This window comes from Pongo pygmaeus, chromosome 7 (genome assembly GCF_028885625.2).
Source record: "Pongo pygmaeus isolate AG05252 chromosome 7, NHGRI_mPonPyg2-v2.0_pri, whole genome shotgun sequence".
Lineage (NCBI taxonomy): Eukaryota > Metazoa > Chordata > Mammalia > Primates > Hominidae > Pongo > Pongo pygmaeus.
In genome coordinates this window covers 105,059,518-105,203,696 of record NC_072380.2, presented here as the reverse complement: position 1 = coordinate 105,203,696, position 144,179 = coordinate 105,059,518, and the positions used below count along the sequence as shown (strand labels likewise).

General features: G+C 36.2%; 1 long non-coding RNA gene across 1 annotated transcript; it reads left to right on the top strand.

Moving 5' to 3' along the window:
- Positions 1-65,024: 65,024 nt before the first annotated feature.
- Positions 65,025-139,314, top strand: LOC129042680 (uncharacterized). The gene is made up of 3 exons (XR_008504186.2): positions 65,025-65,109; positions 133,762-133,881; positions 136,157-139,314. It is a non-coding gene; the product is annotated as an uncharacterized LOC129042680 (long non-coding RNA).
- The last annotated feature ends 4,865 nt before the right edge of the window (positions 139,315-144,179 follow it).

Here is a 144,179-nt window from a genome sequence, read left to right as displayed (position 1 = left end):
TTTTGGATACAATATTTCCCATTTGGATAATTGATACACTAAAAGCCCAATCCCCACCATTAAGCAATATACCCATGTAACAAACATACACATGTACCACCTGAATCTAAAAATAAAATAAAAATTTTAAAAATGACTTTCAAAAGCCACACCACTGAACTGGATCATCAAAAGAACTGCTACATATAAGTTAATTAAGTACAAGCAACGTAGTCTTTTTTGGTATCCCTATGTGTAGGTCAGAGCCTGGCATTGTTATGGTTAGGGGCCCTACCAGAACTGAACCCCAGATCTGTCTCATTACTTCTGCATCTGTGATGCCACTACCCGTTGTTCAAGAGGGCTTAACTACTAACATTCTCTTTGTTCTTTGGTGATTGACTTGTTCTCTGTGAGCTTTTGATTTCTCACGTATAAAATGGAACTAATATGTACTCCATTTCCTTAAAGTTTAGGATAATATATAATGATTTTAGGATCAAGAAAGTGAATTCTTACAGAAAACCTGGGACAACGAGTGTTAATTCAATTTATTTGTTAAAAAGCTTACATCTACATGAAACATTTATTTAGCAGTGTTCTATCTTGAAGCAAACAGTCAACTTGATGGATTTGAAAAATGGAAGAATGGTTGCCTTTTCAAATCACAGAAGCATTTATAATCATAAACCCTTGCCTTTGAGTAAGCATAGTTGAATTGAAATTAGTGTAGTTCCTCCCTACAGAAATACTGTTTGTGAATGGCAATGGACCAGGATTTAAATAGGTTAGATTTATTATATGAATTAAACACAAATGATGAGTTTAGCTCTTTTCTTTTCTTTTTTTTTTTTTTTTGAGACAGAGTCTCTCTCTGTTGCCAGTTGCCAGGCAGGAGTGCAGTGGCGTGATCTCAGCTCACTGCAACCTCTGCCTCCTGGGTTCAAGCGATTCTCTTGCCTCAGCTTCCTGAGTAGCTGGGATTACAGGCGTGCACCACCACACCCAGCTAATTTTTGTATTTTTAGTAGAGACAGGGTTTCACCATGTTGGCCAGGCTGGTCTCCAACTCCTGACCTAAAGCCTCCCGAAGTGCTGGGATTACAGGATTAACCCACTGCACCCGGCCAGGTCTTTTCTTACATGATTATGGTATAGTGGAAAAATGTGGGTTTTGAATTGGCTTGAGTCCCTACTCCATGATTTATAAGCTACATGATCTTGCTCAATGCACTTAACCTCCCTGAGCTTCAGTTTCTTTATATATAAAAGCACTTAGGGCTGGGCACAGTGGCTCACACTTGTAATCCCAGCACTTTGGGAGGCTGAGGCGGGCGGATCACAAGGTCAGGAGATGGAGACCATCCTGGCCAACATCGTAAAACCCCATCTCTACTAAAAGTACAAAAATTAGCTGGGTGTGGTGGCGCATGCCTGTAATCCCAGCTACTCGGGAGGCTGAGGCATGAGAATCACTTGAACCCAGGAGGTAGAGGTTGCACTGAGTCAAGATGGCGCCACTGCACTTGAGCCTGGCAACAGAGCAAGACTCCGTCTCAAAAAAAAAAAAGCACATAGGTGGATCTGTAAAGCTCCTGATGCATAAAAGATACTCAACAAGTGATAGGTACAATTATTGTTGTTGATTGCATCTATATTTATCAGTATTTTTAGTCTGGTATGGTGCATAGGCAGAACAAATATTAGCACATCTGAAGGAGAAAGAATACAGCTCTATAATGTAAGTTCTTCCTTTTGGAAAGCTTTGAACCTCGTATAGTCACCAACCTTCTTCCTTCCTCAGACTCTGACTTTTGGTCTGTAGATCCCTGACTGCTGCATCTTTTCTGTATAATAGTCCCTTTTTACTGTCCTCAACTTCCAACTAATAAACGTCACTGGATCCTTCCAAACAAAAGCAAGATAAAGTGCCTGTCTCCTGCTATTTCTTTATTTTTTTTGCCATGAGAAACCATTTTATTTTTAAAAACATATTAACTTAATTGTTATTTATAATAAAGCATACATCACTCCCAACTTATTACAGATTTTTATTTTTAATTTTTTAATATATTTTATTATTTTAAGTTTTGGAGTATATGTGCAGATGTGCAGGTTTGTTACTTCGTACATTGCAGCACTATTCACATAAGCAAAGACATGGAATCAACCTAAATGTCCATCAGTGATAGACTGGATAAAGAAAATGTGGTGCATATACACCATGGAGTATTATGCAGCCATAACAAGGAACAAGATCCTGTCCTTTTTAGAAATATGTATGGAGCTGGAGGCCATTATCCTTAGCAAACTAATGCAGAAACAGAAAACTAAATACCATATGTTCCCACTTATACGTGGGAGCTAAATGATGAGAACAAATGGACACATGGTGGAGAACAACAGACACTGGGGTCTGTTGGAGGACAGTGGGTGATAGGAGGAGAGGATCAGAAAGGACAGCTAACAGATGCTGAGCTTAATACTTGGGTGATGGGAAGATCTGTGCAGCAAACCACCATGGCTCACATTTACCTATATCTCCTGCTATTTTTGAGAGAGAAACTGGTGTGCTGCATAGCCCTTGATAGTAGGAATATTGCTGAGTTGACCTTCACTATTGTTATTTCAAGACCTGCACTATCAGGATTTCTCAAGGAAAGGAATGCTTAAATAGTCTATAGGTAGCATCAATTGACATGAAGTCAGATTCCATTTATTCTAAATAGGTATAGGAGAATTGGCTTCTTTCCTCTTTATTGCTTTGATAGTAAATTTAATAACTGGCTAAAAGCAGAAAAAAAAGAGTAAGACTCTTTAAATTGGCCATCGGTTAGAAACAAAACAGATCTGGGCAAGTCATTTTACTGTGTAAAATAGATTATGTTATGTCACATTCACTGATGCTAGATCTAGGTACTTCACATACTAAATAATAACATCTTACAGTATATAACAATTACAAAATTAGACTTGGCTTGCTTTTGAATGGTAAAAATTCCTTTTCGGAATATAAGTATTGTGACAAAATCTGTGGGTGTAGTGAGCCCTTGGGTATCAGTGAGTCTGAACTATCAAGCAAATAAAAGACACACAGCCTATATTTTCCCATGGAGTGAATAGTGCCAAACATAAATATTGTAGCATTGAATGTAAAACATCCTATGCAAAAATATAGACTTTGTTTGTTTGATTCCTCTAATGCTTTAAAAAAGCTTACATCAAGGGTACTGTAAGTACTATATTTAAGAAACTAATTCAATTTAAGGGGATCTACATTGCCTATAAATTTTTCTATTCAATTACTGCCTATTTTCAATTCAAGGCAATGCATTGTTCTATGCCAGAAAACCTTGTTAGGTACTTAATAACAGCAATAATATATAAAATGTGACTAAAGTGCTTGTTGAAAAATTGTCATTACTAGTAATTACTGGCTTCTTCCCATCATAGTTCAGACAATTAGTTCAAGGACTATTATTAATTTTTAAGCTAATTTTATGGAATACCTACTATGTGTATGGTGTTTAGGAGCTTTCCATGTATACTTCCTTCATTCATTTTGCCAGTCCTGCCAGGTAGGTTTTTTAGGAAGTAACACTTATCCTCTGTCTTTCCATTTCCATAGAAGGGGATTTTCACGTTCTCTCCCAGTTTTGGGAATTTTGAATGGAACATTTCTGACTTTATTCTCTCTACCTTATATTTGCTCCTCCATAAGGGAGGAAGGAGGGATAATGTGACTGGTGAGCCTTGTAGCCAGTAGGTCACCTCCCACACATCCCATGCACTGTTGCCTCTTGGCAGTGGGAGAGAAGGTCCTCTTGACTCTCCTGAGCTGCTTGTGTCTTAGATAAGTGAGTTTATTGCAGCACTATTCACAATAGCAAAGACTTGGAACCAACCCAAATGTCCATCAATGATAGACTGGATTAAGAAAATGTGGCACCATATACACCATGGAATACTATGCAGCCATAAAAAATGATGAGTTCATGCCCTTTGTAGGGACATGGATGAAGCTGGAAACCATCATTCTCAGCAAACTATCGCAAGGACAAAAAACAAAACACCGCATGTTCTCACTCATAGGTGGGAATTGAACAATGAGAACACTTGGACACAGGAAGGGGAACATCACACACCAGGGCCTGTTGTGGGGTGAGGGGAAGGGGGAGGGATAGCATTAGGAGATACACCTAATGTAAATGACGAGTTAATGGGTGCAGCACACCAACATGGCACATGTATACGAGGCTCCCACCAGTCACATTACCCTTCCTTCCTCCCTTGTGGAGGAGCAAATATAAAGTAGAGTACCCTAGAACTTAAAGTGTAATAATAATAAAAAAAAAGATAAGTGAGAGAAATGGAGCACTTGTTCAGTACCCTCTGCCCTTGCAGTAACAGATCCAGGATAAATTCAACCACCCACTGTACACTTTTGAGTTCTCTGGTGTCTTCTCCTTTGGGCAGTGGTTGGTGAGCATCGCTGCCAGTCACTGTGAGACAGACAGATTCTCTAAGCAGCAGACACAGAGTAAGTACTCTGAGGTGGTTTTACAGCCCCTGCTCATCCCCACAGCTAGCTGATGAGGTCTAGACTGGGGAGAGGGATGAGGCAGGAGGCAGCCATGTTGACTGCATTTATCAGCTACATCCTCCATTCCATCTTTACCAGGGAACGTTAGACTTTGAGAGTAACAGACATCCCTAAATAGGATGACGCTGACTTTCACTTATCTCCCTGTTCTACTCCTGGGTGTTGAAGGAGACAAGTAATATGTAATTGGGACCCCAAACTATAACAGGAATGTCTATCTTTATTTTTACTAAAAGGTGAGGTGCAGAGAGGTGCACCAACTGATCATATAAATCAGGTATGAGAACCGTGGTCATCAAAAGGTGTTGTGCAAATTATCCATGCGTCTACAAAGAAAATATTAGAAGGTATATTTATATGTATGCTTATATTAAAAATAATGAAGATAATAGACCTTACAAATATTTAATATGGGACTAAAAGTGACACCTGTATTAGGTTTGCATATCAGGCAGTCATTTACCACATACAATATACAGAGTTTCTCCCTAAGGCTGAGTGGTTTAAAGCTTCACCCTCACTCTGTCATTAGCTTTCAAGGTACTATAATGTTTTGAATTGAGTGGATTGAACTGCATTATCTGGCTATCAGCAAATTAATATTTTCAAAAAATAGATAAGTGGCTTATAAACATTCCTATACAGAAATTAAAAATTGAAGATAACGTAGATAACATAAACACAAGTGTACAACAACAACAGCAAAATGACAGAGCTGAAACTTCAAAGTTGTTGTCAGCCAAATTCAAAGGGAAAATAATGATAATCTGATCAGATCCCAAAAGAAGTTTACCCCAAATTTAGAAAATATTATTTAGTATTTGATATACAAATTTCCATTCACTATATTTAATTAATGAAGCTCATTCCATCTTGAGATATTAATTAATGATAGCATAAAGTAATAATTACCAAGACACTTAAAATCTAGACACCCAAACCATAAAGCAAGCCTCTTTTTTTTCCTTCATATATAAAGTTATTTGAAATGTATCCCAGTGTTAATAGAAAATTCCATTAAAGGTGACAACATTTAGATGCTTTCTTGAGAATTGATTAATGTAACACTATAATAATCTATGTAATTTATGCACACATATAATTCTTCTAATTACTTTTTTTATTATCATGAGGTGAATTTAAAAATGTTTAGAGACCCCTGGACTAGGTGGTGATTAGTGCAAGCCTAAAGGGAGATTTCAGGTAGCATAATGGGAAATGAAGAGCTGGATAGCATATTTTGGGAATGTAAAAGCAACCTAAATCTGAAAGGATATCTATTTAAGATACTAGGCTAAACCAGATGATTGAAGCAACAGACTCAAAATAACTATAGCACATTTTAAAAAGATAAATTTCCAGTACTACTCTTAGATAATAAAAATCTCGACTCTCCAACTCTAGGATGGGTAGGTAGCAGTGTTAAGAAAAGAAGCAGTTCAGAGGTTTATCAAGGCAGAGTGTGATGGATCTGCCATTAAAAAGCAATGTCATCTCTGGCAGTATGAACAAAAGTACTTCTTTATCTAGAATATGGACGAATCCACTCACACCTAGGCCATGGTTTGAGGTCCGAGTATCTTTTTAAAATAGACTGCAAATAAATAGAAGAACAACCAAAGAACAGGAAGACAAGGGGATTCAGTCTAAGAAATTGAGGATGTTAACTTTACAAATCTTCAGAGATATCATCAACCTACTAATATTTACAGAATGATTGTGAAAGGAGAATTCAAATCCTGCATGCCTCTAAGGCAGTGTCGTGTGGCTTCTTGGATTCACTCAACTACTCAACTTCATGTCCCCTTGAAGATGCCGTTCAGCTGCACAGCACAAGCCAAGCTACATGAGCTGGCTGGAGTCTGGGTTGAAGCCTGGGGCCTGAATGGCCCTTATACCCCACAGGTTGGGCCTACACATGAGAATTCACCCCCTCCACTTTAGGATTCAAATAGGCAACTTGGAATTTGGCTCCCTGAGTGACCATTGAGAGACAGCTACTGCAACCTGAAGATAGAGAGGGGTTAGTGGTTGCCTGGGTGACCAATAGCAAAAGAAGGTATGAGGAAGCATGACAGATAAATTCCCCTTCCTTTGTACCTTGTATGAACAGTCACATTTTTGGGGGAGACGCTGTGGAGCATTCTTCTGTGTTTCCTGGTTCATTGGGAAGTGGCAGTCAGCACATTGTATTTATGCCCACTCCATTTCCCCTTTCACCACCTCCATCCTGGGCTTGTAATCACCTACATGGAGTATCTCCACTTTCACTCTTTCCCCAGGCTTTGCTTTCTAGAGGACCTAGGTAAAAACAACTAGTTCCCAGATGTTACTAAATTATGCAATAATGTAACAATAAAGAAATATTCAGTAGTCAAGTATTTTTGGAAAACTTTGTATTAAATATCATTTAATAGATTTACTTATGCAATTTTTAAATGAAGTAAATACTCTGCAGTGCTTTTTATATTTCTTAGAAATCTTTTCCCAGGGAGCATGTGTAATGTTAGAATAGTACAGAATGAATTTTTGCAATGCTGTTCTAATAGACAGAATGAGGAGCTATTTTCAGCTCATCTTGAAGAACGATTGTCCTATTGTCAGAATCGTTCAAAGATAAGATAAAGGAGCTCCAAGATGTTTTTCACTCCCTGTTCCAGAGTTTACATATATCCTGGGAATACCCACATGGCATGGACTTGATAAAGAGGATTCAAGTCATCAGACGAGTTCTAAGTGTAGTATTTAAAGTCTCCTGTTTTGCTTTACTATTTAATATTTTTGCTTTAAAGACTGAACTGTCTTTGCCATTGTTTATAGCAGATACATGGACACTCCATTTGAAATATTCTGCTTAGGTATTTCTTTGAGAGTTGTTCCCATTCTCCACCCTGCACTTGTCCACTTCAGCATATGACACAGCAATTGTGCAAAAAAAAGGTAAAACAGTTTGTGATACATAATTGCTGACAAATGGTAGTTTTTGTTATCATAATTTTTAAAAATAAGAAACTTTTACAAGATTTGATAAATTGTCTAAAATAGTCAATTTAGAGAACATCAGCTAAATTAACTTCAAGCATTTGACTCTTGATGACCTGTGCCTTGTACTTCATACTCAGAAATATTTAGTTATTTATAAATAATGCTGTGATCATAGCATGCTGTCTCATACTTTTCTCCTTTGTAGAAACTGTCTCTTCTATCTGTAATTGTCTCCTCCTGCCAGCATGCCTGGAAAGTAATTATTTATCTTTTAAGTATCAATGCAAAAATATACTCCTTCTCTAACTTCCCCAGATGGAGTTAACAACCTTCTCTTAAGCTCCTACAATGTTTTATATCAGGAAGGAGCTTGGAGAAAACACTCCATATGGTTCAAATAAAGAAACTACTTACAAAAGCACAAACCAAGGTTGTTGATACTTCCAGAGACTAAAAATGTTAATAAGCCATCACAAACCCTAGGGATGAAGGAGCAAGAGGAGAAAGGAGTGTTTCTAGGGCCAGTGAGAGCCGGAGCTGTGGAGGAAGAGAATTTCTGTCCTGGTGGAACTCAGCCACTGCCAGAGGCAAACACCTGAGTGAGGTAAGAGATCAGCAACTCCCTGCTCCTTTTCTAGAAAGTTCTAAATAAATTTTCTTCCTTCTAAATAAAGGAATTACATTATCTAAATTTCAATAATCTAGATACATTAATTTGAAGTGTCAACTGTGCTTCAAGCTATTTATTTTTTCTTGTGGGAGTAAAATGCACTTTTCTAGCTTTCTGAAAAATTGAAGTGCTGATTGGATGTACATAAAATGACACTAATTCTGGAAAGCCCTTTAATTTGCATATAATTAAATGTGGATATAAATACAGCTAGCCAACAGCCCATATGCTGCTACTTTGGACACACTTAGCCCTGCTCCACAAGGAGCTGTACCTCTGCAGCTGCTGTACACTGCTGCCTCAATAAAGTTGCTTTCTTTCACCACTATCTCACCCTTGAATTCTTTTCTGGGTGCAGTCAAGAACCCTCCTGGGCTAAGCCCCATTTTCAGGGTTTACCTGTCCTTCATCATGAGCAGCCTCTCTTTGGCAGAAACTATCGGAAGTTCAGGTGGCAAGGGAGTCTGAGAGATAGTGTCCTCAGCAGTGCCTGCCTGTGTGGTAAAAAGACAGAAAGGAGTCTAGGAAGAAGGGGAGATGAATGGAGAATAATGCTCACATTGGCATTTTTATTGAACTTATCACATGAAATTTACTTTGTTTACATGCCTATCTTCCCTCTCCTTGAACAAAGAGATATGTGTCTTTATCTCCATGTCCTTAGCACATAATAGCATGGCAAAACATATAAGTTGGAGGGAAGAGAGGGGAAAAAAAGAAAGGAAGGAGGGAGTGATTTGAGTTATATATTAAGCATGTCTGATATAAAGTATGAGTGGGATCCCAGTGAGATATTCTAAGAGGCAGTAGGAATGGATGGTCTAGAGCTGAAGTGAGAGGCTCTAAGGAGTGACTTAGGAATAAAGCATTGCATCATTTGCAGGATGTACTCCCGATGAACGGCGTCCTTTTGGCTTTGGATTGTGCTGAATTTGAGTTTTGTATATTAGATCTAAACTTCATTTTATAATAATTTTTCCACAACATAGTTATGCCATTATTTTGGAGGGGTCATAACTCTACCATACCTCCAATAAGTTAGCAGTATTTTTACAATTTTTTTAAAACTGGGGTCACCTGATACTTTATATACTAATCTTGCTATCTCCATATTCTGATTTAGACATTTTAAGCCATTCACTCTCTGTTTATTATTAAATTCTCTCACTCCTCTGGCAGCCAGATACTATTTTAAAAGATTTCACATTGTTTACCAGAAACCTAATATGAAGAAAAAGTTTCTTATAAAATCTGTATGGTGGTGCTAAACTGTTGAGTGTTTCTGAAAGAATTTCAGTGTTCAGAGCAAATGCTGAAAGTTTATATTAGTGTTTTTTAAAAAACAGCTTCACAGCACTTAGAAAATATCCTTAAGATATATGAGAAGGAGATGGTGCAGGGAGGATAGTCTAAAACATTTACTTCTTTTGTACTTTGCTTCAAGTATTTTTTACAATATTGATATTATGATTATGAGAAATTTTTAAGGTAATCAAATTTGTGCTTTTTTGGTAGGTAAAACACTCTACATTGTTTCAAGGTCATTCTTATTCAAGAATCTTCAGTTGTTAGCTATTTCTTGTTGTTTAAGTCATCTGCTCTTACACTAACTTTCCTCATCCTTCTTATTCAGATCCTGCCCTACTAATCCAGCTTTACTTTCCACTACTCCTTAATTAGCTATCCTTAGTTCCTATCATTATTATTTTCTTATCCCAATCCCTGAATGTCTTTTATATGTTATTCAGTTTAACAAATAGTTATCACCTGTATAGTAAGGGCAGATGAGAGGTATCAATATAAATATGAACAAAAGGGCCCTGTCATGTACAAGTACGTAGACTTATTGGAAGAAAGAGACATGACAAATAAGTACCACACAGCTCTGTGAGTGCTAAAGGTGTGCTATTTACAAAATGCTATGAAAGTAACAGAAAGAGATAGGATTGACATCTGTCTGGAAGAGTTGTGAGAAAATAATTTAAAAAAACCTTCATTTAATCTGAGTCATGAATAATTAAGTAAGTGCTTGCCAAAAGGATTACTGGGGAATTGAACAAAAGTGTAAAATGTTAAAACAATTAATAATCATAAAGAGTTTTATTAAGCCTAAGTTTCCACATATATTGAAACTCACTCTACAGTTCTTTCTCAGGGAAACTTCCAATAACATAAAAGCACTTTAGTACCAAGCCATTTATTCCCAATACCAGACACCCAGTGACTTAACTTCTTTTAAACCTTCACATCCTAGCTACAGAATCAGATTCCACAAGCCCTTCCTCAAGTAAGTAGTGGCTTTCCAGAGGGAGGTAGTGTGGTTTTATGTAGATCCAACAAGCACTTCCATTTTTCAGAAAGCTAGAAAAGTGCATTTTACCTCCACAAGAAAAAATAAATATCTTGAGGCACAAATCAAGCAACTGACACCTAAAATTAATGTACCTAGATTATTATAATTTAGATAATTTAATTTCTTTTCCTGGAAAGAAGAAAATTTTATTTAAATATTATTATTGTTTAGATAATGAATGTATTCAGATTAGTCAGATTTATGCTTCTGACCATGATGGGGTAATAACAAAAATCAGATTAGCCATACTGACTCAAACTACCAAAAAAAACCAAAATATATGAAGCAATGGTTTTAAGACATTTGCTATCAGGCAACAAAGAATAGCATTTCCTAGGTTATGCAAAACAGTGAACTGAACCCTAGACTGCATCAGCTTATTGCCTTGAGAGAACTTCTAGGCCTCAGCACAAGGAAAGGAAACCCAGATGAAGACCCACAGGCTCCCTGAGTTGAGGAGACAGAACTGAGATTCCAGGGAGACCAAGGCCGCTAGGATTTTCAGGACAGAGTGCCAAAGAAAAGATGGCTTCACAGAGAGAACTCCAGAGATTTTCAAAGAGATCCCCCCTCCTAGTATTCAGCTGAGTTATGACTGCTTCATCTGTGGAAGGAAACTACCCATAACTGGCAATAGAACCACTTGAGAGTATTATTGAGAACAGTGCAGAGAAATCACACAGGATAGGAAATAGTGCTTATTCCTAGCAGCCAGAGTAGAAAAAACTAATAACTTGCAGGTCATTTAGTTGATGGTTTTGTGTTAGCAGACTAGACTAAAAGTTATGATAGTCCCACTTAACGAATCTTAAAAGCAAGTCCCAAAATAATCATACTATTTCTGAGTAGCTTCACATGTCCCAGAATAAAACTTAAGAATATTTATGCAATTACAAAATTATCTAGCACAGTATTCAATCAAAAATTACTAGGCACGCAAAGAAGCAGGAAAAATCAATCAAAATTGACCCACACTTGACAGATCATTAGAGTTAGCAGAAAAAGACATTAAAACTTACACCAGTACTCTGTGTTTTCAAAAAGCTAGAGATAAGACTGATCATGTTAAGTAGAGACATGAAAGATATAAAGGAGATTCAAAGCCTTCTTCTAGATATCAAAATGATAATGTGTGAAATTCAAAAATACACTGGATGAGATTAGCAGTAGATTAGATATTAATGAGAAAAATATTAGTGAATTTGAAGACATAGCAATAAAAACTATTCAAAACAGAGCACACACACACGAAAAAAAAAACCCTAAGGTACATGATCATAGCACTAGGAAACTTTGGGACAACTTCAAGTGGCCTAATAATAAATATATTGTTTATTATGAAGTTCCTAAGGGGAGCATCCAAAAAAGGAGTTCAAGAAATGATGACTAAAAATCTCCAAAATTGGTAAAAATTATAACCCACAAACCTAAGAAGCTCCACAAACCCCATACATGAAAAACAAGGAAAATTAGACCATAGCATGTCGAAGTCAAAGTGCTTAAAACCATTAATGAAGATGATCTTAAAGAAATCTTAGAAAGATTCAGAGAAAAAAGAAACAATGCAAGTAAGAAGACATTTGAGCAACATCTTTAACGTATTAGAAAACACAAAAACTAAAAAACCTGTCAACCTAGAATTCTTTACCCAGTGAAAATGTCTTGCAAAATGAAGGAGAAATAAAGAATTTCAGACATACAAATGCTGCAGGACTGCATCAGCAACAAACTCGTACCGTGAGAAATGCTCAAGGAAGTCATTCAGGCAGAAGGAAAATGATATCCAAAGAAAATAAGAATCTGCACAAAGGAATGAAGGGCACAAGAAATGTTTAATACATTGGGTTAATTTATAGAATAGTATTCTTATTATTTAAGTTTGTTTTTAAAAATTGACAAAACAAAAATAAAAACAGTGTAGTATAAGCATTACAATACATGTAGAAATAAAATATATAACGACAATAGTACAAAGGAAGGAAGAAATGGAAATATACTATTATAAAGCTCTTGGGCTATTTGTGGAGTATTAATAGCATTACTTGAAGATAGATTGATAAGGTAAAGAACTATACCTATAAGCCCTAACCCCAATGAAACCACTAAAATAATGAAGCAGAGTTATAGCTAATAATCCCCAAAATAAGATATAATGGAATCATAAAAAATACTCAATATAAAATTTAATGTAACATTAAAGACAACATTTTTATTACATCATATGAAAGCAAAAAGATTTCACCAAGGAAAATGAATATAACGTATATCATTTCCTTCTGGTGTCCTAATCTAAGAATGGCATATGGCTCAGAGAATAAAATAGAAAATATTTTCTTACACCAGGACTTCTTTGACACTTTCTGCCACAGTGCACATGAAGAATGCCTTTGATAAGTGTGATGTGTCGTCTTTGAGGAAGAAATGATTATGGGGCACATTGCTGAAATGTCCTGTGTTTCTTTGTCAGACATGAAAGAATTAAAAAATATATGTGAGAGTGACAATATTGACCTTCAATCTTTATTTACACTAAGAATCATGTATTCATAAATTTCAGTTATTTCTTACTAGGAATGAAATAAGTCATGATACATTTCACAACTTATCTAGAACCCAGGCTGTCTAGAGTTCATAAGTGCTGACTGCAACCTATTTTCCAACCTCAAACCCAACTCTAGCAAGGAAACTCTTGTCGCTTAATTGTTGTTTCTCTTCTTAACCCCATCTTCAGTAAATCATTTGCTTCACTTCTTATTCCCTAAATTGTTGTGTCTATTATTAAAAAATTTTTAAATTTTGACAGTCTATAGCATAATTCAAGTTAGGAAACATTGCTATAGATGCTGTTTTTTTTCAAATATGAATATCTTAACTGTCTTTTTGATGGGAACTGGATGGCAGCCGACACAAGACAGGGTTTACTAATGAGACTAAAGTGCAGGCAGTTAGTGTTCTTGACTGAGAAGAGTTCTACATTTCAGGTTTTAGATACTCTGGTGCCAAAGGAAAACTGACTTTCAATGAAAGGGTGTAAATATTCAGTTACTCCATAAACGTATTGAATGACTACCTGTGCCAGGCACTGAGCTGCACACTGGAGAGACTGTGGTGAGCTAGACAAATAGCAAGCACTGGTGGAGGTCCAATCCCGGGGGCAGCGGGAGGCAGCAGTGAGTAAACATGTATGTGATAGAAGGCTAGGATGCAGGTAGCTCTGGAAGTGATTGGGAAGGCGGATACTTACAGTCCTGTAAGTTATGTCTAGAGTTCAAGGAATGGTAGCCAAAATCTCCAAATTTGATAAAAAATTATAAACCCACAGATATGAGAAGCTCAACAAACCCTAAACATAAAGAATGAAGAAAATTAGACCATCGCTCATCAAAGTCAAATTTCTTAAAACCACTAATGAAGACAGACTTTAAGAAATCTTAAGAGGAGTCAGAAAAAAAAAAGATAAGGGTTGGATGAATTACTATTATAAGCAAAATTGTGTATTTTTAAATTGCTACTATGGTTTCTTCTTGTTTTTCTGACTGTATTCCTCTAATATTTTATAATTTCACTTTTGTTCCTAATTTCAGGTTAGAAATGAAGAATTTATCATTTTAAGTGTTGGTATTTGAAACATCTTTTCTGTGAAGGTAGATTTTTTGACCCAAAATAAAAAAAGAAAAATAAATAAGTTGTGTTTGTATGTGCTTGCATATGTGTGTGCAGGCACATGTGTGTTTGTGTGTATGTGTGTGTGTGTGTTTAGGTAAAGATGCCTCAGTCCAGAACTTCATCTTAGTCCTACAAGAGACGCAACTGTTTCTTAACGTCTGTAATCTCAGTAGATTTAAGATGCTGCTTACTCTTATGGGCGATGACGGCCCAAGTTGTGGTTCTTTAACATGATTTACTGTTTTTTGGAAAATGCTCTGTTACAATTGGATGCTCGGGGAAGACCACTGATTTTCTGCAGCTCAGTACTTCATGTTTAAGCTCAGAAAGACTGGCTGGGAGCCTAGCTGACAGGTGGTGCTCCCCATGTTACCACGGCAGCCGTACCCTGAGCCTTGCCTGTGACCTGGCAGGTGGAGCCTGCTGATGAATTTGGGATCTTTTTAGCAACAGATCTCACCTTTTCAGCTGTACGGTCAGCCTCACAGCCTTCAGGTGTGACTCTAAAGTGTTGTGTTAGAAGCCATTTCTAAAGGTACCCATGGAAAGCAAACCAGTTCTAAGAAACACTACACACGATCTAATAAATGCACAGCCGTCACTTCATTTGTACTTCATAACTCTGGACTGTTATACCCCTGAACGAGATGTCACCTTTCCTGGAGTGGAGTAATGTAAAAAGAGTGTCTGTGACAGCTGACAGGTAAGGTGTGTCCTTTTGCTATGCAAGCAATCTTTCTGATCTTGGGCCAGTGGCTCTCACCTGTCAGCAATAGCTGACAGCGTGTGGCTCACTGCCAAGAACAGGAGCCCTGTGACTTTAACATGGCAGATGGGCGTCATGTATAGTAGCTGACAAGTGAGATGGGCAACCCAGGGAACGTTTTCCTGCATTTTCCAAGGGCAGGGTTCATATAAAAGGTCTGTGGCTCTACTCAGCTAGCTCAGTGGCTAGACCATCTTCTGTAGCCACCCCCCACCCGGAAAAGAGAAGAGTAAAAATCTCAGATAATAATTAGAATTTGGGGTTTATTATGTAGCAGATATTTGTACATATTTTCTTTGTCCTCAGGCCAACTCTCCAAGTAATGGTTGCTATTTTGAGGATGAGGAACTGAGGGTCAGTTGGATGAGCATCTCAGGGCTACATGGGAACTAGAGGAGCTGGGATTAGATATAGATCTGCTCAAATCCCAAAACTAGGCTATTTTCAAAGTTCCATTGCTGCCTTCATAGCAATTTCTTGTTTTTATAACTCAGTCAATCATTTCAACTTCACATTTGCAGTGAAAAAGAGGAACTAATTGTATTAGTCCTTTTTCACAATGCTATAAAGAGCTACCTGAGACTGGGCAATTTATGAAGAAAAGAGGTTCAATCGACTCACAGTACCACAGGCTGTACAGGAGGCATGGCTGGGGAGGCCTCAGGAAACTTACATTCATGGCAGAGGGTGAAGGGGAAGCAGGCACTGTCTTTGTGTGGTGGCAGGAGAGAGAGAGAGTGAAGGGGGAGGTGCTACACACTTTTAAACAATCAGATCTCATGAGTACTCACTATCGTGAGAACAGCAAGGGGGAAATCCACCCCTATGATCCAATCACCTTCCACCAGATCCCTCCCACAATTGGGAATTAAAATTTGACATGAGATTTGGGTGGGAACACAGAGCCACCATATCACTAATAGTGATGGGAAGAAAATATAAATTTAAAAATATAATAATAAGTTGGAAATAATACTATATGTTCCTTTCTGTTGTGTACAGTAATTGCCCTATTATAAATTTGAATAGTACATTTTTTCTAAGCTTGACATATCCTCAACAACTTGTAGAACTTTTTCAAGAACCAGATCTAAACATAAACAGGTATAAGTTTAGGAACCCACTTAGAAGCATGATATACAATTCATATGTAATATGAATGTAACTAGACAAAAGAAAACTGGAAGACACCATTTTTTAAACACTGCAGTGTTTGTCACACTTTAGGGGCTGACAGATTTTATCTTAAGAATAAGACCACTCTTCTGTTGAGGAAAATATTTTACTGGAAATTTTGAACATACCAGGATAGGGACAAGAATTCTGTGTGGAATGGGGAAGTTAAGGAAAAGTATAGCTAAACTCTGATAATTTTTTAAGTAGCCTTCTCCAGAGTGGAGAAGGGACAGGTGGAGGGAGCTGGGAACAGGAGAAAAAGGTCTAAGGAATGGAGACTGGACCAGAGAGTAGTCAACAGGAAACCATGTCTGTTACCATAGCTCAGGAAAGAGGAATGATCTTCACATGGCTTGGTTGAGTTTCTGTACTTTGGAAGCCACAATACTGACTACTGATTTTTAACCTTATCTTCTCTGTAACATAATTTTGAGAAAATGCAAAATTGCAGTAGCAAAAATAGGGAGTTTTCTGTATATATTGCTTCCTCTTAACCCAGTCCTATGATGGGTACCTGTTTCAGTCAATACTCTTTACACAACATCTCTGTGTTAACAGTGCCTTAGGCTCAGAAAATGAAGAAAGGGATGGGTGCACATGCCTAGAGAAGGCCAGCAAAAGGAGGGGCAGCACAGCCCATACACTGAGACTAGCATGGTGCTGGCAGCATTGTGCAAAAAAACAGTTGTTTCTATGGCCCAAGATTCCTAGAAAGAAATAAACAGTAACAACAAAAAGAATAGGGATCTTTTTGTGAATTTCAGGAAGAAACTTGTGGCCAAAGTCACAGAACTCCAGTGTGAAGCTGAGAATGTTGGGCATGAGCCCCAGTTCCATAGGGAAATGAGATATTCTGCCACTGCATCTTCTCTCCTATGTGCAAATTATTCCCTTGAAAATCTCATCCTGTATCATGGCTTTAAATACTATGTGCTGATGATATTGAAAAAGCTAATTCCCAGCTCCACCTTCTCTCCCAACTACCTAGCATTTCCACTTGGATATCTAATAGACATCTCAAACTTAATGGTTCTTTACTAGCTTTTTTTTTTTTTTTTTTTAACTAATTTACTAATCCTTCCCTAACTTGTCTCTTCCTTAAAGTTCCCCATCTGTCAATGGCATTACCATTCATCCTCAAACAGCCCCAAAATTCCCATTACCATCTTTGACTGCTTTCTAATATGGATCCTACTTCTAAAATATATTTCAAATCTGACTACTGCTCTAACACTTCACTGATCACACTTTAGCCTAAGCCACTGTCCTAACTCTGAACTATCACAATAGCCTCCTGATAGGAATCTCTGCTCTCATTCTTGCCCCCTTCCCTGGCCTACCTCCCCTGTGCCTCCCAGTGTGTTTCTACACAGCAGCTAGTGAGCCTTTTACAACATAAGGCAGAGCAGACCTTTTTGCTCATTACCCTTCAATAACCTTCTGAGGAGGTGTGCTTGTATCTCATCTCAAGCATCTTTGTATCTCAGTAGAGAGCACAGTGCTTGGCACAGAGTGAGTGTTTAATAATATCTGTTTGTTCACCAACTAGATGCGTATAATATTTTTCTATTTGTATAAGAAGGCGGTAGGAATTGGGGAGGTGTGTACTACTGAAGAAGGTGCTATGTACTCTTCAGCAGCTTTCTTTTCAAGGCTAATTTCACAGCAAACATGGGATTATGTTTTAACAGTTTCTGAGAAATGATAGCAAATGGCAGAAAATCTGTACATTAGCAACATAGACAACTTCATGGCTCAGAAAATGAGAAAATGCAAAATTGTGATAGCATAAATAGGGGGTTTTCTGTATATATAGCTTCCTCTTAGCCCAATCTTTTGTTTTGAATATTCATTGGGGTATGTTAGAATAGTGAACAATATTTTATGCGTTTGGCAAAGAGATAAAGAGCTGAATAGCTTATGTTTTTGCTACCAAGAAAGCCCAAAAAATGGTCCCAAAGTGGGTTTTCAGCATACACCAGTCAAAGGTGATTAAAAGTAAATTTGTTTTACTGCCTCTATTGGTTCAGGCTCCTTCTCTATTTGCTGAATCCTCCTATTTTGTACTCTTCAATGGCTATCAGCCTCATTTTTACAAAGGTTTGTCCCTTTATATATGTCCCTTAATATCTTCTAACAACCACATTTCTCTCTTTGATATCCTTAATTTTAGAACTATTTTCTCCAGGAAAGGTCTGTACTGAGAGTCCTAATTATTTCAGAATATTGTGGAAAAGGCTCACATTGCTTTATTATTTTACAGATTCATAATCAGTGTATCTGTGATCTGTTTTCACACCTCCTTCTGAATTAAGACTTGAAGAATTTTCTTGATATTGTTACTCTAGTGGAATTTATCTTCCATACTAGAAAAAAAATCATAGCAATAATTATGTCTATCCATCAGCTATTTTTTTTTCTAGAAACAAGTTCTCACTATGTTGTCCAGGCTGCTCTCAAACTCCTGAGCATAAGTGATCCTCCCACCTCGGCCTCCCAAAGAGCAGAGATTACAGGCATGGGCCACCATACTGGGACAGTGTTGAAGCATTTTAAAAAGTACTTTGCTGATGGCAACAGCCTTCGTGAAAACAATGAAACAGTATCTGGCACATAGTAAGCACTTAACAAACTTCCTTTGAATGAACAAATCAGTGACTGTGGGAGTGAATGAGTGATTGAGTGCGTGACTTAGTAGCATTTAGACTTGACATGCTAATTCACAGACAGATGTGAAATTTGAATGCAATTTGAATATGATGTTCTAAGTAGCCAATAATTTTAGTGTTATAATATATTTCAGGATGGTTTATGATGCAGGCCATAATCCTGTCACAAAGCATATGAACATCACCTAATATAGTGTTTGAAACCTTGCCAGGAAAAATTATCAATAAGAACTAATTTTTATCCTAATTAAAAGCTAACTTTGTTTCATAACCATCTTGTCTTAATTGCCTTTAAAGAGTTGTTTAACAGATTTAATCATTTATCTAAAAATATTATCCTATATATCTGAGACAAATAAAATTCAGGAGAGTACTGTTTTAAATTTGCCAAAAAAATAAGAAATAAATTAAGAAAGCCTCACAGTTAATTGGATAGCTAAAAGTCATGGTTAACTTATGGATAACTTGGTTTGCCTAGAATTTTTCTGTTTTCTCTTTTTCCTCTCAGTCCTCTCTTCTGGCTTTTTAAACTTCTACTCTCCTTGCAAAAGACTTCCACATTTGTTTATTCACCTTTTTCTATATTTCATTTGTCACTCATTTCCTCTAATAGTTGGTTGTTTCCTCCCTCAGTCAGCAGCTCAGTCTTGCTATTCTGCCATTTTTGCACTTTTTTACTCTAATCATGATGGAATAAGGCTGTGCCCTAAAAGACATATTTCAGGATGTGTCTCCCAGTGCTAGATTTTATTATGGTTCCTGATTTGGGTTTACCACTCATTTCTGTATCTATCCCCAGGACTATCTATGTTATTGGCAAGACCTAGTACAAACTGAAAATGCGAAGCCCCTTGTTAAATTTTTTTTTTACAAATTTGAAGATGACAACAGCAGAGCATTAAACCAAGCATGGAACCCCTTTAAGCCTAAGATCCTGTGTGACTGTACAAGTCACACACCAATGAAGCTGGCCCTGAACACAACCTTCATCAGGTGACTTTGCAGTTCTTTCCTTTGAGTGTGAAGTATACATCCCCATCCTACTGCTGTTGGACTTGACCATGTGATTTGCATTGGCCACTGGTATGTGGACAGAAGTGACAAGTGCCAGGTCTGTCTAAGCCCCAAAAGACATCGGGTATCTGCTTGTCCCTTTGTTTTTTTGTTATAGCAACATGGAGGCCATATCTCAATTAACCCATGGGGCCATGGGAGAGTCAACCTGTAACATAAAGTTAAGCCCAGCATCAGGTAGCCCCAGCCAACCTTCAGACATGAGAAAAAATGAATGATTGGTGTTTTGAGCTAAAATATTTTGGAGTATTTGTCCTACAACAAAAGCCAAGTGATACACGAAAGGAAAACAGAGTTCACCTAGAAACCCTATCATACAAAATAAGAAAATTGTTCTCATTTGTTGATCCTCAGTTCTTCCTTTCTAACACCTGTCCTCTCTGACTCAGCTTAGGTTGTGGCCTGGTTAATTGTCATATGAAAACCCTAATTGTGACTTTTCTCCACCGACCCAAGAGCTTCAACCACACACTCTAAACTTCACACAATGCCTGCTTCTCCAGCTCCACCCCTTGTTCTGACACAGCTTAGCTCCCCCTCCTACTAGAGATGCCATATCCCCCCACCCCCCAAAAAAGCACCATAGCTCAAGACACCAGTTCACATCAGTCCCTGCTTATGTCCCCTTTGGCACCATTTGATAACTGAAATAAAATTTAAAGTCTTTATACTGCCTACATCTTTGTCCTCACCTCCCTCCATTTCTCTGTCGTTCCCTGTGCTCCACCCACACAAGCCTTCCTGCAAAAATGCCATGTTTATTCCCATCTCAGAACCTTTGATCGTTCTGATAACAGACTCTCTAGCCCATTTTCACGTTCTCTCTGAATGCTGCCTCCACCAGTCTACTCCCATGATTGTCCCACTGTATTCTGAGAGATGTCATGTCTAAAGGGATGTTGAAAATCAAAGGGACGGAAAACACAATGCATAACAACAAAAAATAGCAGTAGCGAAGAAAAGGGACCAGCGACCGCATCTGGGGCTGTTACATGCTCTGGTTTTTGAATAGAGGAAGTAGATAGGGCAAGAATTCCTTCCTACACTCTCACAGATAAGAAAACCTTAAGATGCCTTGCCATTGATTTCCACCTTTTTCATGAGGTCAAGTATGAGATGACTATTATGAGGTAGTCTGAAATCCTGCTGCCTCATATTTATATTTGATGAAATATTCTTTTTAAAAAAATATTGAGGTATGATTGCTAAACAAAAAGCTGTACATATTTAATGTATACAACATGAAGAGTTTGGAGGTAAGGATACATCTGTGAAATCATCAACAACCTCTGCCGTAAACCTATCTATCACCTCCAAAAATTTCCTCTCACCCTTTTTATTTATTATTATTATTCTTGTGTACTAAGAATACAACATAAGCTCTACTCTCTTAGCAAATGTTTATGTATACAATGCAATATTGTTAATTATAGGCACTTTACCATACAGTAGATTTCTAAGACTTTTTTACCTTGTATCACCAAGCTTTTTACCTTCTGACTAGTACCTCCCCGTTTTCCCCTCCCCGCAACTCCTGGCAACCATTCCACTCTCTGCTTCTATGAGTTTGACTATCTTAGATTTATTATACAGGTAGTATTGGTCTCAGACCAAACTGAGGATCGGGCTGCTATTTCTTGTGGCCCAGTAACAAGATGCAGATGAACTGGAGATGAAGAGAGTTTTTATTTCTGCAACTGGTTACAGGGAGAAGGCCTCGAAATTATTGCCAGACCAACTCAAAATTACAAAGTTTTCCAGAGCTTATATGCCTTCTAAGCTATATGTCTGCATGTAAGTGTACATTCATCTAAAGACATAAGTGATTAACTTTTTAAAAATCTATAACTAATTTCTGAGTCCTGAAGACCTTCCTCTGGAGCTTCAGTAAATTTACTTAATCTAAATGGGCCCAGGTGCTGGGGTGGTTACCCTTATCTTGTCTCCTGCTAAATCATGGAGGTTTGAGGAGTTTCTTCAGACCCCCAGTAAAACTTGTTTAATCCTAAATGGGTCCTGTTAAGAATTCCTTTGTTAATTTGTCATGCTTTAAGGCCCTGGAAAGGCCTAGGCAAAACTCTCAGTGGGCTTTTGTTACATTCCAAACTTTGTATGGGGGCACTAGCTTTTTTAGCTTTTGATATTTAACTTAACCACTCAGTCAGTACTGAAACAGTTGTTACGGAGGCCTGCATTAGTGAGACCTGTCCTTCTGTGTTTGGCTTATTTTGTTTATCATGATGTCCTCCAGGCTCATCCATGCTTCCCTGAATGGCATGATTTCCTTTTACTTTTAAGGCTGAATAAAATTCTATTGTATGTATATAACACATTGCCTTTACTCATTAATATGCTGATGGCCATTTAGGTTGCTTCCTGTCTTAGCTATTGTAAATAATGTTGCAATAAACATTGGAGAACAGTTATCTCTGAGATACTGATTTCAATTATTTTGGATATATACCCAGAAAAGTGGGATTTCTGGATCATAGGGTACTATTTTTAATTTTTCAAGAACCCTCCATATTGTTTTCCGTTATGGCCATACCAATTTGCATTCCAACCAACAGTGTTAGAAGAGTTCTCTTTTCTCCACCTTCTCACCAAAATTAATTTTTTGATTTTTTGATAAAGCCATCCTAGCAGGGGTAAAATGACATCTCATCGTAGTTTTGATCTGCATTTCTCTAATGATTAGTGATGTTGAACATCTTTTCATATAACTTGTGGCCATTTGTATGTCTTCTTTGGAGAAATGTCTATTCAAATTTCTTTGACCAGGTTTTAATCAGGTTATTTGGTGTTTGCTAATGAGTTGTGGGAAAATATTTTCTTGATTCTGGCCAAAGCCTTTCCACATGTCTTAATTTGGGATAATAGTGCTAATTATTTAAAAAATTATATCTTTATAGTATTTTGAAGAGAATTTGAGAGAGAATATGTTATAAGTTATTAAGTCAGCACCTTTTAAAACTGAAATTTGAACACGTTCTTTGGTTTTCCATTGATTTATCTTTTTGTATTCGATCTCATGTTTCCATTTTTTAATTCACAAGTCATCCTTCATAAAGGTGCATTTATTATAAAAATTTGTATTAAAATTTTTCTATTCTGCACCAAGGAAAATGATGATAAATTTTAATTGTTTTAAAAAGAACAGCCAATATTATCATTCCTTGTTGTAATTATAAAAAAGAAGTAGGGATCTGTGAAGGATAAATAAATGTTATACTAAACAGTTATCACAAGAGACTTAGAGAAGACTTATTTATGTACAAACTTATGAGTCACAACTTAGGTCAACAGAAATAATAATTAGGACTATGAATTTGAAACTATGATAAGAAATTCACAAAAGCTTTGTCAATCATAGGAAAGGATCATAAAAGACAAAGAAGGTGGGCAGAGTGAAAGAGGAATGGGTCCTATCAATTGATGTCCAGGGATGCAAAGAAAAATTCCAAGACTGTGCAATATAGCTAATAGGGTAGAACTGAGCAATCTATTCATAATGTGATGTATGGGAGAAGAATGATGCTTTCCAATGGAAGTGAGAGTTGAAGCATGCAGAAGTTAGGCAGCTTCATGTCTGGAGAGGACTAGAGCCATGGGAATACTCTTACTAGAAAATGGAGAACAAACCAGAAAACAAAGGAGTAGAAAAGAACATCATGACTAGAAAGTATCTCATTTCCTACTTTAGTCTGAGGTATAGCTGAGAAGGAATGCTACTTTTAAGCATAAATCTGCAATATATTCTTTGCTGTGATTTGCATTGTATTCATTCAAATAGTACATTACATGAAACCTCCTAATAAAAGATATTAACATTTAGTACAAAAATTATGGGATAAGTTGATCATATATTCATTTATAATTCTTATACATATTTTGTTTAAATCGGTAAAGTACATCACATGTAGAAAATTTGGAAAGAAAAAAGAAAGGGGAGAATAGAAATAAGATGCCACTTGCGATTCCATCAACCTAAGTTCTTATGTACAATTCTTGTTTATGTAACCTGGAATTTTGATCTTATCATTGGTGAATGTTATTATAAATTATATCTCTTCTGTAGCAAGAGTTTTTGTTCATGAATTTGCCTTATGTTTCATAGTCATATTTATTCAAAAATTATTTAGATATAATAGTATATTTCAAAAGTTTTAATCTTCTTTAAAAATTAAATCATCCTCATTTTTGAATTCTGTATTTTAATATATCCCTTGGTTGGGTGAGTAACATATTTGAGTAATTTTTTTCAGTAAAGCTTTTTGATTAGTAAACTTTGTGAACTATTTATTTCTTTGAGATTGTATCCCATGACAACTTGGCTAGGTATAAAATTTTTTAGTTACATCTTTTGCCTTTAAGTACTCTAAAGAAGTTGTTCAATTATCTCCTGAGGTTAAATGTCTTGGAGAAGTTTGAGATCCACATGATTTTTCCTCTTCTACTTGTGAGCTGTTGTTTCCTTCCTGAATGCTTTCGGGATTCTTTATTCTTAAAATTTATTTCTTAGCAAGCTATAGCTTAATATTACATTAATTAGTATAAGATTAGATGCTATAATATATAATTAAATATAATATGAGATTAATCTTATATTAACATGGATACATCAACATTGTATACACATGTCAACCTAGTTATTCTTGGTTTTATTTTAAATCTTTCCTTTATAAGGCTCAGTTACCATTAATATAACTCTATGGATAATTTTTCTTTCTCAGGAAAATTAGTTTGATATATAATTTCCTCTGTCATCAGAAAATAAGAGACTCAAATTAATTATGTTTTCTGATATTTAAGCTTTTGATTCAGTAGAACTTTGTTTAACACCAATGGGGTAGTAGCTACCATGCTAGATGAAGAAAATAGAGGGAGAATAAAATATGTCCTTGACCTAATTAAATTTATAAATATTCTTGTGAGTTTTAATAATAACGACAGAAGCTGGTCCAAGAATGTGAAAAAGAACATAGATTTATCCTTGAAGAAATCAAGTCGAGTTTGCTTTCGTGTGCTGCTTATGTGAAAAGCCCATGAACAGTCCTGTTGTGTGATTAACAATAACAAAATATAGACGTAAATTTATGTATAGAAGTGTATAAATATATCCATATAATTAGATGCTTTACAAGAATAGATTCCATGTTTATTGTGTGATACATGCTGTACTAAACTCTTTTTTCGATCATCTGGCTTAATCCTCACAGTAACCCCACAGTTTATGTTCAAGTCTCTTTTACAGGTGAGGAAATGGAACTGAGTTGAATCCCAAGGTCAAACAGTGCTCAACACAAAATAGACACTCAATCAAAATTTACCGAATGAGAGAATTAACTGGGACTTAAAGCTAGTGCAGTGTAAATAGAGTCTTTGTCTTAACCACTATACTAAAAAAAAACTTATCAAAGTTAAATCAGCAAAAACAACACAAATAAAAACAAAGCAATTCTGTTTAACACTCAAAGATAAGGAGACTTGAATTAAACAAGTCACGAATTATGATTTTATTATCAAGATAAGTTTTCTGCTTTTTTTCCTTTTAAGTGAAACTTTAGGCATTTTAGCACATAAAATGTTGATAAAACGACTCAGATATGAGACCCCCAAATATGAATTCCTTTATGATTTTGATATCCAATGACTAATAAATAGAATTCATAAAGGCTAAATGACAGTTTCAAATCACAATTAGGTGAGAAAATTTGCATTTAAATAGAAAAGCAATTTGTGCTTTTAAAAAATTATATTGTGGAAGATTATCTGGTGTTTAGGCTGATAAATTTCTCTTTACTTATACATGGGAGATAATGACAGCAGAAAAAAACTGATCATCTAAGTAGTCTTTACATACAATAAGCCAGACACTATGGTAGGTGACAGCTTTCAATACAAAAAAAAGTTTCTCAAAAAGTTAATTTATATGAAGTTATTTAATATTTCTTTCAGTTATAAAATGTTAAATATGTGCATTTGTCTTTAAATATTTTTTCTGCTAATAACTATAATGCAATTATTGTGTAAAGTTAAAAATACAGAATATAGAAGAAGAACATTAATGGCACCCATTATCCCATTAAGTCTAGATAACAACTGTTGACATTTTTATGATACCTGCATTTGTTAAACACCTAGCACACAGTGGAGAAAGCTGGCATGAAGTCATTAGTAATGTAGTTGGACAATTTGATTACTTCACTGACCACTTTCAACAAAGAAAAAAAAGTATTTGAAGTTTAATTTATATTATTTGTTTTTTGAATATTCTCTGTAACTTGAAATATAAGAAGTAGTATTACAGAATATAACTTAAAATGATTCTACAAGGTATAGAGAGTAAAAAAAAAATTTTAAAAACATAAGGAAAAGCTAAGCCAATAAAACAATTGTAACATAAAGAATTGGTATTATTTTTAACTGTTGAATAACAGTGAATAAAAAGAATATGCTACACATTTAGGCCAATACAGAGATTCCCACACTTCTAAATTCAGACAAATGACATGAGCCCCTAAGGAGTTTCAGGGTAAACAACAAAGATCTAATTGTTGGCTTTAAAAACTGGTTACACAGTTTACCTAGCTTAATATTCTTGAACAACAAAAGAGGGATTTTTAGGCAGTGATGGGGGTTATGGCTTGGTTGATGATCCATGGCTTGAAGCATGGGAAAGACACCAAGTTAGGAAAGCATTGCATTTATGGCAGGAATAGATTACTAAGTAGATAATTAATGGTGGCAAAGATAGGAGATTTTCTCTTTCTCCTTGGGCTTATTCTCACATTGAGGATGTAGCTTATAGCCTGGAGGAAGGCTTTCTGCTTTAAAGACCATTCTTTCTGAAACTTTTTGTCTTTCCCTGGTTCATTGAGCTAGTCTCTAAAGTTCAAGGGGGATCAAAACAGAAGTCTTCTCCAAGGCATTAAACCGACATTAAAGGGACAACGCCAATCTAAAGAGTTTCCACAGGGTCTTCTTCAAAGATTTAATCTACAAAGAAATTTTATTTTCTTCCCACATAAGACATTTAGTTAATGACTTCAAGATTCTTCATTTATATCTTTTTTCCCTTTTAGTAAGTGCTGAAAACCAATCAAATTTGAACCCATAAATTAATATTAACAGTGTAAATAACACTGAAGACTAAATAGAAAGTTTAAGCATAGGAGATGGTTTGTGATACATTTCTGTCTTCATTCCCTCACATAGTTTATAAACAGAATATTCAATTGGAATTTTTTAGATTCATTAATAAATACTATATAAACATATATAATAAGAGCCTATATAATGCTTTTCAACTTAAGGAACAAATGCATTACAGACACAAACAAACATGTAAATTTTATTCTTAGATTATTAATAATAACATTACATTATTTTAGTAAGTCCTTTTGGTGCACAGGCATTTAAAAACTAACAGATATATGATTTATCAAAACATTTTCTCCACTCATGTCTTGTAATAAATATATAAAGCCAGATAAAGAATAGGTATATTTCAATAACAATAAAGTGTTTATTGATTAATATTATCAATTTAGTCAATAAAGTACTCTTGTAATAGTATATTAATGATTATCTTGCTGTGTTCTTATGGCTACACCTATTATATGAATAAAAACAACCTTCATATTATTTGAGCAATAATGTCTTGTATTTGGAATCATTATATAAATAATTACAGAAGAATAACTTTTTAAATTTCCCATTTTTACTGCATGTGTGTGTATGTTCACTCACATGCACATAGATCATGTGTCTTCATTTAAAAGCCATGGCTTCTATAAAATTTAATTACATCTCCCTGCAGCTTTAAATTGTGAGTGGCTTTAAATCAAGTGTGTCTTCAAAACAGGGGCAGCTTCTATTAAATTTAATTATGTTTCCCTGCATATTGCACAGTGGAGGTGTAGCTGCTAAATGAGGGCATCTTCTATTAAAATGGCATAGGAAAGATGTACAGCAAAGGGAATGGCCCTCATGACTCTTTGAAATGGATAAAAATGCTGTTGCCTTGCCATAGTCAAAATGCTCTGGGACCAGCTTTAGCAATGTAAGACAAAGCCAAGAAGATTGAATTTTTCCTGCTATTTTCACATGTGATATGTACATTTTTGGAAATATTCCATTTATGTTAATTTTTCAATACATTAAATATGAATTCAAATGATTGAAATGTAGGAAGTCTTTTGCATTATATTTGAATTTCAGAACCATATGCGTCACTAATTTCCAGCCATACAAAAGGGATTAAAGAGGCAAAGCAGCTTGAAATTATGCCTTCTTTTGTTAAAAAACAAACAAACAAAAAAATAATCCTAGGCATGGTTTTTTGTAATCCCCAAGGATGAAAATTTTTCTTTTTAAAATAAAAAATGTATTATGATTTTCTATCTCTTAATAGTTACTTGACTACCAAAGGCTAATTGATATGATGACATGAATTTGATTATATTTGCGTTAAATATTAAAAGTTGCTTTAAAAAAAAAAAACTATGGTAAGGGGAACTAATGAGCAGATCACCTGTCCAATAAGATTAATGTAGAGTATCTGTATTGTTAAGCACGTTTTGATGATTGATAAATCCTGGTAGTATACATTGCCTAAACATATATTCTCTATAGATGCAGACTAGGTAAAATGGATAATTTGTTCTATATTTGTTTTAGAATATTTAATAACATATTATGATATAATTTATTATTACTTTTACTATTATTGCTTTTGCAACAGTGTCAAGAGATTGATTATCTCAATATTCGTCTCCCTGAAGCACATGGAATTTTAAAACATGTTATCATTTGGGGGGTATAATACTTAGAGAAATAGGCCTAATTAAAATAAACGTTACAGAAGTTTATGTGCCCCAAACTTCACTCAGTGGAATGGTCTCTTCTTTCTTTGCTTTTTCTTTTATAAGCTGGAGTCCTTTCCTAGAATGAAAGCAAAAATAACCTTTCACTCTTGAGCAAGGTAAGATCCTGGCCCAATATTTTCTAACTTGTCTAAAATTAAAATTAACTCACACAACTGGCATTTCTTTTGACATGCAGACCTCTGTAGTATGATGTTCTAGTCTTGAGAATTACCATGCATTATAGCAGACATATTTACATATGAAATAAGTGAACTTGTGAACATAGAGGGGATACTCTTGCAACTTGCCTGTTTTATGAGCTGTATACAAATGTCTTAGGGACAAACACTAAAGGATCTTCTGTAGGATCTTATTATTTGCTAATAGTTGCTTGATTACATAAGACTAATTTTTATGAAGGCATATATTGGATCATGTTTGTATTAAATACTCAAAATTGTCATTTCAAAAAAAGTAGTGGTCAAGAGAACTAAATGAATGATCACCTGTAAAATGAAATTGATAGAGTACCTATGTTGCTAAGCATTTATTGATGATTGATACTATAAACACTACAGGTTTGTCACCAATACATTTTAACCTCAAATTAAAAGCACTTTGCCTTTTTGCCTTAAAGTTGTACATGTAGTCCTTTAGTTTTGCTTAAAATAATGATTTCAGAAATCTTCCAGGTGTTGAAGGTATGCCAACACAACCATATAGAGGGGAAAATTGAATGGATCATTTTCGAATTCAGTGGAAACTTCTAAAAGTAGCAAAAGTCGGTCTTCTAGGGTCAAAGTTTTATTATAGCCCATCTCCATTGGCTGAAAGTAAGAATGAAATTTTCAACTTTAGAGATTTTATTATCTACTTTAGCTTGTTACAAATTCTCAAAAAATTTACATTTAATCGGTTGATTTTGTATTAATCAGAATGCATGTGTATCAGGGCCCTTCACATGCCATTATATTTTCTGTTACATTTATGAACACATCACAACTTAATAGGCATAGCTTGCAAAAATGATTTGTAGATTATTTGTTTAAATTATGGTCATTGGGCTGATTGGCTGGCTGTTCTAGAATAAATGTACCCAGATTAATTACAAACAGAGATGTTCATTAGTAAATTGGGGGCATGAGGGTAGAAGAAGTAAAACCAGCTGAGTGCACGGAGCTTAGCTGAGTACTAATGTACTCAGGTACCAACATCTGTTACCTACTCACCAATCTTGAATGAGTATCTTTTTCCACTAAGCAGCAGTAGAGAAGTCTCCATTTTTATGGCATGTAAGAATGTGCTATATACGTAGTGCTATATGTATATATGCATTAAATTGCAAAGCTTTCTGCATTCCATTTCCACTATTTCTAAATACTGTGTAAAATAAAATGATTAAAATGTCACTGGATCCACATGCATTCCATTTCTGCAATAAGCATTTCTTTCTACAAAAGAGAAATGCTGTTTAATTTCAATGTGATTGTGAATTTTGTAAAATGAGGATGTAATGGCATTTTACTTAAACTTATAGCATCTTCTGCTCATATTGTGTTTCAGAATAGTTCCTTCATAATTAAAGTGTCAAAAAACACATTTGTAACAAGAATGATGAAATTCATTCTGAATAATCCGTCAGCAAATAATAACCTGCAGTTTCTGCTCTCAAGCAGAATCATTTAATACCTTGCAATCATTTGGTTCCTCCCTCTGTTTTCTTTTATTTTGTTGTTGTTACTCTTAGAAAATAACTTCCTATAATAGCTTAAAACTATTTTTTGGGTTTAATGGAAGTTTTTCTTTAGCTGGAATGTTATATGGTTAGCAAATGTTTCAGTAAATATGTAAACTGCTCTTCCCAGAATCCCCACTGGATGCTTCCCAATCTAGAGCATTTCCAAAACAATAAACAAGGCAAGCAAAGAATGCTTCAAAATAATCAAACTTCTCATTTCTACCCACCCCCCCCCCAAACATTGTCCATTCACTTTTCTACTTTATTGATGAAAACATAAATCATATTGGGTGAAGTATTCCCTATTATGTTGAAATAAAGTCAGGTTGGCATTTAAGTGCTATATAGCATATTATGTTCTGAAATATTGAAGGAGCAGATCGGATTATTCCATTGGAATTTTTTCCTCCTAATATTATGTTTTTATTGTTGCCTTTTGAAAATGACATTGATTTTATGTTTACTCTTTAAAAATTTTAAGTTAGAAAATGTATATTTACATATATATATATATATATATATATATGCATGCCTGCCAGGGATTGTAATAAAATGCAACTATGAGTAAGCAAGAAATGTCCATCTAAATAACTTAGCCTGTATCAAGAGAATTGGTATTCTGTTGACTTAATATGTCCATACTGCATGTGCTTGAAACTTGGCTTTTGGAGAATTTTTGGATCAGGCACTCTTTGTCAAGATGATAAACATATTTATATAGCACATCCATAGTGTGTTTTTGAATATATTTTCTTTGCATTTAGGTTAGTACAGTATTCAGATGGTAAAAAGCAAGGAACCATAAATTGTTTTATAATCTATCTTAAGATTTTACCCCAATACAGGTCAAGCATAATTGTAAGAGGGAAAAAGAAAATCTTTTTAAATAATTTATTCTTTTCAAAATGCTTGTACCATCTACTGCAGCTGCAAAACCATAATGCTTTCATTAAGGATCACATCTGGGCTGAATTAAAACAGGAGCCTTTCCCAACCCTGGAGTGTTTGTCAGGTTGCAAGTTTTTCTCATAGTTCCTGAAGCTTTTCCAAAAATCGAGGGCTAAGACAGAGAACAGACCTTGTCACGAGCTGGTACCGGGTTTTAAGCACATTCCTGCTATGTTATTCACCGTCTGGCTCTAATTTGGAGGTACATCTCCCTTGTGTTCACTTTATTAAGCTACATATGACTAGCTCTTTTGTTTAATATGGAAATAAAGAAAACAGGGTTTGTCAGAGAATACTGCTGTAGACTGAGGCTCTTATTTTTCCACACATTTCCTTTTTTTCTCCCGATATGTTTGTTCTTTAAAGCAATTTTCATAATAATTTTTTAAAAAAATAAATAATATAGGCAATTCATAATGGACCTTGTTTTCTCCTCCGTTTTTTGGAACGGATGGGGGAAACTACACAGATACTAATTCATCACATTTTTTCATGTCTATTATCAATTTTGTCTTAGAACTACAAAGAAAAAAATGTCCATTAGTGTTGTTCATGGATACATGATATGAAAATAAAAGTATATGAATTTTGGAGAAATTACTTCAACGATGTATTGTAAAGTTGAATAGAATGTCAGTGAAATTTTGAAATATTATGTCATTAAATAAAGAATAGAGATATTTTTACAAAGCTTTCAAAAAATTCTAAGATCTGTTAGGACAAAATAACCCACCAATCAAAGAGAAAGGGAGCTTTAAAAAATGTATTCAGAATATTTTCTGATGACTTGAAAATGTTAAAAGTCCAGATTATTAAGGTATAAAATCATTCATCAACTTGTGCAATGCACACAGCTTTATTAAAATCCCACTCTGTTCCAATCTTGGGGCAAAAGGAAAACACAAATTCCATGAAGCTAAAAATATCATAGGGGATACAGAGAGGTGAACAAATAATTATAATGCTTTGTGATATGTAGAAGCAGAGGTAAGTGCACAATGATAGCAATGATTAACTCTGCCTGAGGAGGTCACCTTTGAGCTGGTCTTTGAAGGATGAATAGAAGTTCACCACACCTAAAATGTATACAGATTTTTAGCAAAAATCTTTAGCTGGAATTACCAATGGATATCCTTTTGAGATTAAGAATGCATCTCACCATTGCATTAGTTTAATTTCCACTCCTATTATTGATCCCCAGACTAAGATTATTCTAACAGATCATTTTCCTAAGTGCCTTAATAGTATTAGAAATTAATTATAAGGTTGTTTTGTTTTTCCTCCCTGTATGAAAGTAGAGCTTACTTTCATCAGATACAACAGGAAAAAAACAAATTAGAGTAAAATTTACCCAGATGATACGTGAGAATGACAATTTAATTAATCTGTCTAAACCTTAACTTTCTTATTTAAAATGATGGGAATAATATCTATCTCATGGAGTGATGAAGGTAAAATGAAGTGATTTATTTTGTGTAGTTTTTTCCTTATAATAGGATGAATAAGCATTGGTTGAAACTAGTTCTCGTTTCTAGTTTACTAATGCAGTATTTCAGACTATAATGTAATGTATATATGATACACATTAATGTTCACAATTGAACAAATGAGTACAAATTGATAATTAGCATGACATAAAATAGATTAATGGAAGAACACAATAAATGATAAAGCCTTCTCTAATTTAACTGCAGACATGTTTAGAGTTAATTTCTTGATGGACAACAAGATATGTTCATTTCCATGATTTATTCTTCTCAGTGGAAAACTGTATAAGCTTCCTGAAGTGCAAGAGTTGCATCTTCTATTGTTTTCATAGACACCTAGTAAATACTCCATCGAAGCCTAGTAGCTAGTAAAATACTCCATCAAAGCCTTTGTGTTCAATAGGTGTTTGTTAAGTTACTGCCTCTTGTTCTCAAACTCAGACTTAGGATTTCCCAGAGAGCTTTAGCACACATTTTTCTTGTAGGAAAGATGGAAACCAGAACTTCTAAGTTGAGTCAAGTCACCTGTGTCTATACGTAAAAGCATCATGGTTTGTAAAATGTTAAACAAACAAAAGTTTCAAATGTAAAGCAAAAAAATGCTCTAGCACCACTGAGTAATACCTAGGAAATGATATGATCAACCTCCTAGTTACATGAAATATGTACATTTAAGAGAATATAGGTTGGAAGCCAGGTTTTATTCTTTCTCATTCACTGTTCTTTCATTGTACTTCTTTATTAGACTGTGAAGGTAAAAGGACCTGTTTTACTTAACAAAGCCAACTAGCTGTTTTTATGGAAATTCTTTTTCAGTTTATAACTCGTGTAAATGTCAATGTCAAAGTAACAACTGCGCCACTGGGATAAAGTTCTCTTTCCATTAAGATTTACCCTTCATGTTTTCCATTAAGTATTGTCAACTCAGCTTCTTTCTTCATTGAAAGTAGCCAGCTGATGGATGCTTATGTACAGTACAGTGCAGGAGAGGAAAATATTTCTATTTCCATGTGCTTTTGAAATCATTTTATGAAAAATTAAATTTGACAGTATTTCTAGGCAACATTGTTTTATACATGAATTGTGAAATATCTCATTTATTAATCATATTTTTATGGTACATATATGTGTGCATATATACTCACAAAAACAATTTAATCTTTTCAATGATTCCATTTGTTTGTAGAGGCAAATATTATACTCTATTCAGCTTTACCTTGTGTAAAATGCTTGATTTATACGACTGGATAAATTTCATAGCCTTGCAAACCCAGGCTTAAAAAACACACTTTAAAGGTGGGATTGGAAACTAAAAAAAAAATCCATAATTTAGAACAATTTATTCGCATGTATGCTTCAAATTTTGTTCCAGCCTGTGAATAAAATACTTAGAATAAAATACTGAAAAAGAATGATTAAAAGTTACTTTCTGGAGAGTTAATTTGCCTTTGGTATAATGGCAATGGGCCTGCAGTTCTATCAACTTCAGTCCTAATAATGAAGTTGAGAACATGACACTTAGAAATGGAATTTATCTGTAATTGAAATTACAAGAAAGGTTTATTTCATTTCTTAGTCAAGAATTACATTTTTCCTTTTAACAAGGAAAATCTTAAATACAATCTCTGATTATGCTTGATCAGCTTTTGGACTCAAAATGTATCTAATGATGTTTAAAATGATTTTCCATTGGGAGATTGGAAATATCATCAGGAACTATACATTTGAAAATTAAGTAAAATTATATCACATATGATTTTTTGGAAATATGTTTAATCCTATGGTATATTCATGAGTATTAAATATATCTGTAAAATCATTTAAATACACTTAAATAACAAAAGTAAAGGGGCATATTTTTTGTAACTGCAGGAGTTTAGAAAAATAGTTACCAAGAAAATGTTTTCTTCCTTCTTCAAATTTTCCTAGGATAAGTTAGTTACATACTTAGGATAGAATAAAGTATATTTTACTCTAAAAAGAGAATAATTAAAGAAATTAACCTACCAAATCAAGGAAAGCAGGAAAGCCAAGAAAGGGATTGTTGTAGAAATCTTGCCAAGAGAAGGTGGTAGCTGGATAAACAAGGAGGGACTTAAGAGGTATCTTAAAGTAAATAAACTTTGTGATGTGTTAGATTTGAGGACTTAAAGAGTCGATACAACAACAAAGCTGTCAGCATTGGACACCTGGGAAACCCTGATGATTATGGAAGAAGACCCTCCCTGGGTGCATGGTAGGTGCCCCTGACTGTGAGTTCTCCCTTTCCCTACCCTCCATCCTTGGTCAGTTGCCAAAGAGAGCTGATTTAAACACCTACATATTTCCCAAATCTGTCCCTGTTTACCTTTACAATCGCCACCTGAAATGGCCTTTGAACTAGTCTTCCCTATTCTACAGATTCAAGTTTAAGAACCACAGCACTGCGGGAGATATTCCAATTTAGAAAATCTAGACATGTCACGTCATTTCAGTTGCTCCCCAGGGTCATCAGGACAAAATCAATTTCTTTTCCCTGACCAAAACAAACAAACAAACAAAGAACCCTTCAGAGTCTCTACCTACTTTCTTGGTTCTTTAATTTCTTGCACTTCCCCAGATACCTAAGGTGATTTCGTAGCTTCTTCCCTGTCCATGTGCTACTTAGCTCTTAACACCCCTTCCTCAGCCTTCTCCTGGTTAAGCGCTATTTATCTTTACAGCGTGATTAGAATATTCAAGCATCATCATTCCCCCCACGCCACGCCGACCCTGAGCCTTTCTCCCAGCTGGTCTAGGCACCCTCCTCTGTGCTTCTTTATCTTTAGTCACTGACACTGCATTCAACATAGATCAGGATTCTTTGTGTTTTCAAGATAATGAACTCCTCAAAAGCAGGGACTGTATATTTTGCATTCTGTAAACGCATGCTGATGTCAAACTCAAGACTTGACCAACAGTGAGTGTTCAAAATATTTATTATTAAAAGTATTTAATGCGCTAACTAAGGAATGAGTGACTTGCTGATTAATTACAACGCACTTAAGTCAGGGACAATGTGTTTATACGTATTTTCTTATTAGGGTTCATAGGCAGTGCTGAGCACATAAATGTTCAGTACTATGAAGAGAAGGTGTTTTGGAGACACAAGTTAGATCTACATGGCATTTTCAGCTTGAAAGTTTTATTCTGTGTAAGGAAAATAAAATGATGTCAACTTCTGCTGTGACCAGCCCTTTGATTCATTATGTTGTTCTGAGAAGGCCACGTCATTGTTCAACGCTTTATATTTCCATCTTGAGAAAGTATACTAATAATTCCAGGTTTATTATTTCCTTAAAATAGTGTAATTAACAAATTATGTAGTCTAGTTTTCTGAAAAGTCAAGTATCTTTATATATTTTTATATAAAATACATATTTATATAGAACAATATAGCTAAGTAATAGTATTAATTTCCTGTCATGCTCTTATTATTTCAGAATTTCCATCAATCTTGTTTGTCTTCCAGTGTTTCCTATCCCAGTAAAGGGCATCACCATGCACCAAGTTGCCCCCAACACACATGATGTTTATTCCCCCTTCTTCATCATGTATTATATTCATTCACGGAGTCTCATCTACCCTATACCCTAAACCGTGCCCACTGCCAACTCCCTAGCCCAGGCCATCATGTGTTCTTAACTGAACCATTGCGATAGACTTCTGATTCCGAAGCATCCGGTCACACTCTTTTCAAAAATACTGTTTCCACTGTAGTCAGAATGACTTTCCAGTAGTCACAGTTTGTATTACTTTATTTAAACCCATTCAATGGGGTCAATGGCTTCTAATTTCTAAATGGATAAATACCTAACTTTTAAAATCTAACCCTCATCTCTGACATCTCCTCACTTTGTACTCTATACTCTTACTAGATAAAACTTTTTTTTCCTTGAAATTTCCACCCTCTCTGGAGGGTAGATTTGGGCAGATGCTGTTTCTTTATTCTGACACACTCTTCCTCTGTCTTTTCACTGGACTGACATGCACTCATCCTGTGGTTAGGAATTAAAACTTTTTTTCTTCCGGGAGGCTTTCTGGTTGCTGCACCTTTAGCCACTCAATCTCAGAGAACCTTGTATGTCTCATTAACACTTAGTATACTTCATTGTAAGTACACTTCATTGTAATTGCTTCTTTTATATCTCTCTTTCTGGATAGATTATAAGGTCCATGAGGACAATACTCTTTTCCCAATGCCTAGCAAAATGCCTGACACATGAAATGTACTCAATAAACATTAGTTTATTGAATAAACAAATGCTTAATCAATATGGTGAACTGATTCCACATACACACAATGTTCTTTCTCTGCATTTAGAAAGACAATATAAGTTAGTTTTTTTAGATAATATTATTCACTTAAGCCGGGCATGGTGGCTCACATCTGTAATCACAGTACTTTGGGACGCCAAGGTGGGAGGATCGCTTGAGGCCAGGAGTTCAAGACCAGCGTGGGTGACATAGTAAGATGCTGTCTCTGCAAAAATTAAAAAATCAGCTGAAGCAGTGGCACACAGCTATAGTCCCACCTCGGGAGGCTGAGGTGGAAGGATCACTTGAGCTCAGGAGTCTGAGGCTGCAGTGAGCTTGATCAAAGCCACCACACTGTGGCGTGGAAGACAGAATGAGCTAGATGCCATCTCTGAAAAAAGAAAGAATATATATTTTCTTGAATTAGAAAGATAAAGATACTTTTATTAAATATCCAGTAAAATCTTTGGTTTCTTGCTGGGAATAAAATACAAAATAATGAAGTAATCAACAATCCTTGAATCCCTGTTGCTTAGGATTATAAGTAATAAAAATGACATTTAAAAATTAAAATAAAGTTAAAAATATGATTTTACTTAAAAGTGACCCAGCCTTTATACAGCGTAGACCCATTATGTATAAAAGCAATTAACCCCGTAGCTTTGAGTAGCCTACACCTTTTTTTTAAAAAACTAGCTTTTAAATCTAAATGTGGTGACCTTGTTTTCTTTTTTCAGATTGAATTTTGCTTAACGTGAACTCAAATGCCAAATTATGTTGTGGTGCTCAAACATTCTCCAGTAGTTTCCTTAAAATCCATTCTCACTAGTTTCTATCTTGTTGCAACCTCTTTGACTGGAGTGACTGCAAATTACAGTTTGAGAATGACTGACCTCCTTCTCTCTGCTAATATTGTTAGAATGAAGCAACAATGGCACCTATCAGGATAACCAAATTAGAACAGTTCACGTAAGGCAGACCAGCATACAAATGTACTTATGTAACAAATGTATCCCTCAACAGGAAAATGACAGCCATTCAGATAAAATGCTTTTATTATTTGCCTTCAACAAGTATCTATGACTATGGCATGACTGTTGTTGAATCATTTCAATAATCTTGTTATAGGGCTGGTAATAAAAGAAAAAGCACTTCAGTTGAGAGAAATGACCTGCCTCACGACATCTTCAGAGGAACCGGATGACAGTGATATGTAGATTACTTTTCTGTTCAAACAAACAAGAGCATTGCCAGACCTTTTCTAACCTAGTTTATTTCCTTAAAGCACTGACAAGGAAGACAGGAGGCTACTCCTGCAATTTCACCACTGCCAGTAGGTGTAGCAGTTGGTGTAGCTTGACATGGGAAGTAGAAGACGGAAGCATCTCTGGAAAAAGCTTTATAGTTACCAAAAAATGTAATGACTTCTGCAAAGTCTTCTGTGTCTATCTTCTCCATATAAACGAGCACTGATGAATAACGACGCTTGAAAACATAAAAGGATTTTGACCTTATTAAATTAAGCAAGGACAGATATCTCACTATTTATGTTTATACTTTGCCGTTTGAAGCCTAGTGTATAAGTATTTTATCCTATAGTCATAGCTGAACGATGGGTGTTTCTTTAACATTCATATCTATACATATACAACTAAGAAGTTTCAAGAAAATTAGCCAGTCCTAACAGGTACAAATTGTATCATTTCCCTCTACTCTCCACTAAGGCCATTATTTCTCAGATAATTTTGATATCCAAAAAATGAGAGAAACATCTTATGTCATTTTTGTCTAACCTTCCTCCATCCCCAGTAATATCACACTGTTCTAATCAATACATAAAATATTGTCATGTTGAAAAAGTTGAAGTTGAGGACCAGTAGACATGAAACCAGCCTATCAGATAAAAATCCAGAGCAACAAACAAAAAAGGAGGAATCAGTGATTTTAAGGTTGCATAACTAGGTGTTTGTTTCTTCATTCTTTAAAACATAATGGCAACCAACTCAAAATACACCTCAGATTGAACATTTGCCATTGAATTTGTTCTTGAATATTTATGCTTTATAGCACGATCTAGTCTCCTCATTGTACACAAGAAGTAAGTTAATAGTTGGCAAGTTGTGATTGCATTCTCCCAAGGCTCTTCTCTGAATCTGTGTCTGGCTGGAAGGTTAATTAACTGAATGAAATGTCCTTTCCCAAGGCCGAGTTTATAGGTGGGTGAGCATAGCTTGTCCATAATGGGAAAACACTTAAGCCATATTGCTGTAGGAAAGCAGAATAAGTCCAACTAAGAAGTCAGGGGTCAGCCCTAAGGTTCTGTATCATATCTCAAATATTTCTCACTTTCTATATTATCATAATGCATTGTTATTTTATAATGCATATTTTATTTTTGCCTAGTAGAGCTATGACTCATAAGACAATGATTTCTCCCAGTATGAGATTTTGAGGCATCTGATCAAGATAAGCCTCACTTAAGAGACTAGATTCTAATAGTGACACACTCGAATTCAGAAAACTGGGGTTTGATTTCAAATTTTGCTGTTCACTGCCTGTATAATCCTAGGGAGGTCACCACAGGCTCTCTGGGCTTCAATATTTTTTCAATGGTAAGATGAAGACAACAGAAATTTTTATGAGGATTAAATGCTATCATTAAGTACACTGTATAGGGTTACACAAATGGTAATTGCTATTATTATTATTACCAAAGTTATTGTGAGAGTGTTAATTCTAATTACATTGACACTGCTTACTGTAAACCAATTCCCCTTGATGAGATTTGTGATTTAAGAAACAAAGGAAGAAAATTAAGGTTTACTGGGCACAACCTTGTTCTACAGGCTGTGGCAGTTGCTTTAGTTCTCATGCATTTTTCACAACACACTCCTCCAACCCCAGGTAAATTTTTTTGGGGGGTCCTTTATTTACAGGGAAAGAAACCCAGACCTGGAGTATTCAATTTCTTTCCTAGTCACAGATATGCTAATTGATAGAGCCAGGCATGGGCCTCAAAATTTAAGCTATTTTAATTATCTCCTCCTAAATAATAGCCATTCAAATAGTTGGTGAAAAGTAACATGAATTAAAGTGAGATTAAATAGAATAGGCACGTAAACAGTCTTTATTGGAATATTTATATTTCCACCAAAAATGCATTGGAGTCTTGACAAATGAATAGTGGAGAACTGATGGTAGACTCATATTATAAGATGGTGTTCTAAAATATACTATGAGGCATTATTGGTTAGCTTATATTTCAGCTACTTTTTAGCATTAAGTAGAATGTTTTCTCTCAACTATGAACATATATATATGTGTCTGTGTGAGTATATATGTATATCTAGAGTTATACATACATATATTTGTGTATATATGTATATAATACATATATGTGTGTGTATATATACATATCTATGTGTATACATATACACACATATTTACAGGGAAAGAAACCCAAACCTGGATTATTTGTATAGATAACTCTCTCTCTTTACACATATATTGTATACATATATGTGTATATAATACATATATATGCACACTATATATGTATATATATAAAACACTGCATTTATATATCAATAAAATATCCAATGCATCGACACAATGGAAAGTTATTATTTATACATTCTATTTGTTAGGTGTTAATTACTGACAGGTGTTTATTAAAATGGAATTATATTGAAATAAAGGTAAGAGATATTTAACATTTATTTTAGTTATTTCCCAAAACTTGAAGTGACTTCGTGATGAAGCTACATGTATAAGGAGCAAATCATCTTATTTTATTTGAAACATGCTGGGTGGATGATTTGTGCAGGAACTGGAGCTTTGTGAATATTGCAAGATTCATGGCAAGTTTCTTAAAAGGTGCTGTGGTCTTTCAGTTGAACAGGAAGAAAATCCATCAAATTTATATCCTGACCTCTTTCTCTAAGGTCATGACTTTTTTATTTATTTATTTTTTTTAGACAGAGTCTTGCTCTGTCGCCCAGGCTGGAGTGCAGTGGTGCCATCTCAGCTTACTGTAAGCTCCGCCTCCCAGGATCACGCCATTCTCCTGCCTCAGCCTCCGGAGTAGCTGGGACCACAGGCGCCCGCCACCACGCCCGGCTAGTTTTTGTATTTTTAGTAGAGACGGAATTTCACCGTGTTAGCCAGGATGGTCTCAATCTCCCGACCTCGTGATACGCCAGCCTCGGCCTCCCAAAGTGCTGGGATTACAGGCGGGAGCCACCCACTGCGCCAGGCCAGGACGTGACTTCTTGTAGGAACTCTTAACAGAAAGAGCTCTTATCTCCACAGAGTAAACGTAATTACAGCCTTAGGAATAACAATTACCTAGGCATGTCCCATGAGCTGGGGATCAAAATGCAAAAGAGATTCCTGAAGTGGCCATCATTTTATGACTTGGGATGCTGGTGGTGGCTCAGAATCCTCCTGTCTTGGGATGTGATTTTATCAGTGACATTGCCAGTTGGAGGCTGTCTTCTCCATCCTGTGCCTGTGCCTTCAGTGTCTTTCCTGACTCACTTGCCTTCCTATGACTCATGAGTAACTTGGCTTTTGGGCCGCAGTTGGCTGTGTTACTTGAATTTTCCAACCCTGGCTTTAGAGACCAGCTTCTGGAATGTAATAATGGCTTCTCAACCCTTGTCCCCTACACTCATTGCCAGTTTGCACTTGACTTCATTTCTGGACTGTTCTCTTTTGAGTTAGGCATCCCAGCCTTTTAGTACAAGGAGGATAAGAGGTAGCCCTGCCTCAACGTATGTTACTGCTCAATAATTTTGCACCTGGACCCACCAGTAAAAAGCAACATATTGAAATGAAAATTATCAATGCAGTATATACTGTATATCTTTCTTCACACAAATCCAGTTAAAAATAGTAATTATAATTTTTAAAATTACTATCATTTATTGTGCATTTACTTAATAGATTTTAGTCATTGTGTTGAGTGCTTTACCTAAATTAACATTTAATCTCTACAATAATCCTATATATGGATATTATTATTGGAGTAAACCGTATGAAACTGCTGATATTTTACTACTTTTGACTTTAAGATTGGTGAATTTCATATGGATAATGCAAATATTAGCCCTATTTGACAGATGAGAAATCTGAGGCATGAATAAATTAACTTTCTTAGGTTACAGTTAGTAACTGGCAGAACCACAAAATGAAATGTATAACGGCTATAACCCCTTCTTGCCCCATCTGATCCGTGGTTTTGTAGCACACCAGCTTAACCATATGAATACCTCTCCCCAGTTTGAAATTACTTCTTTGATCAACTACTTGGAGCCAACAATCAGCTGTCAAACATATAATTCCTTCAATGTAAGCAACTTTTACACTGATTGGAATAATTTATGTGGGAAAGAACCATGTAGAGTGGGGCAATTTAATCAACTCAGCAATAAACAAGCCATAGTACCACATACATTGGTTCAAACTATTTCAAATATTCAGCATGTGGGCCGTAAATATAGCACTTATTCTAAAAATTAAGAAAAATAGCTATATACTTTAAACAGAGTGTAGATTAGCCAAGTTAGACTATCCCTAATGAGTGAAACGAAATAACTTTCAGCTATCTCCACATGTTTATAGCAGACTATAAAGTAATTTCCCCTTTGTTGAGAACTTTGAGCATACATTTTCTTGTCAGACTTCCTGACTGTACAGGTTGGAAAAGGAGTCTGACTGAGAATTCTGCAGGCGATGCAATTAGTGTGGGGGCACTGCAGTATCTTTACAGAACTGCCAATTAGCACTTAAAAAAATAATTTGCTCGTGGTACAAAGACAAAGTGATAGACAATACGTTTGAAAAAGCTCTCACTGTGTTTGAGAATCTTACGCTTTGGGAACAAATGGGATATTTTCAGGCTCTCAATGCTGGTCCTGCTAAGTCATATGAATTCAATCAAGTCGATAATGTATCTTTGGATGGAACTCATTTGATACAAGGTGTGGTTTTGTTTATAGATTATCATCAAAATTCTTTACATGGGCTAACTATGATTTTCCCCATTTGCATGCTATGATGGAGAGCTTATAATTACTTAAAATAATCACAGCTACCTTTTCTGGTATGCAAATGAACCATGCTTGTCCTTTTTATTACACTTTCTTCTCTGGCCACATAGTATTTTATCTCTTCTAAAGAAAGTACTGCAAAGTTGAGTCATTCATATGCCCCAAAATCTGAAACTCATGATACATCTCTATATAAAAATGAGGTTATCAGTATCCTTCACTAACCTGAATCAAACAGTGACTGAAGTGAAGATCCAAAGCCAGATTATGGTGACTGGATCATTATTTGTTCTTATTTTGTTCTTTAGAAAACATTTTTGAGGTCTTCAAATAAGAGTCAGATCAGATAATCCCTCCCAGAGGCAGGAGTTCATTGTAGCTTTACCCATTGGCTAGAAAACGGTGCTAATGAGGTTAGAGTCATGGATTTGATCTTGCATGAGTGGGTGTAGCTATGTTTTGTTCTAACTCTATGCTTCTGATAGCTTTAGTAACCAAATTTGTAGACGTGTGTTGCTGGCTATAGGAGTAGCATGAGAGAGAATTCATGTTTATCAGAAAACATTGTCAGTACTAAAACAAAAGTCATTCAAAGAACACGTCTTACTGGTGGTAAACATCATCTTTGCTTCTGAAACATTCACAGCTCATAAACTTCCAGAGTGTTTTTTTTAAGTTAGGTGATAATTTAAATTTTATGAAAATCTATGAGAATGCAGTGCATTAAGACAAATGAAGAATTTTATAAAGTCTTTATTTTTGAGTCAACCATTAAATCATTCTGTTTGAAGTATGTATTCATACTTGAGTTCGTAATCTATTCACACTAATGAATAGAAAAAGTATCTATTCATTAATTTTTACTCCATTATACATACATGTTTCATTATTGCCTGTTACTTCCTTTTTTGAAAAATAAGAAAAAAATACTAAACTCTTCCTTCTTCAATCCCAAAGAGCCTATACTTCAGATCAACTCTGTAATTTTCAATTAAAATACATTCAAGGGCACAAAATGTTTATATTTAATATTCTTTAAGTTACCAAATAATGCCATTGGAATATGAGTACTGTGTACTTGTAAGGAGCTCTGCCTGAAAGACTGATGCACGTCAAGAAGCTGATTCCAAATCTTATACCCCAAAAGTTTGACAAGGAAGGCAAATCAATATTACATCAAATGTAGCCTAATATATGTTGATTGTCAGAATACAGGTCAGCTCTGGAATATTTATTTATATTTGTAATAAATAACATCCCTTTCTTTGGATGAAATTCAAGTGCTTCTCAAATCTATTGGAGTTAATTGCATAGACAGGAAACCTAGAGATGTCAGAGATCAGATTTCTAATCAAGTGACCATTTCACCAAGCCTCCTTTAATTTTTTATAGTTTTAATTAAATTCAATGTTTACTTCAAAAATAGAGCATAAGACTTAAGGCTGTGCTCACTGTAATTTATACTAGCCAATAAAAATGCCTGTTATGGTTTTGTGCAATTTCCTTCAAACCCTACCATGAGACAGGAAATCATTTTTCTTGTTAGATATTGAACCAGGCTTTTGACTTGCATATATCCTCTCTTGGACTGATTCTGCGGGATAGATATTATTGCTCACATTACAAAGATAAGGAAGTGGGCTAGAGATCAGGCAGCCCACCAGTGCCAAACCCGAATTTGAATGTAGTTTACTGGAAGCCCCACACTCATTTCTCCTCCATGGCATTTTTCTCTGTCTTTGATAGGTCTGGCATTTCATCCACAACTAGACAGAATCTTGACACTGTCCAGTTCCTATCAACATGCTGCCCACTGGGCCTGCAGTCTGCTGTGTATTATTAATAGTACAGTCCTGACTGGGGTAGTGCAGCGGAGTGAGAATATGTAGCACCATAGTGAAAAACCTACAGTAGGAGTCAGATCTACTTGAATTTGAATCCTAGTTTTGCACTTATTATAAAGTGTGGAAAGAGATCAATGAAACCTACATGATAGGTCTATGGTACTTCAAAGCCTGGCAAACAGTGGGTTCTCAATGGATGTTTTCTCCTGTTAGTATTTCTGATTAACTAATGATAACTAATACTGATGCTCATTTGACTTCATGTTTTTTCTTCCATCTGAATTACTGCTGCAGTTCCCTACCCACTATTTTGGTCAACCTAAAAAAACTCAGTGCTTGCCTGGATCAAACTTCGTTTGCTGTATTTCCTATGCATGGAACAACCTCTGAGGCCAGGATGCTCTCCCCGAGCCTCTGCATTACCGCTCTCTGCGAGTCTGCTTTTCTGGCGGAGCTGTCCTCACCCTACCCACAGGTCTGGGCTTCTAGGCTCCTGCATACCCAGGCCTTGCCTGCCTGATTCATGAGGTTAACCAGCATATTAATGTCCTATGGCTACTGTAACAAATTCCCACAGTCTGGGTGGCTTAAAAGAACAGGAATATATTCCTTCACAGTTCTGGGAGCCAGAAGTCTGAAATCAAAGTGTCAGCAGAGCTGCCCTCTCCCCAGAGGCTCTGGAGGAGAACTGGTTCTTTTCCTCTTCCAGTTTCTGATGGCCACCTGGCATCGCTGGCCTTCCTAGGTTTGTGGCTGCATCTCTCCAATCTCTGCCTCTGTGGTCACATTACCTCCTTCTCTCTGTGTTTGTCTCAAAATTCCTTCTGCCTCTGTTTTAGAGTATATAGTGCATTGAGGGCCTACAGGCTAATGCAGAATAAATTTCTCTGATCAAGATCTTTAACTTAATCCCATATTTTATTATGATAAGGTAATAATCACAGGTTCTGGGGGTTAGGATGTTGACAAATCTTTTGGGGGACCACCATTCGGCCCACTACATCTAGCTTCAAAAAATGTTGAAAAAGAAATGCAAAAAGCTTATTATTTAGTTCATCCATCAGTTATGAAACACCTACTAACTATAATCTTACATAGCATAAGCTACAAATTCCCTCACATGCCCAAATAAGAGAATTCAAACCACACACGACAGACACGTGTGCATGGTGCATCCACAGACACATTTGTATTTCATTTCTCACAACCACATGTTGAACCTGTCAGAGATGAAGAGAAGGAAAGAGAGAGAGACAGAACAAACCTTTTGTGTGTCCCTTAGGCTGACAGTCATTTATTATAAGCCCTGGACATGTATTATCTTGGTTATCAGAATGATGCACATTGAAGAACTGTTTTGGTTTTAAAAACAGTCACAATATTAACCCATGTGGACGGCATATGTGCATGTGAAGCCCATGGATTTGTGCATAGAATACCCTTAACACATTAAATACTGTAGCCCTGATCATTCATTAAACATGTTTTCACAATCGATTGTAAATCAAAGCAAGGGCTATAAATCATAAATGTGGAAGTTGATGTTGTGTCAGAAGATTCTGGCAAGTGAAAGAAACAAAAAACCAAAAACAAGGCTTATTCATTCTGCCATAAGAAGTATGTAAAGAAAAACAAAGCTTTTTTTTTTTTTTTCTTCCTTTCCCAGAAGAGAGAAAAGAGAGAACTGGCAAAGAAACAACAGTGTAATGAAGAAAATTTCTGGGCCACCCAGCTGCCTAATTACTGGCAGCATCTCTGGATTTTTACAGCAGGCCTCTTGTGACATCACCCTTTGAAAAGAAATAATCTTGCATTACAACAAAAACAAACAAAAAAATACATATGCCATCACAGAAAAGCAACCCTAAACCTTCTAAGTAGAATAATTCAGCAAAGGATTTCATGTCATGAAAGACAAAGCAAAGAATAAATAATTACTTTGCAATTTCCCCCCTCTACTCTAGTGTTTTGAGAAGCCTATCCCATGTGTTAAGTTGAAACACCACTTTTTAAATTTTAAACTTATTGCAATTTAATCCAGCAAGATGAAAGCTTTGAATATCCCATTTATTTCAACATTTTATTTAGAAGGACAACAGTGGTGATATTCACATTGTTTTATGCAAAACAGAATACAAAACACAATGAAAAAAAAAAAAACAGTGGTCTTATGCAGCCTAGCACTTACGATGTTCAAGCAGAACTACTGTGGAATTATTTAGCAATTCCCCTAGGTGTTCTCGGCAATTTCTTATAACGAATTCTTTAACAGTATTATTAAAACTTGAGAGGAGGTAAATGGGCTATAGCTGTGTCCCTGTGGAAGTATCTCTGAAAAGACAAAGCAACAGTATATGCTTCACAGCGACAGCTAGCGTGTATTCACATGGCTTCGTGTAAGTTGTAGAGCTTGTTTACTGGCCAGATACCCTCCCCAACAGTGCTTACACACATCTGCAATAAATGAAACAGATGTATTTGATTAAAAAAGCATCTTTTGAAAAGATTTTATTTTATTTTTAGAATTGTTGGATATTGTCTTATCTTGTCATTGGGGGGGGGTAACAATCTTGGGGCTACTGACTGTAGGAAGCATTGGTGCATGCATTCATTCAATCATGCATTAGACGTTCGAGTGGCCTCCCTGGGTAGATCCTGTGAAGATTTTAGAGTCGTGAAGGTAAGTATGATGTGCTTTCTATCCCTGAGGAGCTTGCAGCCCAGAGAAAAAGATAAACATAAAAGCAAATTGTTGCTACCCAGTGTTAACCTTGCCATACTGGCAGTAGGTACAAGGTAATTAAGCAGCACTGAGGAGGAATGACCGCTTATTAGGAGGATGAGGAGAAAGTTTGGACCTGAGTTTGGGAAAATCACCAAGTAAATTGTTCTAGACAGAGAAGAAAGTATATTTTCTTTGGTAACATACCATGTTTAGTAACAAACACACAGAGAAGGAAGTCTTTCATAGCGTTTTTTTTTTTTGAGACAGAGTCTCACTCTGTCGCCCAGGCTGGAGTGCAGTGGCACTAGCTCGGCTCACTGCAACCTCCACCTCCTGAGTTCAAGAAATTCTCCTACCTCAGCTTCCCGAGTAGCTGGGATTACAGGCATCTATCACCATGCCCTGTTAATTTTTGTGTTTTTGGTAGAGACGGGATTTCACCATGTTGGCCAGGCTGGTCTTGAACTCTTAACCTCAAGTGATCTGCCTGCTTCGGCCTCCCAAAGTGCTGGGATTACAGGCGTGAGCCACTGCGCCCGGCCTCTTTCATAGTCCTTTAAAGCATCAAACCTGTATTATGTGTAGATCTTTTAAAAGGTCAAGTTCCTCAATATCTAATTTTAAATGCCACATATAGCCTGATCCTGAATATACACTACTTGAGAAAGAGAGAGAAAAAAGGTGATATATGGTACATGTCTCCTAAGGATAAGAGGCAGGGCGACATAGAGTTTAAAGAAAGCAACCCTGAAAGAAGACTGCCTTGGTTTGAATTCCTACTTTGGTACTTATCAGCTGTGTGCTCTTGGGTAAATTACTTAACTTCTCTGTGCCTCAGTTTCTTTATCTATAAAATAGGGTGATAATTTTATTTTCTACCTCATAGAGTTGTTATGAATAATGCTCTCATGGTGCATAATAGGCTTTTAATTACGGTTGACTCTTACAATTTAAATTATTCCTAGATTTTCTATCTTGCTAATCATTCACTGGAAATATTATGGATGATAGAAGATTCTACTGTCTCTTTCGAGATACCAGTAATATATTAGATCTAGTTGGCTTAAACAAACTAAAAGAATTTTTTTTTCTGAAGTAGTAACTTTAAGAAGTATTTATATTTATCAATCTGGTACAATAGTATATATTTTCTAAGGCAAAAGGGATTAAAAAGTAGGCTGATAAATATAAAAGCTCCACATACTTACCTCATTAGGGATAAAACTTTAATGAGCACTTTTGACCTATGGGGCTCAGTAAAGTTACCACCATCTTCTTTCACTAGTAAAATGAAATCTTGATGCTCTCACTGCCAGAAAGTCCTTTCATTTACTAAAATGCATGTTGTCACTCCATGTAGTTTATTGTTGGCCTTGGAAATGAAAAGCTTCACTGCATCATATATCGTAGTACAGGCTCTCGGTCAAGTCACGATGTAGGTGATAATTTCCTCAGTTCTCAGGGATCTTCACCACGCTTTCTCCTTCCCTTCCTGCTATCATAAGCTACTTCTGAATCCTTTATTTATACTAAAGCATAAAATAATTGATGCCTATTTAAACTAATACACTGTCCATGGGTCATTTGACTCTTTGATAAGTTGCCATCCCTTAGGCCAGGTGTCCACAAACTCTAGCCCTTGGATCAGATCAGGGATCCAGCCTGTTTTTGTAATTAAAGTTTGTTTGAAGCACAGACACACCATTTGTTTATATATTGTCTGTAGCTGCCTTTATGCTACAAGGGCAGAGTTGAGGAGTTGAGACAGAGACCTTATGGCCCACAAAGACTAAACTATTTCGTATCTGGTCTTTTGCTAAATCCTTTTCTGATTCCTGCCATAAATTCTAGAGTTAATCCTCAGAGGGGAACTTTCAGCAAGTTAGACATAGACTTCCCTATCTACCCTTTAACATTCTCACTCTCTTTCTCCCTCTGTGTATGTGTGTGTTTGTGTGTGTGACATACACACAACTCCAAGTACATTTATCCTACCTAGTCGGAAACTATATGTCTGGAGCTAAATTAAGAGTTGTCATGAGCCAATTGAATGTTCTTAAGAAATGGCTTATTTATTAATATATGGCATGACTACAAATATATCGCCACCATTTTAACCTTTTATTTTAGTACAAAATTGAATCTTCTTTTTTTATATTTTATATTAATGCTAAGTCCCTTGGTCTGTGGCCTCCTCTAGGGTAGGTAGTGGTCATACTGTCTTCATTTTTGATTCTAGAGCACCCAAAAGGTAACAATACAATAGATGTGTTTAGAAAATGAATGGAAAAAGGGGCTGGGCATGGTGGCTCTCGCCTGTAATCCCAGCACTTTGGGAGGCTGAGGTGGGCAGGTCAGTAGACATCAAGAGTTTGAGACCAGCTTAGTCAATATGGTGAAACCTCATCTCTACTAAAAATACAAAAATTAGCCTGTCGTGTTGGTGGGCACCTGTAATCCCAGCTACCCAGGAGGCTGAGGCAGGGGTGTCACTTGAACCCAGGAGGCGGAGGTTGCAGTGAGCTGAGATCACGCCACTGCACTCCAGCCTGGCAACAGAGTGGGGGAAGGTGGGGGAAGACAAAGGAATAAATATAAATGTTTAATTTCTGTTTTTTTTTAATCTAAAAATGGAAAAACACTAGGTATGGGTATAGGTGAAAAACAAAAGTAATTCTTATTTGCTGATGGACTATAAGCACCTTTTGATATTATCTAGTAAATCTAAAGATATGGGTTACACGTGACTCAGGAATGATACTCCTAAGTATGTACTCTAAAGGAATGTGTGTCCATGTATACCAGGAAACACATACAGAAAAGTTCATTGCATCATATTTTATAATTGCCAAAACATGGAAGGAATCCAAATGCCCATAAACAATAGAAAGGGTATGTAAATTGTGGTACCTATAAGCAGTTATAAAATGATAGGTTTCATTTTTATAATTTCTTTACTTTTATTTACTAGATAGATCTATAAAATTTTATCAGTAGTGTGATGACTATCAATCTCTGAGTGTCATATGCTTATGAGCTTCAATCTATGTGGTAATCGTAGAAATCCTCTTCTAATTGTATGTATAGACTCGGTTTTCAGAGTATCTTGCAAGATCTGACTCCCGTTGAAAATTTGAGGAGTAGAATTTTACAGTTCAGTATTTTTACATTCATAGTAGATATCAAAGCCAGGATAATCTCAGTTCTGAGTGATATTGATCTCTCTAGTTAAGACAACATTTAAATGTTGCATACTTGGGTTGAACAGGCAGAAATTCTAATCATCATAGCCATGACAGTTTCTATGATATCACTATTCTTTAGTTATTTCAAATGCATCATCTCTCTAGAGTCACATATGTCTTTCTGCAACAGTCCTTTCTCATGCTGCTATAAGGACATACCTGAGACTGGATAATTTATAAAGGAAAGAGGTTTAATTAACTCACAGTTCAGCATGGCTGAAGAGGCCTCAGGAAACTTACAATCATGGCAGAAGGGGAAGCAAACCTCCCTCCTTCACATGGCAGGAGCAAGGAGAAGTACAGAGCAAAAGGGGGGAAAGCCCTTCATAAAACCATCAGACCTCATGAGAACTCTCTCACTGTCATGAGAACAGTATGAGGGTAACCAACCCCAAGATTAAATTACCTCCCACTGGGTCCCTCTCACAACACATGGGGATTATGTGAACTACTGTTCAAGATGAGATTTGGGTGGGGACACAGCCAAACCATATCACTTTAATACTTTAAAAATTTGATATATTAGACTTTTAAAATATATACGTAGATGGCCACTTTTAGACAAGATGGAGTAAGGAACTGGGATTACCATTCTCACTGAAACAATTAATCAGACAAAGTATTAAAAAAATAGTTTCCAAGATATTTGGATCTTAGGTTCTCAAGTGAACTCTAAGAGACAGGAAACAAACAGAGCAATGCTGTGATTGTTCAGCTGATTCTCTCAGAGAGTTTCCCAGCATTGGCTCAGCAAGGGAGAGCCCGGGGCTAGGGGGACTCTTTCAGATTCCCTGAGTCGAGGAGGTGAAACTGAGAGGTTGGCAGTAAAAGTGGCCATACTTCTTAGGGCAAAATGTAACTGAAGAGTGAGCTGCATGGAGAGAAAATTCTTGAGATCTGAATCAGGTGTCTCTTGAATATTCAACAGAGTGCTGATCAGCACATTTACATGAAGAAACTAAGACTGGGAAAAGAATCAAGTGAAATGGTTGGAGGGAAAGTACAGGAAATGCAAACAGGGCTGAAAATAGCCTGCCTCTCACAGCAAAACTGGAAAAACTAATAACTCATAGGACATTGTGTAGTCAGGAGGGTCATGCCTCAGCAGTGGGGAATACTTAGCCCTAGACTAAACACTGCTTTGATCCCACCTACCAAATCTTAAAAGCAGTGATCAAAATGTTTCCAAGTAACTTAACTACATATCAGAAACAAAACCGAAGATATTTATAGAAATACAAAAATACTCAGCACCCAACAAGGTAAAATTTACAATGTCTGGCATCCAGTAAAAAATTACAGGCATGCAAAGAAGCAGGAAAATGCAACCCATAGTGAGAAAAATCAATCAATTGAAACCAACCCAGAACTGAGCAAGAAAGAACCTTGGAACGGTTTTTATAATTGCATTCCAAATATTCAGGAAGCTAAGGAGAAGATTTAACAGGTTAAGTAAAAACATGAATCATATATTTAGATAGATATAGACAGATAGAAACTATATTTCACTGATTGAGATTAATAACAGATTAAGCATTGTTAAAGAAAATAACAATAAAAACTACATAAATTAAACACATGGAGAGAAAACTGAAGAAAGTTCTGAAACAATTTCACACATTCTAAAATACATATAGTTCAAGTTACTGAAGGAACGTTTAGGGGAAAATACATGTGAAGAAATGATGGCAAAAACAATTCCAAATTTGATGAAAATTATAAACATATGGTTTCAAGAAGCTCAATGAGCCCCAAGCCCAAGAAATGCAAACTACAAAAGAGCACATCATAATCAAGTTGCTCAAAACCAATAATGAAGAAAAATATCTTAAAAGCAGCCAGAGAAAAAACAGCACATTAGGTAACAGAGAGAAAAAGGTAAGAATCACAACAGATTTTTTGGGGGGGTGTCAGAAACAATGTAAGCAACAAACAGTAGAGCAACATCTTTCAAATACTGAGAAGAAATAGAACACTAGAATTCTATGCCTACTGAGAATATATTTCAAAAATGAAAGTGATGTAAAGACCTATAAAATTTGATATAGTTCATCACCAACAGATCTACACTGTAAGAAATGTTAAAGATAATCTCTCAGGCAGAAGGAAAACGATACTAGATAAAAATAAGAATCTATGCAAAGTAAAGTCTTAGAAATGTTTACTATGTGGGTATACATATAAGTTACTTTATTATTTTAAAAAACTCATTAAAAGATAATTGACTATTTAAGCAAAAATAGTAACCATGTACTGCAGAGCTTACATCATATGTAGAAATAAAATGTATGACATGATAACATATGGCCAAGAGAGAAGAAATGGAAGTATACTACTGTAAAGTTCTTATGCTATGTGGGAAATGGCATAATATCACTTGAAGGCAGACTGCGTACACTATAAACCCTAAAGCAACCATTAAAATAATAAAACAGAGTTATAGCTAATCTAACAAAATAGATAATATAGAATAATGAAAGATACTCAATTGGAAAATGAGTAAAAACTTCAAAAATAGAAAAAGGAAAACAAAAAGCAAGTAGAAAACAAAATTATAGGTTTAAACCTGTCTAAATTAATTATCACGTTAATGGTTACAGTAGGCAAAATCCCAAAAAGATCCACAAGATATCTCCCCAATAATCTGTAGGACTGTGAATATGATGAGATAATAAAATCAGGAATTATATTAAATTATATGGCAAAGGGAGATTATCTGGGAGGGCTTAATCTAATGACTGAAGTCTTTAAAAGCAGGAGATTTTCTGCTGGGAATCAGAGATTTAAAGCGCGGAAAAATTGGATATGCCATGGCTGGCTTGAAGACTGAGGGGACCATGAGGTAAGGAACCTGGGCAGCCTCTAGAATTTGAAAGAAGGTCTCGGTTAACAGCCAACAAGGAAATAGGGACCTCGGTCCTACAATCATAAGTGACAGAATTCTGCCAACAACTGATGACCTGGAAGCAAACTCCTTCACAGATACTCCCAGTTAGAGCCCAGCACAACCAACATGTTGATTTTGACTTTACGGCACTAAGCAGAGAAGCCATCTGAGTGTGCATGGACTTCTCAGGTACAGATATGGGATACAGTGAATGGATATTGTTTTAAACAATGACATTTTTAGTAAATTGTTATGCAGTAATAGAAAACAAATACAAGTGTAAGGGTATCAACACCCCCCAAAAACAGAGATTGTTAAGTCAGATGAAAATGCCAGAACTACCTATATGAGGCCTACAAAACGTGCAATTTAAACCTAAAACATTTTAACTTGCAAACACTAATCAAAAGAAAACTATTGTGCCTACATTAATTTCAAACAAAGCAGATTTTAGAGTAAAGAATAGTGCCAGGAATTTTTTAAAAATTATCTCATAATAGAAAGAAATAAATTCATACAGAAAATATTATAAAGTGAAACATGCTCCTAAAATCAGAACTCCAAAATACAAAGAAGAAACCAAAAGGGAAATTTTAAAATTTTCTGAACTGAATGAAAATGAAAATACAGGATATAAAAATTCTGGGATTCCACTATAGCAGGATTTGGAGGATAATTTATATTATTAAACAAAAAAATTAATTCAATTATAGGACTAAATGTCAAAGCCAAAGCTATAAAAGTTCTAGAAGAAACATAGCAGAAAGTTTTTAGCTCTAGGGTTAAGCAAAGATTTTTTTAGACATATTACCAAAGGTATAATCCATAAAAAGAAAGTGCTAGTTTGAATTTCATAAAAATTAAAACTTTCTGCTCTTTGAACAAAGCCATTAAAAGAATGAAAGGGAAAGCAATAGACTGGCACACAGTGTTTACAAATCATATACCCGACAAAGGATTTGTATCTCTAACATGTAAAGAACTCTCAAAATTCAATAATGAGCTAATAACCCAGTTTAAAAAATGGGCAAAACATTTAAACAGATAATTTGTCAAAGAAGATATATGTGTAACAAATAAGGACATAAAAATATGGCCAATGTCATTAGTCACTCAGGAAGTGCAAATTAAAACAGAAAGGATATATCAGTTAATATCTATTGGAATGGCTAAAATGAGAAATATTGATCATATTAAGTGTTGACAAGGATGGCAATTGAAACTTTCATACCTTACTAGTGGGAACATAAAATGGAACAAATATTTTGACAACAAAATTGGCAATTTCTTAGAAAATTAAAATATGCCTTCTATACTATCCAGACACTTCATTCCTAGGTAATGAAAACATATGTCCATGTAAAGGCTTGCACATGAACGTTCATAACCACTTTCTTTTTAATAGCTCCAAATTGGAAACAACACAAATATCCATCGATAGTTGAATGTATAAAGAAACCATGATCTGTACATACAATATGTTCAACTTATCAAATTTTACCTTTTAAGTATATGCAGTTTATTATATGTTAATTATATCTCAATTAAGCTGTTAAATAAACATGAAAAGGTGAAAAGGCTTACTTGAAGTAAATTTGAACTTCAATTTCAATAAACTATGAAATCAATAGACAGAACACACAGATATACTTGCTCTAGCACATTTTCTGTCAAAATGGAATCTTGCTGGTGTCATTGGGAGTAGAGTGGATTTAGGAAAGAAATTTACCTTGAGATGCGGATACATTTTCTTAAGAAACTTATCTGCATCTCAGAAATAGCTTTAGGATCAGATGATATGGTAGTTGCTATGGAAACTGCGTATTGGAGGCAGAATCACAGTGTGTAAAAGTTGTAAGTTAAAAACACCTTATAGTATAAATCCCTGCAGTTTCTCTCACTCAGCCTCCTGCTTTGGGAAGTAAAAATCACTTCTTAATGAACTTAAGAATCTTTTTAAAGTATTTTTTCAAAACATTCTTATCTGCTGACTCTATCTGTTACTAGAACTTAACATCCCTGGGTGCATAAGTTAAAGGTAACATTTTAACTGATGGGAAGTGGAGATTTTGCAATTATGAACCATTTACAAGGAACTAGTATGGAAAATTGCAGGCAACCTCTTTCAGACATGACCAACAGGTAAAAGACGATTTGATGGTAGTTCAATTTATCCTAATGAATGGGAAGGAAATGGGAAAGCAGTTAGGGCTTCCATGAGCTTTCCTGTTAGCTCCACTCAGATTTCATTATTTTCACCACATATGTTAAGAATTAGTTTTCCTCTGGATACTTCACATAAACATAGGAATGTACTTAAGATTCATATATTTAAGAAGCCAGCAAAGAACCTGCATTCTTAAACCTTATAAAATAAAGTCGTGACTTTCTGAACCACAAAAATTTCTCATTGTATTTCTGCTGTATCACACTCCAGTCCATATATTTATTGCAGACTCTAGAGTCACAGAATCTGTAGTCTTTCTGGCTAGACATCAAATGTAGCCTCAATCAGAGATATTTTTACCACTTGGTTCACTTGCTTTAATTATACCAGGTGTCTGGGATATTTTATTTTATTGAATCTACTAGATTTTCTGAAACCCACATTAAAAAAGACTATAAAATTGAACTTAAACATGAGCTCATTTCTAATTTTAACAGTTTCAAATTGTCTCTGTTTTGCTAGTTAGGTTTGTTTCATTTTTAGGGCGTAATCAAATTAGAATTGTGTTTAGAGTATTCTGTCTTCAAGTTATTGCTTGTGATTATGGCAATATGAATTAATATCTTTATCTTTCCTCTAGGGAAAATTCAGCCTTACACTTTCAGCATTTGATTCATACTGTGAAGGCAAATTTCATACTGGGAAAAGTGTGCTTCCTTTCTCAGACCACATTCCCTCTAAAGGATCATACTAAAATGTAAACAGAACTGCTTCGAACCCTCTACTAGCTTAACTATCCATTACAGGATGAAGACCAACCAACCACATCCTCCATGATCTATGCAGCTCTTACCTATTTAATTTTCATCAATAGGCAGCCCCTCACTGCATATTACCCTAAATAATCTAAAAACATATGGAATGACGTTATTTCCTCAAATCTATCCTGCTCTTTGCCCTAAGACTTTGCACAAGCCCTCTCTGAGAATATTTGACTCCTTTTTCTAAATCTAGAGAATTCCTGAGTGTTTCCTCCTTTGAAGTCTTTTCTGACTTCCTCAAGGAGAGCTCGTCACTCCCACTTACCTCTCTATCTATGCGCATACCTTTATTAAAACATTTACTATAGTGTATTGCACATATGCATCCCTTTTACCAGACTGTCAACTCTCTGAGGGCAGGGCTTTCTTACCCACCTTTGTACTCTGTCTAGCTAGGAGGGGACCCAGCCCAGGTCATCTACCATCCCTAGTCTGGCTCCCCAGGTAGACATTGTATTAGAAATATGATTGTTAGTTTTCTACTTTATGTGGTGTTTCAGTCAAGGCCACGAGAATGCTAGAATCTTCCCCTATCAGTTTCCCAAGTCATTCTATATTATGCTGAAACAGGAGCAGGACATAAATCAGAGAACTTTAATTGTTATACAAGCACCTGACACCTAAAAGAATTCTGGTCCAAGACTCTGTTGGAAAGCATGGCTTTTACTTAAGGTCTAAGTGAGATCTCCTACTTCCCTCTGACTCTTCAGTGAGAACGCAGTTTAAGAGAACAGAGGCTGAAAATTCAGCCTATGTTTCCCTGTCTAGTTTTATGTAATGGTTAAGAACCTTATTAGTGTAACTGGCGTCCAGTCAATCTGGTCTTTCCTTAAAGGAAATAGGAGGATCTAGGCAGGGAAGACAGAGAGACAGGCTGGAAAATTGACTCCACCTTACTCTATGCATTATGAGGTAGCTGCTGTAATTCACAATACAGTCCAGTTAGATTTTTCTGTCATCTCAGGCCACACAACTCTAAGGCCCAGCACTAGATTTCAGTTATTTTTAGTGAATTTGTTGCTGCATCAGGGTAGCAAAAACACAATACAAATAATTTTCAACTGAAAATAATAGCTAATCTTTAGCAATTCTCATGTGTCTGGCACTTGTGCACACTTTGTAAAGATTAACTCATTTAATTCTCACAATAATTGCATGAAATGAAAACAATTATAACCACAATTTGGGGACCAAGAAGTTAAGCAGCTTATCTAAAGTGACACAGGTAGTAAATGACAAAACCCAGGTAGCTTGCTCTGCAGGCCTGGCCCTTAACCGCTATATACTTACTATAAGGCACATAGCTGAGCAGCTTCTCAGAACCAGCTACTGCTCCAGTTCCTGGAGATGCATGGGGAACAACTGAGACCTGGCATTTATCCTCAGAAGGCTCACAGTCTAATAAGGTGTATAGGTGGTATAATACAGTGTGTATAGGTGTATAGGTGGTATAATATAGTGTGATGGTAGCACCTCGGAGATTCCCAAACACATACTTTGAGGAGCAAGTTAAGGTTTGGGGAAGAATTCAAGTTTGATAGGCAGACTAGGTAGGACAGTGTAAGTCAGGAAAGGATTATGGTCCTGTCATTAACAAAGGCCCTGGGGCAACAGAAAGCATGGCATATTCAAGGCATTAAAGTTAGAAGCAGGAATACTACAGCCCCCTAAGCCATTTTAACAGGTTTGGATATTATTTTGACATGTTTAGTTTGAGATGCCTGGGGGACATCCAAGTAGAGATTTGTGTCTATAATTCAGAAAAATATTTGGGCTGCAAATATTTATTTGGGAGTTATTAGTATGTAAGTGGAAATGTAAACCATAGGGTGGATGAGAATGTGTGAAAAGAAAGCATACATTAGCCTAAATAGCACCCCAAATTAAGGAATGTCAGTAGATGAGAAACTCAGAGGTTGGGAACACAAAGGAGTAACTGAGAAAAAGGAAGAGAAGATGAAGAACACGATACCCGTGAGGCCCTAGGGTCCCAGAGCATTGCAAGGAAGAGCAAATGGTCACCAGTAGCCAATGCTACAAAGGTAAGGACCAGGAAGTTTTATTGGATTTAGCAATAAGGTGGTTTAACTAGGTGAGAACAGCTAGAAAGAAATGATGGACGTGGAAGCCACTCTACAGTGGGTTGAAAGTGAATGGGGAAATGGGAAGTGAAGACTGAAAGTAGCAACAACTTTCTCAAGAGGCTTGTCTACCCATGTGGATCGAGTAGAAGGGAATAAAATGGTGTAGTCCTGTGGTCCATCATCTGAACTAAATTACAATCTTATTGAAAGGAAAGATTATGCCTTCTCTTTCTTTCACACACAATACTCAGATAGTAACGTGCATTCATTAGATGCTAAATAAACTTGAAGATGGATTTTGTTTTGTTTCGTTTTGTTTTTGTTTTTTAAGGCAGGGTCTCACTCTCTCGCCCAGGGTGGAGTGCAGTGGTGTGATTCTGCTTTCGGGGTTCAAAGGATTCTTGTGCTTCAGCCTCCTGAGTAGTTGGAATTACAGGCGCGCATGCCACCATGCCTGGCTAATTTTTTGTGTGTTTTTCAGTGGAGACTGGGTTTCGCTATGTTGCCCAGGCTTACCTCGAACTCCTGGCCTCAAGTGATCCACTCACCTTGGCCTCCCAAAGTGTTGGGATTACAGACATGAGCCACAGCACCCAGCAAAGATGGACTATTGATGGCAATAATTTGTTTTACTAAAAAGCAATATCTAACATATATGATAGCATTTTTACACTATAAACCCATTGGTTTTTTACTGTAATTTTCTATACATTCTATGTGTACATAGCCATATTGTAATTAGTATTGATGATATCCCCAAGTTAAGAAAATAAACAGAGACTTCACAAATAATAAAATATATTATAAGCAGTGTTGGTGTTAAGAATTATAATGCATTCTTTTTTTTCAATTATTAATTTATAGGTAAAGTGTAGTTCAGTTAACTGGCATATTTAGTAAAATAATATTTAATTTCCTAACCTTTTCTAAGGAAGGGAATTGAACTTATACCAAGATTTTGTATTTTGAGGATTTGGCAGTGAGAAATTTTAGTCAATATAACATAGTGTATGTGTGACTTGAGAAATTACAATGGTAAGAATCCAACTCATAACATATGTCTAAACTGAATCTTAAAATTCAGAGGTTTGAATATTTATTTATAAGGTATTATTTTTATGAGAAAAGTTTGACAGATCTTTATAAATATAATGAAAATCACTTTTATCTACAATGATAGGTAGTTTTAATAGAGTTTTTATGACTTCAGATTAAGTTTTTGGTCAACTTACCCATATATTATTTTCTCCATTGATATTTCATTCCATTGCTTTTAAAATTAAAGAGAACTAAAAAGCAAAGATATTTGTGAGTATTTTATGCAATCACTTACTAAATTAGGAAATTGCATTTCAGGCAACCCTCTGCTTATTGAAAATTATCCAATACAAACAATAGCCCTGGTTGGAAAGGCCACATATTGTGTTTTTTAGTATGATGATATGTTTATAATTACATTGAGTCAATTGCTTATGATATTTTGACTTACAGACTAATGTGAAAAGTTACAAGCTAATTACAGTTGACCATTGAACAACACAGGTTTGAACTGCTTGGGTCCACTTACACATAGCTTTTCTTCTACCTCTGCCATCCCTGAGACAGCAAGCCCAACCCATTCTTTTCCTCCTCCTCCTCAGTCTGTTCAACATGAAGACGATGAAGATGAAGATTTTTGTATTAATCCACTTTCACTTAGAGAATAGAGAGAAAATAGTTAATGTATTTTCTCTTCTTTATGATTTTCTTAACAACATTTTCTTTTATCAAGCTTACTTTATATGGGAACACAGTATATAATAAATATAACATACAAAACGTGTTGTTTATGTTATGGGTAAGGATTTTGTTCAACAATAAGACTATTAGTAGTTAAGTTTTGGGGGAGTCAAAACTTATACTCAACTTTTCTGTTGTGTAGGCATCAGTGCCCTGACTCCCACATTGTTGAAGGGTCTACTGTATTTGTATTTCCTAACAAAATGTTTTCATTATATAGAGAGAGTGTTGATTTTCAAAGAATGAAAGTAGCATAAGCAAAAAAAAAAAAAAAAAAAAAAATTACTGGACTAGTACAGGGGTTCTAAGGGGAAATAATAAAACTATTCTAAGTACTCCCTTGCTTAAATTATTTCTCTGTTAGCCAATTTTTGTTATGTTCTATTGCGATAATAAATAGCTCAAAATCTCAGTAGCTTACAACATCAAAGACTTACTTTTTGCTTCTGTTATATGCTGTTACATGTATTTTTTTTTTTTTTTTGAGATGGGAGTCTCGCTCTGTTGCCCAGGCTGGAGTGCAGTGGTGCGATCTAGGCTCACTGCAAGCTCCGCCTCCCAGCTTCACACCATTCTCCTGCCTCAGCCTCCCGAGTAGCTGGGACTACAGGCGCCTGCCACCATGCCCAGCTAATTTTTTGTATTTTTAGTAGAGACATGGTTTCACCGTGTTAGCCAGGATGGTCTCGATCTCCTGGCTCGGCTGCCTCGGCCTCCCAAAGTGCTGGGATTATAGGCATGAGCCACCGTGCCAGGCCACTGTTACATGTATCACATGTTCTATTACATATTAAGCTCTGCTTCATATAAGTTTTTTTTTCTTTTCTTTTCTTTTTGATCACCCTACTAAAGTGGTAGCCCCTATTTTAGTTTCAAAGCAATAAAATAAGAGAAATATCTTGTATTATTTCGTTTTCGTGCTGCTAATAGAGACATACCCAAGACTGGGCAATTCATAAAGGAAAGAGGTTTAATTGACAATTGACTGACAGTTCAGCATGGCTGGGGAAGCCTCAGTAAACTTAACAATCATGGTATATAAGTGGAAGCAAACATGTCCTTTTTAACATTGTGGCAGCAAGGAGAAGTGAAGAGCAAAAGGAGGAAAAGCCCCTTATAAAACCATCAGATCACATGATAACTCACTCACTATCATGAGAACAGGATGGAGGAAGAGTCCTTCTGCTGAAAATGACTGTCTGCTATTGAAAGTTCCCCAGGCCAGGCTGAGTGACGTGGCTCACTCCTGTAATTCCAGCAGTTTGGGAGGCCAAGGCCAGAGAATCACTTGAGCTCAGAAGTTCAAGACCACCCTGGGCAACGTGCTGAGCCTCTGTCTCTACAAAATATTTAAAAAATTAGCTGGGCATTGTGGTGCACTCCTGTGGTCCCAGCTACTCAAGGAGACTGAAGTAGAAGAATCGCTTGAGTCTGGCAGGTTGAGGCTGTGGTGAGCTATGATTGTATCACTGCTCTCCAGGTTAGGTAACAGAACAAGACCCTGTCTCTAAATAAATAAACAGAGAAATAAGAAAGAAAAAAGTAAAGAAAGTGCATCAAAGATCTGGCTAGAAAACAAAGAATTATCAGAGGCCAAAGTAAAAGGTAAATTAAAGTGGGAACCTAGTATGGTGAGCAGAGTTCATGTTCTGAGGGTGCTGCTAAACCAAACCAACTTTCCCAGATTTTTAGGGTGTCATGGGGGGACAGGCAGAGGAAAGAGCCTAGTCCCACCTGGTAGAGCTCAGCATAGGGAGCACCACAAAGAGTCCGCTTTCAAGTAAGGATGACACAGCCCCCTGAAGACTGAGAAAAGAAAGTTGCCTATTTTGACATTTCCCAGTGGAGGGGAAACATTTCTGAAGAACTGGTAATCACTTCTTCATCAGGTTTGTAGGAATAGCTCACATTGATTGGGTTAACTAACAAACCTCTTATTCCTCATGCTTCAACATGGTCTGTCTGTTCTCTGGTTCTAGGGTTTGTCTTCATTACTGTACTCTCCATCTTCTGTGTCTTAAATCTCATAGTGTGTCCTCATTCTTGCTTTACTCCCTCATTTTGCTGAAGTGTATCTTTCAGTAATTTTCTAAGAACCAATCATTGAAAGTATATTTGCCAGTCTGTTTGGCAAAGACGACTGCTATTTGTTTACCGAAGTCCACTTCCTCTTCTTTCTAGGTATATGGTTATAATTCTCATCTCCCATGAAGCTAAATTATGACCAACGGAATGTACAAAGTGATATGCCACTTCCAGGTCTGGCTTGTAAAAACCTCTCACGTGTGGCCCCTCAAGTTCGTTCCCCCTCTGTGTCCTCTGTGTACTTGTTGGAGGTGGCAGGACCTTTTTGGTCTGAGTTCCCTGAGTGACCACATGAAGAGCGACGTCTAGTAGCATGGATTGATACCATGGTCCATTAGAAGAGCAAGAAATAATCTTCAAATACACACACACACACACACACACACACACACACACATTTGTTTACATATATATACATCATAATAGTATTCCTTTATTTTAGCATATGCTGTTATCCTACTAATGTTATATACTTTGCATGCTTGCAAATATCTTCATCTTTACATTTCAGTAATATATTATACAAAATTTTAGGTGAAAAATGTTTTTTTCTTTAGAATGTTGAAGACCTGACTACATTGTCTTCTAGGATCCAGCATTGCTGTTGAGGGATCTGATGTTATTTGATTTCTGTTCCTCCTTTGGAGACTAACTTCTTTCTTCTGGGAGCTTTTCTTGTAGAACATCTAATTCTGAAATTTCAAGGTGGTATCATTTGGGTTCATCTTTTTATTTTATTTGCTTTTTTGGGTACTTAGTGAGCTAGTCAAATTTAGGGGCTTATGTCTTTTACCTTTAAAATTGTTTATTGGGTTTTATATGTGATAATTCTCTCCCCTTTATTTTCTCTGTTCTCTCTCTAGAAATATTACTCTAAAGATATTGGAAATGTTTATTACTTTTTCTTTTATATTTTCCATATTTTTGACTTTTTGTTTTATGTTCTGTGAGGTTTCTTTGAATTTTTATTCTAAATATAATTTTCTATATCAAGATTCATATTTGGTAATTTTCTAAAGTCATTATTTTTTTCCTATTCTATTTTCCAAGCATCCTTCTCCTTCTATTATTGCCCTGGTAGATTAATACAATTTGAAACACATTTACTATTCTTTTAGCGGGGGTTTGGTAGAAGAAATAAATCCATAATCCATCTGATATATTTGGTAAGGAGATCTTTATGAACAAAGTATAAGGTAAAATACAACTAGAAACTGGGTATCACTGAAGCCTAGTGATGTTATCTTTACAACGAGGTAACCTCAGTATTTATACTGCTTAGTACCACTCACCCAGACAGCTCCAGGGCTATGGGAAGAGCCGCAGTAAAGCTGTGGACAGTTTCTCTTTGTGTTATCTAAGACATCCGGTGTCAGGCCCTTCATGGGTGACATTAGTTATGCATAATAACCTGTATTAAGTTCAGAGAACCAAGCAGCAGTATGCCTGGCTTTTAAAACTACAGGCTGTAAAGTCATGAAGAACTTAGTTCAAATCCTGCTCTGGTATTTCCTAACAGACTTTGGTTACGTTTCTTAATTTCTCTGAGCTTCTGAATTCTTATCTGCAACATGGAGATTAATTATTGTCCCTACTTCCTAGGCCTGTTGTGAGGATTAGTTGAGATAATGTATGTGATATAGTTAGCACAGTGTCAGGTATAGGAGGTTCTGAATGAATGACAGCTATTATTATTTTAATGGTACATAATTACACATGAACACAAGCTGTAACATTCCACAAATTGGGATCACCTGGAATGAATTAAGATATGAATGTGCTCTCGAAATGAAGAAATATAATAACTATATAAAATATTACTTGCTTACAATAAGTATTTAAATTGTAGTGAAAGAATTCACCAGAAAAAAGAGGCTGGAAAGATTTACTCAAATTTATAGGTGTGCCAAGGGTCCTGGAGAGAAGCTGAAAGACCCTTTACTGATATATATAATTTATATAATGTGAAGGCTTAAACCTATTGTAAGTAAATAATAAGTTTTGATAAATCATTTTTCTTTGATTTCTTCTTATTTTAATTTCTATTAAACCTGGTTTCATTTTTTTATTCACAGAAGTAAGCAAACATTTTCCTCTAATTCAGATTCTTTAAACAAAAGTTGCAAATGAATGTAGCCTTCATCTATTGTAAAATTAAAGGTAGGTAATTCATTATATTAACACTCTTCTCCTAGTATAACAAAAATAGAAGGATGTATTGTATCATAATTACACTTTAATAACCTTTTTCTCCACTTTAATCTCACATTAAAATAAATGAAACATTTTAAAACACTTATTTAAGCACAAAAGGAGAGAAGATGTAGAATTCCGTTTATTACCCTGAATAAACTGTGTTCCCACAATTGGAGCCATGCCAGGGGTGAATATTTTTAAATGTTTTTTCTGGAAGAGGATATTTTGAAGCCTTGAGGGTTGTGTAGGCATCTAGAAGCAACAGAACTCAACTACAACAAATGAAGCCTTTATTATGTGTGTGTGTGTGTGTGTGTGTGTTTTTGTGTAGGAGTGTAAAGCTTGTACTTTCAATTCCTGAATAGTATTTAATTGTATGAATATAAAACATTTTGTTTATTCTTTTGTTGGTTGATAGACATTTGAATTGTTTTCACTCTTTGGGTATTATGAATAATGTGATTAATGTTGCTGTGAACGTCCATGTGTAATTCTTTGTGAGGAAATGCATTTTTATTCCCCTTGGGTAAATATATTGAAGTATAACTACTAAAATATATTGAAGTATAACTACTCGTAGAGTAGGTACAGATACAACTTACTAAAAACCTCTCAAATGTTTCCTAAAGTTCTTAAATTTTCACCCTACCAGTGATGTCTGAGAATTGCAGATCTGCCGCATCCTCCTCAATATTTGGTGTTGTCAACAATTTTCGTTGTAGCCATTCTAGTGATGGGAAAGGGAATCTCTTTCTGGTTTTGGTTTGCATTTCCATCATTACTAATTGTGCTGAGAACTTTTCATGTATTAACCATTGATATATCTTCTTTTGGATGCTAATTCTTTTGTCCATTTGTAATTGATCATTTGTGGTTTGGTTAATTAAGTGCAAGAGTTCTTTACTTATATGTAAAGATTATAGACATATCATTTGGGAATACTTTCTCCCAGTCTATGTTTTGCCATTTATATTTTTATGGAGTGTTTTTAAGCTAATTTTGATGAGGTAATGTTTTCCAGTTGAATTTTAATTTTGATGAGGTCCATGTATCTATTTTTATGTTAATATGTTTTTATGTTAATTTTATGTTACTACATGTCTTTTTAAAGAAATCTTTGCCAAACATAAGGTTACTAAAGTGTTTTACAATGTTTTCTTCTAGAAGTTTTATAATTTTTGCTCTCATATTTAGGACTATGATGCATTTCAAATTAATATGTGTATATGGTGTCAAATAAGGATTGAAATTCATGTTATCCAGTTATTCCAATAACATTTGTTGAAACAATTTTCCTTTCCCCATTGCATTTAACTTACATCTTTGTCAAAAATTAACTGCCTGTGTATATTTGGGTCTGTTTAATTTATTTTGTGTCTGTCTTATGTCAATATCATATTGTCTGGATACTGTAACTATAAAAGTAACTTGGAAATCAGGCATTGTGAATCATTCAAGTTTGTTCTTTTTAAATATAGTTAGAGCTATTCTAGGTCTTTTGCTTTTTTATAACAATTTTAAAATTAATTTATCAATTTCTTTAAAAACATGCCTGTTGGGATTGTACTGCATCTACGGATTAATTCAGGAAGAATCGATGTGTTAACATTATTGAATCTTCTACTCTTTGAACATGGCATTATTGCATTTATATAGGCCTCCTTTAATTTCTCTCTGTTTTTTATTTTAGAGGTCTTTCATATCTTTTGTTAATTTTATTTTTAAATACTTTGTGGTTTTGATGTTATAAGTAACATTGCTTTGGAAATTTTATTATCCAATTATGCTTTTCTAATAATGTGTAGAAATAAAAGTGATTTTTAAATATTGATTTTTAATTTTGTCACATTGTGAAGTTCATAGATTAGTTCTCCTTAGTAGTTGTGTTGAGGATTCCTTAGGATACTCTGTATTGTCTGTGAATAGAAGCAATTTACTTCTTCCTTTTCATTCTTTATGCATATTAATTCTTCTTCTTGCCTTATTGCACCCTCTAGGACATCACTGGTGAAAGCAGGCCATGCCAATCCAATCCTCAAAACCCTTGAATGAACCTTTATAAAACTTAGAAAATAATCCAAAGTCCTTGCCTTAGCCCAGCAGATCTGGTCCTAGCTCCCCTTTTCTGTCTGATACCACCAGTGGTACCGTCTAGTGAGTCTGGCCTTTCAGATTCAGAAGGAGCCACACTTCCTGCTGCTGCAGGGCCTTTTCTTAGGTTTTTGTCTGTGCCACCAACTCTTGGGCTGCTTGGCACTCCCTCCTTTCTTCTGAGATGCCCAGAGCTATTTCCCTGACCACCCTATCTAAAGCAGAGAGGCTATAGTTTCTGCAGAACATGTGTCTCGATTTGTAAGTATACATTTACTTTCTTGTATAACTGGTACAATGAACCTGCAGAAAGCATCTTGTTTCCACTGTCCCTTTGATTTGCTAATTTTTTCTTGCTTCTGGACAAAAAATTTGACAGAATCCATATCTCTTAAATGATAAAAAGGACCTGTGATGATCATGTTGAGGCACAAAACACAGACTCAACTTGGTACCGTCAGCTCTCCTTACACACAGCCCTCATGCCTCTCCTTCCCCTACCTGCTGTGGCTCCTGACCCCAACAGAAATAAGGCTGATGATTGTGCTGGGAAGGGAGGAAGGATGAAAGACAAGGCAGCAGTGTAGGCTTCATTGGCTGGTACTGGGATAAGAGAACTTCATGGCTTCTGGGCCTGCAAGAGGCTTAAAGCGGACTCTTTCTTGGGCTATTTATTTTTTTATTTTTTTATTTTTCAGGGTCTTCCTCTAGGAACATTCCCCGAAAAGTCAGGATTAGGGTGAGGAAAGTGAGGCAGGGATATGTAAGTCCAGGGTTGAGAACTGTCTTAAAGAAATAATATTTTGTTCATCGTAAATTCTTTGGCATTAATTCTGACTTTTTTTTAAATAGTGCATAAAATTTTACTATCTTGGTTACTGAATTTTTGCTTTTTGGTGCTGCTTAAATTTTGTGCCTGAGGTGAGTATTTTATTCACATCACCAATCACAAACTTGTACTTCCTGTGACATAGGAAATTCATTTTTCTTTTGCTAGTCACACATACTTTAGCTCCTCCTACTTTTTCTACAGCACATAAAATATACCTTTGGGTTCCTGTCAGCCTCCTAGATTGTCCTTTAAGGTAGAATTTAAAACAGCTCCAGGCCAGCTCTCCCACCTTCCGTGTTCATCTGGTGCACTGCAGTCTCAGTTTCCTTTGCTGGACAAATTCTGGAAGAACAGACCAATCCAAATACAGAATCAACTCTTCTTTATTTTGTTATAGAAACAGCTGGCTGGCCTGTTTCTGCAATTTGGTTTTCTAGGTTGTAGTTAGACATCAGCTCATTGTGTCTGAAGAACTAAGATAAGGGGCAGCCACACTCAAATGCTCACTTTTTTTTTTTTTTTTGGTCTGGGGGACTCATTGCATAACATTATTTAAAGGAACCCTTCCAACAACACTTTTTCCAATATCCAACACCATAGTTTTCACTGTGGATGAATGGTTTTAAGGGCGAGGAAACCGGCTGAATTGCTTATGTTTTTATTAAGAGATGCTTTATTCATTAGTCATCAGGAAAATGAAAATCAAAACAACAATTACATGCATTTTAAACTCATAAGATTGGCAGAATTTAAGTCTTGCAATATGAAGTGTGGGCACAAATTAATATAACTTCTGTGTTGTTGGTGGAAGTATAAGTTGGTACAAGCATTTTGGAGAATGATTTGGCAATATGTAGTAAATTAGAAGATGTTCATGCTGTCATGCCAAGCAATTCCATTCTTGTGGATGTGTCTTAGAAAACTCCTTGTGTATGTGCACTTGTATATTTGCACAGAGAAACAAGTATAACAATGGTATAAGAATATTATTTGTAACATCATTTGTTATAGGAAGAAATTAGAAAAAATATTGTCCATTAACAGAATGGCTAAATTAATCATAGCCTAGACATCATGTAATTCTGAGGCTGGCGTGTGGTATGAGCTCAATAAATTTTAGTCTTATACTCTCCACTTAGCATCAAAATATGGCTAAATCATTTATTAATTCCGCTTGTGATCTAATACAGCCTGTGAAATGCAGCATTTAATATACTTTGGTACTGTAGTTAAAATTCCAGTGTGATACCCAGTTTTTCTGCCTCTCCATTGAACCATAAACTTCATGAAGGCAGAGATCATTTCTGTTTTGATCACTCTTCTATCTCTTGCACCCAGCACATTGCCTGGAAAATTTCAGAGGCTTCATAAAATTTTGTTGATGGAACAATTGAGTAAATGTATGAACTCTTTTTCCGTAACTATTGTAAAGCATATCCAAAAATAACAAGCTATTTAATATATTTTATTATTTTGTAACAACACACATTCTTACTTTGTAATACTAATGAAGAGTTAGGAATACAGAGTGGATCATAAAAGACATTGGGAAAAAGTAAGATGCATGTGATTCAGCAAACATCAGTAAGAAACATTCAATGAAGTGAAGTCTTGCTTATATTCTCCAAGTCAGAACATGAAACGCTTTAGAAAATAGCATGGAAGTGGCTAGTGGCAGGTTTTCACTATATTCTGTAATAGCCTCTGCACCTCTCTATCCTCAAACGATAAACCTTATTCTCTGTGGATTTACCTGGATGAAAACCAATCAGGCAACTGTACAAATACTACAAACACCTGCACATCAGAAGAATTTAACAGTGCCAGCACCAAATAGTTCTTTTAGTTTATCTCAAAGAATGTTCCCAGCTAATCCTCTCTTGGGGACATAGATAAACACTCTGAAGCTAATACAGTCTTAACATAAATTAAAAATAATGCAGAAAAGACATTTTAGAGAATACAGTATTTTGTTACCTTTGGATTTCTATTCCCATTTTGTGAGTCCCATTGTTGAAAAGAAAACATTTTCATATTATTGTTCTGAAGAGGCCAGTAACCTCAGCACTACACACTGTAGTAGATTTTTTCCATTTTCCTCCCTTGGTAACAACTTAGAAAACCCAGATGCTAAGCTATGGAAGAGATTCCCACAAAGCACCTGGCTTCTTGGCAGATACCTCAGGTAGCTGGGCTGGTAGCTGCTTTTCCATCTGAATTTTTAAAAGTTGGTTTTAGATCCAAGATTTACTTCTAAATTTAAAATATCTAGATTCTTGTCATATTGTCATTTTAAAAAATTGAAATTGTAGTGAAATGTTATCCGAGTAAAAGTTATATGTAAAAGTATATATTATATGATTGTATAATACATCATATAAACTATGATATATAGTACAAATAATATATTATTTGCCTTTTAATATATTTTTCCTGGGTTTACTTGCATTATAACTATAAAAATAATTCCAGGGTTATATTTTCAATAAATATTTTTCTTCTTATAATAATCTAAAATAGCCATTTTCTCTAACATCGCTTCTAAAAATACTAATTTAATCAATCAAGCATCTAAGTAAGAGACAGCTCATTTCAGAATATATCCTAATTAATTACTGATTACTTATATCCTGCCTAATCTAGAAATGATTTGAAATAATATGATACAATTTACAAGTTCTCTTTTTGTGTATCTCTCCCAATGTAAGAACAGATTTTTACTTATCTTTTCTATGATTTCCAGTTTTTTTCTGTTCATTTCTAAAATTCTGCACAATGTTATTTGAAAGGCTTTTTGTTAGTAACTCCATTTATCTCCAAAATGTCTTGACATTTTTAGTGACTCTTTTTACTATAACTCTGACAATGTTTTCTTTTTATCTCTATATCTAAATTTTTTTCTATTATTTTTTCATTTGTTATTTTGTTTGAAATTTGTTTTTCTTTTTCTTTGTCCTTACTACAGTTTAGTAATACTACCTTCTAAAGCCACGCTTAACTTTCTAATGAGTGTTTAGGTTTATGTTTTACATAAATAAAGCCATGTAATGTAAATTTCATAGATTTTTTTCCCAGAGCCTAAATGGTGTATTTCTAGCACATTTCCATTGTCCTGTATTTCAGATAGTCTCACTCCAGAGCATCTCAATAACATAAACATATTTGGTTAGATGCAATAAAGATTTGCTGTCTAACTGCATCCAATTGGAATCTTATACTCTGTAAAGTAAGAAGAAATTAATTTGAATGGTTATGTAACTTCACTACTGAGTTTGTCTCTTCCATTTATTGTATGTTAGCAATTGAATGTTTGCCACTGCTTCTTACCATTAAACATCAACACATAACTGTTATTATTTTTTAAATGAGGCAATATGGTGATTTAAAAAATCCCTCTTATCTTCTGGGCAATAAAGAAGTAAGATAAGAATATTCCCCAAAGTGATCAAGTTGCATCTGGAAATAGACCATCCCAAGAGTAGAAAAAGTAGGAAGAAGCACTAACAGGGCAAACAGTGCAAATACCAAAAGATTGGGCTCACTTTGTGTCTAAGAACTTTCCAGAATAAACAACCTAGCTTGTGTAACCACTACCCACACCAACCTTAGCCCTTCTTCGTGGTGTAGAGCACTCAAAATGCCTCAAACAAGCACAAAATGTTATTGGATTGATTTAGAGCACTCAAAATGCCTCAAACAAGCACAAAATGTTATTGGATTGATTTGTCGCTGTTATCCAATGCTCATAAAATGTATTTTAAATATCTAATCTTTAACTTGACATTATTTTGTTTTTTAAAAACACATTCTGAAGCTCGGAACACTGAAGGATGACTACAGTTGTGAAGTTTCACCTTGGGCAATATAAACGACGTCATTTGGTATCTTTGACTCTGATTGAACTATGTGGCCTTTCTTGTCTGCTTTCCTCAAACACACTTTAGCTTTTTTCCAGTCACATAATAACTTTGCGTAGCTTGTAAGCTAAGAAGTCAATCCAAGGTTAAGCTGTTGCTTGACAGAGAAGAAATAAGTAATTCAATATGAATGTTGTGTGTGACAAGGGCATGTGATTTCAGCAAAAGTGATTGGGATATGTGATATAGATCGATTCTTATTCCAGAATCTTTGAGAGTCCTAAGACTAACTGAAGCAGATCCTGAGAGGGAGCTGTCTGTAAGACTGCTTTTTGGTTTTGGAGATCAATGTCTATGCTGGTGGTATGGCTTGCTATAATCAGGCATGTGAGCACCCATATTGACTCTTTTTATTGTTGCTGTTTGTTTGTTTTTTGAGATGGGGTCTTGCTCTGTCACCCAGGCTGCAGTGCAGTAGCACGATCCAGGCTCACTACAACCTCCACCTCCTGGGTTCAAGCGACTCTTCTGCCTCAGTCTCCCATGTTGAAGTGACTCTCCTGCCTCAGCCTCCCAGGTAGCTGGGATTACAGGCATCTGCCACCACTCCCGGCTAATTTTTTTTTTTTTTTTTTGGTATTTTTAGAGACGGCATTTCACCATGTTGGCCAGGATGGTCTGGAACTCCCAACCTCAAGTGATCCACCCCACCTCGGCTTCCCAAAGTGCTGGGACTACAGGCATGAGCCACCACACCTGGCCCCTTATTGACTCTTCAAGCATTTAAGTTGTCTTAGAGAATCACAAAGACAGGAGAACTTTGAAGAAAAGTTAAATGATGAAGTATAGATAAACAAATCTACACTTTGAGAAGATCTATAAATTTGCTACCCTTTCTAAGATCTTCCTGAGCTAGTTGTGTTCTGTAGGTCTATAGATGCATAATTTGATCAAGTCCCACTTATTTAGAGAGGGCAATGGTGCTATGGAAATTAAGTACGTTTTTTATATTTGTGTCACAAATATTTTGTGAATATAGGCATGCATGGCTCCGTCAGTAAAAACGTTTAAAAGAAAATGAGAAGCTATGCTGCAATAATTCAACTTGAAAGGGAACCATGTCTTATCTGTCCCTAATCAGCAGCTAACATTCACAGAAACCCGAATCCTGAAGTAGAACTCATCATTTTCCTGAGACCTCTTTCCACATTTATTTGATCTTTTCTCTTCTTTTCGAATTCCTTCATTTCCTTCCCTAGAATTTATTTCTGTCTCTTCATTATATTTCTATGATCTTCCACTTTCCTTTTTTTCCTCATTGTTTGCCTTCCTTAAACTCAATAGGGAACTCTCATGTGTTCCTATGTGTTTTATTTTTGTTACAGTAATGATGAAAATGATTCTTAGTTCACTTAAATCTAAGTAATATTATAATTCCTTTTGAATTATTTATATAATTTTAGTAAGAATTCCAATTAATTTTAAACAATTTAATGATTAAGATATATTTCCTTTGCATCCAATATTCTTCATAATGCTTGCCATTTCTCTAACCATTGCTGCCAGATTTTTAACTATACATTTTTTACAACTTAATCAACATAATTTCACATACCATAAAATTCCCCTGTTCAAAATGTACAGCTCAGTGACTTTTAGTATATTCACAGGGTTGCACAAACACCACCACAATCTAATTTAGAACATCTCAAACTCCCCCAAAGAAACACACGTGCATTAGCAGTCATCCTCCATCCCTACATCATCCTAGCCTCAGGGAACTCCCAGTCCTTTTATCTCTGTAGTTTAGCCAGAGATTTGGATATTTCTTAGGAATAGAATCATACAACACATGGTATTTTGTGGCTGGTTTACTTAACATAATGTTTTCACGGTTTATCTTCGTTGTAGCGTGTATTAATACTTCATGCCTTTTTATAATATAATAATAATTTTACATTAATAATATACAAATAACTTTATAATGTTGTTATACATCAATTCTGTCTCAGTCACATAATAAGGTTCAAAATGATTTAAGGAATATCTTCACTTTTAGTGATGAAACAAAGTATATGAATGTGTATCTCCTAATTCTAATGAATAATTATCTTATTATCTCAACGGGTAATTAAAGAAGGAGAATAGATGTGTTCCCTTCTGCCGAAACCAGCTTTCTACTTTTTGTCCACTGAGTTTCCTCACCTAATATTCTTCTCAAACTTATTGTTTTAGTAAAACATCCCAGATCAGACATACATTTGTGAGTAGAATAGCTGATATCCTTTTTTAAAAACTTCTTCTGTTTATAACACAAATTTCTCTGTGTTGGGAAGAAATGGAAACATATATCTGGTCTATTTCTGTCAGGATGAATTAGACAGCAGAGCTATTTCAACTATTAATTTGTTGTAGCACATAATTCAAATATCAGTTGATTAAATCCAGCATTCAGTTACTCAATGAGCATTTATCAATCCTGATGCTCTCATGGAATCAGTTTTGTATGAAATTAACTTTGTGTTGGATGATAAAATTCAAGCTTAAAAATAAACCATAACAAAGACTCGTTATAAAATACCAGATGCTCTTTTCAATTTTTGGTTCTGAAATGGATACGTGTCAGCCAAGGCCAAGAGAAATTTTCTCCAGCTATATCAAATTTGTCCAGCTGCAACCCAGTAGATGCTTTTTTTTCATAAGGTTTTTCTATTTGGATACAATAGTTTTTTTTTTTTTGGTTTGTCCCTACAGTCTGAAGTTAGGAAGAAGAATCAGACTTGCCATCTTTCTCAGGTTTAATGAGTTTGCAAGTGTACAGGAACAATTAGCATGTTGATGGCAACACCAGATCAGGAACCAAGAACAGCATCTAAAAATAGAGAAAACTAAAAATGTTTTCAATATGGTGGAAGATTGATTACATTAATGGCCAAATCTCCCATGTTGCCTGTAGCTACACCCATTACTGTATAACTGGAATGTCTCCTCACTTCTGGCTCAGAGTTTGATCATATGACTTACTTTGGACAAGGGGATGATAGAAGATGTGATCTAAGCAGAGTACTTCTGCTGGCACTCTTCCCTCTGACATCACCATGAGAACGTGGCCACATGACCAGGTGGTCTGCTGGAGAATGAGACATGAGAAAAAGCTACAATCTACCTAGCTATGATGGAACATGACACTCACTATTAGAAACGTGGGCAAGCTCATCCAGTAGCAGAGGTTCCCAGCCAAGTCCAGCCTAAATTTCTGACCCACAGACTCATGAACTTAATACACATTCATTAGTTTGCTAATAAGTTCTTGTGGTCCTTCATAATGTAGCATTATCATAGTAATCGATAATTGATACATATATGGATTCTCAAAAAATCATCACACTTATTGTTAATGCTATCAGAATACCTTCTAGTCTATGTAGTAAGGCAGGTAGAATTTAGAAATATTTCATATGCAATAATGTCAAATTTGTCTGTTATCATGGTAAATAACATGTTGAATTTTGGATGAGGATTTCTTCAGATGATTGAAACTTAGCACGTAAACACATTAATTAGCTTAAATGTTTAAAAACGAACCTTTGTGTAAGAGTTGGGATACTAATCTAAATTTTGTTAAAGAAAGTACTTAAAAATAAGTGTTTATGGTTCTGTTTATTATAAAAATAAAATATTATCATTATGGAAAATTTGAAACACAGACAGAAAAATAAAAGGAAGACAATCATCTATCATTCCAACATTCAAAGATGATTGACGGCTGCTAATATTTTACATATTTTAATGCATTTCTTTCTAGTCTATTTCTTTGCATGTAACTTATTTTACATAGCTATGAATATATTGTTTGCACAGTTTTGTATAAGTATTTTTAAGTTATTATAAGTTATTAATAAATATTATCATAATGGCTGTTTATCACAGCTTGTAGGTAGACTTACCATAATTTCTACAAGTATTCAATTTTCATTGGATATTTAGTTTCATGCTTCATTTTATTTTATTGCTAGTATGAGTAATATATTGGTAAACATTAAGGTACACTGGTCCTTTTTTTTTTGTATAAGAATTACTTATTTTAATATAGAGTCCAAAAAGTGAAATTATAGAGTCAAAAGGTATAATATTTTAAGGCTCCAGGTATATTCCAGAATTATTTTTCTAAAGGTTTATACAAGGTTACAACACAGTGAATACAAAATAGTGAATACAATTCACTAGCAATGTATACTTTGGAAGCCAAGTTATTTGAGCATGAATTAACCTTTACTTGATGACTCATGGCCATTGTTATGAATATTCATTATTGCATAGTATCCAGGGATGATTTCAGGAGCTATTGAGGACTATAAGGCTGTTTTCTCTAATATGTCTCTACCATCATAGTTTTAGTTGGTTTTAGTTTCTTCTTTATTGTTTTCTGTCTTTTTTTTTAATTTCTATGCCTGAAATCCAAATGATAATATCCAGTTTGGGGAAGGTAGTTCTTAGGACAATGGTAATTCACATATAGTGTTGATAGGAATATAAACTGATATATTTTAAGAAGTATTATTTGAACCAGTAATCCACTTTCTGAAGTATTTTATACTAAGGATTTATAATAATGCATTACACTAAGAAAATAATATGGGTACTGAGGGAAAATTCATCAACAATGATGTTGATTAAATAATTTTAATACTAAAAATTCTAAAAAGCTAGGTCAAATGAACAATGATATATGTTTATGGTAGAATATTACAGATATTAAAAACCATGTAAAAGAAAATGTAATAACATGGGGAAAATTAAGATGCATTAATGACAAAGAGATTTTATAAAAGGTGATCTGTACTACATATATGTACGTATACAACATAGTACCAATGTTATTTTTAAAAATACTATAAACAGTATTCCAAAATTATGCTACAGAGCTATAGTAACAAAAACAGCATTGTACTGGTATAAAAACAGACACATAGACCAATGGAACAGAATAGTGGAACTCAGAAACAAATCCACACATCTATGGTGAACTCATTTTCAACAAAGATGCCAATTGTATGTTCTTGGCATCTTTGTTGAAAATGAATTTGCTGAGGCGAAATACCATATATGTATATATTATTGCTTATTTGGACTAGCTTTGAGAGAAAAGGTCTCTTCAATAAATGGTGCTAGGAAAACTGAATATCCATATGCAGAAGAATGAAACTAGACCCCTATATGTTGCCATATACAAAAATCAAATCAAAATGGATTAAAGACTTAAATCTAAGTCTTCAAACTATGAAAATGATGCAAAAAAAACATTGGGGAAGCTCTCCAGGACATTGATCTGGGCAAAGATTTCTTGAATAATATCCCACAAGCACAGGCAACCAATGCAGAAACGGACAAATGGGATCATATCAAGTTAAAAAGCTTCTGCACAGCAAAGGAAACAATCAACCAAGTTGAAGAGACAACCCACAGAATGGGAGAAAGTATATGCAAACTAACCATATGACAAGAGATTAATAACTAGAATATATAAGGAGCTCAAACAACTCCAAAGGAAAAATCTAATAAACCGATTAAAATGGACAAAAGACCTGACTAGACATTTCTCAAAAGAAGACATACAAATGGCAAGCAGGCATATGAAGAGATGCTTAACATCACTGATCATCAGAAAAATGTAAATCAAAATTACAATGACGTATTATCTAAGCCCAGTTAAAATGGCTTTTATCCAAAAGACAGGCAATAACACATTTTGGTGAGGATGTGGAGAAAGGGAACCCTTGTACATTGTTGGTGGAAATGAAAATTAGTACAACCACTGTGAAGAACAGTTTGGAGCAGTTTCCTCCATAAACCAAAAATAGAGCTACTACACAACCCAGCAATCCCACTACTGGGTATGTACCCAAAAGAAAGGAAATCAGAATATCAAAGAGATCTCTGCACTCCCATGTTTGTTGCCACACTGTTCACAATACCAAGATTTGGAAGCAACCTGAGTGTCCATCAATAGACGAATGGATAAAGAAAATGTGGTACTTATACACAATGGGGTACTATTCAGCCATAAAAAAGAATGAGATTCTGTCATTTGCAACAATATGATGAAACTGGAGATCATTATGTTAAGTGAAATAAGGCAGGCACAGAGAGACAAACTTCACATGTTCTCACTTGTTTGTGGGACCTAAGAATCAAGTCAATTGCACTCATAGAGGTAGAGAGTAGAAGGACGGTTATGAGGCTGGGAAGGGTACTGGGAGTTTAGGGTAGCATATGGATGGTTAATGGGTACCAAAAAAAATAGCAAGAATGAATAAGACCTAGAATTTGATAGCACAATAGGGTGACTATAGTTGATAAAAATTTAATTGTACATTGAAAAAATAACTAAAGAGTATAATTGGATTGTTTGTAGCAAATGGGTAAATGCTTGAGGGGATGGATACCCCATTTTCCATGATGTGTCTATTATGCATTGCATGTCTGTATCAAAATATCTCATGTACCCCATAAATATATACATATATACACCTATTATATACCCATAAAAATAAAAATTAATATAAAACAAAGAAAACAGTATTCTGTGTGACAGGATTGGGGATTATTTGTGAAATCTTTGTTGTTCTTTCTAAGCTTTCTACTTGCATAATCTAAAGAATAAATGGGTGTTGAATGAGGGTTTAAGGTACTCACCCTTGAGTAAAGTGCATGAGTTCTAGTGTGTGAATTTTATGCCATATTTTTAGGCTGCTCAGATGTTTCTTTATTTCCCTTCCCAATCCTAACCACGTATTCGGGTTGACAAATGAATTACCATGAAATAGCTCTCCTATCACTCCTGGGTGATCGTACATTGAGTAGCTCTCTTGATGGTTTCAATTGCTCCCCTATATTTCAATAGATGTGCCAATTATAACATATACCCCATTACTACTCATCATTCAATCAGTTGAATATTTGAGATATACAATTTATTAAGTGTTCCAGACCTAATGCCCTTTGGGACCAAGGAGGTTATATAAAATAAAAGTAAAGCAGATTAGCCACTGGCTGAGTAGAAAGAAAACAGTTACCACTTACTATTGGCTGATTATTGGCAGAAGCAACATGGGCCTTGTGATGCCAGCTCTGATGATTTTTCAAGTGAAGCTAGAAATCCAATGTTTAAAGCTATCATTCTATTTTTATATCTTAGCTATTAATTCAAAGTGTACAGGCCACAGAAACATAAATGCAAGTTGCATGAGTCCTGTGAGCATCCAGTTTGTGATTTCTGATGTTTAGACATGTCAACACGTCAAATCTGAGGCACATACAGGCAAAGAATTCTAATATAAAGACAAATAGTTTTGCAGCAAATAATCAATTCACTTATTAAACAGACATCTAAGCATAATGTGACTGCAAGACTGTCAAGGTGGCTGAGATGACAAACCAGTATGCCAAAATTTTTCAGTTTTATACCCAGGATCTTTAAGTGAATAGTTTTAGTTTTCTTATATATGTCCTTTGCATAGAAATAATGTCAAAAATTATAAACCTCAATGTGTACAATTCTCTATTATCAAAATAAAAGGGTATTCCAAAGGACCTAGAGAAAGGAAATATGGTAACCTGAGCAAAGGGTGGCCTGATTTAGGGTTACTAGATGTGGGGCTATATCTAGTGTGAGTCTGTGTTCTGGGGCAGGGATATTTTTTCCTAGTGATCTCTAAGGTTGAGATCAATTGTGACAGGGACACACAAACTGCTTAGAAAGCAAGCAGTTCAGACTTGGGCACTCATTATTTAATTTTTTTTCTTTTTTTTGTTTATGCTTTAAGTTTTTGGGTACATGTGCACAATGTGCAGGTTAGTTACATATGTATACATGTGCCATGTTGGTGTGCTGCACCCATTAACTCGTCATTTAACATTAGGTATATCTCCTGGAAACCATCATTCTCAGCAAACTATCGCAAGGACAAAAAGCCAAACACCGCATATTCTCACTCATAGGTGGGGAATGAACAATGAGAACACATGGACACAGGAAGGGGAACATCACACACGGGGGCCTGTTGTGGGGTGGGGGGAGGGGGGAAGGATAGCATTAGGGCACTCATTATTTAATAGGAGTTGTCTAATAATGAAGGGTGACCAGTACCTGGGGACTTTGAGACTTTGGAGAAATTACTTATACCTCCTTTTCTTGGGAGAGAGAAACCGTTGATTCTGTGGACAGCTGAATCTGGGTGTAGACCCTACCATGGGGAGAATAGTGGGGACTAATCCCATTTAGAGTCCTCCTAAAAGAGGGGAGCTTGATCCCATGATTCAGGAAGCTCAGCCTGAGCTTTCAGGGTCACTTGGGAACAATTCTCACTGCACCACAATCAAAGACCTTCTGGCAGATGGAGTGGGGCTAGAATCTGTTGCAATTTAGGGAAAATGAAATTCAGTTAAGGAAAACTATCACTGAGGGTGGGTAGCATGTCAAGCAATTTTAGCTGGCCCTCATATTTGTTGCTGGAAAGGGTCCACAGACTATAGTTTGAGAAACATTGCTGTGTGTGTGTGTGTGTGTGTATAATATACATAAACATTCAATAGAGTCATATATTCAATACATTCAAACATCTATATCTAGCTATCCATATTTGGAAATATCTATCTGTGACTCACTGTATTTTCCAAAGAGGTCCAAAATAATGCCGTGTGCTATTCTTGAACCTTGACACTTTCTTAGGAAAAGGTACAGTTTAATTCCTTTCTTTAATCTGAGGGGGACAGTGACTTTATCGTAATCAATGGAATGTGGTGGAAGTAATGCTATATGACTTCTGATGCTTGATAATTGTGATGGTTAATACTGAGTGTCAACTTGACTGGATGGAAAGATAAAAAGTATTGATCCTGGGTGTGTCTGTGAGGGTGTTACTAAAGGAGAGTAACATTTGAGTCAGTGGGGTGGGAAAGACAGACCCACCCATAATCTGGGTGGGCTGTATATATATATATATAGCATTAGTTCTGTCTCTCTAGAGAACCCTGACTAATACAGACTTTGATACCAGGAGTGGTGCTAGAGGAACAGAATATGAAGGATGGAGTTCTTTCATTGGTTTTGGGTTTCTGGAGTTGGCTGCTTAATATGATTAGACCCCAAAATGCTAAGGACCCTACTTCTAATAGTATGGAGAACACTGATGGTCCTTGGTGTGAACTGTTTCGAGAGTTATGCAAAATAAATGCATTTGACATTCCTGATTCATTGCTTATGAGAGGCAAAGAGTTTAGTGACTCTATACATAATACCATTGACCATATGTGGAGAACCAAGGAACATAATGAAGCTGGTTGCTTGCTCCTAAGTTCAGTGGACACAATGATGAAAGAAAATGATGAACTCAGGGATTCTGTCTTCCAGCTTCAGAAGCTTCAAATCTGCTAAGATTGGCCTCAGTGATAGCCTTATCTCCTGTAGAGAAAGAGCTGAAATTGTGGAAAAACAGACACAAGCTCTTATCGTGTGAGTGGCTGACCTGCAACAAAAGGTGCATGCACAGCCTCTCCAGGTGTCTACTGTTAAAGTTAGGTCATTGATTGGAAAAGAATGATACTCTGCAACTTGGAATAGGGACATGTGGGAGGACCCTGATGAAGCTAGGGACACTAAGTTTGTAAACTCTGATGAAACCTTTTTGCCAGAAAAAACAGCTTCACCATCCTCAGTAGTGGCAACATCCTCTCCCTGACCCATGCTGCCATCAGCTTTTCCACCTTTGTCTGAGGAGATAAACCCTGCATTGCCTGAGGCAACAGTGATGGCTTCCTCTGAGGCAATTGTCCCACAAAATAATGTTGATGCTCCTCAGGAGCCACCCCCGACACCCTTGTTTGCTTCTAGACCTATAACTAGACTACAATTCCAGCAGGCCCCTAGGAGGTGAGGTTGAGAGTGTGACCCATGAGGAGGTGTGCTACCCCCCCCCAAAAAAAAAACTGCTTGAGTTTTCTAATTTACATAAACAGAAATCTGGAGAACAGGCATGGGAATGTATATTAAGGGTGTGGGATAATAGTGTAAAAAATATGGAGTTGGATCAGGCTGAATTTATTGACTTGGGCCCACTAAGTAGGGACTCTCCATTTAATATTGCAGCTCAGGGAGTTCAAAAAGGTTTAATAGTTTATTTGCTAATAGTTTATTTGCTTTGTTAGCTGAAATATGGATTAGAAGATAGTCCACTGTAAGTAAGCTGGAAATGGCTGATCTACCTTGGTTTAATGTAGAGGAAGGGATCCAAAGGCTTAGGGAGATTGGGATGGTGGAGTGGATTAGTCACTTTAGATCTACTTATCCCAGCTGGGAGGGTCCAGAAGATATACCCTTGATCAATGCCTTGCAAAATAGATTTGTGAGAGCAGCACCTACATCTTCGAAGAGCCCCATAATTGCTCTTCTCTGTATTTCAGATCTAACAGTGGGAACCGCAGTCACCCAACTACAAAATTTAAATACGGTGGGAATAATTGGATCCTGAGGTGACAGGGGCCAAGTGGCGGCACTCAACCGTCAAAAGCAAGGTGGACGTAGCTACTATAAAGGACAGCAGAGGCAAAGCAACAATCAGAATAGTCTGACTCATGTAGAGCTCTGGCATTAGCTAATTAATCATGGTGTTCCTAGAACTGAAATTGTTAGGAAACCTACTGATTCCCACTTAATTTATAAAAGCAGAAAACTTCTAGGTCGAATGGACAAAAGACTAATTTGAGCTTTAAAAACAGAGAATCACGGCCCCTCAATCAATGTCCAGAGTTGAGCCAGTTTGCAGACCCAGAACCCCTTGAGTGAAGGGAGGCCGGGTCCCCTTGAGGAAGGACCCCACTACACTACCAACAATTTATGCAGTGAATCCTTCTCCCATCCTTACCCAAGAAGACCTCTGGCCTTTTACCAGGGTAATCGTGCATTGGGGAAAGGGAAATGATTAGACATTTTGGGGACTACTGGACACTGGCTCTGAGCAGATATTGATTCCAAGGGAGCCAAAATGTCATTTTGTTCCTCCAGTTAAAGTAGGGGCTTATGGAGGTCAGGTAATTAATGGAGTGTTTAGCTCAGGTCCAACTTACAGTGGGTCCAGTGGGTCCCTGGACTCATCCTATGGTCATTTCCCCAGTATCAGAATGCATAATTGGCATAGACATACTTAGCAGCTGGCAGAACCCCCACACTGGCTCCCTGACTGGTAGGGTGAGGACTATTATGGTGGGAAGGCCAAATGGAAGCCATTAGAGCTTCCTCTACCTAGAAAAATAGTAAATGAAAAACAGTATCACACCCCTGGAGGGACTTTAGAGATTAGTGCCACCATCAAAAACTTGAAAGACACAGGGGTAGTGATTCCAACCATATCCAGTTCAACCCTCCCATTTGGCCTGTGCAGAAGACAGATGGATCTTGGAGAATGACAGTGGATTATTGTAAGCTTAACCAAGTGGTGACTCCAATTGCAGCTGCTGTACCAGGTGTGGTTTCATTGCTTGAGCACATTAACACATCTCCTGGTACCTGGTGTATAGCCATGGACATGGTAAATGTCTTTTTCTTCATTCCTGTTCATAAGGCCCACCAGAAGCAATTTGCCTTCAGCTGAAAAGGCCACCAATATACCTTTACTGTCCTACCTCAGGGACATATAAACTCTCCAGCTTTATGTAATAATCTTATTTGGAAATACCTTGATAGCTTTTCACTTCCTCAAAATATCACACTGGTCCATTATATTGATGACATTATACTGATCGGTTCCAATGATCAAGAAGTAGCAAACACAGTGGACTTAATGGTGAGACATTTACATGCCAGAGGATGGGAAATAGATCAGACTAAAATTCAGGGACTTCTACCTCAGTAAAATTTCTAGGGGTCCAGTGGTGTGGGGCCTGTCAAACTATTCCTTCTAAGGTGAGAGATGTGTTGCTGCATTTGGCCCCTCATACAAGCAAGAAAGAGGCACAACGCCTAGTGGGCCTATTTAGATTTTAGTGGTAACACATTCCTCATTTGGGTGTGTTACTCCAGCCCATTTATCAAGTGACCTGAAAGGCTGCCTGTTTTGAGTGGGGTCCAGAACAGGAAAAGGCTCTGCAACAGCTCCAGGCTGCTGTGCAAGCTGCTCTGCCACTTACTTGGGCCATATGACCCAACATATCCAATGGTCCTTGAGGTGTCATTGGCAAACAGGATGCTGTTTGGAGCCTTTGGCAGGTCCCCAAGGGTGAATCACAGCAGAGGCCTCCAGGATTTTGGAGCAAGGCCCTGCTGTCTTCTGCAGATAACTACTCTCCTTTTGAGACAGCTCTTGGCCTGTTACTGGGCTTTAGTGGAAACTGAATGTTTGACTATGGGCCATCAAGTCACCATGCAACCTGAACTGCCTATCGTGAACTGGGTGCTTTCTGACCCATCTAGCCATAAAGTGGGTCATGCACAGCAGCATTCTATCATCAGATGGAAGTGGTATATATGTGATACATCTCCACTCCTGCCACCCTGCCTTCTCTCCTGCAGCCAGCATGGATGGCCTCATGGGGAGTTCCCTATGATCAGTTGACAGAGGAAGAGAAGACTAGGGCCTGGTTCACAGATATGCAGGCACCACCTGAAAGTGGACAGCTGCAGCACTACAGTCCCTTTCTACGACATCCCTGAAGGACAGCAGTGAAGGGAAATCTTCCCAGTGGGCAGAACTTCTAGCAGTGCACCTGGTTGTGCACTTTGCATGGAAGGAGAAATGGCCAGATGTGCAATTATAAACTGATTTATGGGCTGTAGCCAATGGTTTGGCTGGATAGTCAGGGACTTGGAAGAAACACGATTGGAAAATTGGTGACAAAGAAGGTTACGGAAGAGTTATGTGGATGGACCTCTCCAAGTGCTAAAAAACTGAAGATGTTTGTATCCTATGTGAGTGCTCACCAACGGGTGCGGATTTTAATAATAAAGTGGATAGGATGACCCATTCTGTGGACACCATTCAGCCTCTTTCCCCAGCCACCCCTGGTGTTGTCCAATGGGCCCATGAACAAAGTGGCCATGGGGGCAGGGTTGGAGTTTATGCATGGGCTCAGCAACATGGACTTTCACTCACCAATACTGACCTGGCTACGGCCACTGCTGAGTGCCCAATTTGCCAGCAGCAGAGACCAACACTGAGACTTCTATATGGCACCATTCCTCAGGGTGATCAGCCAGCTACCTGGTGGCAGGTGGATTATATTGGACCTCTTCCATCATGGAAAGGACAGAGGTTTGTCCTCACTGGAATAGACACTTACTCTGGATATGAGTTTGCCTATCTTGCACTCAATGCTTCTGTCAAGACTACTATCTGTGGACTCATGGAACGTCTTATCCACCATTGTGGTATTCCACACAGCATTGCCTCTGACGAAGGCACTCACTTTATGGCTTAAAAAGTGCAGCAGTGGGCTTATGCTCATGGAATTGACTGGTCTTACCATGTTATCCGTCATCCCGAAGCAGGTGAATTGATAAAATGATGGAATGGACTTTTGAAGTCACAATTACAATGCCAACTAGGTAACAATACTTTGCAGAGCTGGGGCAAAGTTCTCCAGAAGACTGTGTATGCTCTGAATCAGCGTCCCATATATGGCACTGTTTCTCCCATAGCCAGGACTCACGGCTCCAGGAATCAAGGGGTGGAAGTGGAAGTGACACCACTCACCATCATCCCCAGTGATCTACTAGTAAAATTTTTGCTTCCTGTTTCCATGACATTACATTCTGCTGGCCTAGAGTTCTTAGTTCCAGAGGGAGAATGCTGCCACCAGGAGACACAACAATGATTCCGTTAAGCTGGAAGTTAAGATTGCCACCTGGAAACTTTGAGCTCCTCTTACCTTTAAAGCAACAGGCTAAGAAAGGAGTTACAGTGTTATCTGGGGTAATTGACCAGGACTGTGAAGATGAAATCAGTCTACTACTCCACAATGGAGGCAAGGAAGAGTATGCATGGAATACAGGAGATCCATTAGGGCATCTCTTAGTATTACCATGCCTTGTGATAAAGGTCAATGGGAAACTACAACAGTCCAATCCAGGCAGGACTACAAATGACCCAGACCTTTCAGGAATGAAGGTTTGGGTCACTCCACCAGGAAAAAAGCCATGACCTGCTGAGGTGTTTGCTGAAGGCAAAGGGAATACAGAATGGGTAGTAGAAGAAGGTAGTCATCAATACTAGCTATGACCATGTGACCAGCTGCAGAAACAAGGACTATAATTATCATGAGTATGTCCTCTTTCTTTCGATAAAAACATGTTTTCTTCTACAGTTTTTATGGTTTTAGGTCTTATGTTTAAGTCTTTAATCCTTCTTGAGTTAATTTTTGTATAAGGTGTAAGGAAGGGCTCCAGTTTCAGTTTTCTGCATATGGCTAGCCAGTTTTCAACACCATTTTTTAAATAGGGAGTCCTTTCCCCATTGCTTGTTTTTGTCAGGCTTGTCAAAGATCAGATGGTTGTAGATGTGTGGTGTTATTTCTGAGGGCTCTGTTCAGTTCCATTGGTCTATATGTCTGTTTTGGTACCAGTACCATGCTGCTTTGGTTACTGTAGCCTTGTAGTATAGTTTGAAGTCAGGTAGTGGATTGCCTCCAGCTTTGTTCTTTTTGCTTAGGGTTGTCTGACTATGCAGGCTCTTTTTTAGTTCCATATGAAATTTAAAGTAGTTTTTTTTTTTTCTCAATTCTGTGAAGAAAGTCAATGGTAGCTTGATGGGGATAGCATTGAATCTATAAGTTACTTTGGGCAGTATGGCCATTTTCACAACATTGATTCTTCCTATCCATGAGAATGGAATGGTTTTCCATTTACTTGTGTCCTCTCTTATTTCCTTGAGCAGTAGTTTGTAGTTCCCCTTGAAGAGGTCCTTCACATCCCTTGTAAGTTGCATTCCTAGGTATTTTATTCTCTTTGTAGAAATTGTGAATACAAGTTCACTCACGATTTGGCTCTCTGTTTGTCTATTATTAGTGTATAGGAATGCTTGTGATTTTTGCACATTGATTTTGTATCCTGAGACTTTGCTGAAGTTGCTTATTAGCTTAAAAAGATTTTGGACTGAGATGAGGGGTTTTCTAAATATACAATCATGTCATCTGCAAACAGAGACAATATGACTTCCTCTTTTTCCATTTGAATACCCTTTATTTCTTTCTCTTGCCTGGGTGCCCTGGCCAGAACTTCCAATACTGTGGTGAATAGGAGTGGTGAGAGAGAGCACCCTTGTCTTGTGCCAGTTTTCAAAGGACATGCTTCCAGCTTTTGCCCATTCAGTAGGACATGGCTGTGGTTTGTCATAAATAGCTCTTGTTATTTTGAGATATAGACCATCAATACTTAGTTTATTGAGAGTTTTTAGCATGAAGGGGTGTTGAATTTTATTGAAGGCCTTTTCTGCATCTATTGAGATAATCATGTGGTTTTTGTTATTGGTACCGTTTATATGATGGATTATCTTTATTGATTTGCATATGTTGAGCCAGCCTTGCATCCCAGGGGTGAAGTCTACTTGATCGTGGTGAATAAGCTTTTCAATGTGCTGCTGGATTCAGTTTGCCAGTATTTTACTGAGGATTTTTGTATCAATGTTCATCACAGATATTGGTCTGAAATTTTCTTTTTTTGTGGTGTCTCTGACAGATTTTGGTATCCGGATGATGCTGGCCTCATAAAATGAGTTAGAGAGGAATCCCACTTTTTCTATTGTTTGAAATAGTTTCAGAAGGAATGGTGCCAGTTCCTCTTTGTACCTATAGTAGAATTCGGCTGTGAATCCGTCTTGTCCCGGGCTTTTTTTTGTTGGTAGGCTATTAATTACTGCCTCAATTTCAGAACTTGTTATTGGTCTGTTCAGGGATTTGAATTCTTCCTGGTGTAAACTTGGGAGGGTGTATGCGTCCAGCAATTTATCCAGTTCTTCTAGATTTTCAGTTTATTTGTGTAGAGGTGTTTATAGTATTCTCTGATGTTAGTTTTTATTTCTGTGTGATCAGTGGCGAGAAAACCTAGGCAATACCATACAGGACATAGGCATGGGCAAAGACTTCATGACTAAAACATCAAAAGCAATGGCAGTAAAAGCCAAAATTGACAAATGAGATCTAATTATACTAAAGAGCTTCTGCACAGTAAAAGGAATTATCATGAGAGTGAGCAGGCAACCTATGGAATGAGAGAAAATTTTTGCAACCTATCAATCTGACAAAGGGCTAATATCCAGAATCTACAAGGAAGTTAAACAAGTTTACAGGAAAAAAACAACCACATCAAAAAGTGGACAAAGGATATAAACAGACACTTCTCAGCAGAAGACATTTATGCAGCCTACAAACATACCAAAAAAAGCTCATCATCGCTGGTCATTAGAGAAATGAAAATCAAAACCACAATCAGAAACCATCTCATGCCAGTTAGAATGGTGATCATTAAAAAGTCAGGAAACAACAGATGCTGGAGAGGATGTGGAGAAATAGGAACGCTTTTATACTGTTGGTGGGAGTTTAAATTAGTTCAACCATTGTGGAAGACAGTGTGGTGATTCCTCAAGGATCTAGAACCAGAAATACCATTTGATCCAGCAATCCCATTACTGGGTATATACCCAAAGGATTATAAATCATTCTACTATAAAGACACATGCACACGTATGTTTACTGCAGCACTGTTCACAATAGCAAAGACTTGGAACCAACCCATACGCCCATTGATGATAGACTGGATAAAGAAAACATGGCACATATACACCATGGAAACTATGCAGCCATAAAAAAGGATGAGTTCATGTCCTTTACAAGGACATGGATGAAGCTGGAAACTATCATTCTCAGCAAACTAACACAGGAAGAGAAAACCAAACACTGCATGTTCTCACTCATAAGTTGGAGATGAAAAATGAGAACACATGGACACAGGGAGGGGAACATCACACACCAGGGCCTGTCAGGGGGTCGGGGGCTATGGGAGGGATAGCATTAGGATAAATATCTAATATAGATGACAGGTTGATGGGTGAAGCAAACCACCATGGCATGTGTATACCTATGTAACAAACCTGAACTTTCTGCACATGTATCCCAGAACTTAAAGTATAATAAAAAAATTAAATGTTAGTTGATCTTTCAAAATCTACATTTAATTTCATATTTCAGTGATATTGACTTATAATAAAAGAGCAGAACAAAAAATTGAAAAAAAAAAAAAAAAGACATGTTTGTGCAGGCCAGGCATGGTGGCTTACGCCTGTAATCCTAGCACTTTGGGAGGCCGAGGTGGGTGGATCATCTGAAGTCAGGGGTTCAAGACCAGCCTGGCCAACATGGTGAAACCCCATCTCTACTAAAAATACAAAAAATTAGCTGGGCATGGTGGCAGGCTCCTGTAATCCCAGCTACTCGGGAGGCTGAGGCAGGAGAATCATTTGAACCTGGGAGGCGGAGGTTGTGGTGAGCCGTGATCGCACCATTGCATACCAGCCTGGGCAACAAGAGTGAAACTCTGTCTCAAAAATAATAATAATAATAAAATAACATGTTTGTGCATGTGTACACTTGTATTAAGAAAATATCTTTATTTTATTTCCTTTCCCTTTATCATGTGGCATAAGATTTATTGACTTCACGTCAACATTTAAGTATTGTTAATTTTATGTAACAGTATTTCGGTCGAGGATTGGTGCATTTCCAGTTGTATGAAGGATAGTTGTATTATGTCAGGCAAATTATGACCTTATTATTGTCTTTACTTGAAGATTATGTATAATCTCAGGAGATGTGTATGTGTTCAAGTTGACAAGGGGTGGACTTGTGATAGTTAATACTGAGTTAATCCTGGGTGTGTCTGTGAGGGTGTTACCAAAGGAGAGTAACATTTGAGTCAGTGGGCTGGGAAAGGCAGACCCACCCTTAATCTGGATGGGCACCATCTAATCAGCTTCCAGTGCAGCTAGAATATAAGCAGGCAGAAAAATGTGAAAAGAGAGACTGGCCTAGCCTCCCAGCCTACATCTTTCTCCCAAGCTGGATGCATCTTGCCCTCGAACATCAACTCCAAGTTCTTCAGTTTTGGAACTCGGACTGGCTCTCCTTGCACCTCAACCTGCATATGACCTATTGTGGGACCTTGTGATCTTGTGAGTTGATACTTAATAAACTCTCTCCTATATATATATAGATATAAATGTGATATATATATAATATATATGATATATATATAAAACATATATATATTCCATCAGTTCCATCCCTCTAGAGAGCTCTGACTGATACAATAATAATAGGCAATAGCTCTTCAGCTGGGAGCTGGAACACTTGTGTCTTGTTACACAAGTCTTCATGGAAGCAGTGCCACTACCCTGAGGCTGACATGCTGTGAGAGTCCAAACCAGTCCATGTGGAGAGACCACATGGAGAATCCCTGTGGCTAAATGAAGAGAGAAGCCCTGCCAGTCTCCAGATGCTGCATTCCAATCACCATCTGACTGCAACTGTGTGAGACCTTGAGCCGGTAGCAGCCATCCAACCAAGTTCTCAAATTTATGATTCAAGAATAAATTACTGCTGTTGGTTTAAGCCACTGAGTTTTAAGATGATTAGTTATGCAATGATATAACAGAAATCACCTTTCTTCAAAGAGAATCTTTAAAAGAGGAGAAATCCTCATGTAGAGATGACCTCACGACCATCTACTTGGCCTCTTTCTTTTACCCAAGGCACTTCAATAAGCCCTAAGGAGTGTGTGGAGCAAGGTTGTAATCAAATGGCATTTTTGAAAAATAAGAAAGGTATTGAATCTCTACTGTTCGTAAACAAGTCACAAAGAGAGAAGAAGCAAGAGTAAGAAAAGTAGGCTCAATTGGGAGCTCATTTAGGTGGATGAAAAGCAATGGATTTTCTTGCTTGAATAGTATAAGGAGTCGCTGCATCTTTCAGAAATACTGATAGGGAAAGCAAAACAAATACCAAGTAATTCATCATGGTTCAGATTAAAAAACTAGGGGTAAGCTCTCACCTGTAAGCTGGCCAAGACTTTCCTAGACCCAGATAACTATCTTGGTACCTGGAGAAGCTGAACCCCACTATGTAAATTCAAAGCATGTGTATTTTAGAAAATTAATCAGCACTGGTAGCGCTACTACCACGTATCACAGTAATTTATTTACATTATCTCATGCAATGCTTTAAAATTCTTAAAATAGAATTATATTATCTCTAGAGTCCAAATGTGAAAATTGAGACTCCTAGAGATTGAATATTACAGTGTCACCCAGATAACAAGGAACAGAAGTTTGAACTCAGATTTGCCTCCTGCCAAAGCCTGTGCATTGTCTCCACATTATTGCTCTTCATAATAAGATGCTGTGGGCCTGAAAGAAATTTGGCAGAAAAAACAAAAAACAAAAGAGATTTCTCTAGCTCTGTCATTCATTGCATTGCATAACATGTGATCAGCAAGTTACAGTTCTCACCAGCCTGTGGGGCATCAGGGCATATTTCCTTCAGCACCTCAAATCTCCATTCCTTTGCCACATCTCTCCCTTTTCACTTCCTGGGTCTGAGAAACAAGTTCATCAGATACAGCACCACTCCCTTAATGTCACATTAAGGCTAGGATGAGTATCTTCTCAATGAGTCCACTTGTCTTTTTTGTTGCCAGACCTTCCAAATCCATCATAGTTTCATATCAATAGAGAGTGGATCCCAGTCTCCTTCCTCCCAGGAGTTTTCAACATGGACATAATTATTAAGAGAAAACACCAAAGTCTCTCTCCGTGGATTCAAATACCTGCTCTGTTACTTCCTGGTCAACTGATCTTGGTTTTGTTTAATGATCCCCTGATAATATGGTTAATCAAAGTGTGTCAGTTCAAGTACTCTGAGAAGAAGATGCAAGACATATATAGATATGCAAGACATTGGGAGAAGCATCTATGTAGTATAAAATGGAGAGAGAGCAAGCATAGCATGGAGAACCTTCAGATTACAAAAGTAAGTCTAACACCCATGAAAGGAGAGTGGGAAGAAAGAATTGTGAAGGAAGACCCTCATACTGTAAGGCACTTCTGAGAAAATCCTGGCCAGGCTAATGAGGAGTCCCTGAGCAAATATTGCCCACTAGAGGAGTCCTATGTTTGACACAGTTCTTTGGCTCTGATACCTTCAGCTGTGCTCAGTTATTGGCTGGGAACAGCCCAGGGACAGTGTGGCTTGAGAGTTAGCATAGCAGTGGGTTTAGAATGTCTTATGAAAGGAGACCTAAGCAGTGCACACCCTTGCTGTGGCACATACTTATTGTATAATAGGGCTATTGCTATGATGAAATGGTTTTATCCATGAGATGCATTTAGAGCAATGCTCCATGCATAGAGGAATTCAAAATAATACAGCAGTTATTATCACCTATAAGGGAACACAAGGATGCACTTAAATGCCTGAGTTAAGTATGTTATCCAGCTTCATCAGGCAGCCTCAAGTCTTCAATTGCAAACAGATACCTTGAAGATCGGATGGGTCCTGAACCTGAGTCAAAATCCTACAAAATGTCTGTTAACGAATGCTGGTAACTGGATTAGAAACTGCTCAATCTCAGTAGCTATTCATGCATGGTCTTCTCTTGGCATTACTTCAAACCACAACTTCCTAAAATGACAACTTCTTTAATTCTTTTGTTGGTGTCTTCTTTATTCTTTCTCTCTGTCTCTCACTCTCAGTGTCACCGTTGCGATGACTGGCTTGGCACAAATGTCCTATATGCTTAAATTCATCGTCCTATTTCAATTTGGTTTAGTGATCATTCAACACCTGACCTGGAGGAATTCAGAATTCAGCAGGGGTACATTCTCAGCTGGTGAGTCATACTTCTTCTGTCAGATTCTCATTCCTTTTTTTTTTTTTTTTTCTGTTAACATCCGCCTCTACTTTGCCTTCACCTAGCACTAGTCTTGTAACTTTGTCTCTTGGTGACATCAAGAGGAAATTATTTCTTTCTTTCCTCCACCATTTTATTTGCCATCAGCTAGAGATAAGGGTTATAAAAAGAGGCTATTCAAACTACTGTTGAATGCAATCTGTCTGAGGGCAGAAATGAAGAAATGAAAAGTAATGAGACAGCCCAATTAAAAGTCTTTCAGGCCTCCAGGAGACATCTCAGACATGAATTGCAGAATTGTGTAGAAGTACAGACAGTCCTCCACTTATGATGGTTTGACTTACAATTTTTCAACTTTACAATATGCATTCAGTAGAAACCGAACTTTGAATTGTGAATTTTTGATCTTTCCCTGGGCTAGCAATATGTGGTATGATACTCTTGCAATACTGGGAAGCGAGTTTCAACTCCCAGTCAGCCATGTAATCATGAGAGTAAACAACCTACGTTCTACAGTGCACTGTGTTGCCAGATGATTTTGTCTAACTGAAATCTAATGTAAGATTTCTGAGCACATTTGAGGTAGGTGGGGCTAATCCATGGTGTTTGGTAGGTTAAGGGTATTCGATGCTTTTCACCTTTCACTATTTTCAACTTATGATGATGGTTTTGTTGGGACCTAACCCCGTCATAAGTCCAGGGGTATCTCTGCCACTATCCCAAGTCCAGTGCCCTGCTCACACTGACATGCGATGAACATGTATTGAATGAGTGAGAAAAGGCACTTATTTAAATCATGTTTATTTAAGCAATAGTATCACACATGCTTTTTGTTGTGGAGTCATTCTCATCTCTAGCCGAGGAGTTTTTAAGTAATACTGATGCCTGGGACCACTCCAGACCAACTGAACCATAATCTTTGTAGGTAAAGCCTATACATAGGTATTTTTTTTTTAACAAAACATCCCTGATAATACTAATATATGGGCAGATTTGAGCACCACCAGTTTGGGTGAATCAGGGGTCCCTTCTGGTATCCATGGTCTGCTTTCCTCACTGAGCTACCCCCACATGGCATAGTGAAAGGCCGGAGCTCCTCCCATGACAGGGTAGCCATGCGTGCATGCAGTTACTTGAGTTCTTTTATTTTTTTAATTAAAAGTTATATTCTTATGGATTTCTACTCCATAATACATCCTGTTTGTTTTAATGTAACATATTTTTCACATACAAAAACTCTTCAAATAAAAAAGTCTTGCACGATGCACCATGATAATTCTCTGGCTTCTTGTCCTCCAAGCCTACCACGTCTTCCCCAGGAGGCACAGCTCTAGCATTGGATTCAGGAGCTCAAGTGTGAATATCAGATATGCCCAGGTTGAGATTTCATCTCTGCCACTTACGTTTGTGGGTCCTAAGAAGGCTCTTCGCCTCCACAAGCCTTAGTTTTCTCAGCTGTCTAATGGGGATGTTGTAAGGATTAAATATAGCAAAGTGTTTAGATAATGGGTCTGTGAAATAAGTCTCCAGTTATGCTCATGTTGTAATGTTTTAATTGATGAGCATGTGCTTTTATTCTGTGTTGCCATTGGAACTGGGCAGAGCTGGTGCCATCACATATCTAGCTGTATGAAGAGTCTGAAAGAGGCGAGAAGAGGAGGCACTAGAAGGTCAATGAAGGCAAAGATAGTGGAACCAAGACTGCAGGTCAGAGCAGAGCAGAATCTCTTTTCCCCACAGCCATCACCCACTTCTTGTGTGTGGAGGCTGGGTGGACTTTGCCGAAGGAGGTAGGGCTGGAGTGAGAAGGCAGGATAGTGCTTCTAAACTTAATTAAGCCTTCAGTTCTGCCATTTCAGGAAGCTGCCCCAGGTTGATACTTAGTTTCCTCCCAGGAATTTCAGACAAATTTTCCATTGAGGTTTAAACTCTGAACAGCTTTCAAGTTGCAAGACTTACCTGAATGCAAATGAAGACTGTGGTCACTGAGAACCCAAATGTGCTGATTTAGGTTTACGAAGCTCGAGTCAGTTGACCTAGCAGCTCTGGTGTGAGATGAGGTGGAACTTAAATTTGCAAAGTGGTGATTTTCTAGGCATCTGCCATTTGGAGTTAGACTTTCCTGATGATGAGAGTCTTGTCTGTCCCTTTTCTGTTGACAAAAGTGTTTGGGCCATGGCTGGCAATAAGGGATGATAATAATGCTTATAAAAAGTCACCTTACATTTGTGTTGCATGCCACATTGAACAACGCAGTGTCATATCCATTATTGTATTTGATCCTTGAATAATTCAGTGAACTAGAAAACTTACTGCAGCCTGAGATTAGGCATATTCTTAAAGGACACATGGTCACTAACATCCATTTAGCATGTATGCCTGTGCTTCTCTACACTGTGACCCCATTTCTGCTCTCAATGTATATGTTCTATTTAAAATTGTATTTTTTATAATCCATTTTTTCAAAAAATCTTGCTGTCTTCTGATCTTTTCCATCTTGCTATGATATCTCTTTAGCATTAACAAAACTAATTATTGAAAATAAATGCACATTTGAGACTGGACTTTTGGCTGAATTTCTCTTTGAAATGTTCCCTATAGCAGGTGTTAACATATTAAGTCCCTTCCCTCCCCTCCCCACCTCCCCTCCCCTCCCCTTCCCTTCCTTTCCTTTTTTTTATTCTCTCCTTCTCCTTCCCTCCCTCCCTCCCTCCCTCCCTTCCTCCCTTCCTTCCTTCCTTCCTTCCTCCCTGACTTCCCTTCTTGCCTCCTTTCTTTTGTTGTCACTAGGAAAAACTGTGTGCCCTGGAGGACATTGGGGTAAAGGTGAGGAATAGAATGGTTTTGAACAAATCAAAGGGAAGAAAATCGTTTTAAAAGTCTGAAAAGAGATAATTTGGGAGTTAAGTTAGAAGATACATAAGTGTGAATTCAAGGTAACTAATTTTAGGGGATGCATTTCTTTTGGTGAAGCAGTGCTGTTAGGCTCTGATTGTGTTGCTTAAACTATATCACTGTATACAGTGATAGCTGATATCATTTATAACTTTTTTTTTTAGTAATTTTATGTTTAGAAAATGTATTCTTTCCCTAGTTTTAGTTGTTAATGTTTATCAGGTGAATTAACATTCTCAAACGTGTGTGTGATAAATATTGCACTACAGTTATCATTATCCTTTCCCTAAATGATTGAGCTTTGTATTTCAGGATCTTTATTTTGCCAGATGGTGTCGAGATCACTAATACAGCAGTCAAGAGTTCCCATATATGCAGAAATGTAACCGTCAGAAATGGGTGTTAACAGAGTGAAAATTATATTTTTTATACTTGAGAATTTTAGGGTCCTTAGTGAGACACATATGTTTTATGAACGATAGAATGTGAATGTATTTTAAGTAAGTACAAGTAAGGTTAAACACATACCTGCCCCAAATCCTTAACTTAATAATAATCATAAAGCAATTATAATAGTTTGACAAACAGGAAACTTTTCAAATAAAACCTAACATATGGTAGATTCATACACCTATTAGTCTGACACTTTTTCCATTTAATTTAGGCTGAATTTACCAAATATTTTGATAGAGGAGAGACTATTTAATGTTGTGATTAAAAACTTAGGCTCTAGGGTCAGATAGAGCGGGAATTGACTCCTGCTTTTCATGCTTACTGGCTAAACTTCCAGACCTGGTTCTCTCATCCATACAATGGGAGTCATATTACTAATTAAGAGGGTTGCTAAAGTTATAAAATAAAGAATGTGAAATGCTTAGCAAACTGTTTAGTATGTAGTTGATATTCAGTAAATAGTACTGTTAATATTACTTGTTTTCAGTAACACAAATTCACTATATTAATCAATATTTGGTATATCTCATATATTCTGAAATATATTGTTTCTCTTAGACTACCTAAAAGCAGCATTTTCTCTGTGTTCATTCATTCATTGATTTATTACATATTTATTGAGTAACCACTGTGTGCTGGATATGTTGCTAGAAGCTAGATTGAGAAAGTTTAGCCAAGCAGATTCCTTTTTTTTCATGGAAATTGTAGTCAGTGAGAAATGGAAAATAAACCAGCAAACTAACAAATTGTATATATTTGTCTGTTTAGCAGTGGAGAGCTGATTAGAGTTTCCTGTCCACTAGAAATCAGGCTCAGAGCGATAGGAAACCGAGTGAAGAATGACCAGTGGGCATGAAGCTAGAAACTTCACCATTTCACCTGAGAGCTGTGGGCTCTGAGGCCATTGGCCATTGTACACACTTAGGTTATGCCTCTCCGGCCATTCCACAAGGCAGAGTTGGTGTGTGTGTGTGTGTGCGCGCACGCATGTATGTCTGTGCTTGTGTGTGTTTCCTTCAATTCACCTCATCAGCACCCACCAAATAATATGGAAAGAATAAGTAGGTGAAGGGTCATTTTCCATAAAGGGCCATAGTTCAAAAACGCTCAGCATCTCTGAGACATGCTGAGTGTAGACAGTGATAAAACAAATCCATTCTTCCATCTTCATTAAATTCCTGGGAGAACAAGATGACCTCCCCCTCAGCACTCCCTACATCTATTTGAATCTTAGTATTCAAAGTCTTAATGGAAATAAGAAAGAATTCTTAAAAGATAACACTCTGGAGCACTGGTGCATGCAGAGAGGAGGACTTTGGTTTCTGTTGATTAGTAAATATGTGAGGGGATTCATACCAGGTATGATGTTCACTGAAGCTTCCTAGAGTTCTTGGCCTCTGAGCTACAGTCAAGTTTCTTCTAATTCCGTGGGTGCTCACTTCAAAAGACCCTAAGAAAAGCACTCAGAAGGAAGGAAAAAGTTTTCCTCCTGGCTCTCTATAGTGAATTACAAACTGGCATTCTCTCCTCCCATTCTTAAAACTAGAAGGGTGGTACAGGCAGCGATGCTGACAGTGTGCATTCGCAGATGCCACCATATGGGTCTCGAAAAACTAGTTGCACTGATGATTCCCTGCACATGTAGGAGACAGTTTGCATTGTTGGCATCGTCCCTGCACAGAAACAAGCACAGCTTAGCAAGGCTGAGCAGATGGCACTAGATCTGGTGCCAGGGAAGCAGTGAATTAAAGGTTATACCCACCAGGTTTGATGCGGTGCCAGTTTGAATTGGTACAGAAGCTTCGGCCCACCTGCTTATTGGCCTCATGACATCTGGCATCTTTTTATTTTATTTTATTTTTTTTAATTTGGACTGAATTGAAGGCAGCAAGGAAAAATGTCATTTTAAAAGCCAGTTACAAGTCAGTGGATTTAAACTCTTAACAACAAAAAAAAGGCCTACAGACCCTCCACATTAATGTTTTATATTAATGAATTTTATAAAACCTTGGGGGAAATTACACGTTGATGTGCAGAATTGTGTTGCAGTTTATAGCATCATACAATGGAGAGGGTGGACTGCTAAAAACTGGCTCAAAGTTACTAAATAGTGACAACAGAAAAAGGCTATTATCTGTAGCCTGTATATTGTAATTAGGAATCAGGGAGAAAAATAAATTTGCTTCAATTTATTCTAATGATTTTCACATTGTAATAATTAGAAAATATTGTGTTGTTTCACATGGAAACTCACTCTAAAAGGTGGTTTGCACCTTTAGTTTCCTCCTGTAAAGTTTTTTTCTGCAGTAGTGTATTAAGTTTTGCTGTGTTTCAGCTGCAATCCCCACTTGCTCTGCACACATTCATATACTATGTACACAAATAGGCAACATACCCAGCCCCAGGGTAGCAGTGTGTGCATACTGAAACCTGCTTGTATATCTCCTCCATTTGGGATATTCATGCCTGCTCCCTGGGTGTGAAATGAAAGCATGCAGCAGAGTTGCATTTGGGAGGTGATTAGCTTGGTATGTAAGCTTCTAATTCAAATGTATGTATGGCCTAACATAGGGCATCCACTATTTAATTTTTAAAAATTAACTTCTAATGACATTGTATCAACCCTCCATCAGCAGGAGAGATACAAGAAATCATCATTAAGCAAATGTGTTAAATGTCTAACATAGTATCAACTTTTATCCCACAAATCTGACACATACCATGCAGATATTGACTTTTTTTCCACTGGAATTGGCTTGGTTAGCTTTTTGCTTCCTTTGTTTTAGAATGACAATAGCTCTGAAGTTTTTCGTAGTCTTTTTCTTTCAGAAAAAAAATATAGAGACGAGACATTGATAGAGGTAAAAGAAGTAGGAAGTGTTTCTAGATTGTACTCAAATAATTTGGAGGAAGTAAAGAGTAGAAATCAGGGGTAAACTCTAGTTGTAAATGCAAAAAATAGGTTGGAAAGCCAATAATCTATTCTTGTTTCAAACTCAGAAATCTACGAAGACAATGAAGATCCAATAATACCTATTTGGCTGGAGCAAAAGTAAGTGCGGTTTTTGCTGTTACTTTTAATTACTGCGATTACTTTTGCACTGACCTAATAGTTCTGAGAATATAGCTGTCTAAGAAAGCTACATCCATTCTGGTAGTTCTGGAAATAATCTGGAAATCTATCTTCTGTTTTGAAGCATTTAACAGAATATTGTAATGACTTTTAATATTAAAAGTATCATTAATTATTAATGTTAAAGAATTAAACCACATTAAAATCATCTTTAAAATAGTAACATATTATTATAAATATTAAAATATTAATTAGCTTCTAATTCTGAATTACATGAATTATAAGTGCATATTTTTCCAATGTAAAATCTGGGTAAAATAACTGCTTCCCAAGGAGAAGAAATTACTGTGGAAAATATGAAGTAAAAAAATAAATCTAAGCAACAAGACTGAAAATGATGTTAGAGTTTTATAGACCGATTTGTTGTTATCAAATTCCTTAAGTTCATCTTAAACATAATGAGGGAAAAAAATCTCAAATTTATTTGACTTAATTTAAAGGTATATCAGCCAACATTTCAACACCAGATAAAGACAGGAAAAAATGAAACCACCCACATTGCAAAGCTGTCCTATCATTGAAGCTACTTAGTGCTTTCTCCTGTTCACATGACTAACTCATTTATATTTGATACTTCTTCATAACTCTATTAGACTGGAATTTCTTTCACAGGCTTCTGTGGTGTTCTTCTGTAATAATGCGCCTTCATTATTGCTACTCAAAGACATTTACTGTTGTCACAGTCAAAACTTATACATTATTCAGTGTTGTTATAAATAATTCTTGGTATAGACCAGGTACTAAATTGCTACCTCGTATTCACTGTAGTGAAATAATCTGTTTCAAAGTTCTCCAGATAAGTATGTGGCCCAAAATATTCCAAAGGAAGTAAAAGAAATATGTTGTTCTATTTCTTCAACTGAATAGTTTTAATGAGGCAATGGTTAAAAAAAAACCCAATGAGAGATGGCAATAAAAATTGTAAAGTTGTAATAACAATAAGATGAGTTTAGTATATTATAATTTCAGGCTGCTGATTTGGGAGGATATCCAAGAATAATTTTATTTACAATGTATCTAACATTGCCTTCCAGGATATCTATATTTTGTTAAGTACATCTTCTCAATATATTTACAATCTAATACTCATTGTTAACAGACACAAGAGCTGGTAAAAACTGAGCTGAAAAGTAAGTGAAGAGCTCTAAGTAAGGGTTCGTGGGGAGACAAGATCTTATGAACTCTTCCCTAAGCAAACCAGATAGTGGATTTTATATTTATTTTTTTAAAGATACCTCTATCATCTATGTATGAAATAACCAACTGAAAGTTTGAGCTAATGCCCATGTCTCAGGTTTTCAGATGTGATGTTTTATTTTCCTAATCATAATAATGGGCCATTCTGTAAACTCCTAATTATATTCTGATATCTTAATATAATTACTTTTATGTGGCCTCTATTCTTTCTTAATACCCGTAATATTTTAGGGCTTTTAATCAGATCAACAAAAATACGCATCTTTAGATTTTTCTTCCTAGAAAAAGTATATATTTTAAGTGTATTTCTTCATGGAAATGGTATCTCTTAAATTTCTAGGCACTAAAGTACCTCGCATTTATCAATTTGGAATTCTCTTTATAGAGAAAGGTAATCCATTTTGTTATTAATAGTCAGTATTGATTTTTACAATTTATGGCCAAAAGTTCACTATAGGTGCTTTAAAAAAGTAAATCCAGAAAATCAATAATTTATCCTTAAGTTAATGAAATAAAAGGTAAAGTTCCTGAAGATTTCATTTACATGGAGTCTGCATTGAGGATAATGATCTCATAGATTTAGCTGAGTCAAACCTGCTCTCCAGCTACTGTCATCAATGTATATTTTTTCATTATCTAAGACAATATTATATTTCAGAGATGGTAAAATACAAGTCCTAGCACAAAATAGAAACTCAAAAATATTTGTTTAATGGATTCATGAACCATGAAGTGAATCATTTGTTCATTTATTCTTTTTTTCAGTCAGTAAATATTGATGGAACATATATTGTAGAAGTGGCTAAGGACACAGATTCTGAACTGCCTATATTCAAATTGGCTTGCCTCTTGCTTGCTGTGTGAATCTAGACAAGTTACTAAACATCTCAGTGACGGGTTTCCTCCTCTGCAAAATAGAGAAACACTGAGTACATAAAATGCATAATGATATGTACTTTATAAAGCATTTTTAAAAGTAAATTATATTTATTTAGAATTTAGAGCAATGCTGGGCATATTTTAAGTTCCTTATAGGTATTTGATCAATACATAGATAAACAAAGATAAGTAAATGATAAATTTTCCAGCACAGAAAACAGAGCATGGTATGGTCTGTGTTCTCAACATACTCAAAATATTCAGATATTCTTCTAGCCTGCCTTAGCCTACCATGCACAAAATAAATATTTAATTTGAATGAAAGTTTAAAATTTGAGCTTGGAGAGATGGAATTTACCAAAAGATCTGGGTAATGATCAATATTCTTTCAAATCAACATAGCCTGTCTTTGTTATTGTAAGCAAAATTATGAAGTCATTGAGAGGTGCTCATCATTCTCAGTGCATTCTTTCTTTGTGACGGTGCTTCTCATTTAAAAGAGAAATGAGCTAATATCAACTTTTCACCATTGTCATTAATTTTGCAGGTGTGAATGATTTCCACTATTATTCCTCAACTAGGCATTTTAAAATTTCAAGCACTTTTCAATAGCGATAAAAAGAAAGCATTTGAGCTCTTCTAAAGAGTTTTAGGTAGTGCCAGATGGGTGGAGGATTTAGGGGTGGAGCAAACGGCCCCTGAAGACTTAACATAAAAATGATGTGTTCCACAACCTATCAGTCTCGAAGATCTATTGATTTTCCATTTCTTTTCTGTACATCCTCAGTGCTACTATATTGCCTTGGTTCCACCAAAAGTGCTGAATAGTCTCCTTCCTTGCTTCCTAACTTCTTTTTTCTTCTCCTAAACCCCACCGTATGCACTGTGGCCAAAATGAACATTCAAAATGACATCCATGATCATGTTACTTTCCTGCTCAAAAAGCTTATAACTGCATCTTATTGCCTCAGGAGAAGTTCCAAGCCTGGTTGCCCATCAATCTCCCCTGGTAGAACTCCTGTCTCTGAAGATGTTAGTTCACTAGGCTTATGATGGGCTCAGAGTTTAATCCCTGGGGGACTTTGATGAAGCATTTCATGGACAAATGTTTGAGAGCCAGCAGCCAAGTATAAAGGTAAGGTACCCAGACATTCTTCAGATTTGTTCCTACCTGTCTCTCTCCATTTTGCACACCCCCTTTTTCCTCCAGTTGGAGTGAACTATGTGAGCTCCCACCTCCACAGCTTGTAGATGCTTCACTATTGGTTCAACAGTCAGCTCCTCCTTATGACCCCTGGTGACCACCCTGCACCAACTGGTAGCTCCTTCTGTAGTTCTCTCAGGAATACTCTGCCAAGATACATTTCACGGTTTCTTACTTTTATAATTATAAGAACTTCTAATGCATGTGGTGCTGGAATAGTGGCACTAAATGATGCACAGTTAAAATGGGCAATTTAAAAAAAACTTATTTTTTTCCTTATCTCTATCAGAGAATATTAAAGAAAATTCTAACATATAGTGCCTCTCCTCTCAAAGTTTTCTCTCCTTCCAATTTTCTCATTGCCTCTCCCCCAGCCCCCCTCCAGCTACTGCATCTCTCTCTTCCAAACTCCCTGGAGATTCTTCCACATGCCCTGTCCCATTTTGACCTTTATCCTTTTTGTCTATTCCTTTTCCTTTTGATTTGACACTTTAAAAGTTTCAAAGACCATTAACACTTTTCTTAGGAGTCCGGGAGGGCAAATCCCTCAACTGTGTTAGTCTTTAGTGTTTAGGAATTGTTCCTAGTGGATACAGAGATCGAGATTTGGGACGATTAATACAAAAACCTGCCTCTCCTATTTCTGTTTGAGATCCTTAAAAACAACAATGATGTCTTAGTGATTATGATTTCTCTTCATAAACACAGATCATGAAACATATTAGAATATTAAGTGACCACTGTGTTTTGAATAAATATTAGACCTACTTTAAGAAAAATCTAATTTATTTGTTTTAGGGTGATATTGAATCCATAAGATAGGAAGGTATTTTATCTCCTCCCTATCATAATTTTCTCTTCTTTCTACCACCATCCTGTTTATCTGTGTTCCAATTACTACAGTTATATAACAAATTACTTGAAAATTAGTGATATAGAAGTCATTTATTATGCTTGCAGATTCTTTAGGATAGGTATTCAGAAATGGCGTGACAGGGCAGTTCTTACTAGGATTACATAGTTGATGTCAGAGGGTTGCAGCCCTCTCTGAATATGGCTGGGACTGAGGGTCCACTTTCAAGAGGGGCTATTGACTTGCAGCCTATGCACAGGGTGGCTTGGGTTCCCTCACAATATGGCAGCTGGCTTCCCCAAGAGCATGATCTGCAAGAAATCAAAGAAGAAGTTGCAATGCCTTTTATGACTTTGCCTCAGGAGTCATATATTGTAACTTCTGTCCTGTTTACACAGGGTTACAGGTTACACAGGGCCAGTGTTGGTTCATTTTGAGACGGTACTACAAAAGGTAATGAACACCAGAGGTATGGATCACTGGGGAGCATCTTGGGGCCTGGCTGCCCCCTGAATGTCCACTCTTTCTTGCGAGATGAAGTGTGGAGTAGCCTAGTTACCTCTACTGCTGTAAGTAATAGAGAGTATGAGATATTGAAAAACAGCATTTTATGGCTGGAAAAGATTGAGGAATTATAGCCTAATTCGAGTGTCCTTGAATCAGATCTAAACCTAGTTTTAGGGATTAGCTAATTCAACCATTTAGTTGATAGATAAGAAAACAGAGGCTCAGAAAGACCATTAGTGACAAATACGAGACAAGTGGTCAGAACTACTGTATCCCAGACCTGTAAGCAATTGAATGAAGCAAGCAAGCAAACAAACAAAAAAACTCCATGGAAAAATCTGAGGAAGGAAACTGCAAATATATTCTTTTGATGTGTAAAAGTAATCTGAATTTGAGTCAATGTTATAAATTGCATAATTTTTGTAGCTAACAAGATGCAATATAGTCATGATTTTGCTTGTTGGTAAAATGTGCTGCACACTAATTTGCGTGAGTTTTATTTGCCCAAAACATTATCCTCTATTCATGTTTCTAACCATAGTAATTTACTAGTTATACAATGTGGTCACTTGCTGAGAAATTAAAATTAAATGAAACATTATCCATCCATTTATCTCTTAAGAATTATAGAAATATTAAAAGAGAACATACTTAAAACTTTAAAATAAGATATAGAGTCATAGAAGAAATTTTTAAAATTGATCAATCAAATTAATCTTTAACATTAAACAAAATCTTAGAAAACACTCGATTAGAAAGCAAATTGTACAAAGTAAAATGTCCTGAATTCTGTTTTTACTTGCTTAGAAATTAAGACTAGGTAAAGTTTATTTATTAATGTAGTTTATTTTAATAATGAAGTTCTTTTACCCACTCTAATGAAAGTTACAGTCAAGTCTATTTTTAAACTTCAGCCATTCCTTCATTATTTTGACAACTTGAATTGAATATTCAAGGTACAGAGTGTAACTGTTTTATAGACTTTCTTTGCAATTGGAATACAAGAGAAATAAAAGTAGACATAAAAAGGGTCATTTGATTTTGAAAGTTTTACTGCTGCAGTTACAGATTGGCATACATAGGGATAAAAATACTGGGCCTTACATTAGTTCTGCCATATATTTTGCTTTGGCTCTTTAAGAGAATAGGATGTGACAGGGAAGAAATATACATTTCCAATCTATTTTTTCTTTGGAAAAAATACACCTTATTTCTGACCTATAAGAACATTGTGCTCTAACAGGACAATGTATCAATGCTGAGGAGTAACTGTGCAGTGTTTGGGCTTAACCTGGGATGGAAAAGCCTGGTAGTTTATTTACATTCTATCCACATCTCCAAGTGTTTCTCCAGGAGGTTTTCTTTTTTTATTTCTTGTCAGTCTAAAGTAGTGATAACCAGATAATTATTCAACCTATTTTTCTTCATTTATCATATGTATGGATGATTTTAAACATTCTTTTCCTTGAATTGCCATCCTAATAATTAGCTATTGTTATTAGAAATTCAGCTAAATGGTAAATGCAGCAGGAACTATGCAGTCCAAATGTGAATAATCATTTAATTCTAGATTATTTATTATCCTTGTATCTTAAAAACATTACACATAAAATGTTAGAATTATATTTTACATATCTGTTATTTAATGCCTCTCGCTGCTGTGACCTACCCTCCTGTTACTATGCAAGCAAACCACCTACCGGGTTTTCTCTGTGTAATTGAAGGCCCCGAGCATGCTCTTTCTGAGGCTATCATAGCTCCGGAAAATATGAGTCTTTCAGGGCAAAGAAAATGACAATAAGGAGAACGAACAGTTTTAACTGAAACTCATTTTAGTTGGGGACTGTGCATAAGATAATTTTAGAACTGGTGTTTTGTAAAGCTCATAATTAATGAAGGAAAATATATATATCATTAATAGAATAATGATTAATTTTTAGGTGAAATTTCTAATGAAAAAAGTGTCCAACAGAAAATCTAAAATTATATGATATGTATGTCTTTTATGTTCTTGTAATTTTAACATAAACTTTATTACTTGCCTCTCGTTTTAGTGCTGTTTATTTCCACTTCATTACTTCATTATTGTGACTTGATTGACATCAGCTTAATATCAGTTTAAAAAATTATAAAACTTTTTTTTATTTTAATGTATGTAATACTGGTACTCAATTTTGTAAAATCCCCAAATGCACCCTTCATCCCTCTTGTTTGTGCTTTATTTCTTTCCCTCCTTCCATGTTTGCTTTGGCTTGCAAACTTGTTCCTGCCAAACGAGTCAGTTAAAATGGGAACATTAATTTTTATGCGTGGAAGCATGTCAGCTACATAGGGAGAGGAGGGGGGGATTGTGAGGAGGGAGGATTCAAAACAACTGGGCTTGTATATTGCGCCAGGCTGGGCTGTCACAGGAAAAGGCTCTGACAATCATAACATAATGCAAGCTTTTACCAGAGATTCTGTGGATGAAGTATTTCAGCACTTTTTGCAAAAATCCTTTCTTGGCTTGGCAACTCTTCTCAACACTGGCCCATTTAAGATGCTCACCTATCCTACAGTCTACCTGACCCTTGTGTTGAAACCCTAATATCAACTTCTGCTAAAGGGACATTTCACAATAAATCAACAACAACAACAAAATGTAAGAAGATAGACAAAATTGCAAGAGTACTGAGTACCACTTTTGTGGTATCCACATATAGGGCCTAGGAATACACCTACTAGAGTATAAGCTCCTCTATGGTAGGGCCTGTGTTTTACTTATTCTTGGTGCTACTCATCTAGTTCATTGCCATCCTTTTCATAGATGATTAATAATGTTTGCTAATAAATGACTAACTGAACATGATAGACAATCATAGATGAGTTTGATTTGCATTCTATGGTTTCAAGAAGTAAAACTAGCCTAATAATCGAATGCTACAAATAGATGGATATAGGACAAATATAAAAAAGATAAAAATTAAACCTTAGAGAAATCCCCAAATGGAACAGGATACCTTTGAAACAACGCCTTTGCTGTCACTGAATTTTTTTTTTTAACCAGAGGTTATTGTATCCGTCAGAAAATACTAGGAGATGCTTCAATAGCAGACAAACCCCAAATTCAGGAGTGGCAAACAATATTGTTCATGTTCTATATCCACCATGGGTTGGTGGGAATACTTTGACCATTTGAGTCACCCCAGGCAGAGGTTTGGGGAATAGCCATTATCTTGAATGCTGCTAGTTATTATGACTGAAGAAGGAATATGCTGCAGAGGTTTCTGAATGGACTATTAAATGCTGCAGCATATGAGTGACACATTATTTCCACTCCACAACTCACTGGCCAGAGCTAGACGTTTAACCCCAAGCATTATGAAACCAGGCAGTACAATCCTGCACAGTATCAGAAGATAACCATTTTGGTGACCACCATACCCAATTATTTAATAAGGATGTTGTAAAAAGGATTAAATAAGGGTACAAGGAAGGCTGATCTACTAGCATGTCAGTCCATGACCTGATGATTCTGCAAATACACTTAATTTCCAACCCCTATGCAACATGTGCAATCTTCATTTTCATGCGGAAAATCTCACATACCTACATTGATTTTTACAATGACTTGTACAATAGGAGGCCAGTAAGTACTAAATATTACTATGTCTAACTGCTTCTTAAAATTGTTAACTTAATTTCAGTTGAATTGTATTTGTATCTGTCACTGTTTTCTAGGTCGCTTGCTGTTTGGGGGCTTTGTCAAATACTAATTATATTCTACCGTGATTCCACAGCTTTCACTATAGAAGGGCTCACCAGCTCTTCCAAACATATTTTCCTTTTTAAATAAGCACACTTCAAGGCAACTTCTCACTGTAATGTTACTTCTCACTGGCCATAATGAAAAATATTTCCTGGACAACTAGGTTTTACATTTAAGAAGGGTTGACATGGGCGGGCGCAGTGGCTCACGCCTTTAATTCCAGCACTTTGGGAGGCCGAGACGGGCAGATCACGAGGTCAGGAGATCGAGACCATCCTGGCTAACACGGTGAAACCCCATCTCTACTAAAAATACAAAAAATTAGCCGGGCGTGGAGGTGGGCGCTTGTAGTCCCAGCTACTCGAGAGGCAGAGGCAGGAGAATGGCGTGAATCCGGCAGGTGGAGCTTGCAGTGAGCCGAGATCCACTGCACTCCAGCCTAGGCGACAGAGCGAGACTCCGTCTGAAAACAAAACAAAACAAACAAACAAAAAAACCCAGAAGGGTTGACATTACATGGATACTGATTACGATGGAACACTGAAATTCCAGATCGCATAATGGGAAAGTGCAGGCTTCTTCTAAGATGACAACCTAGGGAGCCATTCTCATAACAGATTGCTATTTGTGGTGTCATATTCTAACTTTCTTATATACCTTGCACCAGCATGAGTCTGCTTGTACATGATGAGCAGAAACAGATCTTTGTGGCTTGATTAGTTGTTTCATGAAGGCTGCAAGGTAGAAGTGAAGCTATGTACTGCCTCGTGTAGAATGGACATTCATGGTCAGTGTATACAAACTGGTGTTCTGGTGAATGTGCAGTCTGTGTTGTTTTGTTTGATGTTGAGGGGGTGTTTGTGTGTTGGGGAGTGATTATGAAAAACACATAACTAAAATCAGATTGGGGGAGTGATTATGAAAAACACATAACTAAAATCAGATTGAGTGTCAGAACTCTTCTTGCTTGTCTATGGCTAAATGTTATGGTGTTTTAAGGAAAAGCAAGGAGTATAGTGGGATGCAGCAATAAAGTGCATTTTATTACAATCCTCACAAATAATGGATTTGGTTATAGTGGTAGTTAAATCAGTGCTCCTAAGTATATCTCAATGTATGGTGGCTCTTGCTGTGTTATTTGTCTGTAGTGTTGTGGTTTTCCTTGCTGGTGGCACTAGAGTAATTATAGGGTTCTACCTTCCAATTTTTGCTTGCTAGTCTTTAGTGAGAAAACTTAGCCATTTGTCTAGGCTACCCTGAATGAGAAGCAGTTTTTCTCCTTTGCCTTACTGAATGGTCATGAGGTAATTTGGAAGTACATGTGGACCTGTTCTTGTTGAAAGTTTGATGTGTTTGACAATGACTATCATGAGACTATAGAGAAAGTAGGGTAAGAAAGTATCTATTGGGTGACTAAAAATAAACAAATACAAGGAATTCACAGTAGAATTTGGATGGTTCTCTTCAGTTACTGTCATGTGAGACAGAAATGTGAAAGAAGTACCATGCCATCCTGAGCAAAGTACGTCACAGCTGATAGGAAAGGACATCATTGTCTAAGGGCTCTGGTGTAAGCAGAGCAGTATTCGGGAATTTTCAGATTGATAAAGAAAGACCAAATCTACATCTGCTTGGTGTACCTGAAAGTGACAGGGAGAATGGAACCAAGCTGGAAAACACTCTGCAGGATATTATCCAGGAGAACTTCCCCAATCTAGCAAGGCAGGCCAACATTCAGATTCGGGAAATAGAGAGAACGCCACAAAGATACTCCTCGAGAAGAGCAACTCCAAGACCATCTCACACCAGTTAGAATGGCAATAATTAAAAAGTCAGGAAACACCACGTGCTGGAGAGGATGTGGAGAAATAGGAACACTTTTACACTGTTGGTGGGACTGGAAACTAGTTCAACCATTGTGGAAGTCAGTGTGGCGATTCCTCAAGGATCTAGAACTAGAAATACCATTTGACCCAGCCATCCCATTACTGGGTATATACCCAAAGGACTATGAATCATGCTGTTATAAAGACACATGCACACGTATGTTTATTGCGGAACTATTCACAATAGCAAAGACTTGGAACCAACGCAAATGTCCAACAATGATAGACTGGATTAAGAAAAAGTGGCACATATACACCATGGAATACTATGCAGCCATAAAAAATGATGAGTTCATGTCTTTTGTAGGGACATGGATGAAATTGGAAATCATCATTCTCAGTAAACTATCGCAAGAACAAAAAACAAAACACTGCATACTCTCACTCATAGGTGGGAATTGAACAATGAGAACAACACATGGATGCAGGAAGGGAAACATCACACTCTGGGGACTGTTGTGGGGTGGGGGGAGGGGGGGAGGGATAGCATTCGGAGATATACCTAATGCTAAATGACGAGTTAATGGGTGCAGTGCACCAACATGGCACATGTATACATATGTAACTAACCTGCACATTGTGCACATGTACCCTAAAACTTAAAGTATAATAATAATAATCAAACAAAAATAAATAAATAAAAAAAGAAAAAAAAAAGAATGGCTTAGTTCAAAGCCAGTCTATCTTGGTGTGTTTGTCTCAATCAGGCAGAGAAAATCAATTGCTTATTTGATATTTTTCTCTAATGTGAATGAGACTCAGAAGAAACAAATGTGAAGTCCTTATTGGCCCAACTGATTCATTCTTATTCATGATATGTGACTTCATTTTGCCAAATCATGGTGTTGAGTAACTATAATATAGTTGATAAATGTCAGGCCACTTGTGACTGAGGAGAAGCCAGAATATGGCAGTAAAACAGGTCACAAGTATTAAATTCAGAATGTGGTGTGCCAGATAAAAGGACCTAGCTGAGGAGCTTCTTATGCTTAGAGTGGTACACAAGTAATTTTGAAGGCTGAGCTTTTGCTCCATTTTATTTTTAAATGTCCCATACATCTGTTAAAGCTTTTACTATTAATAAAAAGATTGTGTAAGTTGTATAGTGTATGCATTTCCATGTGCACTTAGCTCATGTCATAGTAGGGATTTTTTTTAATTAAAAAGCACCATGCTTCGTTTTTTCACATTTTATTTATTGGTTTTGCCCGTACCTTGTTTGTTGGTTCCACACAGAACCCCCAAAGGTCCTAAAACATAATTGGAATCATCTGGGCTTTATGTTTCTAGTGAATATTTTGACATTATGTACTTAGGACGTATTTCAATAGGCTTAAGTATGTTTTAGTACCTTTCAGAAAGTGGACTTTGAATCTGAAAGGTGATACTGCTGCTAAAGGTCCCTCTCAGGATGCAAATCCTTGTTAGCACAAGAGTTCCTGGCCCACAAGATGTGTAATGTTTCCTTGGTTTATTATATCGAGTCCACTGCTGCACATGAGTGCTTTGGAGAGTTCAGTAAAGATCACTGGTGTAAACCCACTCCAAAGCTAAACGCAATCATTAGGTCACAATCCTTGGTTCTCTAACTCCCTAGCACCCTTCGGAGCATCCTGTTGTAATTATCCACATTTCACTTACACATAATTGAATTCAGGTCAAAATTCCAGTCAACTGCTCTGGAATATCAACTTGCAAGTGTCACTCAACAAGAGAATATGTCTTTATTCTGCACAGAGGATACAGAGAGGCTGAGGTTTAGCTTGTGTAACATACTATGCTGCCGAATACTAATGGTGTCTGCTATTAAAAGAACTTCTCCAAAGGAAAGAAGCACAACCTTTTCAGAGACAAGAATCCTTAAAATAAAACCAGTGGCTCATACCTTCCAATATGTTGGTGGGCAGTTAATTCTAGTTAGTGGCCTGCATTTAAAACATAAGATTTCCTTGTGGTTCAGCACCATAATCACATGTCCAGCTTTGCCTATAAATCACAGGCATTTGTTGTTTCTGCTAATTGGTGAATTAAGCTATTATCAAGTCTCTTAAATGTTACATAATTCAGGTATTTGAGCAGAGATATCGCTATATTAGGAACTCTTGAAATTTGTATTACCTGCATACAAAGAGTAGAGAAAAATATCTGCTGAAGATTGCTGTACTGTGTTACATTTCAAACCAAAAGAAGGCATTTGCTTTAGTCATCACCAACTCTCATTCCTAAGTATAAAAGGCTTGCATTGTGCAGGCTACAGGGTGTCATACTAGAGTTTTGTTAGCATTGAACAAAGGTCTTACGCACAATAATTCAAAGCAACTGATACAGTAGTAAGTAGACATTTAAACAACAGAAGACAAGTTGAGCTGAACCTTTTGAGGTGCATAGTCTGAAAAAAAAGGTTAACCTTTTTGAACTTTGAATACAAAGCCTTTAAATGAATTTTATATGAATCTGAGAGACAAAGAAAAGCACCACTCAAGGAAAAGACTCATTAATTGAATTGCTTTTTATTATGCATGCCAACACGATGAAAATATGTTTATCAATACACTTTTTAGTCACACAAAATGGACACAATCTAATCCAAAGTAGAGAATCGGGGATGCACAAAGGGACTGTTGGATGTCTTCTGACGATGGTTTCTTGAGTGAAACGTAAAGCCCGGATTTACAAATATTACACAAGTGAACACTGTTACTGCACTCAGGCTGAAAAATCCTGTTCAAATCCAATAAGTGGTTTAAGATGTGCAAATAGAGGCTTCTGCAGGGAGTCAGGCATTAGAAGCCACCTGGAGCATGTGGTGGAGATTGTATCCATCAATACAGCAGCTGGGCTGAAATTATAAAGAGAGCTGCTTTTCATCACGCTTGTTTTAATGCATACATTTCTCCTGTCACTGGCACCCCAGGAAAACTACTAAGCACAAAAATGAATGGTGCCCATTACCTGATATTCATACTTGTGACAACAGAGGAAAGAATCACAACACAACAGTAAGCAAAAAAATTGATATCCAAATTATTTTTAAGTTGCTGCAGTAGGAGAAAATCTTGAGTACCAATTGGCAATATTTTAATATGACAGGTGGGGAGAGAAGCATAGTCATTTCATATCTGATCTTTCATTTCCTTTTCCTGATATGATGTGGACAGTCTCTCCGCTATTATTTTCTAAGTAGGGTCATATTTTTTTCTCAGGGTCACCTTTTAAAATACATTTCATACTAAAAGAGAGAAAAGATGTCCTCTCTAATGTGAGACTTCATGTAAAATCCTGGTTAGGGAAAAGATCAGGAGCCTATGTTTGGATCAAACCCATTTTGATATTAAGGACAGAGATCACATTCCCTGCAGGCGGTTCTGTAACTGTCTGGCTGATAGACTGGTGTTCAGACCTTTCTAGCATTTTATGTGGCTCATAACTGAATAGCAAATGCCATCTATTGCCTAATTGTGCTTTCATGATGATAGTACAATCTATATAACATACTATTAAACTGATGCCTTTGGGACAACATGGCAGCTGCCTCAATAATAGCTAATTATTAAAAAGGCAAAACAAATCTATGGTAACAAAAAGGATATCTATGGTGCCTTAGGTCTGGGGTGGGATGAGGTTGACTGGAAAGGGGCATGAGGAAAATTTTAGGGGAATGCAAATGTTCTCTGTCTATATTGTGGCAAAGTTACACAGGTGTCTACTTTTACCAAAGCTCATTTGACTATGCCATTCAAATAGGGGCATTTCATTGAATGTAAATGATACCTCAGTAAAGTCAATTTTTAAAAAAGCTTGGTATCAGAAATATTTCACTGTATTGCAGTTCGATTATATAAGTGATATTTTATATAACCAACCTCAATTTTCTCTTCCCTTTCTCAATTTGTAGAAAGTTGTAAATACACATTTCACTGTATAAGAGGGTTTGATAATTTGGTGAGGAGAATTTTTTAGGCTTTACTCAATGGCGAATTTACTTTTCCGAAGGAAACTTTCTGAATACTGAATGGGTTTAGGTGAATTAAATAAGAATACAGGTCCTGACATGACATTTAAAACTCTAGGTTAAATTGATATGATTATTTTTCCCTAGCACAAAGCAGTACGTACTTATAGAGGCAGATGGTGCAGTAGTTCAGGGAGTAGCATATCTTTAGGTGTAAAAGAAAAAATGTTGAACTGGGAATATAAAGGGTCCTAAAATCTTTCTACAGTACTTCCATTAAGATCAGTGTACAATGGAAGGCCGAGGTGGGTGGATCACCGGAGGCCAGGAGTTTGAGACCAGCCTGGACAACATGGTGAAACCCTATCTCTACTAAAAATACAAAAAATTAGCCGGGCATGGTGGTGTATGCCTGTAATTCCAGCTACTCAGGAGGCTGAGGCATTAGAATCACTTGAACCCAAGAGGTGGAGGTTGCAGTGAGCCGAGATCACACCACTGCACTCCAGCTTGGGTGACTAAGTGAGACTCTGTCTCAAAAACAAACAAACAAAAAGCAATGTACAATCCTGGGTCAATTTGCTTTTCCAAGCCTCAATTTCTTCTTCTATATCTTAAACGGGTTTTTGCTCAAGCTTGTCTTTAGTGGTAGAATTCTTATTTTAAAAAATCTATTTTATAGAAGCACGGTAAATAAAATACATAAGAATAAAGTTATTCTGATTGAATTGCACATTACTCACTATATACAAACAAACAGGTACACTTTCAGACTCCTGAACTTCCTCAGAAAAGTGTGAAAACCACTGTTTTATTACTTCTATTCCAACTGTAATATTTTAAACTCTACCTAAAAAAAACTTTGAATATTAACAGTTTAATAATATAAAGTTTACTATTTCATATAAATTTTTAAATCTGTGTTTGACAGTGAAAGAATGTAAATTTGTTCCAAAGAAAAAAACATGGGAGATTTGATAAGTGAAAAAAAAGTCTTCCTTTTTTATTGTTTTAATCAGTATTTTTCTATACACATTTTTAGACAGTAATGGTGATCGTGAATGCAAAATATTCCTTTTCCCATAATACCATTTTATTGGTACTTTCCTATAAATTATAAAAACTCCATGATATTCTGTTGAATTAATTAATTATCTTTCTGTTGTTGGACAATTGTTTATATATTTTACTTTCAGTTTAAAGTAGCACTACATTGAAAACTTTATTCATAAAAATGTTTATGTATTTCAGATGGATGAAATACATAGTTTACCCAACTGCTTTCCAAAAGTCTGTACTCATGCATTCCTACCACCAATAAACAAGAAATTCTAAACAACATTCTTCAGGTCACTAAGGATGAACAGCTATGCCACATATTTTTCTCACTCTGAGTCTTGAATAATCTTTAAATCTTACATTTTTGAGATTTAATATCATTTCAGAAACCTCTGAGATGGTTTATACTCCCCACATATGGATCAAATAATTAAAAGGCCAAAAGAACTTGGGACACACCTTCAAGCAAAACCAAGTACTTGGAGTTTTTCTCATTCATTCATTCACCTTTTATGCATTTGTTAAGCATCAAATATGTGCCAAGAATTTTCACTAAGTCATTGAGGTACAAAGTTAAGTTCAACATGGTCCATTGCCATTGAAAAGTCATAGCTTGGCAATGGGATTAGAAAGGTACATGCTGTTAAGAACAAGTTGTCTTGGTAGCTCAGAGGGGGATCCAGGAAACACTTCTGCCCAGGGCAGTTGGAGTAGCCTTCATGTAGAAAATAACAGCTGGTTTGTGCTTTTCCTACTGAACCAGATGGATCCTGGGGTTGGGTATGGTGGGTTGGCTTTGGTGGGTGCAGTATTTAGTGAGAGAGATTAGCATCCATAAAGGTGAGAAGCCATAGAAGTCCATTGTGTGGTTGAAGATGAGTGCCAACATCATGTGGCTGGGGTGTACGGCTGACCTGTCCTTGAAATGAATTGGGAGAAAGGAGGCAAGCCTCACATTGTCTGAAAGGTTTACTGAGGGTTATTGAAAACACAACCTTACTTTTTCTTTATAGTACATTTTCTAGGATTTTCCTTTATAAAACTGAAATGAAGTACTTACTTTCCACTTCTCAATTTCTTTCACATCAAAAAGATAAAAAAGTAACTTACCAATGTATTTTTTTTACTCTTCCCAACCTGTATTTTAAAGGTCTTTAAAATACTTTTATGAAATAGATAACAGTGCTCCATTTAATCTAGCCTACAGATAATTTTAATAATATCTCTAATAATTTTTTTCTGAAGATCCAAATTGTTAATACTAGTTAAATATTTTTAAAGTATTCAATATTTAGTTAGAGATAGCCTGATAGAAAAGCCTTCATTTGGTTCTTATGGTTCTAATTTGACTTTAAATAATATGATAATATATTTAACTTCTGTGAATCAAAGATCCTGAAGTGTTTGTAGACTCGTCCTGTCAATACTGAGTTAGAAATAGGTACAAGCAGAGCTCAAGAGTAGAGAGATGAGACTTGGCTTTGGATCACATAAATTTGTAGAATCTGTCTTCTTGAAATTTAACCATTCCATAGTGTAAATCTATCACAGTATGATTAGTCTTTAAGGTTTGTTTTAGCCTTCTATACCAGTAATAAAAAAAAAAATCCACTTGCCCATAATACATAAATCAAGGAATCTAAAATCATAGATTTTCTAACGCCTTAGTATTTCTTCAAGGTTAGCTATGAATTAATCTTACAGTGCACGAAGTATAGCATGTGCATTTCAGCTACCATATAAGCAGGCATTAAACATAAGACCCTAGCTGCTCATCTCCTTGATTTAACAACTGAAGTATCTGAGCACAGGTTTAGTAAAGTGAACAGCTATTCCTCCTTAAGTCATTTCCCATTGTTATATGAAATAGAGTAATTCCAATTATTGCTTTGGGGGGAAGCACTAGAAAAGCTAGGAAGACTTGTTTACTAAAAATAAAATCATCAGACTTAATGGAGAAAACATATTGTGCTTATCACGTATGGTGGCTATTAGTTTCAAATTCTATTACCCCAAAAGAGAGAAATTGAAGAGAATTACCATCTTTTGTGTTTCTGTTTCGCCTTGACTGGTTCCATGTGATTTTCTTATTCTGTATTATTTTTAGCTGACAGTTAATAATGCAGGTTCCCTAGCTAGGAGAATTCAAATTTAATCTAAGAAGGACAGGCTTTAAAATAAACAAGTTATCTAAACATCTGCTTGGTAAAGAAAAGGTTTCTCTATGGGACAGTTTCTGGATCCTTTGGTTTGGAATTTAATTTATTTTTAAACAAACACATTGAATTTCTGTAGTGGAAATTTGCCATTAAGTTTCTTAAATCAGTTACAGTTTAACCATTGATTCATGATTCATTCAAAGTAGGAAGCCAGAGTTACCAATGTAGGACAGCAAGTGCTGGATTCTCAGAGGAAATTGAACTGTGGCTTGTTTATCTTGGAGAGTATTCTTGTCATAATTTTTACTATGCACATATATTTTGTGGGCAATTTTGTCTGTTTTTCCTATTCTCAGGTAGAATAAACCAAAAAAGAAAAAAAGATATTGCTCCCTAGTCCTGGTAAAGTTATTAAAGGATTAAAATTTCCTCCATTTAGAGGTGCAGACACCCTTTCCTATGGTATAGGGTACTGAGGGAATATATGATGTGCTCTGTGTGCAGGAAGGGAAGAAAAGCATTCACCATAATTTTATACCAGCACCCATTCAGTCCTCCAAACCAGCAAGCTCTTTTCCAGTTAGCTAAGAAAGTGACTGGCCTCACTCACTGAAATAAAATGCTGCTGAGTGTAACAATGCCAGAGCTGAGCAACTGGACCTGGCACTGGTGCAGAGGTCCTGCTCCAAAATGGAAGCCTTTGGAGTAGAGCCAGGATGCACAGAGCAAATGATGCCTCAACCCTCCACTCCAGTGAAAGAGATTAAAGAAAACCCACAAGCTCTGAAACTGATAACAGATAGCTATCTCTGGACGATATCATACGAAATCTGAAAGTCTGGTGTTCATTATAGTTAAAACCAGAAGGACCACTCATAGAATAATTTGGAAAGGGTGAGAGGAGACTTTGGAAAGTTATTTCAATCACTTTGTGTTCATGAAACTCTGGGTTTCTTCCCACACTTGAGTGGGAGAATGCCTAAATGAAGGCGAAAATGACTGTTTTCTCATTTGAAAAAATAAGAGTGTGAAACAGATTCCAGTATGAGAAAGGAATGAAGGGATGTATAAAAACTATTAGGTAACAAAACACACTGGCTTAATTGTCTCAGGAGCAAGGTTCAAATGCCATTTGGGCATTAGGTTGGATATTGAATCTTTCAGAGTCTGTGAAATAGAGATACTCTTAATGTCTTCATAAGAACATGAGAGGTCTAAGCGATATAATGTGGGTGACTATAATTTATGAAGTGATATTTGAAATGTCATTACCAAGTGCAACCCTCAAGTCATAACATATGTGTGCAAATTGCTCATATAGACACTGGCCTCAAATCTGCCATTTAATGTTTAGGGAAATTCATCAAATAACACAAATTTCTTGAGTTCTCCTTCACCTTTCTTATATGTATTTTGTGTGTGCCAAATTAGACACTAGCTGTCTATTCCTTTAAACCTTTGGGAAGACTTTCCAAAAACTTTAATATTCAACAAATGTCTATTGAGTGCAAGACTCTATGCTAGGTGCTTGAAATTTTTATAAATTACTTTAAAATTGCTCATATTCTCTTGAAAATTAATTTTTTGTGTCTCTTGGGGGGATGCATTTTTAAAGGTTGCTATGAGTTCACTTAATTTTTTCTTCCTTTTTTTGAAATAATCCATTGAAGAATAACCTAAAAAAGAAAAACAAGAGACAAGATTCCATTACAATCATACCACTTTACTGGAAATTAAAAAAAATGATTTTCAAGATTAATGCTGCAAGTGTTTTGTACTTTGGGGACCTAATTTATAAATGTATTATCTACTTTGCTTCTGTATTTACTTACATAGATAGATCAATACAAAATTTACTTACCGAAAGCTGTGTTTGGTTCCAACAAGACTTAAGTCATATGTGGATTTTTCTTCATCACTAGATGCATTTTTATTTTCAAAAAGGTTTTCCACACAAAACACAGACACTTCACAATACTTACAAGGGGACAATGCTGCTTTTCAATTTTCAAGAAACCATTTCCACTTTTCTCTTACTCCAAGTTTTCTGATCACCAAGAATTTTCCCAATCAGTTGAAATAAGGAGTAGTTGTCATAGGAATTTAAGAACAACTGAAAATCTCTACAAGTGTTCATAATCTGGGGACTAATGACAAACATTTCACCTTAACTCCACTTAATATATTTGAGTTCTTTGACAGATCCCCTTAAGGAAACATGTTGACACCATTGTGTGTCTGTTACTATTACATCTCCAAGAAAGATTAGATTTTTCTTTTGTTGGTCCACTTAGAAAACAGTGTGACTTTGTAATAATTAGAGCAAGTAATTCTGGAAACAGCAAAGCAGTGAGTATCAGTGTGGCTCTATGGTCAGAGATGTGAGTGTGAGTACTGGCTCCAACATGCTAGTTGTGGAATTTGAAAAGTTTATGAGCCACCTGTGTCTTGGTTTTCTCATTTGTAAAATGCAAACAGTTATACTACCCTCCTCATAGGTATTTTTAAGGACTAAGGGAACACATGTAAACTCATAGAAGGGTTATGGCTAGTAAGCACTCAATAAATATTAGACATTATTATTATCGTTAATTGAGACCAAGCTTCTCAGATAATCCAATTCCACTATTGATCCTCTCTCACACTGGTAATTGATTACACTATATTATTAAAACAGGTTTTGAAACCTGTGTGTCTTAATCTATCAAGAATGTAATATGTTGCTGCTTTTCTTTCCCAAAGTGATTAGAAAATCCCTGCATTACGTCATGGCCAACAGCAATATGTATGCCTATTACAAAGAAGTAAATATCAACGAGGAGATGTATCCTACAAATATATCCTTTAGCTGTGATTTTTTTCTAAAGGTGTAGAAAAGAAGAGCAAGATGAAGAAAGCAGCCTGCTTACTTGACTGACTCAGATAAAGCTTGTGGACCTGGAGTGAAAGCCTTTGCAAATCATTGAGCTGGGCTTCATCTCCTAGACATTATCCACAACACAGTGGTTTCTGCTCCTGAGGATTTGTACTAAGTAGGCTTACTCACACCTACTGCTACTGAGATCATTCTTCGAGAGCATGGTTTCTCAACTTTGCCACTCCTGTGTGGTCTGGATTATTCTTTGTTGCAGCTGCGGTCCTGCGCATTGTAGGATGTTCAGCAGCATCTCTACCCACTAGATGCCAGCAGTACCTCCCTCAGGTTGTGAAAAACAAAAATGTTTCCATGCATGTGCAAATGTTTCTTGGGTGGCAAAACACCCTGAGTTGAGAACAACTGCCCTAGAACACCTTGATTGGGACATAAGCACATTCCACCCATCAATTTTTCTGCTTAATGCTCTGATTCACATTATATTTCAGTAGAACAAGCCAACGTTAAATCAATAAGCCTTTTCATTCCCCAATCTCCTATCTGGCCCTCCTTTAATTCAGGCACTCATTCATTACTGTTTATGCATGCACACACACTTACATACACACACACACACACACACACTCATATCTATGTATTATTGAGTGCCTCCAATATATTAGTTCAGGCCCTTGTCAATCTTGCTTGCACTTACTATAGCATTTCCTACCTGGTTTCTCTGTCTTTACCAGCCCCCTAACCAACCCCTGGAATGATGTCTACATTCACATTGTTCAAAGGATATCTCTAAAGCCCAAACCCGATCTTATCTCTACTTTCTAAAGAATGTTTCAATAGTTTCTTACTGCCCTCTGGATGAAGTCCAAACACTTAAACCTAGCACACAAACATTCATGCTCCTTATTAATAATAAATATGTGTCTCTAAATGTACATAATTGCCTAAACTTCTATGCTTTTGCATGTCTACCAGCAATGCTCTTTAACTTTGTAACCATTGGAATTAATTTTTATTGTTTCTTCAGCAGTCCACTCTGTTATCCTTTGCTTGCAAAAGTCTTCTTCACACCCTTGGGTAACATCAGAATATTTCCCTATCCTATTGATCATAGAAAGTTTATTATAGTACTTGCCAGTCTGTTGTGATTGTTTAGGTCTTTCTCTTTCTGATGGAATGTGAGTTCTGCTAAGGTATAAGTGAAACTTACCCACCTTTGTAGTCCCATTATCAAACAAGGACTGGCTCAGAGTTAGTGTGTAAAATAAAATACAAATTAATTGAACTGAATTTTAAAAAGAAACAGGGATATTCGCTTGACTCTTTCTTCCTATCTTGTTACTCTGTTTGTTTATTTCATATCATTTACCCTTAGGATGAGTCACATCTTTGTTTTTATTTATCTGTTTATTCACTCATTTATTGTCTGCTTCCATGCTTTCCTACTACGAAGATGTAAGTTATATGAGAACAAGAAACATTTTCTGTTTTTTAAATGCTGTTTACCAGCACCTGTGAGGGTGCTGTAAAGATACTAAGAACTCAGAAACAAGTTGCTGAATGGATAAACGCAAGAGGTAGGCTGAAAAGCAGAAGCTAGTTAATGAAACCAAGGATGAGTGGTCACAGATGTAGGGAAAGAAGTGAGAGAATATATTTAAATATAAGAAATAAAATATTTTATCAATTTGTTATGTTTTACTTGAAAAATAAATGCACATAGTTTGAGGAAGTATACAAGAACAATAAAGCCAAACCTAGAAGGAAAAAAAAGAGAGGGCTTCCAGTTTTTTCCTGCCACCTATGGGAAACAGACTGGCAGCTGCTGTTACAAGTAAAAAGAAAAATTGTCATGCACAAGGTTCATGTTCTCATGATTGATGGACATTTCCTTTTGAAAATATGCCTATTTATAATCACAAATAAAATTCCTGTTTGTCTTATGAACAACAGACCATGAGTCTTATGGATTTGCCTCCTAAGAGTTAAATAACCTACTAATGCCACTTGACAGTCAGGATAAAGCTACTGTTCTACTGTGATAGATAATCCTCCACATGGGGTGGTGGGACTGGAGGAGCAACAAGAGAGACAGGGGAGAGGAGACATCCATCTTGCTAAGCAATTTATGAACTGAACCCTAAATCCTTAATGTACTAGATGGTGAGTCAGTGTGCTAATGCAGAGTTGATTGGATTTAGTTTAAAATGCTCAGTTAAAATGTGCAGGTGTCTTGAGCAGGTGCACAGTATTCTGCTAATAAACAGAAGACATTAAACCTGAGGCAAGGCTTATTTTGCTGCATTATAGAAATTTCACAGACCTATAGAAAGTACATGAAATATTGCGTGAGAGAGGGCTATTCATTCAGTATCTCTTCAAACCCAGTAAATCAAGAAAACAATGTGCTAGTTCAAATTTGTGCCACGAGGTTTTTCTTTTTTAAACATTTAAAATGAAATATAATGATAATTCCCCCTCTATTAGAGTATCATTGTATTTACATAAGTGGGTCTGAAAAATGCTGTGCTTTCCTGCAACCTCAAAAAATATATAGATGTACGGAAATCATATCATGCTCTATTTTTTCTGAAACACTTATGCTCACAGTTGGAGTCCCAGTGTCATAATGAAAAATTGCTGTTAATTTTCAGCTTATGGATGTGAAGAGCTGGGAGCTCCGGCTGCACTGGGAATTAGCTGGTGCAAGCTACAGAGATCCATTATTTAGGGTGCGGCAAGATTTAAAATAGCCTTGACATTCCAGAAAGAGGATTGACTGGCAAAGGAGTGTAGTACTTTGGGAGTGGTGATTTTCTCTGGGAAATAATTCCATATGAGAGAGGTATTTGAATAACTCTGGCATATTTTTCATCTAGCTCCAAATAGGTTTGAATAAGATGTAATTTAAGAACTTTTTCATGTAAAATATTTTAGTTTGCATGTCTACCCCTTAAGTTGTTTATTAAAATATCACTATAGGAGTAACAGCAAGTTTCATTATGTACCGTTCATTGTGGAGCTAATTCATTCCCATGTACTGGGCACTATACCTTAAATAAATATACTGTATATTGTTATAGACTAACTTCTTTGGTTTCTATGGTGCATAGTATAATCTATTGTGGATGCCTTGTGTTGGATGTTAATATGTGTTACATTTATCTACTACATTTTTGGGAAGATGGAATGTATGAAGATGAATTCACAATATAGAAGTGAGATTCCTGTTTGCTGATAAAGATCTCCTCTGAACTCTTATGTTTGTCTATGAACTACAGCTTCGAAAACAGTTTCGGCTGCAGTCTAATTAAGGTTTATAAGCAAGGTTTATAATGTCTTCTACTTTCTGCTTTCAAGGTTGAAACAATACTTAATCTTTTCTTATCCTCCTGACCTAGCCTGTAAATAAAAGACAACCTAATGTCTGCTCACTAAATCAAGCAAGTTGCCCCCCATTTCCCAATGAAACACAAAACACATGCCAGATTCTAAACTTTAGTAAATATTATTAAACACCTCACATTTTTTCACACCTTAAAATAATCCCATCTAATCAGTGCCATAGTAAAATTGCTGATAGGAACAGAGTGAAAATGACTTTCTTCCATTTGTCATTGTTGATACTGAACCCAGAGATGGTCTTGTCCTCAATTTGCACAGCAGTACCTCTGTCTTTCCACCATGGCCCATTTTATTTATTTATTTATTGTATTTCCAAGATATTCGGTAATATGTCAACTGGCAGCCTATTTTTACATTAGAGCCTTGCCTGCCTATTTATTTGACTGGGAAATCTAATCAATCACACAGGTGATTGATGTATAAGTGGATATTTGGAGGTTTCAAATAAAGATACTTTTTAATTGTGATCAGAATCACATTGTCTTAATCCATAAACCTCAAGATGTTTTGGTAAGGAGGAGAATTAGCCTTAAAAGCCAAACTCACTCTTTTAGGATTATTACTAATCATAAATGATCTTTGAAAATTGTATTTTGGTTAATCCATTATGCCAAAGTAGGATTCTTATAATTTTCTCTCTAAATTTCTGAATAGTTTTTTCACCACACTGAATAAATCTAGACTTAAGAGGTACTAGCTGACTGCCAAATTCCTGCCTTATTTATAAGGCTTGATAATTATTTGGGCAAATGATTGGGACTTTAAGTAACCATCTTAGATCTGGGACTGGGAGAGTGGGAGGGAAGCTATTTGTTTCATCTAACCTGACTTCTTATGCTAAGTCTTAGAACTATTGTGCCTTGATTCACTGAGGGTGAATGAGGAAAAAGGGAGCATTCTGTATTAAAGATCTTGATTGTGACGGACTTGGAATCTGTTAAATATATCAGAAGGGGTTGAGTTCATAATTTCATATTTTTTTTGTATGTGTCCTTTGAGTTCCTTTGATGCTTTCATTCATGCAGCACATCTTAGTGATTTAATGCAGGATTAGCCCACAGTGATTTTACACTGAAAGAATTACTGTCTTGTGGAAAACCTGCTGTTCTTAACTCTATTTATTGTTTCTTCAATAGAAAAAGGTCTAGTAAACTAGTAGCTTTTCTGCTTTACTGTTCACTCTGTACTTTTAGTAACTAAACTTGCTCTAAAGAGCGTAATTCAAAGGTCTTTGTTCAATAGTTTTTTATCTTTTTGCTGATAGTCCTGCAACAGGTCATCCAGGTTCAGAATCACTAAGGATGCTTAAATGCAATATTTGATCAGCGATCATTTGAGAGAGTGCATACTGCGTTTCAGTATCCAAAACCAGAATTTGTGGTCTTTATTGAGCAATCAGTAGTCATTTACATAAGTTTGTAGCTAAATCTTCAGTGTTTACATCCCACGTATAACCTTACTTTGGAACATAATCATTTTTTTAACATGCACGTAAGTTGAGATCAACCTTACCTAGCTTGGTGTTATTCTAATACAGTGGTTCTTAAACTTAACGGGCATCAGAATCGCCTGGAGGACTTATAAAACCCAGATTGCAGGGCCTCCTTCTGGAGTTCTGTCTCAGTAGATCTAAAGTGGTAAGTTGGTATTTCTAACAAGTTCACAGGCGATGGAGATGATGCTTCTATCCCAGGACTGCCCTCTGGGGACTTCTGTTCAGCATTACCCTAGTGGAAAACATTAAAATGATGTGAAGAGTTAATGCAGCAATCTAAAGTGTTTCCTCTGTAGACAATTTGTTGATAATTCCAAGAGAAGATTCAGTCTCCTTTCCCAGTAGGTTTAGAGCCAGCAGTTACACTTGGCTTTGCAAGTTTTTCTTTGCTTGTCTATTTCCTTTATTTGACTTCAATCCTTAATGTCCAGAACTGTGTTTGATTCACTATAGTAACCTCAAGATCCATTGAATTTCAACAGAGCATAATGTATGTATCATGGACTTACAGGTATATTAGAGGATTATAAATGAGGGCAAATTTTTCTCTTATACTTTGCTTAGACAACATTCACCATTTGTTATTGTCATTTGAATGCTAAAATGATCCTCAAAACTATGATATGGAGCCAGAAAAGGAAAAGGAAAATGCTAAAACCAATCAGATGTCACTTAATATCTTAAAAGACTCAAGGAAATTTTTAAAAGTTAAACTGCAATATGAAGGAAGTTAGCTAAAATTTTAAAATGATTTACCAACTTCCTTAAGTGAAATGAAGAATTTGGTGAACTGTAACTTTACTGTGGACACAAAAGCAGAGACCATTTCATTTGTTGCTCTGTCTGCCTCTCCCAGTTTTGTGGACAATGTCCCCAGATGTCTGCAGTTCTGGCTTTACACGGGCCATAATCTCTGGTTGATGTGCAACTCCAGCTGACTGAGAAGGCAATTCTAAGAATTTGTCTAGAAAGGAAAACTCAAATTATTTGAAATTGTGTAATTAGTTTCCTGAGAGGATTTTTCTAACCCTAAAAAAAATAGAGTTAAATGGAGAAATGATGAACCAAATCAAACTTATTTCATTAACTTGTGTTTTTAGTGGAAAGTTGAGACTTTGATGCATCAGAGAGTACTGTAATATTTAAGATAAATTATGATTCACCATACCCACAAACTTAACATGTATTTCCTAAAAATGTTATCTGATTACTCAGCAAATTTTATTTATCAGAAAAGGTAAAATACAAAAGAAATGAAAATCTAAACTTATAAAGGCAGCTCAAAACATTTACATAAGATGAATAACTCATGTTTTAAGAGCCCTCTTAATAGTAATTGTTAAAATACAATAAAATTTTATGTAAATTGAAATCAGATCAAGAAATAACTGGGTTTATGAGTTTATATCTTTAAAAATTTAGTGTTACTTTTTAAAACAAAAGTAATTAGTGAGTAATGATTTTGTGTCTAAAAGCCACCGATTAAGAACATGAATACCTCAGCCTTCCAGAAGGACAGACATTTATGGTTGTATAGGTTTGGCTGCATGTAGTACCCTATTATATAAATTGGCTGAGCCGGCCACAGAAAGGTTTTGAAGAACACATAAGTTTTGGCCATTGGAGAACCAACAGAATGGGAGTCAGAGTCTAATTATAATGATAAAATATTGCTTCAAAACACTGGCATCAAGTTCATGCTTTTTACTGTTCAGATATTGGACAGAATTACATCTGTTAAAAAGGCTTGGGTAACTTGTCCACACTTGCCAATAATTAACCCCTTGCTTAATTATTTTTTTAAAAATGATGTAGTCAGGGAAGGACAGGTCTATGATGAGAATGGCCCCTAGACAACAAGTACCCATTCTTTAAAAACATCTTTTGTTATATTGTGATACTCTCAAATACATTCTTATTTTCTGCCTCATCAAATCTAGAACAATGTGCCTCATTTTCAGAATCTTTGAGAATCCGTCTCAAACATGAATATACTGTCTTAATTTTCTCCATACTCCATGAAATATCACCAGGAGACTTCTGTGACCTTTCTCACTTTTCCAAGGGCACATTTATTCCCTCATCTTTGTTTTTGCTTCTGTTGTTCTCTGTTTAACTTAGAATTTCCCATCCTTAGATTTGTCTATTGTAATTTCTCTAAGTTCCTAGGTCTTGTAGGAAAACTTTCCTAATTTCCTGACTCTCACTAAATTCTTCCTTCTCTGTGACATTCTAGACCATTTATCCCTGTGCCACACAGTTTAGTATTGCTGTGCATTGTGTAAATATTATACCACCACTACATAGATTGTGGTGGTATAATATATACCAAAGATGTTTATTAATCCCTGTAATCCTTTTGCTTACCCCCACCCCAACATATTCTCTCTCTCTGTCTCTCTCTTCCTTTCTCTCCCTCTGTCAAACCAGACCTTGGACTCTAGCACTATAGAGAGGTGAGGTGCATCCAAATGCAAAGGAAAATAAATGAAGTTTATTGTTGTCTTTTGAAGACACAAAGCCCATATTGTTATGTAAGTCATGGATTTGGGGAAAAATTCTTTTATAATCAGTTTTATCTTTCCTATTCCATAGAGAGAAGACAGAAATAAAACTAAAAGCTAATTCTCTCTGGGCTTGGAGAGGAAGGAATATCAGAGAAGCAGAGAAGAGAAAAAAGCTTAGAAAGCAGGAAGGAAGCTGAAAGGTAGTCTCTGGGGCCTCGGTGCCATAACTAAGGAGACCATGTGGGTACCAATGAGTGGAGGCTTTCAAAAGGCAGTCAAGTCACCAGAATCCAGATGGGAGGGATGGTCACACCCAAGGATCTCAATGTACCCCAAACCACAATCTCTCTGTTTCTTACTCTGTAATACTGTATAAAACAGTTGCTTAATATAAAATAATCTTAAAGAAAAGTACCACAAAGTATTGCAAATTAAAAAATATCATAAAGAGGATCTAACACCTAGGGAGGAAAGGTTTAGAAAAGAAGGAAGAATCCTTAAGTGACTTAAAAAAAAATAAGAAAATCTGGAGTTGACTACATTAAGATTTTGTCCAGGAAGAAAAGACACAGATTAGACTGCACTACAGGAAATACACAGATTCCATATCATTGCACACCTGAGAATGGATTGAAAAGTATGTTCTCTGTAATAGTATCTTGAGTAACTCGATTTATGATGACAAACATCCCACAAACCTTGTCACCCTATTTTTTTTATTTTCTAAGTGTCATTCAGATATTTCTGGAACTTTCTATTATGCTTCAGTCCTTGTTGCTGGGTGCAGTCCCTCTGCTTCTTCCATTCCACCTGCCTTGTCAGGTAGCTCTCTCTGTAGCTAGTGACGCTCCTGTTGCACATAGTTACACTTTGCTGGTGACAGTGGCTGTGGGGGTCAGGATATTATCCTCTCCCAGACCTGATTAGGTCTATCTCTAATTCACCCATAATACTACTGCCTTTACAAGACTTTAATGAACGTTTGAGCTTGGTGGAAGAAAATACAGAGCTCACAGTGTCTTTGGTCTTTGGTTCCATTTCTTTGTCATTCTCTTGCCTCTAATCTTCTCTATATGTTCTCCATACTCTCAAAATGGCTCTTCTCATCACAAGATATCTGCCAGCAGATTCCAGAGACATGCACTTCCTGGTTCACATCCAAGGATAAACAGATATCTTCTCCTTCTCTGCCAAACAGAAATCCTGTGCTTCTCTATAATTAGAGCAATTTGAATGAAATGCCCTCCCCTGAACCAGACCATACAACTAGAAAAATAATATGACTGATTGGTTTAGGCCTAGCTCACAAACCCATTTCTGAACCAATAATTTTGGCAAAAGAAGACCACTCTTAGAGTTTAGGCCAGTTAAGACTCTCTGTGAGAGCTAAGCAGGAATTAGATCCATTTCATCCATAAGGCTGCTACACATCAAGAGAGAATAAAATGGAAGACAAACACAATTGTCCCACACTTGCCCTGGAATCTTGTGATGGTCTCTGCCCTGCCTAGCTCCCTTGCTAGACCCAGACAAACCTCCACATGCCCAAGGGCAGTCACTTCATGATGTTGGTGTCACCACCAGAACAATAGCAGTTTATTCTTTATATAAAGTTTAAGCTAAGCTGTACTGCTGACTCCCTCTCCCAGAGAGAGCAAAGATGTTTTAAAATCTCAATATAAGGCCATTTTTTCCAAAATTCTCATTTGAATTTACATGGGTGAGACATCTATTCCCTTCAGAGGACATTTTACACTCATTCACAGGTTGATCTTGCTCTTTAGGTCTATGTATAAGATAAGCTCAGAAAATATTTCTGGTTTATTCAGTTGTAGTCAATATATTACTTGTAATAAGGTTTAAAAAGTATAGAGAAGACATACTTACCTACTTGTTTCATTTGTATCCAAATAGATTTTAGGCTTGTTTAGAGCAATGCCTTCATCTTACAGTTTTTTGGATTTTATCAGGCAATTTCATGTGGTTCATCCTAATACATTTCTTTGTATTTGCAAGCATTTGGAAGACATCATGAACTCTTTGAAGGCAGAAACTAAATGAAATTCACCTTCATATTTACAGGGACCAGCACAATCTCTAGAATAGGATCAGTGCTCAAATCAATATTTCTTTAAAAGAATAAGTGAATGAATAAATAAATGAATGCAAATGGAAGATCATTATTGATGACATATTTTTAAAACAATAAATAAATTGATGTATCTTGTATATCAAAAAGTGTACAAATTTTACTCTAGTTTGTGAGATAGTCCCATTTCTGCCACTAAGAAATTATTATTATTTTTTATTTCAACTGTTATTTTATGTTCAGGGGTACATGGGCAAGTTTGTTACATGGTTAAATTGCATGTCACTGGAGTTTGGTGTACAAATGATTCTGTTACTTAATTAGTGAGCATGGTACCCAATAGGTAGTTTTTTGAACTTCACTCTCCTCCTAGCCTCCCTCCTTAAGTAGGTCCCTGTATTTGCTGTTTCCCTTTTTGTGTCCTTGTGTATTCGATGTTTAGCTCCCATTTTTAAGTAAGAACATGCAATATTTGGTTTTCTGATCCTCAGGTGGTTGGCTTAGGATAATGACCTCCAGCTGCATCAATGTTTTTAATTTTTTTAATTTAATTTTTTAATGGCTACATTGTATTCCATGGTATATATGTATCACATTTTCTTTATCCAGTTCACAGTTGATGGACATCTAGGTTGAGTTCATGATTTTGCTATTGTGAACAGTGCTACAATGAACATATGCATGCATGTATCTTTATGGTAGAATGATTTATATTCCTTTGGGTACATGTCCAGTAATGGGATGGCTGGGTCAAATGGTAGTCCTGTTTTTTAAGTTCTTTGAAAAGCCTTCAAGCTGATTTTGACAGTGGCTGAACAAATTTACATTCCCACTGGAAGTGTATAAGCATTCTCTTTTCTTCACAACCTTGCCAACATCAGTTATGTTTTGATTTGTTTATAATAGCCATTCAAACTGGTGTAAGATGGTATCTCATAGTGGTTTTGATTTACATTTCTCTAATGAGTTAGCGGTGTTGAGCATTTTTCTTGTTTGTTGGCCATGTGTACGTCTTTTTTTGAGAAGTGTCTGTTCATGTCCTTTGTCCTTTTTAAATGGGATGGTTTTTTGCTTGTTGATTTGTCTAAGTTCCTTATAGATTCTGAACACTAGACCTTTGTCAGATGCATAGTTTGTGAATATTTTCTCCCATTCTGTAGGTTGTCTGTTTATTCTGTTGATGATAGTTTATTTTACTGTGCAGAAGCTCTTTAATTAGGTGCCATTTGTCTATTTTGTTTTTGTTGCAGTTGCTTTTGGATATTTCATCATGAAATCTTTGACAAGGTCTATGTCTAGAATGGTATTTCTTAGGTTTACTTCTAGGATTTTTATAGTTTTAGGTCATACATTTAAGTCTTTAAATCATTTTGAGTTGGCTTTTGTATATGGTGAAAGGAGGAGGTCCATGTTCAATCTTCTGCATACGGCTAACCAGTAATTCCAAAACTATTTTATTAAATAGAGAGTCCTTTCTCCATTTCTTGCTATTGTCAACTTTGTCAAAGATCAGGTGGTTGTAAATATGAAGCTTTTTTCCTGGGTTCTCTAACCTAGTCCATTTGGTCTATGTGTTTGTTTTTGTACCAGTACCATGCCATTTTGGTTACTGTAGCCTTGTAGTATAATCTGAAGTCAGACAGTGTGATGACTCCAGCTTTGTTCTTTTTGCTTAGAATTGCTTTGGTGATTTGAGCCCTTTTAGTGGTTTCATATGAATTTTAGAATAGTTGTTTTCTAATTCAGTGAAAAATGTCATTAGCAATTTGATAGGAAAAGCATTGAATCTGTAAATTGCTTTGGGTAGTGTGGCCATTTTAACATATTGATTTTTTTCTGTCCATGAGCATGGAATGTTTTTCCATTTGTTTGTGCCATCTCTGATTTTTTTCAACACTACAACTGAGATATTATGAAAAAGATCATCATTTAGGGTTTAAATCTTCTATGCATAAAATTTCAGGTAGTTTTTGGGTAGGTATATACACACATTACTTGACTCTGGCTCATTTAGCACATGTTTATTTTTAAATATATATATATCCTATATACTTTTTCTATATATTAAAAAATCGTAAAGTATTTCTTCTTTGAATGGATCAAAAACATTTAGATAAATCATTTTATGAACAGGGGTTGCAATATCCTGTTTTTATCACCTGGTAGGCACAATCATTGTCTTCGTTCTTCCTATATATTAGCCACTCCCAATTATTGCTCTGTATTAGATGTACAAGTAAATCAGTGTTATTTTCTAGGAAACAATTGTCTTTACTGAAATTAGAAATTAGAACTTGCATTCTGCCAAATGAAAAGTGGATTTATTGCTGTTTTTTTTTTTTTTTTTTTTTTTTAGCATACACACCCTCCTTCAAGCTAAAACACTGATCTAAAATTTCATAATGATTGCTGAATAGTTTGAAAGTTTTTTCTTTATGGATCCCAACTTGTCATAAGAAATGAGTCATCTATTGTAATATCTAGAATATTGAACTATTAAGCATCCATGCAGATAATTACTGGTAAAATGTATTACTCAAAAATTTTAAAATAAAAATATCTTAGGTTCACATTTTTGAAATGCTTTGAAATTTACAAAAGTCATATACATATATTATTTCCTTCAAACAACATAACAAACATAAGTATATGTTATTGTCTTTAATTTATTAAAGAGGATAAAAATTAACTCATTATGTGACTTGCCATTACCCTGTTAATTCCACGAAAACTCTTACTATTATCAGGGCCGGGAACACTGGCATATGGTAAGTGGACAACTAATAAATATTTGCCAAAATAAATTATTAAATATCATACAGCCAGAATCAGAAGTCTAACTCAAACCTCCTAAATTTAATATATTTCTCTACCACATCAGACTAACTTTATTATTTTTCCCTTGTTTAACTTTAAGAGAGGCACATATCCAAATAATGTTACTTAAGATTAATTGTCACTGTAGCTCACCCGCCATGTGAGCACAGAGCTGAAATGTTGACATTGCACAAATTAAAGTCCATTCAATTCAACAGTATTGAGTGTCTATGATATAGGGACAATGTACTAAAAATTGAAAATGTAAAGATGAGTGAGACATCTGTGTTCTCAAAAAAATTGTAAACTAATAAATGGGAGAGACAATGTAAGTGCCATTTAAATGGTTAAGTACTGTGATCAAAGTGTGGTAGCTAAAAAGAGAAATATGGACATCTACGCTAAGACTGGAATGAATAACAGTAGTGTAGTAATCAAGATGTGCTAGAGTATGCTGCAATAACAAAAAGCACAAAAACCTCAAAACAAACTTTATTTCTTGCTCCTGCTACATGACCAACATATGTCAGTTCTGGGTAATTCACTGAGTCCTAGGTTCTTCCTTGATTTCACTTCAGGATCTAAGCTGATGGATCACCCCCAGTTTTGAACATTATTGATTGGCTAGAGGGTAGGGTGGGTAGAAGGATCTGGAAGTTTTCCCATTAGCCATTGAACATCATTTCTACTTATGAATCATTCATCAGAAATAGTCACATGGACACACCTAAGCAGAAGAGGGCCAGAAAGTACAACCCTATCATGTACAAGGAAGGCAGAGAACTATTTCACCAACCATGCTAATGACTACTACAAAGACTAAAATAGGAATCAGTACATTCTAAGTAGTGTTTAATGCAGTGAAGCACATGTTCTAATCTTGCATATGGCTCAAATATTTAAATTAGAGATACTTCTAAAATATGCCTCTTGCTTTAGCCCTTTAAATTATACCCTCTCATTCATGGTATATCGAAAATAGAAAAAATTCACAAGCTCTAAATGCATATAGATGCCTGCATATGGGAATTGAGGAAACTAGAGATCCCTAATCAGGCACTTCCCCTGCCAGAACCACTGTGTTTACAGTGCCAGCTTTTCTTAGCTGAAAGTCCTTCTTACCCACTACACTAAAGGACTTCAGTTGGCTTTCTGTTCCAAAGCAGCAATAAATAAACAGTGTAGCCCTGTTATTATTTAGAGCTTCCAGTTCTTACAGCCGGAAAGTTACAGCCAGTAGGCAGGCAATCTCCAGGAAAGTAAGCAAACAAAGTTTGGAGAGCAATAATACCATAGTTCCTACAGAAGTAAGAGAACCTATGCATGAGGAAGAGCTGTGATCATGGCACAGAGTGAAGGCCATGTGTCCTCCTGTGACAGACACTGTTGTAGGAAGACAATTAATACATTTTTGCTGATAATGATCAGAGGTAGAGGAGCCTGTGGAGTTTGCGTATGAGCCCGAGGCTCTCCTAACTGTGGAATCTGTATTCCAAGCCACAGTAAATGTCAGATATTTTTATTGAATGATAATGCTGTCCAACACAATATGGATCTAACTGTGGTTGATTTCTCTTTGTTTTATTTTTCAAACACTTGATAAATTGCTTCATTTTTGAAAATGCTCTGGACTACTAAAGAAATAAAAATTAAATCCAAAACCAGAAACAAAAACTCGTACATAATATATTTATTCATTATAAAGATGGTTAGATGTATGTAAGTCAGAGAAAGAATTCTACTAATTTTTTTCTTTCACCTAAAAATCTACTCTTCTAGATGGAGATGGTCAAGGGGTTACCACCAGTCTGTTTCTTGCACTGATAATTTTTCTAGACATTAAATCTCACCATTTGTTCCCAATAGAAAAAGAAAGACAGGACCACCAGACTCTACAGGGTACGTGGACTCAGCTTATTTTAATTTCCTATAATACATAAGTGCACAAGACTCTGACAGCGTTAAACTCTGCAGTCTCCAGCATGTTGATTTTGCTACTCTATATATTTAATTTTCTTTTAAAAATGTATCGTATTTCTCTGAGCATTCATTTGCTTTTCAAATTATGGCTGCCTAGCTGATGCTTGTGTACCAGGTGCCATGTAAAAGCATGTTAAAAGTAGATAAAAGCAATTTACCCTGCCCTCTAATTAGAGATGTCTCATCTTTACCACTGACAATAGCAGTATGCAGCTGTGGAAGTGGAGAGATAATGGGAGCTGGAGTGGGGAGAAATTGAAGATATGCTGGCTGAGGCAGAGTGTCACCTCTCCATTGCTCAGCTTGGGTGGGCTTCAGAATGAAGACAGATTTTTAGTATTTCTTCTTTCCTAGCTCTGTTCATTTATTTTACATTAATAATTGAGCTTTTTTATTAAAGGGAGTATGTGGGGGTGGGGAAGCAGATTGTAGGGGGAAAGACTGTGGGATTTTCTTAATGACTCATTATATGGAATTTATTGTTGCCTAATTCTATAGCTCCTCTACCAATTAACATCTGTTGGGTGCACATCACTACAGTTAATATCATAAGGTTTAAGATGTATGGAGAAAACACACTACTTGCCCATGGAGTTTGCAATTTAGAAGGGTTCTTCTTCATAGAGATAATATTTGGAATGTTATAATCATGCTCAGAGAAAAGATAAACCTAAAACGTGGTCATCTTGGATTATACATGTTCAGACTAGGATGTTTAGAATGAGTAAATGTTGAGAATAGCTTTGGTAAAACAGTCATCCTGAGTGAGGGACACAGAAGGAACCATCATTCCAGGGAATGTACCATGACTGGAGGTAGTAGGTAGCAGCATATGTAAGAACTGTTGAGGCCAGTTCTACTGAAGGGAAAGAGCCATCCACAAAGGAACTCAAGTGTTGAGAGTACACTAAAATGGCAATGTAAATTTAATACAATCATATGAGCTGATTTGATTTAACTTGCATCTGAGAAAACATACACTGGTGAATGTATGTTGATTGTATTGGAGGAGAGGTAAGTGTATATAAAGAAACATTTAATTAGCAGTTTCTGAATGCTGATTAGTATGAGAAATTGTGCTACAAATGAGAGCATATAGAAACTAAAATGTGTAATAATTTGGTGTGATCTAGAGTGGTTGCTGTAGAAATGGAGACAAAGAAAAATTCAACTTAAGTGATATGGTAGGTAGTTAAAGAACTAGCCTATAAGACTTCATGAATTTGAAAAAATAAAGGTATCAAAATAAATTTATCAGGCAAGAATAGGGGCAATAAAGAAATAAGTACAATACACAATAAACATTTGTACAAGAAAATAATGATTTCATTGCTTCACACGTTAAGTAGCATCAATAGGGAGTTGAAATATAAGATTGAAAAGATGTTAAGCAATCAAGGCTGGAGTGTAGATTTAGGAATTGCTTGACTAGTGGTAGTAGTTGGAGCATAACAAACTGATGAGTTCTTTAGGAGTAAGAATAAAAGTACAAAACATTTTATAGAATGAAATTTCAGGAAGTGGGAAAAATATGTGGAATGATGAAAAACAAGAACTTGAAATCAAGTAGGGAGTAACTACCAGTGCCAGATGCTGAAGAAACTCCAGTGGAGGAGAGTTTCAAGAAGAAAAGTGCTTCCATAAAGAAAAGAAGAAAAGATTTGCTTAGAAGTAGAACATTGGTGAATCCCTTCAGCAGAGTGGTAGCAATGGAAGCCAAGTTGAGAGGATTAAGGAAGGACAAGATGGTAAAGAGAAGTGGCAGCAGAATGCTCAATCATTAAATGCAAAGAAAAAATAGACTGATAGTAGAAGGAAGTGCTAGTATCATCAACTTAGTAATTTAAATAAAGCTTAGGGAAATCTGAACATTTACATTTTTAGCAGGAATTAACCATACAAGAGTGAAATGCTAGAGGGTGGAATAAAAGTGAAATATATATATGTGTATATTTCATGTATATGTTTGTATAACCTTGGGAAATACACATCTAGTCTGGGGAGAAAAGCCTGTTCGTTCAGATATGGCATCAGAATGATCTTAGAAAAGATAATTTTATTTTGTTTCTCAAAATAACATATGGATTTATATTGGTTCTGCTGTGATATCCCTCAGAACATTGCTAGGATGCGGTAAGAGTTTACAAAAAGAGCTGCGTTGCTCTGCATAATATATATTTTTTCATTTCTGGAGGAAGCCAAGAGGAAGAAGGGAAGGAGCCTAGAAATGGAGAGAAGCTGGACTCCAGGGATGGATCTGGGGATGCTCCAGAAAGTGCAGCTGTGGAGAATGCAGAAGAAGAGTTGGCTAGTGGGACATTCCCACTGAGGAGCATGGCAGGGGGAATGTCTAATATTCACTAAGAGAATGCTTGAAATGTAACATTTAGATGAAACCCTTCAAGTTTCCTTAAAATACAAATTCATGACTCTCTTTCTGTCTCTCTCTCTCTTTCTCTCTCTTTGGTATGTTAAAGTAATCGAAGAAAGGGATTTTGTTTTATAACTGGGTTACACAGGGGCGAGACCAGAATAGCTGAAAGCTGTGAGACATGCAGAAAATTCAAGATTTAGGAGACATGCAGAACATCAGTGTCTAGGCAAAATGGCAGACTGACCAATCCCCAGACACTGAATCCCTAGAGATATTAGGACAGGGATATTGAGAAAAATTTACCCTTAAATTGTAAAGGACAAGGCAACTCAACATATTGACTGCCTTGTTGACAACCAGGGGCTAATATTTGGGATGCATATTGGGCATAGATACACAGAAAATAATTTATCAGTGACATTAATAATATGACATCTCTTTGTTGAGAATTTACTGCTGTCTTAATATCACAACTCTAAGGGGTCAACATCCAGAGTAAACTTCTTATCTTACACATTTAAAATTATTTGCTAGGCTACATTTTTCTTAGAAAAATGCATGTCTGAAACAGAATATTGATTTTTTTCCTGAGTCATACATAAAGACCATCAGAAATTAATTATTGAAAAAACACTGCTATGCTCATTAGAGATATATTTTAATTAGATTAATTTTGCATTAACAGTCCATGAGAAGTTACAACTCACTTGCAATGAGACATTAACATGCATCATTTTTGATATAAGTAAAAATGGAGATGATTAGAAGTATACAAATATAAAGTATGTTGCTAGTATATGCAAGCTCAAAAAACTTTTACCTGATAGAATTAGCAAGAGCAGCTATGTTGAGCTCCTTTCAGTTAAAAGTCATTTTCAGCTATGGCTCTCTAAGGATAGAAATATCACTGCTTTTGATCTCATTTAGAATTCTGCTCACTTTTAGGAAAGTAGGGCTGTTTGGAAATGGTCAGCCATATCCTTACTGAATTTCCTAGGGCTTGACTGCACCCATTCTAGTTAACAAGTAAGATATAATTATATATTGTATTATAACTTCTCAAAGCACTTACATTTTTATTTTCCTTCTTTTATGTTCATTATCTTCATTTGGACTACTCCATGTGACAAAAGCAGTTATTTTTCTTCTACCCCCTAAACTGGACCACTTCAATGCTCTTAGGTCCAAATCATATTCTTTAAGAAACAAGTGTTCACTGAATGATTTACTGCATTATATAATAGGTACTATACAAGACACCTGAGGCCCCCCACACCCTGAAAACAGATGTTTCTTCCTGGAGCTTGCCCAATAGGAGAGAAATTTTTAATTTACCCTTCTCAGTAAACCATTATACAAAACAGAAGTGAAATTATGGACCCATTGAACTCAATCTGGCTGACTTGCAACCCCTATGTGTTCATAAACCCACTGAAATATGTAATTTGTTGTTTATATTAAATATGCACCCAAGCATGATTAGATAAACATTGAAAGTAAATTTTAATTTTAACCATCAGTGGAAGTATATGGGGTGATTTAAGTCATTCATATTAGTTTATTTTTATCAGGTGTTCCTCCTCATCCATAGTGAAATACAATACAGAGATTATAGCCTGTGGCTTGACAGGACATCTTATAGTTGGTAACAGGACTAAATTAAAAGGAAAAAACAATAAATGAGGATGTCTAATTTTACAGATAAAGAAAGCAAGTTCACTCACTCCTCCAGGACAGCACCAGAGACAACCTTAGAACCAAGAGTTTCAAAACTTAGCCTTGTATGGTTTGCGTGATGCCATGATTAAAGAAAAGGGGGTGGGGAACTAAGAGAGGAAGCCAAAGAGAAACAATTCAGTACCAAACAGCAATATTCAGATGTTTTATTAAATAAAAGGAAGTGTTTTGACCTTGCTGGTGAATAGGGGTGATCTCGAAACATTTGCCAGATATAATTAAGGCTATAAGGCAATAGTTGCAAAAGTCGAGGAGCCCTTGCCACCTCCAAAGCATCACGTGTGGATGCAGGAACCATATTAACAACATGGGTAGTCAAGGAGAAAGCAGATAGAATAAAGCTGTACCCAGCAATATAAAGGGAAATACAAGTGGGTGTTGTGCTTAAGAGTAAACTTAGGGAAAAAGGCTTCCCATAACCTCAAGAAATATTTCTGGATCTGAGATATCCATTAGCACATTTAGAAGGTACCTATTTCCATTATTGTGAAGGAGTTATAAATGAAATAAACAACTTTAAATAATACCTCCCTTGGTCAAACTGGATTAAGTATTCCCTGATGGAATTCATTCTTCGTCATTCAAACAGAATGGTTTGCAACTCAACCTGCCTAGCGTGGGGTCTGGAATTCCCACCACAGTCACTGTGCCTTAAGCACTGTTGCAGCAGAAGGACTTGAAGTAACACATGAATATATAATGCCAATTTGCATGTCAGCATGGATTGTTGAAATTGAAGTTAGTTAATTGTCACATTGTAACAGGAAAAGAATCCAAGTTTTGGAGCCGGGTGGAACTGAGTTTTCATCTTCTTTCTCTGCTACTTAACTGTGTTATCCTGAACAAGATACTCAACCTCCATGAGACACAGTGACCATGTGAAATATATATGTAAAATGCCTGGCAAGCATCTGATTCATGTAGGTACCCAAAATTCGATCATTTTCATTTTCTTTTGCTTCCTTGGAAGTTCAGAACAAAATTCTGAGGTAAGTTTCAATTAAAGTGGGTCAGGCAGACAGATTCCAGCAAGGTCAAAGCATCCTTTTTTCTTTAATAAAATATCTGAATATCTGAACAAAAAACAACTTCTGTTTCTCAAGGTTGAAATGATGAATTATTGAACTTCTGTTGCTGTTTGTTTTCTCTCTTACCTCCTTACTACTACATATAAATGAGATATCTTGCTATCCCACTGATATCTCAAATTCAATATTTCCCAAATGAAACATAATCTTTTCCAACAAAAAAGCTCTTTCTCATGAGTTCTCCATGGCTATTAATGGACCAACAGTCTTTCAGTTCTCTACCATATCCAAACATTAGTTAAAATAGAGTCACAGTGAGTGTGTTAGTGATGGTGGATGGGGCAAGGACCAGTATTCACCATCCTCTAGGGAAAAATGGGAAATGTGTGAGACTTTTGGATTGTCACGATGGCTGGAATATGCTATTCAAACTTAGTGGATATGGACCAGAGATGCTAACATACCTGTGTTGCTAGGAACAGTCCTTCACATTGAAGAATTGGGAGCCCGAAATATCATTGGAAACCCCACTAGGAAATGAAAATAGAATCCACTCTCTTCAAAAGCCTATGCTCATTTTCTACTTTCATTACTATTTCCATTATATCAGTCCAGGCTCTGCATTACCTTGAATCATAGCATGTTATTGTTGGAGAGAACTTTAAGGTCATCCACATCATGGAACTGAGGCCAAATATTAGTGAACTGGTCCAAGTTATGTAACTACTTGGTTACAAAGTTTGACCTCAGATCTAACTGTTACCCTAGTAGACTTGCCTAAGGTTATAATATTATCAAACTGTGCTCCACATTCAAATTCATCCTCTACAGGACAGAGCTGACCACCAAATCTTAAAGAACCACTCCCACAATGTCATTTTTCTACCCAAAACAGCTCCCAGTGTTTTCCCATTGCCTAGTAAGTACACATTCCTCAGCCTGGCATCCTAGACCACCCATGAACTGGGCCAACCAGGCCTTTTACTGGTATTCCACCCTACTCTCCTGCCTTTTTTGAGTGACAAACTGTCCCCCTGGCTAACTCCCAAGCACATATTGGGCATTTATATCTTCCCTCAAGCTGTTCCCTTTGCCTAAAATATTCTCCACATTCCTTCCCTGTCAAATCTCTACTGACATTCAAATGTCTCCTCTCCATGAAACTTAAAAAAAAAAAAAAAGTCCTCAACCTGATATGTTCTTTTTCTCTTTATCACCTTTAATATTTTAAAATTGTTACCGGAATTACTATGGTTTGCTAGGCACTATAGCTATTTGAATATTTTGTTCTTTTTGAGGACAGAGACCAGCTAATATGCATAACATTAGCTGTGTGATACTTTGCACATATAAGGTGCACAGTAAAAAGTTTGGAGATAGACACACAAAAGATCTAGCAGCAAATCTGGGAGAAAAAAAAATCAGAAGACAAGACAAAGCTTTCTGCTCTTAATTGTTCACCCAGGAAAAGCTTTAAAGCACTTCTCTTCACACTCCCTTCAAGACTCCTTTTAGCATTATAATGGAAATTCATTGGAAATGTGTTTCAATTTAAACAACAACAACAAAGAAACAGAAGGGAACGACATCATCTTTTTTCTTTCTGTTGCCCTTAATGAAAGTTTCGTTTATCTTTGTCGTCAAACCTATGCTGTCAGCAGTAAGGATGGAAGCTTCATTAATAAAAATCAGAGCAAGCCTTCTACCTTGTAGATGATAATTCCTATATCAAATTGCAACTAACAGCCTGGAGAACTAATATGTAATCTTAAATGGGCAAAACCAGTTGATTTAGAATTTGGTTTAGAACCATAATTGTGGAAGGACAAATCTTTTTTTAAAGAAAAATAAAACAGGGTCTCACTCTGTCACCCAGGCTGGCATGTAGTGGCATGCTCACAGCCCACTGCAGCCTCTAACTTCTGGGCTCAAGCAGTCCTCCCACCTCAGCCTCCTGAGTTGGCCAAATCTTTATAAAATTTTTCTAACTATTCACCACTGTACAATCTCAGCTAAAAAGTACCAATAGCATAGTTCTGGGGAGCAGAATCTAGCCTTCTTGACACTGTCCACTCAGTTCCAAGTGAAATGCTTGGTACATGTAAGTATATAATTATAAGTATATATCGTATATAATTAAGTATAGAAAAAGCATATAAGTATGTAACTTTTTTGTCAGTGTGTGTGTTAAGAGTAATTCTGGACATATCTTCTATATAGCTATACATTTTCTTAATCACATGATTAATTAGGTCAAGTATAAATAAACTAAACTATATGGCCAGAATTTTAGGGTTTAAGAGGATCAAAGAAACAAAAATATGCAAAAAGCCTAAAATTCAAATTAGAAGAACAAATCTTTTTTTTTGTTTTTTTTTGAGATGAAGTCTCGCTCTGTCGCCAGGCTGGAGTACAGTGGTGCGATCTCCGCTCACTGCAACCTCCACCTCTTGGATTCAAGTGATTCTCATGCCTCAACCTCCTGAGTAGCTGGGATTACAGGCACATGCCACCATACCCAGCTATTTTTTGTATTTTTAGTAGAAACGGGGTTTCACCATGTTGGCCAGGATGGTCTTGATCTCCTGACCTGGTGATCTGCCCACCTCGGCCTCCCAAAGTGCTGGGATTACAGGCATGAGCCACTGTGCCCGGTCTGAAGAAAGAATCTTAATCTTTAAATCATGAAGCTAAGTAGTCCATTGTTTTATACTAATCTTTTAATATTGGTAATGCACAAAAATCAAGTGTCTGTGCCACAATTGTAAGTTTTTCAAAAGTTAGAATTTTTGCACAATGGTGAAACTTTTTATAGTACTTGAACTGAAATTATCTCATTTTTACATAGTTGATTAGATTTTCATTTTTAGACTAGAGAGTAATTTTATAAAGCTGTTTTCTCTGAATTGAGAATAGAATAGAAGGATTGGTTTTTTAGAGCTGAAAGGATGTGATAAAAGGTAATCATTATACTATGCTGTAATTTAATTTTTTCCTACCAAAAATTATACATCCACTTTTACAAAGTTATGGCACAAAAACCAAGAGCTGTATTCTTTCAATATGCAATTTATAATAATTCACGCTACTAGGTTTGCTGTCCAACTGAAGATATATGAATGATAATGTTATACCCATGTCATTATATACATTATGTCTTAAGATATTAGGTTGCATTATAGCATATTCTGTTATACTTAAATAGTGTTGAACAGTAAATAGGTGATTTGAAAAATTATTCTGCAGTTCATTAATAGCTTATATTATTTCCTGAAAATTCCTTTTTTTGTAGAAAAAGGGCATGCCATTTCTCTGCTGGATGCTCCTTCAAGTCATGTTTACTGTAACCAGGAGATGAAATTTCCAAACAAACCCTGGTGTTTACAGCACTTGGAGAGGCATGTGGCCTGCCATTCCAGTCTCTGACAAGCATGTGCCCCACCTGCTTTTTGCTTTGGCTTAACAAGTTAGTTGGGCCACAACACAAGTGTGAGAACATGAGAATGTGAGATGCCACAGGCCAGGTGACATGCCAGTGCTGAAAAGCTGGTACATGGCAGGGTATCATTGTGTACATAGAAAGGCCACATGCCACACCAAAATGTAGCAGCCACTTCTCCCAAATTAGATGAATAATTTTCCTTCCATTATGTTCTCACAAACATGTTGTAAAACAATGAGCCTTGAGCTACACTAAGTCCAAAAGTTCAGGGTTTCAAATGAGTGACAAGTGAATATTCATGTTTATTTCTGAGTTGATTGACAGGTAGAGTTTTTTTTCAACTGTGCTTATTCATGATTTGAAAAATACTATTTCAAAGCAGCAAAAATCCATCTTATAGGTATGAGTCTTCTGAGATGGCCAAAAGCTACAGAGCAGCAAATAACATTTTCTTATTTGTCTAATATAGAAGGAGAGAAGCTACTAGAAGAAATGTCCTAGAATCTCACACAGTGCTTCCTAGTTTTCTCTGAATTTCATACTTCTGTGTGCTATCACCAGGCCCACACTACTAATGCAACTGCAGTTGAATTCATTTCAAGTGTTGGCAGGAAAGGATAAGCAAAAAAAATTACATTTTAAAAATTCTGTTGGGTCTAGTATGGGATAGAGAATTCATGAATGTGCAGTGTCAGGTAACCCAAGGTATCTTCTAAGTTTTGACTCTGCTGCTGAACAAGTAGATGAACATAAAAGTTGAATAAAAGTTCTATATTCTCTTCATCTTAACAATGGAAGACTCGATCTAAGGACAAAATACATCTGAAATTTTTGAAGAATTACCATTGAGAATTTCTTTCTTAAGAATTAGCAGAAATCCTGAAAGAATATAAAGGGCTTTTGTCTCTGCTTTCCAAATTGTAAGCAAGGAAATAATTGTGGAATTTGTGACAATTAGCATTTTTTTCTAGCATGATGTATTTTCAAACTTATAGTTTTTAAATTAAGAAAAATTGTTTTTCATCTGTTTAACCACAAACCATGAGTTTTCAAGGAGCTGCATCAATCTATTTATATCCTTTTTCATGGATTTCACATAATGGCAGAAGGGAATCAAAGACAGGTTTTAAGAAACCAAAAATTATATGAATATGTGGAAAGCTGTGTGATTTCAGTCTGTAATTTAGATTTACATCCTATAGTTCTTGGCTTTTAGAAGTGCTTCCTGACTTTCCTAAAATAATTTCCCAGGCTTCAGTGTGGGATGGAGAATACCCTGCAGGGCCATAGTCCAGTTTTAGATTAATGGACTCCTGGCATAGTTTACTGCAGCCAAGCATTGTTCACCTTCACTGGGAACACGGCATTGTCATCGTTTATATAAAAGAGAGACCACTGATTCTGTACTATGCTTTTAATGTTATGTTGCCTAATAAAGGTATTTTGAGTTTATTTATTCCCTGTCTGTTTGCTGAGTAAATTATTGCTTGTGAAAGGTTATGCTTCTCCAGAGAGTATTAGAAATGAAGTCCCAGTTCTTTTAACCCAATGTCTGGGTAATTTCCACCATCGTTTAAGCCTGGAGTTCTAATAAGAATGTTATCCTTTGAAACAGTCTGCTAAAATAGAGATTTAA